This window comes from Myxine glutinosa, chromosome 1 (genome assembly GCF_964187855.1).
Source record: "Myxine glutinosa chromosome 1, kmMyxGlut1.1, whole genome shotgun sequence".
NCBI classification, from domain to species: domain Eukaryota; kingdom Metazoa; phylum Chordata; class Myxini; order Myxiniformes; family Myxinidae; genus Myxine; species Myxine glutinosa.
Genome location: NC_136261.1, coordinates 44,380,712 through 44,524,890, shown reverse-complemented (window position 1 = coordinate 44,524,890; position 144,179 = coordinate 44,380,712). Strand labels below are relative to the sequence as shown.

General features: G+C 45.6%; 3 protein-coding genes and 1 long non-coding RNA gene across 8 annotated transcripts; 2 read left to right on the top strand and 2 right to left on the bottom strand.

The window, feature by feature from the left end:
- Positions 1 to 11,228: 11,228 nt before the first annotated feature.
- Positions 11,229 to 19,441, top strand: EMC6 (ER membrane protein complex subunit 6). Of its 3 annotated transcripts, none has more exons than XM_068110322.2 (2): positions 11,229 to 11,284; positions 18,810 to 19,441. In XM_068110322.2, the coding sequence occupies exon 2, from the start codon at positions 18,901 to 18,903 to the stop codon at positions 19,207 to 19,209; it is 309 nt and encodes a 102-aa protein (XP_067966423.1). In that variant the 5' UTR covers positions 11,229 to 11,284; positions 18,810 to 18,900; the 3' UTR covers positions 19,210 to 19,441. The 3 variants fall into 3 exon arrangements, with proteins under 3 accessions (XP_067966423.1, XP_067966430.1, XP_067966413.1); XM_068110329.2 differs by lacking the exon at positions 11,229 to 11,284 and adding an exon at positions 11,360 to 11,449; XM_068110312.2 differs by lacking the exon at positions 11,229 to 11,284 and adding an exon at positions 11,397 to 11,522.
- Positions 19,442 to 32,552: 13,111 nt separating this feature from the next.
- DCAF15 (DDB1 and CUL4 associated factor 15) lies at positions 32,553 to 107,900 on the top strand. Of its 2 annotated transcripts, none has more exons than XM_068110114.2 (14): positions 32,553 to 32,835; positions 46,753 to 46,850; positions 48,176 to 48,317; positions 78,015 to 78,121; positions 78,456 to 78,592; positions 83,692 to 83,874; positions 86,224 to 86,982; positions 87,157 to 87,309; positions 87,704 to 87,789; positions 87,967 to 88,095; positions 88,821 to 88,903; positions 103,814 to 103,927; positions 106,140 to 106,252; positions 107,584 to 107,900. In XM_068110114.2, the coding sequence occupies exons 1-14, from the start codon at positions 32,767 to 32,769 to the stop codon at positions 107,640 to 107,642; spliced, it is 2,232 nt and encodes a 743-aa protein (XP_067966215.1). In that variant the 5' UTR covers positions 32,553 to 32,766; the 3' UTR covers positions 107,643 to 107,900. The 2 variants fall into 2 exon arrangements, with proteins under 2 accessions (XP_067966215.1, XP_067966224.1); XM_068110123.2 differs by having other exon boundaries at positions 32,553 to 32,867.
- A 1,263-nt stretch (positions 107,901 to 109,163) lies between these two features.
- Positions 109,164 to 116,595, bottom strand: TMEM215 (transmembrane protein 215). The gene is made up of 2 exons (XM_068105332.2): positions 115,595 to 116,595; positions 109,164 to 111,802 (listed from the first exon to the last, which is right to left on the bottom strand). Exons 1-2 carry the CDS (start codon positions 116,125 to 116,127, stop codon positions 111,415 to 111,417), a joined length of 921 nt encoding a protein of 306 aa, XP_067961433.2. The 5' UTR covers positions 116,128 to 116,595; the 3' UTR covers positions 109,164 to 111,414.
- A 5,089-nt stretch (positions 116,596 to 121,684) lies between these two features.
- On the bottom strand, positions 121,685 to 140,001 carry LOC137423329 (uncharacterized). 2 transcript variants are annotated; one of them, XR_010983684.2, is made up of 5 exons: positions 139,709 to 140,001; positions 134,145 to 134,280; positions 127,748 to 127,783; positions 122,336 to 122,465; positions 121,685 to 122,199 (listed from the first exon to the last, which is right to left on the bottom strand). It is a non-coding gene; the product is annotated as an uncharacterized LOC137423329 (long non-coding RNA). The 2 variants fall into 2 exon arrangements; XR_010983683.2 differs by lacking the exon at positions 139,709 to 140,001 and adding an exon at positions 135,441 to 135,455.
- Between the last annotated feature and the right edge of the window lie 4,178 nt (positions 140,002 to 144,179).

The following is a 144,179-nucleotide window of genomic DNA, read 5'->3' as shown; positions in this document are numbered from 1 at the left end:
GGTTGAGCTCCCTTTATTTCGTTTGGTCACGTGGATGAGCAGACAAAATGACGAATGCTGCGGCTGGAGCAGTGGAAGCGATTTTAATTGTTCAATGATTATTCAATATTGTTATGACTTATTGTCAATAGGCATACTAAGTGGCCATGAGGTAGCCTGTTGCTATGTACAGTTTTATTCTATTGTTGATTATACCACATAGCTGTGGTGATAAAGGAAATGTTCGTTTTAAATAGATGAAGATGGTCGACCTTGGGTTTGTTTTGGGTTTTGTTGTTTATTTTTGTGGGTGTGTATTTTTGTGTATTTTGGATATATTTTCACGACTAATTCCAGTTATCGTCCTGCAAAAGGTCTGCTCGTTCTTTTCCTTTGAGTCGTAAATTCCTGTTGAATTCTCATTAAAAAGCGGAATTAAGTACGCTGTGTGATGATGGAGATCCTTGATGACGAATCAGGAATATTGAATGAGCAAACAAATATCACGGATGGTACACCAGATAGGGAAAATGTAGATGAAACCCCTTTTGCTCAGGTGCTGTGCAGCGCTGCACAAAGATCCATATGAGCGGGGCCTGGGTGCTGTGTAATTAGTACACAAAGAACCAATTACTAGGGTGCTGAATAAACACAAAGATCCATTTTTGGAGCTGGTTCTCCCGGTGCTGTGATTTATTCAAAGAACCAAATTTTGTAAGAATTAAGATATGATTTTTCGACATTATAAATACTTTAATATATGTAACGATTTTTGTAACGATCATCCTGCAAAAGGTCTGCTCGTTCTTTTTCCTTTGAGTCGTAAAATCCTGTTGAATTCTCATTAAAATGCGGAATTAAGTACGCTGTCTGATGATGGAGATCCTTGATGCGAATCAGGAAAAGTGAATGAGCGGACAAAATTTGGAAGAGGTTGAATGCACACTTATGGAGAAGAAGTCGAATGATATGATTGGATATTCTTCACACTTATGGAAGAAGTCGAATGATATGATTGGATATTCTTCACACTCAGGAAGAGGTTGAATGATATGATTGGATATTCTTCACACTCAGGAAGAAGTCGAATGATATGATTGGATATTCTTCACACTCAGGAAGAGGTTGAATGATATGATTGGATATTCTTCACACTCAGGAAGAAGTTGAATGATATGATTGGATATTCTTCACACTTATGGAAGAGGTCGAATGATATGATTGGATATTCTTCACACTCAGGAAGAGGTTGAATGATATGATTGGATATTCTTCACACTCAGGAAGAAGTTGAATGATATAATTGGATATTCTTCACACTCAGGAAGAGGTTGAATGATATGATTGGATATTCTTCACACTTATGGAAGAAGTCGAATGATATGATTGGATATTCTTCACACTTATGGAAGAAGTCGAATGATATGAGTGGATGTTCTTCACACTCAGGAAGAGGTTGAATGATATGATTGGATATTCTTCACACTCAGGAAGAAGTCGAATGATATGATTGGATATTCTTCACACTCAGGAAGAGGTTGAATGATATGATTGGATATTCTTCACACTTATGGAAGAAGTCGAATGATATGAGTGGATGTTCTTCACACTCAGGAAGAGGTTGAATGATATGATTGGATATTCTTCACACTCAGGAAGAAGTCGAATGATATGATTGGATATTCTTCACACTCAGGAAGAGGTTGAATGATATGATTGGATATTCTTCACACTCAGGAAGAAGTCGAATGATATGATTGGATATTCTTCACACTCAGGAAGAGGTTGAATGATATGATTGGATATTCTTCACACTCAGGAAGAAGTTGAATGATATGATTGGATATTCTTCACACTTATGGAAGAGGTTGAATGATATGATTGGATATTCTTCACACTCAGGAAGAAGTCGAATGATATGATTGGATATTCTTCACACTCAGGAAGAGGTTGAATGATATGATTGGATATTCTTCACACTTATGGAAGAAGTCGAATGATATGAGTGGATGTTCTTCACACTCAGGAAGAGGTTGAATGATATGATTGGATATTCTTCACACTCAGGAAGAAGTCGAATGATATGATTGGATATTCTTCACACTCAGGAAGAGGTTGAATGATATGATTGGATATTCTTCACACTCAGGAAGAAGTTGAATGATATGATTGGATATTCTTCACACTTATGGAAGAGGTTGAATGATATGATTGGATATTCTGCACACTTATGGAAGAGGTTGAATGATATGATTGGATATTCTTCACACTCAGGAAGAAGTCGAATGATATGATTGGATATTCTTCACACTCAGGAAGATGTTGAATGATATGATTGGATATTCTTCACACTTATGGAAGAAGTCGAATGATATGATTGGATATTCTTCACACTTATGGAAGAGGTTGAATGATATGATTGGATATTCTTCACACTCAGGAAGAAGTCGAATGATATGATTGGATATTCTTCACACTCAGGAAGAGGTTGAATGATATGATTGGATATTCTTCACACTTATGGAAGAAGTCGAATGATATGAGTGGATATTCTTCACACTCAGGAAGAGGTTGAATGATATGATTGGATTGTTGATTGATTGAATCTAATTGATTGAATTTAATTGAATAAATTTAACTGAATAAATTGAACTGAATAAATTGAATTGAATATATTGATTGTTTGATTGATGAAAATGCGGTCTCAAGAAAGAAGCTTTGATATCTTTGCGAGATATTATCAATGTGGAGACAACCTGGGAAAATTGAGCAAGGTGGTGAGTTTATATACAGATATATATGTGCGGTTACCATTGTGTGATTTCCCCTTCAACAGAGCGGACACCTGAGGATTCACCCATTTCATACTGACCCTCTGGCTCATCTGCAAATACTGATCTGTGAGATTGGATTGTGCAAAAGCCACAGGTGAGAGAGATTCTCTGGAAATCACCGTTTGAACAGGTGGAGAGATCCTTCCTGGAGGTACGAGTGAAGCTTTAGAGGAACAAACTACAACACATCCAACGCTACTTTGATAAAAGGCAGAATGGGAAATGGAGCCTGCAAGAATACACAAGGACAACCAGAGATTCCACAAAAAAGGTACTTGTACACATCATATGTACGACCGTTATGGTGCCGAAGCTATAAGGCAGGTCGAGAATTGGTATTTGTGGACAAAGGGACATGATTAGGAGTTTCCAAGAGATGGTACATTTGAGCGAAGTCGATTGGAAAGATTGGAACAAAGATTGAAAGCCAGGAAGAGACAGAATCTAACAGTAGACTGGCTTGCATTCCATCTTTGGGATGGTGAATCCAGACAACGGGAACAGCAAGAACGGATAACGGATCTAGAACTTAAAATAAAAAGGATACAGGATACAGTGGAGGAGACAAATGCACAACTGCCCTCGAAATTAGGAATGAAAGGGACAGTTGTCCCATCTGATTTCCAGTTGTCTCCCCAAAAAGGACGGTACAGAGAATTTTTTCGTGTTTCAGGAGATAACGAGAGATTGCAGTGGCAACTCAGGGATGTAGAGATGCAGCCCAGCAATACAAGTGCACAGGTGCACAGATCAGACAACGACAGAAACCGGTGTTTCGAGTGTGGAAAGATGGGACATTGGAGAAGAAGATGTCCGTATGTCAACAGGAAGACAAGATCATGGGGCAAACCAAGATCAAGGGTACCAGTGCTTACCGGTACCTCAGACAATGATTAGGCCTTCATTGCTGCAAATCCCAAATGATGATTGGCCTCAACAGATTCCATTACTGGACAAACATGAATAACTGTCGATGATTCTTGTGTCTGAAAAGTTTTCAGAGCAAGAATGATTCATTTTTTTCTTCTGCTTGTTAACAAATTAATAATTAATTGATCAAATGCCAAAATTGGATCTTCTATTTTGGGCACAGCAATTTTAAATTTACAAAGTTTGGAACAATTGCGTTGCAATTTTTTGGCAAACCAAGTGACAAGAGTCACATGATGATCAGGTGGGAATTTCGGACTATTGTTCCGCACGATTGATAGGTCAGTGGTCGACTGACATGCAAATGGGTGTGTAGTCAAAATTTGGATAGATTATTGTGAAGGCTGAAAGGGTAATTTCAATGTGACATCATAGGGGTTTTCTAAAAATGGACTTTTGGTTTATTTGTCTATAAGCATTTTGAATTTGATTGACTAATTTTATGAAATTGAAATAAAATTGACACCCATCTGATCTGTAAATAATGGTTCCAACGCAAACAAATATGCATAATGCATGTGTGTGTGTGTTTTTGTGTATCAATCTTACAAGATTGTTGACACCGACAGTGTGCCTTGTCTGAAAATAGATAGTTCCATGTGGATGGGATCGCATATCGAGATAATTAGTAAAATAAAATAGAAATATAATTTGATTATGAACATTATCCTTTTTGTCAAGGGAGATGGAATATAAAAAATTTGATTTGCTGAGTTATGAGCAGCCATTCAGTGATAGTAAATTCATTGATAGTAAAAATTGGGAGTAATCTTGAGATTCCATTTTGATAGAATTTATATGAGAATCAAAGCTATTTATGGATATGAGCTTCATGGAAATGTGGGAGTACAAAATTGGCCAAATTTGGGAGAGGTCTTGCACTGACTTCCCAGAGTGCTCTGCTCACGGATTTTATAGATATAAACTTGAATTTTATCAGCATATAAATTGTGCTGCATGTATGGTTGTGTATTAGGCATAGATGATATGGGAAAATAGTAAAGAATATCTTGCTGGTTGGAACTATTGTGAGTTTTAAAACGGAATGCATTGTGAATCTTAAACCAAGGGGCAGACATGAACGCGCTGTTACGTTATTTATACTCAGAACGCGATGTCACGTGTACCTGCAACATATTTGTTAAACTCGCACACCTATATTGGCATACTGGTGTCAGTAGTACTCACTGGGTGCATAGAAATGGATGAGCAACAGTTAAGGGGGTTTAAAATAAAAACACTTACTTGGATATTTTCTACAAAAGTATGGGTTTCAATAAGTGGTCGCTGTACACATGGGATTCATCAAATTAAGTTTTGGAGTTCAAACAAAGTCACTGGTTAACAGATGGGAATGGATAGTAAATAAATTCTTCGATGCTGGGTAAATGAAGTGAGATATTACAAAGACTTATGAGAGCTATTGTTCTTCCTTGCAGCAGTGGGAGAAAATTTAGATCCAACATAATGAATCTATAAATGAATGTGATAGGGATAATATCCTCAATTTGTACTAATTATTTGATTGTGGGTAAAGAAATTAATTTATCGTAGTGGATTGTTAACAAGCAGCCTGAAATGTCCTGAGAGTGTGCATCCATGTAATCAGAAATCCCAGATTTGTTTTTTACAAACAACATTTTGGTAGAGATCTTATGTGGACGAATACTTGCTTGGTAGATAAAAACGGTACTGCATGTTGGCAGCCACTTCAGTGGCCATTTAGGCCGAACAAATAGGGAGAAACTATAATTGAATATGTAATTTACAGATGAGTATTTGGGAAGTAAAAAGGGAATTTATTGATTTGGGAGACATTTTTCGAAGGTTTATTAAAGTGTTGCAATATGACATTTAGCAAGGAAAATTATTGGATGGGAAAATTAGATCTGTTTATAAAATGAGTTTGTTGACCCACTGAAGTTAATTCTTTGAATTGTTGTTTAATTAGCATTTTGAGTTCAAATTGGAAATAGTTTGGTAGAGCTTTGGTTAAAACCTTTGGTTGCAGTGTTTTGGAACAAATTGATAAACCGTAGGAGGTTGATAAGAATAGAAACAAATATGGACCTAAAATAGAAAGATTGTTATGATGATATGAATAATACCGAGATTAAAAGAATGAATCAAGTGATGTTGCAAATGAATAGTGAATACAGTAGAATTAAGATAATGGCATAACGACAATGTTATGAGTTGTGTCAATTACAATATCAGTGAACTCATATCACCGCGAGTGACACACTGTTAGGAAAAAAGAGGGAAAAGAAAAAGTGGAGAGGAATTATGGTAATAATACATTATGCTTAATTTGTTGGTTTGGGAAAATTGTTGTTGGGAATTAGATATTCCCGTTTGTGATTGTAATCATATACAATTTATTTTCTTAGAGTAGTGCTAAAATACCTGCATGAGTTAATTTTTGAACTATATTAACCTGCAAGCAATTGTGGATGCTATTCTTAGTTTAGTAGTGAAATACATACCTGATTGAATATTATTTGTGTGACGCATATAAATGAATATAACTTTTTGAATGTGTTAAGGAAAAACAACAAATTGTTGAATGTGAAACTGTCGGAAGATATACATGATTATGCTGTTTCATGGTAAGATGTACCCTATCTGATTCAGTGTGTGCGGAAAGCAGATTCAGATGTGACTGAGCATAAGGATAAGACGAGATCACATTTTGAAGGGAGTGCTAACGGAATTGGGAAGAAGTTCGAGAAAGAAAATTTGTGGCTAAAAATGAAGTTAATCATGGCATACACCCTCTTTCTCAAAGAATGATGAAGACATTCTCCCGTGTAACTTGGAGATGAATGCTTACCTTCACCAAGGAAATTTATGTGACCATTTGCCTGGATCACACTGCAACATATGAAAGAAAGGCGATCACTTACTCTTGTTCGAAGGCTTCGAACATTCATCACATCAGAAGTTGCAGGACAACGACATTTTACCTGCAACCTCTGTGAAATGCGGGGACATATGTTATTACTTCACCAACTTCCGGGGAGCCAGCATGGAGCTGCAAACCAATGGCTGTGCCTTTCCACAACAGCTGTGCACGATTCTGCGGGCCACTCCTGGTATGGACCATGGATGACCTGAACACCATGGTCCCAACATCATTGTGGATGCATCCGGCATCCCTGTTCCACATCTTGCTGGCCAATCAACGTCACACCAATACTTGCTGCCCACTCATAATGAGGGAGGAGGCAAGTCGACTACAACTGGGCGAAGGCCTTGTTCAAGGAATCATTATGGTTCACAGCAAAAAGTGGCAAGAATGCTACATGGAGAGAAGGGTCAGTCTATGACTCCGCAGTGTTACCACAACAGCGAAATCCTACACGAAGTAGTGCAGGAGCTATGAAGACATTAGGAGAAAATGTTTCATACCTGGATTCAAACACAAGTGATCAGCCCTTCCTTTCAAACAAAGTCAACATTTGTGTGGAGGCAAACGTTTTTTGCCAGATGGTGCAGATGCTTTACAAAACTTGAAAATGAAGTGAAATTGTTGTATCTTGGTGATGGTGAAGTGTTGTTTTGAAAATATATTTGTGATGCAAATGCAATAGATTGAACAATATGGAAGGAGTCAATGACCAACGAAATGTTTTGTGATTCTTGCAGGATGACGGTGTATGCCTAAGGGAATTTGATTACCAAAGTTATTGATTATTTACTTATACTTGTAATGATGTTTACTTGCAGTGATTGATCATTTACTTATACTTGTAATGATGTTTACTTGTAGTGATTGACTGTTTACTTATATTGATGTTTAGATTAATGGTTAATATAAACAAAAACAAAAAGATGAGGGAATTGTGGAAGTGTAACTCAGTGTAACTTATTGATTAAAGACTGGTAACGATTTCGTAAATGGATCCCAAGAATGTGCAAGAACATGGTAATCTCTTGGTCACAGCCCCTGGCTGGAGCACCCCCCTATCGTTTGGTAAACGGAACTCACAGCAGGGGGGGAGCGAGCTGATGCCAGGACTCAGTGCATGCATGACCTCGGGGCATTAGCGGAGAAAGGATTAGTGCGACAAGGCCAATAAAAACCAGAGCAAACGATGAGTCAGCAGACTTGTGACCAAGAAGCTCTGACCTACGGAACGGAACGGGACCCTATGAACAGCGCTGAGGAATGGCAGAGGAACATCGGCCGAACGAGAAGGACCATGCGGATAGAGTTAACCTGGTCGCTTGAGTTAAACGGTAGTTATTTGGTATTGAAATGAAAGTGAATAAACCAGTTAATAAACGAGACCTTTTGTAAAACCTGTGTCCGGTCATTGGAGTCTTGAGTCTCCCCCAATACTTCCCCGACACTACCCCCGCTAATTTCACCCCAAATCCACTTTTTTGAAATACCAACTTATTTCCTGGAAGTCCTTGGTGTCCTTGTGTTTATACTTCTCCCACCCCCCCACCCCCGCCTTCCCACGCCGCCTCCCCCAAAGCCCTCTCCCTCCCACACATTCCCGATGTCCCTGCTCTCAAATGTTGTGTTTATGTGCTTCCCCTTCTCTCCCCATCTTGTCTACCACTCCCCTTTTTATATACTTTGTTTGTCTGTTTGATTTGTTTGTGTGATAAATGTTAGCTGTTTCACGAACCTCGATTCTGTATACAAAACCCCCCCCAAAAAAACAACAAAAAAACAGAAGGGCACTCGGTAGAGCGCATACCTCCACCAGGCTGAATAGTTTATGGTTTCTAACCCACTGATAGGCCCAATTTGGATTCGAACCTGAACCAAAATTGAATCGGCTTGTTCTTGTCACCAAACGAACTCATCCACCAAATTTATTCAGAACTCGTCCACAACTTTTGAAAACATATTGTTGTGGATATGAGGATTGTGTTTTTTATTGTGTTTTTTTTTTTTATTGCTTTATTCTGGACCCTCCTGCCTCCAGTCTGTGTATAAAGGTCAAAGTGCGTCCCGTAATTAGTTCATAAGCACTCACGTTAGCCAATAATAGATTTCCCCCTTGTTGACAGTTATTTCCTTATTCTGTGTATTAGGCTAAGGATTTGTCTTCCATTAATTTGACACTCCATTGCACTGCATTAAATAAAGTAGATCCCTCCGACATGGCATCTTCAAAGTGCCAGGTTTGCCAGGTTTGCTGCAATTGCCAACTGCATTTGGGTGGTTTTCTTCATTCGCCATTGCTGCCCTTTGGCTGGGGCTAGCTCGAATCGCCCCAAAACCACCATTGGCCACGAGGTAAGGTCGGGGAAGAAGGGCGTGTCTCTGCCTCGTCATAGAGGGGAGGAGTGAACCAGCCCTTGCCGACCAACCCAGAACGAGGGGTTGGCTTTAGGGGGCGGAGAGAGAACGTTTGGGTTAAGTTCGCAAAAGGGTCAAGGGTGAGGCTTATATAACCCGCGGCAGACGCCCCCAGGAGAGTCGAGGAGGGAGGAGATCAGATCACAGACAAGCCTGAAGAGAGTCCTGGAGTTTGTGAGAGAGGGAGAGAGAACCCGTCACGCCAGACCCCCCACCAGCAGCGTTGGCTCCACCAAGCAGCTCCGACGCGTTACCCCGCGCACACGACAGGATCGGTGGCATCGGCGGCCGTCGAGATCCAGCCCGACGTCCCGTGCGGGATCAAGCTCCAGCCAGCTCCGTGCCTTCCTCCCCCTCCAGCCACCCACTTCCTTCCAGCCAATCCACTCTGCAATTCCCCGTGTGAGTCCGTCTTTGTTTGTTCTGTCCAGGGTATTAATTAAGCCTGTTTAGATAAGCTAGCGATTTTCACTGTGTCTCTTTGATTTCTTCTGTAAATTATTTTATTATCCTTCCTTCTCCTTGGTTACTTTTGGTTGTAAATAGCAAATAAATTATATTCGTATTCCCTACTTCTGTCTTCCTCTTCTTCACATCCGTGTCGCCTTTGTCTTTTCCCCATTGAATATCTGTGGCACGATTTGGCCCACATTTAAGGGATCGGGTCTAGTCATTGTAAAAACAGTTCGGGCTGCGCCATCCGCTCGGCAAATTAACATCTTATCCGCGGTCCGTAACAATATTATATATCGTTTTTTGCCCGATCTCTCAATGGTGAAGAATCACTTCAAAAATTAAATAATTATCGTATCCGAATCCATATTCAGATCTTCACAAAAATCGAATCGATTCAGTCTTGTCACAAACCTAATCTGTCTACCAAGTTCCGTCCAAATCCGTCCTTAACTTTTTAAGATATCGTGATAAATATCGGTTTTAGCCCGATCACTTAATGGTGATTAAATCACTTCAAAAATTAAATAATTATCACATTTGAATCCCTATTCAGATCTTCACCAAAATTGAACCAATTCTTCATTGTCACACACTCAACCTGTCCACCAAGTTTCGTCCAAATCCATCCACAACTTTTTGAGATATCCTGCTATATGTCGTTTATGGCCCTATCTCCCAATGGTGAAGAATCACTATAAAATTGTAGTAGCCGGATCCGAATCCGGATCTTCAAAATCTAATCATTTCGTCTGTGTCACACACCCAACCTCTCCGCCAAATTTTTTCCGAATCCGTCTCCAACTCTTTGAGATATCTTGTTGACAAACAGACAGACAAACAGATGGACAGGGGTGAAAACATAACCTCCATCCACCTTTGGCGGCGGAGGTAATCACAAACACGTATGATTACCTTTTGAAACAGTCGCTACTGCTGGTTAACACTAAACTAAAAGAAAGAATACCCGGGGTGTGTTCAGTTACCAAGCATCTAGCTATCGCTTGCCAAGCCAGCAGTTCCTTATCAACAGTTCTGAATGGAGTGCTTGCTTGAATGTTTAAATCACTTGGCGAGCTCTCCACAAGAAACTTGGTAACTGAACACACCCCCAACATGACAGTGCCGCACATACACCCGCCTTTCAAGGCACTCGTTTCATTACACAAGCCTCGATCTTGTAGAGAAAAAAAAGAGCAAAAAATGGGAGGATCATCGCTTTCTGGGTGTCACAAGATGGCCGCCGCTCGGCTTCACAAGCGCCCAACCAATAAGTGTAGAGCTTCACAACCAATTAGAAAAGAGATGGTTGAGAGTTCGTGGAATGTCGTGAGAGAAAAATCTCATTCACAATTTTTCTTTTCAAATAAACAAAATTCTGATCGATATTTGATATTGTGAACATATTGTCATATTGAACATCGATATTGATATTGTGAACATTTGATATTGTGAACATCGATATTGTGAACATATTGTCTTCGAGTGCCTTTTATATTCAGCTTTACCAGTCCCCTCAAACTGACCACATATCTTTTTTTGAGATCAATAAGAATATTTAAATTTATATTCTTACAGTACAATAAGACATTATTGTTATTATTTTTTAAATTATTATTGTTATTATTATTGTTATTAATATTATCATATATTTGATAGAGAAAACGCCAGTGTTCTGAAGGAAGCTTAAAAGGTAGTGATCTCTTCCGGTTCAGAACTGCGCATGCGTATACTCATTGGTTTGAATGAAGTTTTTATTTTCACCGTAAGCTATTTCCTTTTAGTTGATCTTTTAATTATATTTCTGATTGATTGCGCTCGCTAATACAATTCAATATTATATTATTAACGTCAAGTGTTGGATTAGAAGCTGATGAAGAATGGTCGACAACAGGAAGGGGGAGTAGTGAGAACGGCGTGACGGCTACAGGTACAAGTACAAGGTGTAAATCAGTCTGATTGAAGAAGAAGAGGAAGCAAAAGAAGCCTTTAAGAAATTCAAGGTGATAAGCAGCATTATGGCAAAATAAGATGATGGGGAGGGAGTGTTTTGAGAAGTGAGACTGTAGAGGGTGAAGCCCGACCAGGATTGGGGTCCAGTAACTGCTTCGGCAACACGAACCCTCAGCATAGGTGATAGGGCATGGTACATGGTGGTGGTTGTATGGCTAGTAAGTGGGGTCGGGGTTATGTGGTGAAATCATAGGTAATGGTGAGCAACAGAGAGAGAAGAGAGGATGTGGATATTGGCGATTAAGCAGGTAGAAATATTCAACTACCTGGCTTATACTTTGGATGAGGGTGGTGATGATGATGATGATGATGATGATGATGATGATGATGATGATGATGATAGAGGAGAGGGGATAAACAATGAGCAAGTGGAGTGTTTCTGGGATGGTTTATGATCAGAAAAATTCTGGTGTGGCTGAGGAATGAGGATGAAGGTTTACAAAATGGTAATAAGACCAGTTCTGTGTGGAGCAGTTCCTGGGCCTTGAGAAAGTAGGAGAGATTGCTGCAGAGGATGGAGTTGCAGATGCTGAGATGGCTGATGGGAATCTGAGTGGAGAGGAAGAGCAAACTGGATATCCTGAGATGGGTAGGGGTAAAGGACATTTTGCGGAAAGGCATGGGGAGAGGCTCGTCTGCGTTTGTGTATTGAGGCAGACATTTGACATGGATGCAGTTTGCAGAAGATGGGGCAGACAAAATAGAGGTGTAAGGAAGGTGGGGAGAGGGACATGAGAGAAGTGGGGGTGCAGAGAGGGGGTGCTCAAGATAAATGGGTGTTGAGAGGGAAAACTTGTGGCAATAAGGTAGGATTCATTGGGGCCTTTTAAAGTCGTAGAACTAACAGTTTAGTAGCCTGAACTGTACATCCATTTTCTGATTTTTACTGTGTATCTTTTATTGTGTTCTTGGGCTAAATATGTCGAAACTCCAGCCTGGGTTCGAATCCCGACCCAGCTATAAACTGTCATCCCAGTGTTTCAAAGGCAAGTGATTCATCAGTGTGTGCCGTCCCTCGGATGGACGTCAAAATGTGCATCCGTCTGCCAGCATTCGTTGGTCAACGTTAAAGATCCGTGGTGTCCTTTGGAAAGAGTAGGCAAGCTATCTCCGGAACCCTGAACAAATTACAAATTCCTGCCCTAACCAGCAGAGGGCATTGCATCAGCGGCACAGCCACTCCCCTCAGCCAGTGATGCTACCTGCAGCCAGGTGCTGCATACCAAAGAAGAGGACGAGGAAAAAGATTGTGTTCTTAAGTCCTTGGGCGGAAAGCCATTTATTGATCTATTTCCTCCTTATGGGGTTCGTAAGATTTTGGAGAACAAAACTTTGGCCAAAAATGACAGATGCCCGAGAACAAAATGAGAACGCCATTGAAGTACAGCTGGTATTTTTTTCACATAGATGATGATTTATTTTCTGATGGAGCTTTTTCTAATAACTTCATGTCGTTTGATTGCTTTGCTTTTCAATGACTTCAGTGGGTTATATGTTCACAAGCAAAAAAAAAAAAAACTTTGAAATATTATTACGAAATGATTCGATTTTGAAGATCCGGATCCAGATCCGGCTACTACATTTTTATACTGATTCTTCACCATTGGGAGATGGAGTCAAAAACGATACATAGCAGGATATCTCAAAAAGTTATGGACGGATTCAGACAAAATTTGGCAGGGAGGTAGCGTATGTGACTAGGACGAAATGATTAGATTTTGGTTCAGGTCCGAATCCAGATCCGACCTATCATTGGGATACAAAACATAAACTGTGCAGCTTGGCAGAGGTATGCGCCCTACCGAGTGCTGTTTTAGTTTCAAATGCAGCCTATGACTGCTGGTTGCATTATTACTGGGAGCACGGCTGTGCTGCTGATGCAGTGCCCCCTGTTCCCAGTAAACTGGTACTCATTTTTCTGACCTCAGAAGGATGATAGTCTGAGTCAACCACCTGGTGTTATTTAACGGCATGACAGGTGCTCAAACTCAAGACCCTAAGACAGCCAGCCACCTTAACACCAGGCTTGCTTTTTTAATGTTGAGGCTGAAGGAGCTGTGCTCCCACGTAGTCGGAAGAATGGACGCAACAAAAAGCTGGAATTCGTCCGAGTTTCTTTATTGTCACAAAACAACTCGGGTACTCTGAAAAGCCCGTTTATCGGGCAGCAATATATATACACACATTATCCCGGAGCGTTTGTCCAGGAAAGGCGAGAGGGGGCGTGGCCGGGCGGCCTGGCAAGTCGAGGGCGGGCATGCCCGGGCATGCCCGGGCGTCCCAGACGCGGCCTGGCAAGTCGAGAGCGGGCGTGGCCGGGTGTGCCCGGGCATGCCCGGGCGTCCCGGCCGAGGCCTGGCAAGTTGAGCGCGGGCCTGCCCGGGCGTCCTGGACGAGCCCGGCATGGTGATCGCTCCGCGTCCTTGGTAGGTGCAAGGCGATTGTGTAAACCCAGCGGTAGCCGCTACACACGTCCCCCCAGAATCGACTTGCACCGGCAGGGTCAATTTGAGGGGGGTCCTGATGACCCGGCCGAAGCGACCCCTGGCAGTGGGGGGGGGGGGGGGGGGTCCGGTGTGGTGGTGGGCGGTCGAGTGGGGGGCACCGTGGACGGGGGGGCGGGGGGGGGGGGGGGTCCGGTGTGGTGGTGGGCGGTCGAGTGGGGGGCACCGTGGACGGGGGGCGGCCTCGCCGTGGCGGTTGGTCGATGTCCACGTGCGCCGGCTTGAGGCGGTCCACCGCAATCCGGTCCGACCTGCCGCCGATGTCGATGACAAACGACTTGTCGTCCCGTCGCAGGACCCGGAAGGGCCCGTCATACGGCGGCCGGAGTGGCCCCCGATGTGCGTCATGACGCACAAAAACGTACTCCGCTGTGCAAAGCGCTGGGGGGACGTAGGACTGGGGGTCACCGTGGTGGGATGTTGGCACGGGGGCAAACCGTCGGGCGGCCTCCTGGAGGTCCGAGCGCTGGTGAGCTGCGGACCAGGGACTGGTAGCGTCGGGCACGAATTCGCCCGGGACGCGTAGCGCCTGGCTGTAGACAAGCTCGGCGGTGGATGCCCGGACGTCCTCCTTGGGGGGCCGTGCGGAGGCCCAAAAGGACCCACGGCAGCCGGTCGGCCCAACCGCGGTCTTGAAGGCCGGCCATGAGCGCGGCCTTCATGGAGCGGTGGAATCGCTCGCACAACCCGTTGGCTTGGGGGTGGTAGGCCGTAGTACGGTGGAGCTTGACCCCCAGGTTGCGGGCGACCGCGCCCCACAGCTCGTAGGTGAACTGCGGTCCGCAGTCCGACGAGATGTCCGCCGGTGTGCCGAAGTGCGCGACCCAGGTGGTGATGAAAGCCTGCGCCACGTCGGCGGTGGTGGTGGAGACGAGGGGAACGGCCTCCGGCCACCTGGTGGTCCTGTCCACCATGGTGAGCAGGTGTGTGAACCCCCGTGATGGGGGGAGGGGGCCCACCAGATCCACGTTGACGTGGTCGAAACGTCGTTCGGGCACGGTGAAAGGTGCCAGCGGGGCCTGGGTGTGTCGGTGGACCTTGGCCTATTGGCAGGCTGTGCAGGTGCTGGTGCAATCGCGGACGTCCCGTCGAAGGCCGTGCCAGACGAATTGCGCCGACACCAGCTTCTGGGAAGCTTTCCGGCCCGGGTGGGAAAGGCCGTGGAGGGAGGCGAAGATGCGGCGTTGCCAGGTAACGGGCACGATGGGGCGAGGCTGGCCTTGGGAGACGTCGCAGAGCAGGACAGTGTCCGTGAAGGGGATGTCGGCCAGGCGGAGGCCCATGTCCGCCGCCCGGAGGGCTTGCACCGTGGTGTCGGTGGTTTGGTCCGCCGCCATAAGCACGAAGTCCACGCCGAGGTGGACCACGTTCGCGCTGGCCCGAGAAAGACAGTCGGCCACGGCGTTGTTTTTGCCGGCGACGTGCCGGATGTCCGTGGTAAACTCTGACACGGCGGAGAGGTGGCACTGTTGGCGGGCCGACCACGGCTCCGTGACCTTGGCCATTGCGTAAACCAACGGCTTGTGGTCGACGAACGCCGTGAAGGGTCGGCCCTCCAGGAGGTGGCGGAAATGGCGAACGGCCAGGTGTAGACCGAGGAGCTCACGGTCAAACGTGCTATATTTGAGCTCGTTCGGCCGGAGCTGCCGGCTGAAAAAAGCGAGTGGCTGCCAAACCCCGTTCACCCATTGCTCATGTACAGCGCCCACCGCGTAGTCGGAGGCATCCGTGGTGTGGGCGATGGGAGCGTTGAGCACCGGGCGAGCGAGCAGTGTTGCATCGGCGAGGGCCCGCTTTGAGCTTTGGAAGGCCGCGTCCATTGCTGCGGACCAGACGATGTCGTGCTTGGCCGGCTTGCCCCGGAGGGCTTCGTAGAGGGGCCGCATGAGTTGAGCAGCGCGGGGCACGAAGCGGTGATAGAAATTCACCATTCCCAGAAATTCCTGCAGGGCCTTTATGGAGCGGGGACGCGGAAACGTGGTGATGGCCTCGACCTTGGTTGGCAGCGGCACGGCCCCATTCTTGGTGATGTGGTGGCCCAAAAAATCAACGGCCGTCGTGCCGAAGTGGCATTTGGTCGGGTTGACGATGAGGCCGTGCTCGCTGAGGCGCCCGAACAGTGTTCGGAGGTGGAGGAGATGCTCGGCCCGGGACGTGCTGGCGATGAGGATGTCGTCCAGGTAAACGAAGAGGAACGGCAGGTCACGCAGCACGCCGTCCATCAAGCGCTGGAACGCCTGAGCCGCGTTCTTGAGGCCAAACGGCATCCGTAGGAATTCGAATAAGCCGAACGGCGTGATGACGGCCGTTTTAGGGACGTCGGCCGCCCTGACAGGTACCTGGTGATATCCCCGTATGAGATCGATTTTTGAAAAAATGACCCGTCCTGCCAGACGGGCGGAGAAGTCTTGGATGTGCGGGATCGGATACCTGTCGGGGGTGGTAGCGTCGTTAAGGCGGCGGTAGTCGCCACATGGGTGCCAGCCGCCCCCTGGTTTTGGGACGATGTGTAGTGGCGAAGCCCACGCGCTATCGGAGCGCCGCACGATGCCGAGGTGTTCCAAAGCGTTGAACTCGGCTTTGGCCACGGCGAGCTTGGCTGGGTCGAGGCGGCGGGCTCTGGCGTAGACCGGCGGGCCCGTGGTTGGTATGTGGTGCTCGATCCCATGTCGTACTGCGACGGCCGAAAACATCGGCCGCGTGAGGGCCGGGAACTCCGTGAGCAGGCGAGCAAACTCGTTCGCCGCCGGGAGGGCGCATGCCAGCTCGGTCGGAGCGGAGCTGCTCAATGTGCATACCAGGGAGCTGAAGGTCTCGGCGTTGATGAGGCGACGCCGTTGGACGTCCACCAGCAGTCCGTGTGCGCAGAGGAAGTCGGCGCCTAGCAGAGCCATGGGCACGCTGGCGGTTACAAAAGTCCAAGCAAAGCGTTGGCCGCCTAAGCAGAGGGTGACGTTGCGCGGGCCGAAGGTGCGGATGGCTGATCCGTTGGCCGCAACCAAGGAGGGGCCGCAAACCGCGGACTGCCTGTCCTGATCGGAGGCGGGTATGACGCTCAGTTGGGCGCCGGTGTCGCACAGGAAGCGCCGTCCGGACGCTTTGTGCGTGATGAAAAGTAAATTGCCCGTGTGGCCGGCGCTCATGGCTGGTAACGAACGCCGGCCCGGCCGTTTCCCGGCCTGCCGAAGGTGCACGGGGGTCGGCATGTCCGGGCCTTCTGTCCGAACCTGGCATGATAGTAACACCATGCTTGGTCAGGTGGAGGCCCCGGTCGTCGTGCTGGAGGTGGTCGGCTCGGCGTTGCGGCCGCCAATTGCGTCGGCAGTTCGGTCGTCGACCGTGCCGGGTGCTCGGGCGCCATGGGCGTTGCGTCGGACGGCGGTGGGCCCCAGGTCGCTGCTGCAATGCGTTGGCCTGCCGCCGAGATCTTGTCGGCTTCCCTGGCGAGGGCGCGGGGATCCGTGATCGTCGTGCTCGCCAGGGCGAGGCGTACCGGGCTAGGCAGCTGACGGAGGAACAGCTCTCGGAACAGGAATGCCGGAGAGTGCTCGCCGAGCAGCGAAAGCATGTAGTCCATTCACTCGGACGGGCGCGTGTCGCCGAGCTCGGGCAGGTCGAGCAGGCGCCGTGCGCGTTCCACCGATGGGAGGGCGAAAGCGTCGAGGAGGAGCTTTTTAATCGCGCCGTATTTGTCAGCGGCTGGCGGGCTCTCGAGGAGGCTCAGGGCGTGGGCCGCGGTGGCTGAACCGAGCGCTGCTACCACATGGTGGAAGCGGGTGTCGTCGGCTGTGATGCCTCGCAGGGCGAACAGGGAGTCCGCCTGGGCGAACCAAACCGCCGCGTGAGCCTCCCAGAACGTAGGCAGTTTAAGGGCAACTGCCGTGTCCATGTCGGTAGGTCACCAATGAAGGAGCTGTGCTCCCACGTAGTCGGAAGAATGGACGCGACAAAAAGCTGGAATTCGTCCGAGTTTCTTTATTGTCACAAAACAACTCGGGTACTCTGAAAAGCCCGTTTATCGGGCAGCAATATATATACACACATTATCCCGGAGCGTTTGCCCAGGAAAGGTGAGAGGGGGCATGATCGGGCGTCCCGGACGCGGCCTGGCAAGTCGTGAGCGGGCGTGCCCGGGCATGCCCGGGTGTCCCGGCCGAGGCCTTGTAAGTTGAGCGCGGGCCTGCCCGGGCGTCCTGGACGAGCCCGGCATGGTGATCGCTCCGCATCCTTGGTAGGTGCAAGGCGATTGTGTAAACCCAGCGGTAGCCGCTACAAGGCCAGATTTCTTTTCACTCGTAAGATTGTATACAGTTAGAGCCATGAAGTAGTAGTGGTGGTAGTAGTAGTAGTAGCAGCAGCAGCAGCAGTAGTAGTCTTATGTAATAATTAATCATGTCGATTTCAAAATTGCTAACATTTGTTATCCGTTTGGCATATCTGAAAAATATTTGCAAAAAGGAGTTAACAAAATGTGGACTCAGTGTCATGACAAATAAAATACTTCTTTGAAGAGGCCACAGGACAACTTAGCAGTGCTTGTGATGTGTAAAGGTATCATCATTTTAGGACTTTTATCATCTTGGTTCTGCTACACCATCTCGGTTTGGACCTACATGCAATATTCTTAATTATTCCTGATCACAGACGCAGGCAGATGTACAAATGACGTACACCAATATCCATAATTGTTCCTGCTTACAATGAAAAAATTCAACCAATTAAAGATGTTTTTTTCGCTCTCTCTCTCTCTCCCCCCTTTCTCCTCTCAAACAGGATTGATACTTGAAATTTCTGTGACTTGTCAACTTACTCTGCAGTGGCAAATATTCAAATAGTATTCGGTCCAACCAAGTGAAACGTCACAATGACAGGTCGGGATGCTCCACAGTTCATCAGCGAAGCTGCAGCCCGTGGTAACGCCGCGGCTCTCGATTTCTGTCGCACGTCTGGCGCTGCACTTGCCGGTGTCACGGCCGGAGTTCTGGGCCTCACGGGATGGCATGGATTGGCCTTGTACCTTTCCACTTGGGCCATACTCTCGTTGCTGTTGGCGAGCCGTGCAGGCCGTGCGGTTCGATCACGGCGCGCTTTGCTCACCGGCGGGCTCGTCGGAGGACTGTTCACTTACGTACTGTTTTGGACTTTTCTCTATGGTATGGTGCACGTATACTGACTTTTTCTTGTAGAAGGCTTTGCTTACAGAAGATGAAGAAAATATATGAAAATGAAAGATGCTTAATGTTTCAATGATTGATGCAAGGTTTTAGTTGTTAATTTAGACGTACTGTATAACAAGGGTCCATGTGCACCAACAAGCAATTTCTCTAAACAGACACTTCATCTAACCCCATTCACCTGCTGTACATCTCCAGGCAGATTCTCAATAAATGTTAGCTAACCGTTAACACTCATTCTTCACTTCCACTGGATAACTACTCAAGCCGCTCGCACCTATAAGTTGCCCAAATTGATTCCCTTTACTCCACCTTTTCTTTATTCTGAACATTTTATTCCTGTTAAACATTGTTGGAGAAGCATCATTGCATTATTGTCCTCTGTTCTGTCCAGATATGTAATTGTGAATCGAATGCATCCAACTTAATTTCTAATGTTATAAATATGTCATTTCTAAATCGGAAGTGGCTTCTGATTCTTTGTACAGATCATTGTTCACTCGACATTTTGTATGTTTGTTTCATGATGCTTTATTTATCTTCTTTTTATTTTTCTTGTTCACATTTCAGTTTTGGAAACGATTTGATTCAATACATCCATCATACTGTCCAGAATGAATGATTATGTTTTTCTTGATGCAAAACAACGCATCTTGTTTGGGCTTCTAGCTTATTTTAGAGATTAGCAATATTTTGGACGAAGACATTTTCTTGACCCTCATTTTCTTTTACTTATTTATTTATTCGTATGCTGTGGCTGCTTGGCTTCTTTTTTTTTTTTTTTTTTTTTTTGTATACTGAATCGAGGCTCGTGAAAGAGCTAACATTTACTTCACAAACAAATCAACCAGACAAACAAAATATATAAAAAGCGGGAGCGGAAAACAAGATGGGGAGAGAAGGTGAAGCACACAAACACAACATTTGAGAGCAGGGAGATGTGTGGAAGGGAGAGGGCTTGGGGGGAGGAGGCATGGGAAGGGGGGGGGGGGGGGTGGAGGGAGAAGTATAAAACACAAGGACACCAATGACTTCCAGGACAGAAGTTGGTATTTCAAAAAAGTGGAATTGGGGTGAAATTAGCGGGCGTAGAAAAGATCAAGGTTTTGGTTGGGGGAAGATAAGAGATGGTGGTGAACAGCTGTTTTAAAGACCTGGAGGGTGGAGTGGGATTGAAGAGAGTGAGGGAGTTTGTTCCAGAGGCGGGAGAAAAGAGGAATGAAGGAGTGAAGGTGAGCAGAGAGTCTTGATTTTGGCAGTTTGACCATAAGACCATATAGTTTGACCATAAGTTTGACCATAGTTTGACCATAAGAGGGTTGCAGGCAGGGATCTTGTGCGACCTGTAGGAATATTTGCGGGACTGTTACCAGGTTACTGTTACCACCTTAACTGTTAAGCCAACACCAGGCTTCTTCTTTCATGTGATGGGTGTGATTCGATCGATATCTCATCTCTTGGGAGTGAAATTGAAATATGGTTTTGAGCACAATGCAGGTACGTTAACTTACGAACCTGCTAATGTTCATTTTACGTTCATTCTAAAGATTTTGGTAACTCGCATGTCTGAATATGGTCAGAAATAATCACTACAGAGTTCATAGAACATCTCACCCTGTGCAGTCTTGAGAAAAAACGCTGTGGGCGGGGTCTGCGTGCGGCAAATTCGATTGGTCGAGATGACGTAAAATACAATAATACTGTGAAACGGAATGGTTTTGAAACTGCCAAGAAGGCGATTTGTATTCGACAGTTTAAGTATATAACTCATTTGAAATAAAATAGAGGTTTCTTAGGTTGTAGAAAGAAAAAAAAACTTGTTTTGGAAGTTTACTGCTGTTGATGCAGTGTCTTTTATGCCACACTAGCTGAATGCACCCGGTGTTGCCTGGGTTATTTTTGAATGAATTTAATCTTCTGTACATAGGTCTGACGCGAGCCCAGTATCAGTTAGTGCTCAACGATTCCTTGTTCTTTCTTCTATCGCGCCCCGCGAGAGAGAATTTTGAAAGCATGTGTTGCAATCAGTCAGATATTCCTATTAAGTGCATAAGTTGTACTTCAAGAGAATTTTGAAAGAAGAAGAAGATTTATTGAGAAATGGGCTCAGCCCGACCAAGGCGGCCTCGCCACCGAGCCTATAACCTTCCCGGGGCCTGTCCCGACATTTTTTTTTGTCAGAGGTTTGCTCCTATCTTTCACCGTTCAGGAGATTAGCACGTGCAGACAAACAAACAAACAAAAACTTTCTTTCATATATATATACTAGCCGGAAGCACCCGGCGTTGCCCAGGTTCTTTTTGAATGAATTTACTACTATAATTCAGCTTTTACTCGCGGCCATAGAAGATTGACTACAACAATTCAGCTCAGCTTTTAATTGCGACATGGGCCCAGCCCGGCCGAGGCGGCCTTGACCGGCCTCACCACCTAGCCTATAACCTTCCCGGGGCCCGTCCCGACATTTTTGGTTCTTTTTGAATAAATTTACTACTATAATTCAGCTTTTACCCACGGCCGTAGAAGATTGACTACTATAACTTAGCTCAGCTTTCAATTGCGAAATGGGCCCAGCCCGGCCGAGGCGGCCTCGACCGGCCTCGCCACCTTGCCTATAACCTTCCCGGGCCCATCCCGACGTGTTTTGTTTTAGAGGTTTCCTCCTATCTTTCACCGTTCAGGAGATTAGCGCGTGCAGACAAACAAACAAACAAAAACTTGATTTTATATATATAATAAATAGATAATAAATAATATAGAAGAAACAACAACAACAACAACATGCATTTTAAGGCCATTTTCTCTGCTAGAGCGGGGGTTAGCCTTGCGGTCCCCATGACAATCTTCTACATTTTGCCCTATTTTTCTGCATCTCTCCTTGTTAACCGCCTTGCCCGCATTTCTTCTTCCACCATCTTCAGCCAAGTCTTTATCGGTCTTCCCCGTCCTCTACTTCCTTCTACATTCATTTCCATCACTCTTCTCAACCAGTCACTTTCATCCTTCCTCAACACATGACCAAACCATCTCAACCTGTTCCTCTTCACAGCATCAATCACAGGCTCTATTCCCATCATCTTTCACAATTCATCATTTGTCTTCCTCTCTCTCAACGATACTCCACACATCCATCGAACCATTCGCATTTCCACCCTTTCCAACCTTCGTTGCTGCTCTACGTTCATTACCCATGTCTCGCTCCCATAAATCATAACACTTCTCACACATGCAGCATACACCTTTCCCTTCAGCTTCAACGACACTCCCCTCCTCATCAGCACGCCACTCAGTTCCCGAAACTTCTTCCATGCACATCTCACTCCAGTAACCGTTGCCGAGTCTGATCCACCTTCTCCATTCAGCATGTCTCCGAGGTAGCAAAATGTTTTCACAGCTTCCAGCTTCACGCCGTCTCCAAGATCCAACTCAACATTTCCTCCATCTGCAGCTCCCTCTGTGCATACCTTACATTTGAATGTAGCTGCCACATTGGTTAATGACCTTCTCAGACCACTACATTTTTGATGAACCCACTCAGCGCACATTGTACATTGAATGGAGTTCACTCCGACACCCTTCCTGCACACAACACAGGGTCACTTCCCAGTTCTTTCCACCTCACCAAATGCTTTACCACTTGCCATCACCTTCGTCTTTCCGATATTCACCTTCAGACCTTTTGTCTCCATACATTCCTTCCACTTGTTCATCTTTTCCTTCAGTCCATCCATACTTTCCGCAATCGACACCAGATCATCTGCATACAACAACTCCCCACGGTAAACCCTCCTTTACGGTCCGAGCCAGCACCCTCCATCACAGCTACAAATAGTAGTGGACTTAGTATGACCCCTGATGCACTCCCACCTTCACCTCAACCTCACCACTGTTCCCGTCCTTAGTCCTTACAGCTGTGCGCGCTCTTTTGTACATTGCCATCACTACTCTGATCAACCATTCCTCCACTCCTAATTTCCTCAATGCCCATGTCAATACTTTGCGTGGAACCCTATCGAATGCTTTCTCCAGATCAACAAACCCAAGAAACAACTTCTTCCTCTTCTCCATGTACTTCTCCTGCAACTGCCTCACAATGAAAAGCGCGTCTGTAGTTCCTCTTCCTGGCATAAATCCAAACTGCATTTTGTCGATCTTCACTTTCTTCCTTATCCTCCTCTCCAACACCCTTTCCAATACCTTCATTCCATGCTCCAAGAACTCTATCGCTCGGTACGAGCCACACTCCAGAGGGTCACCTTTCCCCTTGTGTAGAGGGACGAGGGTACTCAGTTCCCAATCCACTGGAATGCGGCCTTCTTTCACCACCAGATTACAGATCTCTGTCATTCTCTTCACACCCCAACTTCCTGCTGCCTTCAACATATCTCCCACAACTCCCGTCGGCCCTCCCGCTTTTCTACTCTTCATTGCTTTTATCGCTTCCTCAACTTCCTTCTCAGTTATCTTCTCTGCCGGTCCTAAAACTGGGTTACTGTCTATATTGCCATCCCATTCATTCTCTGTATTCAACAGCATTTCCATATATCTTTTCCATCTTCCTTTAATTCCATCTGGGTCGACAACGATTTGTCCCACTTCATCCTTCAAGCAACTCACCCCCATCACATCACACCTCTCTTTTGCTATCTGCTTTTCAATCCTGAATACTGCTCTCTGACCCTCTTCCGAATCCAAGCGTTCTCCGAACATTTTCCTCCATGCCTCCTGCGCTTTGCTACCTCTTTCTTTGCAGCCTCCTTGGCTGCCTTATAACTTTCATGCTTTGCTGTTTCTGCTCCCATACCCTTCGCCTTCTGCCACTCCTTGAACTTCTTCCTCTTCTCGTCAATCCTCCTTTCAACTTCATCATCCCACCACCATGTTTCCGAGTGCCTCGGTGGTCCTTTTGTCCATCCACATACCTCACCAACGGCTCCCAACAGACTAGCTGTCATTGACGTCCAACCACTTTCAAGCTCAACCACATCATCCTCTACCCTACTCAGCCTCTCTTTTAATGCCTCCCTTACTGTCACCTCTTTCAACCTCCACACCTTCATTCTCGGTTGGTACTTCACCCGCCGAGCTCTCCTCGCACCTTTCTCCCTTATGTCGCAGACAACCAAGTGGTGCTGTGAAACAGCCTCCTCCCCCGGGATCACCTTTGTGTCCCGGAGGTGCCCCCTATCTCGCCTACGCACCATCAGGTAGTCAACGGTTGTCGTCGACCCACCTGACGTGTATGTAACAAGCTTATTATCCTCTTTCTGGAACTGAGTATTACAAATCAACAAATCAGCAAACTCCAAATCCTTTCCCTTCTCCATTTCTCACACCATATCCGTAACCCCCATGAACTCCCTCAAAACCATCCATACTGCTTCCCACATGTCCATTTCGGTCTCCTACCACAACAACTTCCTCATCTTTCACGTTTTACATCAGCTTCTCTATCGCACACCAGAACTTGTCCTTCTCTTCATCGCTCCGAACAACCTGCGGAGCATATCCCGAGATGACGTTCACCAAGAGCTTTCCAATCATCATTTTCACCATCATCAACCTATCACTCACTCTAGTCACACTCACCACACTGTCTACAAACTCCTCAGAAAACAGGACACCAACACCATTCACACCCTCCAGGCACCCTTGCCACACAAACTTGTATTTCTGTCCCTGCCTACCCTTCACCATTCTTACACCACTTCCCTTCCATCTCGTCTCTTGCACACAACATATGTCCACTCTTCTTCTGACCAATACTTCCACCACTTCTCCTGATCTCCCTGTCATTGTCCCTACATTCCATGTCCCAAACCTCAGAAACCGATCTCCACTTCGGGCTGTACCCTGCTCAGCGTCGACGAGTCTGGCATTTCACCCAGGCCAACTGGCACGGTCTTCAAGCAGCCATCAATCATCTGGACTGGTCTCCCATCTCTACCACCTCTGACATCAACTCATCCTGGGAATTCTTCCAAAGTAAATTGCTCTCTCTCATGCACAGATTTATCCCATCTCGTCTTCAGTTGTCATACCCTTCCTCCCGTCCCTGGTACACGGAATCTTGTGGTGAGGCTGTTGCCCAGAAACAACTTGCCTTCGTCTCCTGGAAAGCAAATCCAACGGAAGGAAATCTCATTTCCTTTCACAAAGCCCGAAACAAGTGTGTGTCCACCCTCAGGAGAGCCAGGAAACAATATCTCTCCGTTCTCAAGACCAAACTCTCTTATCTGTCTCCCTCTTCCAAATCCTGGTGGCGTCTGGTCAAATCCGTTTCTGGTGTTTGTTCCCCCTCCATCCCCTCCCTTACCTCTAACGGCTACACAGCTGACTCCGCACGTGAAAAAGCTGAATGCCTCAACTCTGTGTTTGCCTCTAAATCTTGTGTCCCAAACCCATCCCTCTCTGTACCCACCATACCCAGTCGTACCCTGCTGCTCCTGGACGCCGTGTCCTTTCCTCCTGACAAGGTGGAAAAGTTTCTGTCAACCCTCGACTCTGATTCTGCAACTGGACCCGACGGCATCAGCCCACGGGTCCTAAAATCCTGCTCTGCTGCTCTATCTCACCCTCTCTCTGTTCTCTTCACCCTCTCTTTTGCTCAAGGTCAACTGCCATCTGCTTGGAAATCAGCCAACATCACCGCTTTGCACAAAAAAGGTGCAAAAACAGATCCTAGCAACTACAGACCAATCAGCCTTCTCCCAATTATCAGCAAAGTCATGGAATCCATCATTGCTTCGGATATGAAATCTTTCCTCTTCTCCAATGGCTTGATCTCTGATCATCAATTTGGTTTCAGACCAGGTCACTCTACTCTGGACATGCTGCTTCTGCTGTCTCAACAATGGATGGAGGTCCTCAATGCCAAACAGGAAATTAGAGCTGTCTCCCTCGACATATCACGTGCCTTCGACACGGTCTGGCACCCCGCTCTGCTCACCAAACTCTCCTCCTTTGGTATCCATGGAAATCTCCACGTATGGCTGGCGGACTTCCTCTCTAGTCGTCGTCAACGTGTGGCCCTGAATGGGTTTCTCTCATCTCCTCTTCCTGTTCAGGCTGGAGTTCCCCAAGGCAGTGTTCTGGGCCCCGTGCTTTTTCTGGTCTTCATCAATGATCTCTCTGACTCTCTCGAAAATCCTCTCTATCTCTTTGCTGATGACTCCACTCTCTGCCGCTCCATTCCTCTTCCCTCAGATCGGCAGTCTGCTGCCTCCTCACTCTCTGAAGACCTGGACAAAATCACAGTCTGGTCAAACAAGTGGAACATGTCTTTCAATCCTGACAAATCTCACACTCTTACTATGTCTCTCCGAAAAGATCGACTGGACAACCCTCCCATCTACTTTCTCAACAATCCTCTCCAAGAAGTTCTGTCGCTCAAGATTTTGGGTCTCACTATCTGCCATGATCTTTCTTGGGAAAACCACATTTCCAAGCTGGCCTCCAAAGCCAGTCGCCGACTGGGCATCCTCCGTCGTGCGAAGTCCTTCCTCGGCACACCTGAGCTCCTCACCACATACAAGGCTTTCATCCGCAGCTCAATGGAATACTGTTCTCCCCTATGGGCCGGTGCTCCTGCCTCACACCTAGCTCGGCTTCACGCTGTTGAAACCAAAGCTTTCAGAATTATTGGAATCTCCCGCGATGAAGCTATCTCTGAGGGCCTTTCACTCACTCACCGCAGGCAGGTAGGTGGTCTTTCTGTCTTCTACCGACTCCTCTCCGGCCTTGCACCCCCAGCTCTCTCTGTGCTCTGTCCCCCAAATATTCCTACAGGTCGCACAAGATCTGCCAGCAACCATCTGATGGTTAAACTGCCGAAATCTCGGCTCTCTGCTCACCTTCACTCTTTCATTCCTCTTTTCTCCCGCCTCTGGAACAAACTCCCTCACTCCCTTCAATCCCACTCCTCCCTCCAGGTCTTTAAAACAGCTGTTCACCACCATCTCTTATCTTCCCCCATCCAAAACCTTGATCTTTTCTACCCCCGCTAATTCACCCCAGATCCACCTTGTTTGAAATTCCAACTTCTTTCCTGGAAGTCCTGGCAGTGTCCATATGTTTTATACCTCTCCCACCGCCCCCTTCCCATGCCCCCCCCCCCCAAAGCCCTCGCCCTCTCTCAGATCTCTCGATGTCTCCATGTCTCTCGGTCCCTGCTCTCAAATGTTGTGTTTGTGTCCTTCCCCCTCTCTCCCCATCTTGTCTACCGCTCCCGATGTTATATGTTTTATGTGTCGGTTTGTCTTTCTGTGTGATTAATGTTCGCTCTTTCACGAGCCTCGATCTTGTATACAAAAAAAAAAAAAAAAAAAAAAAAAAAATGTAGTTGTAATTGTCATGGTTCTCTTTTTGAGGCAATGTTTTTATGGCCGGATGGCCTTCCTGACGCCAACCCTCTTAGTCGTCTCTTACGACACGCAGGGATACGGTGTACCTATTCTAATCCAGGGTACACACTGGGAAAGGTTTAAAACATAGAAGAAGGAGAAAATTATTTAACACAAGGAATTTAGATGCAGGAGGATGCCATTTCGCCCATCATGCCTGGGCCACATCAACACCAGACCAATTTATACAGGTGTGTGACAAGGACGAATGAAATCGATTTTGGTGAAGATCAGCATACGAGAATTTCAGCATACAAATAGATGTACTCACATTCTAACCCTAACAACCCAGATGCGGATACGAGAATTCTTCAATTTTTCAGTGATTCTTCACCACTGAATGATAAGGCCAAAAAATAATATGTAGCTTGATATTTTAAAAAGTTATGGATGAGTTATAAATCATAAATACGTATAATTACCTTTTGAAACAGTCACTACTGCTGTTTAACACCAAACTAAAAGGGACGAAACATGGGGTTTGTTCAGTTACCAAGCAGCTAGCTAGCGCTTGCCAAGCCTGCCGTTCCTTATTAATGGTTTTGAATGGAGTTTTTGCTTGAATGCTTCAGCCATTTGGCGAGCGCTCTACAAGACACTTGGTAAATAAACACCCCTGATGTTCTTAAGGCCTGACCCTAGATCTACTGTAATCTACATACCCCCAAGCGGAATAACCCTTCCTGCCGCTCCCATAGGGAACGGTTATACTAGTTCTAAAAAAACACAATCAGACCCAAAGTGCTGTTAAGTAAATTACAGGTTCGTTTTCTGATTCATGTTCAAAATATAACATTCAATTGAAATTAAATTGATCGTCGGTCATAATAAAATCCTGTGTCGTCACGATCCCAACGTCGTGACAACAAAGGCAAGCGCTCCAACGGAACGGCTGGCTGGGCAAGCGATAGCAAGATATTCTGGTAATGGGACACACACTTGCTGTAGCAACAGTGGCATATCGAGGAAAAATGACACTCGGGGCGAGATGTTAAATTGCCGCCCCCTCGCAACTCACATGCTGAATTAAACACAAAGCCCAATTAAATAACTTTATGACAAATCAAATTAGGTACAGTACATTTGCAAGCAAACAGTTTAAGTTTTGTTTTCTGTCTTTTGTTACGTGCTCCTCCCCGACCCCCTGGTCACAGTGTACCTCTGAGCCCCGAGAGGAGTCACGGCAGAAAAATGTGTTACTCTGTATGTCAAAGATCAATGGTGAAGCCACACCAATTGTTACCAACAAGCAAATATTGTATTAAGATCACACAAGAACAACAGTACAACAATAATAGTAATCAAAAGTACAATCAATATATCCTATGATGGTACCATCAGTTTCGTAATATATAACTCACTGTGCTCCAAGTGAGTGAAACAAGAACATTCCCAATGTCTCTTTCCCGGCTTCAAACCCAAGTTGAAATCCGGTTTCAAGCCAAAGTCGATCCCGGCTTCAAGCCAAAGTCTCCAAAGCTCCAGTGATCGTCAGAACGATGTCCAATCGAGACCAGAATCCCGTTCGGATGACAGTCACAGTCACGCGGCCAAAGCTACGCAAAGGCTCCCTCAAGTAACCACCTTTAGAGGCCATTTTTCCCCGCAAGCGGGGGTTGGTAACGTCACCCCCCCGTCACCTACACTACCCTTGCCCTTACCCTTCGCTCATCTGTCTTTTCCCCCCTTTGTCTCCCACATGAGGACCTGTGCGCCACTGGGCGCCGAGGGGAGCGTGCGTGAGTCCGCCATTGTGCACCCGGAACTCCCAGAACCAGCTGTCTGCATCGATGCACCACATTATGGACCACATGTCTGTGGCTGAGCACCACTTATGGACCCCATGGGTTGGGGCATGGCCCTTCTGCTGGAACCGGCCATGAAGGCCCGAGATCTTGCTGGCGGACCTTACCGGCATCCCGTCGCCTTGACTATCCATGGCACGACTTCAAAGTTCGGGTTCACGTGGCAATCCACGTGCCACGGCGGATTTCGGGGACCGTGGTTGTTGTTGTTTTTTGGTCCCCTTTTTGAAGCAATGTTTTACGGCCGGATGCCCTTCCTGACGCCAACCCTTTTTGCCGCCTTTAACGACAAACAGGGAATTACCAGTGAACTGGTACTCAATTAGCCGACCTCGGAAGGATGACAGGCACCCTCCAGCGCCCTCAAGGCGACTGGGAAATCCAAAGGCACCCTCCAGGCGACTGGAAAATCACACCCTCGGGTATGGTCGGTTCCACGTCCTCGGTTCCTCGGTTCCGACGGTTCCTCGGTTCCACGGCTCACAGTTGGCGACACGCAGATTTTCCAATCAAAAGCCACGTTACACACACCCAAACCAGATCAACGTCTGGTGCAGTGAAAATGGCTGAAGCGAAGCAAAGAAACCTTGCGCGACGCTCAAAGCGCGCGACTCAAAATGGCCGACGGCCCATACTCGAGACGTAACGGCACTCAAACAATTCTCTTCGGAATCGACCGCAAAACCTGACACGCAGGTTGATCTGTCACAGCGATAACAACTCTGTCGCAGGAATCCCTTTCCTGGGAAACCCAAAAGTTCGCTAGTGACCTCCGTTCGCTAGCGTTGGCTCAAACCCTCAACGCCGCTCGGCTTCTTCCCCGATTCACTCGCTCCGCCTTCTTTTTCTCCTCTTCCTCCTCGTCGCCGTCTGGTTCCTGTTTCATTTAAAACATTAACCTTTTTACCTTTTGACAATAATAATTGCTTTTTCCCTCAAACAACAATAATAATAATACATGGAATCAAAAATGTTTACAGTGGATGAAAACCACAACAACGGAAGTGACGAAACCGTAACACTTTGTTGTACACCGCTCCTTTCCGATGCCATCTCTAGGCACTGCATAACGTCATTGCTGGGCACCGAAGGGGGCCCGGTAATGACACACGCTGAAAGGGAGTACTCAGTTTTCATTCTGGTTGTTTGTTTGTTTTCTTGTTGTACACCGCTCCTTTCCGATGCCATCTCCAGGCGCTGCATAACGTCATTGCCGGGAATCGAAGGGGGCTCGCCAATGGCGCACGCTGAAAGGGAGGACTCAGTTTTCACTCTGGTTGTTTGTTTGTTTGCTTTCTTGTTTTCTTGTTTGTTCGGGCAATATCTCAGCCATCCTTTGAGCTTGAAAGCTGAAATTTGGGCATCTAGGCAATATCTCAGGCACCTTTTGAGCTGGGAAGCTGATATTTGGACATGACAGTGACCAAGTGATTTGGCTGTAAAGGGTATTTTTGATTGATTGATTAATCAATTCAATGATTAATTATTTATTGATTAATAAATTAATTATTTAAATTTTTTATTCATGACTTCTTTTATTACATTTGTAAAAGTTACATCTTCGGATGAAGCACTCGTGGTTTAGTTATGCTATTCGCCAATCGATTAAGAAAATATTTTATGATAATCTTTTATTGATTTTAATTATGCAATTAATCGATCAATTATTGTACACCTCTCCCTCTCAATACAGTCTCTATGAGCTGCACGGCGGTATTCCCAGGTGCCAGTGGTGAAGGTTGTGGTGAAGTTTCATTGAAATAGTGTGTGTGGTTTCACAGAAGAAAGCAAATATCTATTTTGGGGGGTCAAACATGGACCCACTTTGACCCGCCGTAGATCCCCAAAGGGGGCAGATTTTTTAAAATACCGTGAACAAACTTTGGTACATCATGGGTGATGAAGGTTGTGGTCAAGTTTCATCGAAATTGTGTGTGTAGTTTCAGAGGAAAAAGCAAATCCTATTTTGCGGGTCAAACCTGGATCCAATTTGACCCCCGGTAAACCCCCTTAGACCCCGATTCCTTTAATGCCGTGAACAAAAAATATAATTTGTGCCAAATTTGGTCGCAATCCCATCAGCGGTTTCGGAGAAGAAGTTTCAAGGCGGACGGACTGATGGACGGACGGACGGACGGACAGACAGACAACGCACCATCGCATAAGCTCCCCTGAACTTCGTTCCAAGTGAGCTAAAAAGAAGAAAACGGCTGCAGAAGCAATGTCAGCATGCCCGCCCTGCAAAGATGGAAGCAGAGAGAACGAGAGCCCCACGATGATGATAACTTATCGATCACAAGAGAATCCTGACACTGGGGGGAAGGTTACTTTTACAAGTACGACCTCTCAATATTTTACTAAGATGGCGATCAGCAGCAAGACCCTGAGGTCATGTGGCTGCTCCCCTCTGTGAAGCACCATGTCGCACCAGCTCGTCACCCCTCGGCCTTCAAAAGCGGAATTCTCCCGTTTTTGCTTACGTAATAAATAGATATAGTGTTTTATCCGAAAGGATTTGAAAGAAAATAAAGAAAATTAATTTTCAACCTTTAAAAATCGTGCGAATAAATTCAGATTTTTTTGTTCTTATACCTTTCTCACCTGTACACCACACGAAGTGTCGATAATGATAGATGCAAAATAACAAATTTGTCGCCCCACAAAAGTGCCGCTCGGGGCAACCGCCCCTTTCGCCCCCCCTCCCCTTTCGCCCCCCCTCCCTCATCTCTCCGCCAGTGTGTAGCACAGCTGAAGTTACAACTGCGTAAGAATGAATGCACAAACATGTCCCTCCATGCGCGACATAGACCATAGTGATATAAAATGCATACATACATATGTGAGATTGTTATTCTTTTAAAGAAAAAAAAAAAATCCGTTGTCTAGATTAAGAGAGTTGTCTTGTCATAGATTTAGGTCTTAGGACAAGAGGAGAAGAAGAAGAAGTATCAGATTAAATAATGTAGATTCAGTGCATCAGCGATTGTTCGGAGCGCTGTTTACTATTCTGCGCTTGACATTCGCTTTTACCACAGCGTGTTTCTACTCATGTCAATACGTCACTAAAATATAACCGACACTGAGTAATTCCCTATAATAGAATCAGCTCTTAAGTTGAAAATATATAAAAGTGCCGTGACGTGATATGGCTTTAATATCAGCGGCAGTGCCTCTGGTGGTGTATTGGTGGCCATATGGTTCTCGTTAATAACTGCAGTATTTAATAACTCAATTTTGAAAAAAATAATTAATATTCGTGCCGTACGCGGGGCCCGAAGATGATTTAAGAAGTGATAGTAAAAAATGCAAGACGAGGTCACGGCGTTTTCGTGCGAAGCTTAAAGTTAAAATGGCGCCCGCGGGAAACGCGCGCCTTCGCGATGGTTCTCCGTTGATCAGGCGGCTCGCCAAGCTTAAGGTGTGTCTGCTAGTTTCTGAGGTGATGTCATGGTAGGTACTGCGTGATGTCCGCACACCACTGCAGGGAGGGGAGTAATTGTCATGTTCTGTAAATCACGAATGTCGACAACAAAGACCGATTTTCCCCTGGTGCAGTAACACTAACAGGTTAAACTTGGGGTTATCGCCGTTTCAGGTTGATACGATGAATGCTGCTCGTTTTCCACTTCATCTCTCGATCATGGTTGGTTTTGCGTGCCGTGCTTTCACCACAGCTGTAGTGGTCACGTGTTGTATAGTGACGTCATACGCACTGACCTATAAGTATAACGTCCCCTGAGATGCACTGGCGTTTGTAAGACAACACTGTTGAACTTGAAGGTGTGTGTGTGTGTGTGTGTGTGTGTGTGTGTGTGTGTGTGTGTGTGTGTGTGTGTGTGTGTGTGTGTGTGTGTGTGTGTGTGTGTGTGTGTGTGTGTTGGTTGTCTGTGTGTGTGTTGGTTGTCTGTGTGTGTGTTGGTTGTCTGTGTGTGTGTTGGTTGCCTGTGTGTGTGTTGGTTGTCTGTGTGTGTGTTGGTTGTCTGTGTGTGTGTTGTCTGTGTGTTGTCTGTGACGTCTGTGACTTACTTGTCTGTAAACGTTGGGGATAAATTGGGCTCAAAAATGGTGTTGGCCCCGTGATGTATATATATATATATATTTTTTACATTTTGAAGTTTGTCCAAATTTCTTTTCTATACAAAATCTAGGCCCATGGAAGAGAGGTGAACGCAGGTAAAAAGACCACGTAGTGGAAGTGGGGCCGTATGTGGACATGACAAGCGGAGGGTGTGGAAACTCAGTAATCTGCAAGAGAACAGTGTTATTGGGGTAGAAAAGATCGCAGGTAGGGAGGGATAGGGTGTGACATGAGTTGGTGGTGCCTCTACCTGCTTTTGAAGCATTAGAGGGAAGAATGTGAATGAACCACCACCTTAAGGTAAGGCAAGAACGTCCCTTTAGCATCAGAGCCTAAGATTTGTCAATGGAGCCTCAAACTTTCAACCAATGGGCATCTCATTAACCCACAAAGGCCTGGCAGACCCCGACGCACCTTCCAATTTTATTTACCCGCCACACACGAAACGAAAATCAGAGTTAAGCAGTTGGTTCACTTTGTCTGTCTTCAAACTTCAGTTTATCATCGAGGATCAACTTGATTTCAATTGAATGTTTTATTTTGAACACAAATGGGACCATGAATCGGAAAGCGAGCATGTTGTTTAGCGGTGCTTTGGCTCTGAATTTGTCCCGATTGTGCCTTACAGAGAGGAGTGAGATAATTTTGTTCCACTGTCTGACAGTTAAATGAAAATCATTCCAAACATGAAGCTTGCTGTTTTTAAGGACATCATGAAGGACACAAACAACAGGCAGGAACAACAACAACAACAACAACATGCATTTTAAGGCCATTTTCCCTGCAAGAGCGGGGGTTAGCCTTGCGGTCCCCATGACAATCTTCTCCATCTTGCCCTATTTTCTGCATCTCTCCTTGTTAACCCCCTTGCCCGCATTTCTTCTTCCACCATCTTTAGCCAAGTCTTTCTCGGTCTTCCCCGTCGAGGCAGGAAGATCTAATGTAACGTGTTAAGGTGGTGTGAAAGACGCTGCGTCAACGGTGGTAAACTTCCGAATATTTGTTTTTCTTCAACATATATAATCTTTATTTTATTTCAACTAGTATATGAGACCTGTCACTTCGCTGACGGGAGTATAAATCTTTGTGTAAATGCAAAAAAAACATTTTGTTAAATTAGGCGGTCCATAGGTAACAGCCTAGTTATACACCTGGGAAGCGAGGAGATTGTTGATGGGATATTCATCACAGCATTTTTAGGTGCCAAATTGTGAATAATATACAACAACACACCAAGAGGAAGATCAAAATAATGTCTCACCCTCCACCCTGTTCTTTCGATCAAACCGTGTTATCTGTGGTACTTATTAGGCACGGGCCATGCTAAGAAACGAAATCTGAGGTCTCCTAGTCTCTTCCTTTGTGTAAATGCTTTAAAAAATGGGTTTTCCGTTTCCTCGACATAGTTGCGATGGCTAATCAAAGGAGCAAGAACAAAAAAAAGGATTCATGTAAGATCCTGCCCTCTATGAAGGGATAACCAGCATCGCAAGTTGGCATTTGCAGTTTCGTCATGTGTGCCCATGTACCCATTAAAAAAATTGCATCAAAACCTTCCAGGGAGTTCCAAGAATCCACCGTAGTTGGATTTATTGAAATCCGTTAATCCGTTCTCAAGTTATAACACGACAAACAAATAAACAGACACGGCTCCTATAATGCAGATTTAACTAGAACAGCACTCGGTAGAGTGCATACCTCCGCCAGGCTGAACAGTTTACGTTTTGTATCCCACTCATAGGCCGAATCTGGATTCGGACCTGAACCGAAATCTAAAATCGAATCGATTCAGTGTTGTCACACACCCAACCTCTCCACCAAATTTCGTCCAAATCCGTACACAACTTTTTGAGATATCGTGCTATGTATCAGTTTTAGCCCTATCACTCAATGGGGGAATGAATGAATGAATGAATGAATGGTGAAGCAATAATGAAGCATATCACTCAATGGTGAAGAATCATGTAAAAAAAAAAATTCTACTTATCGGATCCGGATCTTCACCAAAATATAATCATTTTGTCCTCGTCACATACGCTCCCTCTCAACCAAATTTCGTCCGAATCCGTCCACAACGTTTTGAGATATCTTGTTCACAGACAGACAGATAGACAGACAGACAGACAGGGGTGAAAACATAAAAACAGAACACTTGGCCAAACAGAACAAAGTAGAATGGCACTCAGTCGAGCATCCTTTTGACCTCAGAAATAATTGGTGGTTGAATTCAGTTCGCTGACATGCAAATCGTCTTCAAATTTTAAGTTAATCGGATGGAAGTTGACTTTTAGAAATATGGCCTATGTTGACCTTTTGGCCTATGTTGAGCTCAAATATAATAATTGGTGGTTGAATTCATTTAGCCGATATGAAAATCCTATTGAAATTTCTCGTCAATTGGATTAAAGTTGAGGAGTTTAGAAATTTGAAAAAAGTTGTTGACCTTTGGCCTATGTTGACCATGTGACCTATGTTGACCTCAAAAGTAGTTGTGGTTGAATTCAGCTAGCCGATGTGAAAAATCCTATTCAAATTTCTAGTCAATCGGATGAACAGTGAGGATTTTAGAAACAAAATTTATGTATGTGGGAAAATTATATGCCCAGACAAGTAATTGAACCCAGGTCAATGCCACTCTTTCTGTCGATGCTTCCAGGGCACTCGCTGCCAACCATAGGAGCACCAACGGCCTGAACACGAGAGGGTCTTCCTCCAATGGAGGGACAATCCATGTCCTCTATTATAAACACCACTGGGGGCGTAGTGCAAGCAATTCCTGGTCTGGGCATGTAATTTTCCCACATATATCAATTTAATTATTTAATCCTGTTCATTAATCGAATTTCTTCACCATCAGGGCACTTGTGCTGTTGCAATTACAAGTTCTTCCTGCTTTTTCGTTGTTTTAAGGCTTGAAGGAACAATTCTGAAATTGTGAAAACCTCTTAGAGAGAGCAACTCACCTCTTGTGAAACAAAAACATTAGATTTTATGTTTCCCCTGCCGTGTATTATGTGGTTTGAGATTCGGGTTTTTTTTGTTGTTTTTTTGCTTGATATTCTGCGACGACATTCCACTCGTCATTTATAGTCCAGTCCGGCAGCTAAGCTAAATATAGCATAACAATTGTGCATTTTGTGAGGAAAGCACCAAATTTGGCACACTAGTAGACTATCATATTGTTGCGGATATGAGGATTGTTTTTTTATTGTGTTGTATTGTAGTAAATTGTTGTGAATTATTGCTTAAGTCTGGACCCTCCTTACTCCAGTGTTGTGTAAAGGTCAAAGGGCGTCCCATAATTAGTCCATAAAGCATACACGTCGGCCAATCATAGATTTCCCCCTGGTTGATAGTTATATCTTTATTATGTGTATTAGGGTAAGGCCTTGTCTTCCATTAAGATGACACTCCATTGCACCAAGTGAAATAGATAAATTCCCTTCATTCTTCATTCCCATTCCCAAAACCTCCATTTCCCCTTTCGTCATTGCCAAGCCTCGATTGCCAATTACATCCCCTCCAAAACCACCATTGAACATGTGCTCGGGTCGGGGAAGAAAGGCGTGCCCGCCCGTCGTCATCAAGGGCGGAGCCAGAGGGTCGCGCGACCAACCAGGGCTGAGGTGAGCACACCGATGGGCGTGTCCTGAAGGCCGGCGGCTTGATCGCCGGAGGCGCTATAAAAACGCGCGCGCAAGAAGCAAAGTGGTTGCGTTGAGTTGTCGGTGGTGAGGAGTGATTGGACCAAGAGAGAGAAAGAGTGGTTGGACCAAGAAAGAGAACATAGAGAACATCCAAGGAGAGGACATCCCGGAAAGCACAAAGCCTGCTATTGGTCGCCTTGCTCGCCAAGGTTGGACTGAGCAGTAGTTAACAGCAAGAAGCCTGTTGTAGTCCTGGAAAAGCGCGCGACATCCACCGCCGCAGCAGCAGACAACAACAGCAGCAGCAGCGGCGGCCACAGCAGCAACAACAGCCGCTTGGGGCCTGGACAGCAGTTTTGAGCAGGGCTGCGAAGGAACGGCGGCTGCTAAACGCGCCGATCGTGCTGCAGGACCCCCTTGGACCTTTCTCTCCCTCCAGCCATCCACCTCCTGCCTTTCCATCCTCTTGTGTACATGAGTTTGTTTTGTTTGTTCTGTCCTGGGTATTTAATTAAGCTTGTATAAGGAATTTGCACTGTGTCTCTAATATCTTCTGTATATTATTTTATTATCGTTCCTTCTCCTTGGTTTTTTTGAGCCTGTAAATAGCAAATAAATTATATTCGTATTTCCAACCTTTTTGTCTGCTTCTTCTTCACATCCGTGTCGCCTTAGTCTTTTCCCTATTGAATATCTGTGGCGCGATCCGGCCAACGTTCGGGATCGGGTTAATCGGGGTAACTGTTAGGCCGCGGTGCCATCCGCTCGGCAAACCAACATCCTTATCCGCGGGCCGTAACAATTGGTGTCAGGAGTGGGATTCGGACCTGGGACTAAATTTATTTAGCCCAAATTTTGGAACACCAATTGTACCATTGGCGGTAACAATTGGTGTCTGGGAGTGAGATACGAGGCCCGAACCAAATTTTTAAAACATCAAGAAAAAAATTTGGTCAAAATTTGGAGCGGCCGAAATTTGTTTTGTTTTAGGAAAACCTGAATTTTGAAATCGCGCCATGGATAGTCAAGGCGATCGGATGCCGGTGGGGGAACTAGGAGAGGGGTTAGGAGTAACCCAGGATCAGAGGGACGAAATAGAGGAGAGCAATGAGGAGGTGGTTGAGGAGGTTTCAGGCGCGCAAAATGGCGACCTCGCGCACGAGGTTTCAGGCGCGCAAAATGGCGCTCTCGCGCACGAGGTTTCAGGCGCGCAAAAAGGCACCTCGTACGAGCGCGCGGCAGCCGAGCCCGCGGTGCCAACAGACTGGGGCCTATTCATGACACAATGCCTGGCGTACATGGCCGAGCAGAGGGAAGAAAGGAAGAAATTTAGCAGGGAAATGGAAGAAATGAGGGACGAAAGGAGGGCTCGGAGAGAAAAATTGGGGATTATTTTTATTTTCCTATTCTATGTTTAATTAAGGTTCTGTATCCACTAGATTGACACCACGTTGCATTACCAAATAAGGTTAGCTCCCCTTCAATAACGCCATACCCCAGCAAACTCCCTATCTCTCTGCAAACAGCTCAACAGGCGTGGGGTGCGCGCCCTCTCCCTGGCCTTGGTGCTCTGCATTGGACAAGAAGGCGGGGTCGCCGAGAAGAGGCGTGGCCGTGGCTCCCCACAAGGGCGGAGCTGTTCAGCTCCGTTACCAAATAAGGCTACAAACAGAGCACGTGGGCGGGACTCAAACGGCCGAGGGCGTGTCGCGACCCCACTTCATATATGCGTTCGAGGATCGCGCATGAGGAGATGGGAAAAGAGAAGGCTTGAGACCAGCAGAGGTGATGAGTGCACAGCCAAAGAGGGTTGCCTGACGCGAGAGATCGTGCCTTGCCTGAGAGGAAATCCCATCATTACTGAGAGCGCGAGAGGGTCGTGGGTGGCGTCGACGCAACCACGTTGGTTCCAGCGGTTGTCGGGTTCGCTTTAAACCATGACGCGAGGTCGGAACGGAACGTCGACGGCTGAACGAGTTGAACCGGCCGCCTTTGCCAGCTGAACGGACCTCCTGCCATTCCTGTCATCATCCCCGTGTGAGTCTGTCTTTGTTCTGTCCTGGGTATAAGTAAGACTGTATAGATAAGGCTGCCCTGTGTTCTTTTTACATCCATCTACCTTTGTACAACTTTGATCTTTCTTTTCCTCTGGTGTTTGTTATAATAAATGTGTGCTCTTTCTCCAAGCTTTGGTTTCGTCTTCCTCCAGTTGCTTTAGTCTTTTCTTTCCATTGGTCTACGTGGCACGATTAAATCCGCTATAATCGGGTTAGTAATTGTTAACGGCCTGGGTCGTGACTCGCTTCGCTCGGCGTGTCCATTACCGTCGCGACTCGGGCGGGGCTGTCTCCTCGCTGGTTGGGAGGTCACGGTAAGCAGGTATTCGGGGGGTCTTTTTTTTGGGTCTCTGGCCCGATTACCCTGGTCGTGGCTGACCACCAGTGACGTCACAGACCCCCAGGATCGGCGACGGCCAGTATAACGGACAAGGGGTTAACCCCCCTTGCTAACGGGAGAGCCGTCGTCCCAGATCTGTAACAAATGGTGTCAGGAGTGGGATTTGAGGCCCGAACCAAATTTTTTATCACATCAAAAAAAAAAATTGGTCAAAATTAAGAGCGCCCGAAATTATAGAATATCCCAAATTTGAGTCGTGCCATGGAGGACCAAGGCAACTTGATGCCGGTGGGGTTAGAAGATAAGGTAGAGTTAATGACCCAGCACCCCAGGGAGGAGGTTGGAGAAGGTGTAACACTAACAGTGGGGGTTGCAGGTGCACAAAATGGCGACGCCACGCACGAGGTTGGAGGCGCACAAAATAGGGCCTCGCACGAGCGCGCGGTAGCCGCGCCCGCTGCGCAGATGGGGGTGGGCGACATGCAAGCCTTCATGGCCCAAATCATGGCGGAAATGAAACGGGAGAATGACGGTCTAAACAAATTGAGTAATAAAATTGAAGAAATAACTAAGGGAATGGTGAGGGACAGAGCCGCATATGAGGTAAGGGAGGCTGAGAAGGAGGTTAACCGCAGGTTGAGCGAAAAGGTCCCAAGGGTGCATGACGAGGTAAAGCGGGTCGAGAAGCACTGGTTGAGCGAAGCGGAGGAAAGTGCGGGTACAATGACGGGTATAGAGATCGCGACCCGGGGTATGGGGCAGCCGGCGACCGCTGAGGTAGGAGAGAAAGTTTTATTAAAGCCAGCGGTCGTTGAGGCGAATAAAGAAAAAGTAGTGGTGGGTATAGTTGAAATTGAAAAGACGACGGAGGTAGCCCAGCAGTTGGAGGAAGGAATGGAAACTGTGCAAAGTCCGTGCTCACATCACGGTGCTGTGCTCATTAATCCTTATAAAGATTTGCAGGTGTCGGTGCAGGGAGGAAGAAGAACCCCGAAGGTGAGACAGGCTGTGTGTGGTGCCGGGAGATTTTGTAAGAGGGGGTTTGGCGCGAAGAGAATTGTCGCGCGATTGGGGTCAATATGGCACCCGGGCGTTGGTGAAGGGTCCCGTGTGAGTGGAAATGGCACGCGTGTGAAAAAAAAAAAGTGTGCGTCAAGGGGTGAGCGTGTTACGAAGCGCGAGTGTGATACCGAGTGCGAGCGAGAATGCACGTCGGGGTGTACGGAGCATGACACGAGGAGTGAGTTGGTGGTGGAGCGGGTGCGAGGATGCACGTATGGGATGAACAGCGAGGGTGTGCGAGAAAGCACACCTGAGTTGGTAGTAGCGCGAGTGCGAGGGAGCACATCGGAGCGCGGTAGTGGGTGGATGCAAGAGTGCACGCCCATGGTGAGTGTTACGGAGGACGTAACGGAGGAGAGGTGTGGACCGAAGTGTGCGAACGGCGAATGTGCGCAAGAGTGTGCGCGAGAGGTGTCGTGTGTAACAGGGAGTGCGTTGGTGGAATGTACGGACGGCGTTGGAACGCCGGGTTTTGTGAGGGTCAAAAGGGTCGCGTGTGCGTGTGGGCATGTAAGTAAAGCATCGACGTTGGACGGGTTAGCGTTTAAGGTGACGGATAGCCGATGCGAGCACTCGGGGCGCGGTGCGCTTTGTTGGATGCCAGGCCCGGCGCGGATCGATACTGCGTCGCTTCTCTTCGGAGCGTCGTTGCCGATTCGGGCTTGGCCCCGCCCCGCACGGTCGAGTCCGGGCCTTGTCGGGCGAGTCGACCGGTCCGGTTCAAGGGCGAGTGGGAGGAAGCGGAACGGTGCCCCCTCGTGGGGCCGGGGTTCCGACTGGGCGAGCCTCAGCCATCGGGCCCGGGACCGCAAGGTACCGAGCCGCGATGATGCGTGGAACCTCGGCCCGAGCATGCCTCCTCCCCAGAGTCGTGAATGCCGGACGGATCCAGCCAAGGCGACCAAACCACCCGAATTCTTTGCTCGGCTTTGCGAAGCCGGGTTTTAATGATGTGACGACGCACCGAGGCTCAGATAAAGCGGACTGTGATGATGATGATGAGGATAGTGTTTTGGCCCCGAAATTAGAGAAACAAAATTTCATGATTGGCAAAGGATTGGCAGAGTGATGATTGGCAGATGATGGGTAGTGATTGGCAAATTTTATGATTGGCTGGAATTTGGTGAGCAAAATTTATAGTGGGAGATACCCGATGTGAGGGGATGGCAACTCTGCCACCCCTCATACCGGGGGCAAAGGAGCACTAGTGTTATGGGGTTTATGGCAGTGAAAACTAGCCCGGGAGGGTTTGGATAATGTGTAGGGACCTAGAGTTTGACAATAGGTAACGGTAAGGTTAGGTAGCTACATTGGACAGGTAGCTGGGGACATAGAGAGGGTAGTTTGGATGATAATGACGTGGTATGTGCTTAGTTTAAAGGGAAGACGGGGAGCACTAAGTTAGCAGGGCAACAGGTAGTTTAGATGATGCCGTGTGAGTGTTGGAGGTGTATTCAGAACTGTATTGTGAAAAGTGTGTGAGGAACAAGTGTGATTGCACAGGTGTGCAACTGAACAGATGTATGGAGCAGTGTTTGAGTGAGTGATGGTGATGTGAGTTGTGCTGACGAAATGGTGAAGGAAGGAGGGTGCAGGTGGCACCAGGTAAGATTGCACAGGTGTGCAACGACAGGTGTATGGAGAATGGTTGTGTGGAAGACATGGAGTGTGGAATATATGGAGTATTGGAATGGATGGTCGTGGAGTGAGTATGGTGGAAACTGTGGAGTGGAGTGGATGGTGCGGAGGTGTGAATGGGGGAAGAGTGGACCCCCATCACGAATACCCGGGGAGGGTAGTCTAAGAGTTAGGTAGAGGGTACAGGTAAATTGTGGTTGGATATTGGCATCTGTGGTGCGAGGTGAAAGAATGGTATTTGGATGGGTGCATTAGTGTTGTGGAAATGGCTGGGCGTGTAGCCTGTTAGTGTGTGTAGTTGGTTTGGGCACTCCACCACTGTGAGGATGTCGGCCAGGTGAGGCCGCAGGTGGGCTCTGGGAGCCGGTAGAGTTGTTGTGGATGGGGCCCGAGGATCCGGAGGACGGACCCGGGTAGCCCTGTGCCAGAGGGCACCGAGGGGTGACAGAGCCAGGAGGGGCCTTCCCCAGTTAGATAGGTTAGGGTGAGGAGCAGGTAAGCTCGGGTGGCAACTGCAGTGGTGGAGGTGTGCAGGTGGGTAGACCTGCTGGGAGAGCTATACGCCCCAGTCCTGAAATTGTGCAAGGGCACAGGGAGTTGCATCGGGGGAGTGAGACCCCAAATTGAGAAGCACCACAGTTTGGGCAATGGGAATTTGGTTCTTAAAACCCATAGAGTAAGTTGGCCAATGGCTTGGCAGGGAAAGACCCCGGGTAGTGTAAAGTGTGTTAATGTCATTTAGAGGATAGTTAGGATGAAGAATCTCCTTGCACCATCTACATCCACTCACCTGGGATGACGTACCTCCACACCATGCCAGGTTGGTTTTATTATTTTTGATGCAAATGTTTGGATTGTGAGACGCATCATGACGTGGGTGTGACATTGTGCTGTGTTCCATCTCTTCCTCCTTATGAGGATCGATGATGAATTGGGTGATGGCAAATTTTGGATAGGGGGATTGTGGAGACGAATTTGGTATAGGGGAAATATGGGGAAGACGTGACAGTAGCGACAAATTTGTAAATGTGTAGATTTTTGTAAATATGGGGTAAGGGCAAGGGTAGAGTAGGTGACAGGGGGGGTGACGTACGGTAGGGACGAGCTTTCTCACTTCGCTCTCCGTACGCACTTCGCCTTGCATTGCCTTGTTTGATGTGTACCCTTGAGACCTTACCCCTCGCTCATCTGTCTTTCCCCCCTTTGTCTCCCACATGAGGACCTGTGCGCCACTAGGCGCCGAGGGGAGCGTGCGTGAGTCCGCCATTGTGCGCCCGGAACTCCCAGAACCAGCTGTCTGCATCGATGCACCACATTATGGACCACAGGTCTGTGGCTGGGCACCACTGATGGACCCCATGGGTTGGGGCATGGCCCCTCTGCTGGAACCGGCCATGAAGGCCCGAAATCATGCTGGCGGACCTTGATCACAGGGCACCGATGCCCCACAGGTGAACCACACTAGTCGGCCCTGTGGGCCATAAATAAAATAAATAAAAATGGACACGTTGGGTGCATTTTAATAGTGCAAATAGGCCGCCAGCAAAGGAAGATGACAACACCAGGAAAATAATAATAGCCAGCAGAGGGAGCCGAAGAGCAAGAGACCACCTGCAGGGTTAGGGGTTGTTTGTTGTTTTTATTTTATTGAACAATGATGACTGTGCACCGATTGGTGCTTGAGGGTGTGTTGGTGCGTTTTGGGTGCTTTCATGGTGCGTCGATGCAGAGCAGACTGTCTCCCCCCAGAAAGAACAATCACAGGTCCTGGGTTAGTTTTGTAAATAAAGTAACGTCATTGTAAATAATGCTCCCCACCGTCAGTGTATAGTTTGAAGACCATTCCGCAATTCGGTTAGCTGTGGGCGTGAGTCTGTTAGGTAGGGTGCAATGGAGCAGTGGGACATATTTATTTATGTTTTAAAACTGTCGCACTCAGGGTCAGGTTAAAAGTAGAGGGAACTACACCTACGTGTCACACTAAATTAAAGTTATAGGCCCGGGATGTGCCTAAGAGGAGGAGGGTGCAGTGTTGCGGTTATGAGGATTGTTTTTTTATTGTGTTGTATTGTAGTAAATTGTTGTGAATTATTGCTTAAGTCTGGACCCTCCTTACTCCAGTGTTGTGTAAAGGTCAAAGGGCGTCCCATAATTAGTCCATAAAGCATACACGTCAGCCAATCATAGATTTCCCCCTGGTTGATAGTTATATCTTTATTATGTGTATTAGGGTAAGGCCTTGTCTTCCATTAAGATGACACTCCATTGCACCAAGTGAAATAGATAAATTCCCTTCATTCTTCATCCCATTCCCAAAACCTCCATTTCCCCTTTCGTCATTGCCAAGCCTCGATTGCCAATTACATCCCCTCCAAAACCACCATTGAACATGTGCTCGGGTCGGGGAAGAAAGGCGTGCCCGCCCGTCGTCATCAAGGGCGGAGCCAGAGGGTCTTGCGACCAACCAGGGCTGAGGTGAGCACACCGATGGGCGTGTCCTGAAGGCCGGCGGCTTGATCGCTGGAGGCGCTATAAAAACGCGCGCGCAAGAAGCAAAGTGGTTGCGTTGAGTTGTCGGTGGTGAGGAGTGATTGGACCAAGAGAGAGAAAGAGTGGTTGGACCAAGAAAGAGAACATAGAGAACATCCAAGGAGAGGACATCCCGGAAAGCACAAAGCCTGCTATTCGTCGCCTTGCTCGCCAAGGTTGGACTGAGCAGTAGTTAACAGCAAGAAGCCTGTTGTAGTCCTGGAAAAGCGCGCGACGTCCACCGCCGCAGCAGCAGACAACAGCAGCAGCAGCGGCGGCCACAGCAGCATCAACAGCCGCTTGGGGCCTGGACGGCAGTTTTGAGCAGGGCCGCGAAGGAACGGCGGCTGCTAAACACGCCGATCGTGCTGCAGGACCCCCTTGGACCTTCCTCTCCCTCCAGCCATCCACCTCCTGCCTTTCCATCCTCTTGTGTACGTGAGTTTGTTTTGTTTGTTCTGTCCTGGGTATTTAATTAAGCTTGTATAAGGAATTTGCACTGTGTCTCTAATATCTTCTGTATATTATTTTATTATCTTTCCTTTTCCTTGGTTTTTTTGAGCCTGTAAATAGCAAATAAATTATATTCGTATTTCCAACCTTTTTGTCTGCTTCTTCTTCACATCCGTATCGCCTTAGTCTTTTCCCTATTGAATATCTGTGGCGCGATCCGGCCAACGTTCGGGGATCGGGTTAATCGGGGTAACTGTTAGGCCGCGGTGCCATCCGCTCGGCAAACCAACATCCTTATCCGCGGGCCGTAACAATATTATGAAAAGATCTGGATATTGGGCCATCTCAGATTCAGAGATTTGATTTTTGCAAGATTTGCAGATTTTGCAGATTTGCAAGCTGAGATTGCAACGCCAGGGACGGCCGACTCCTTCCTGCGAGCTGCCCCCGTCACCCGCACAAGAAAAGCTCATCAAATCACTGCAGCGGAACTGCACATCCTGCAACACCGTACGTATGAACTATGCTGATGATGCAGAAGACCTGCCTGAGTTCGAAGACTGGTGTCACCAGAGAGGAGAAGACATTCCCAACTTTCAGTACTGGGCAACTGTGCTGGAACTAGAGATGTTGGTACTGGTCTATGTGCGTTCTCTGCGGCAGGCTTCATTCACGACGTACCTTGATGCCCTGACGGAACTGGTCCCATGGTTCCATGCCTTAGACCACACACACTATGCGAGGTGGGTCCCTGTTCACCTGAGGGACATGGTTGCACTCCCAATGAAGCACCCAGATGTAGCCAGATAATTCAGGGCTGGCAACCTCACTGTACAGAAGACGAAGAAGGTGTTCTCTTCGATCCCAATCGAATCGAAATCTTGCAAAAATCAAATCTCTGAATCTGAGATGGCCCAATATCCAGATCTTCTCATAATATGATAGTCTACTAGTGTGCCAAATTTGGTGCTTTCCTCACAAAATGTACAATTGTTATGCTAAGTTGCCCCACTATTAGGTTTTGTCATGAGCATTGCCATAAACATTTTCGCTCCTTCGTTTATATGCAGCACAAGGCTGCGGGATAGCATTATTGGTTGAGGGCATGGCTGTACCGCTGATGTAGTGCTCTCCGGTGGTTAGGGCACAAATTTGTCCAGGGTGCCGGGAATAGCTGGCTGACTCTTCGTGAAGGACACCATAGGATCTTGTACGTCCACCAACGAATGCTGGCAGACGGGACGCCAAGTTTAACGTCCATCGGAGGGATGGCACACACATTGATGAATCACCCTGACTGTGAAACACCGAGGTGACAGTTAATAACTGGGTCGGGATTCATAATCAGGAGTTTATAGCTGGGCTTGACAGGTTAGAGGCGAGTGTGCGTACCTCTAGGTCAACCTATCAGCCTACCTTAACGCTGTGTCGTGTTTTCTGTTTCATTATTTTTCGGGTGATTGTTTACATCGGTTGTATTTATCTGTGTTGTGATGTTCAATGATATTATTTGGCTGCGTATCCTGTGCAGACACACAGTCATATTTCACGGAGGCTATTCCACAATCTTCCCCCTCGGCTTTGCTTCCCACTCAAGAACATCATTCGGGAACAAGATTTGCAGCAGGGGTTTGTTTTCCATCCACATCACATCTTTGTTACAACTATTTGCTATCCCTTCATAATTTCAAGCTGGCATGTTTATATGGAGTAGTATTTCACTTCTTGCCAAACATTAGCTTAATATTGTGCTTTTCACATCATGCTTTGATGCACCTGTATTTTATTGCAATTAATTGTCCATTTGTTGGTTATAGTCACTGTGCAGACCCATAGCTTTAAAAACAAAAACAAAAACAAAAACACCTTTAGAGGCCATTTCCCCCCGCAAAGCGGGGGTTGGCCTTTGTCGGGCACCGTGGTTGTTGTTGTTTTTGTTGGTCCTCTTTTTGAAGCAATGTTTTACGGCCGGATGCCCTTCCTGCCGCCAACCCTGTTTGTCGCCTTTTACGACAAACAGGGAATTACCAGTGAGCTGGTACTCAATTAGCCGACCTTGGAAGGATGACAGGCTGAGTCAACCCCCCTGGCGTTAATTCAGGGATCGACCGGGATTCGAACCCAGGATCCTAGGATCCCAAGCTGGCACCCTAGCCGCTAAACCAACACCAGGTTTTTAAATATAACAGCTGGCAAATGGTAAGTCAAATTTAGAAGGGCACTTTTGAGAACAACAGGTAATTAACAATGAGTTCTGGAAGGGGAGGGGGATAAACTTGGCATGGAAGTAGAAGGTGGGGAAGGGAGGGGAAGGGGGGGAATTCGATGAATGAATGAATGATTTGAATGATTTGCACAAGTTATTTATTTATTTTGGAGCGTCAAGCTTCGACCTTCCCTGACCTCCGGATGTGTGTCGCTGAAAGAAATTTAAAAGCCATAAGCCAAAATGGAAGATTGCAGAGAGACTGCAGGCAATTTTTAGAGGAATAAACTATATTCAAGGTATTATTTGCATTCTCAGGGGCAGGGCACAGCTTCGTAAGGGCAGGTCCCTCTTTAACGCAGGAAGCATTCCAAGAGGGCCTTGATGGAATGCCCTGCTGATTATTTCGAGCTAGAGGTCTGCTGCTGATGATTCGTGATTAACCTGTTTGGTGTTTGCATCTGAACCCAATGCTCATAATACTGCGATCCTGGGTTGTAATACCATATACTGTCTAGTATTGATTTGTCTGTTGTCCTCAAAATGCATTTAAGTACATTGTACTGGTATGTTCTTGTCCTTCATATATGCTTTATGTACAAGCTTCATGATGAGCATTAGATCTCACGAGAAATCATTGTTGTCATTTAACCTCTTGTTGTTAGGTGAATTGCAAAATAAAGAAATGGAAATGTTTTCTCCCTTTTACACTATGCAACCTGTTACAATGTCTCTTACTTCTTTGCAGACATATCTTCCTGGGGTTCACTAAATGGGATCGTTTTCTGCTGTCTTACACTCGGGACATTGACGATGAGAATGCTGTCTGCTCTTTTTATATCTTCCGGCTCCACTGGTGGGAGTTTACTTTTACCAGTCATTTAAAGAAGGTATTTCTTCTGTTCTTTTGTGTTTTAGGCACCTCAGAGATGTGATAAGTTAAATACCGAGAATAGCTAATGGATGACTGCCATTACATCCATCTCTTGATCTTAAGCCAGCTTTTATAGTAGTTCATTTCCTGTTTAAATTTTTTTACCACACTCCTAGCTCACATATACATTACATGGATATGGATACGGCAAAGGTGTGTGGGGAATTGGACAATGTGTTCATATTTACATATACTGTATGTATGTATATATATATACACACACACACACACACACACACACACACACACACACACACACACACACACACACACACACACACACACACACACACACACACACACACACACACACAGTAATACCCCGGCCTACGTCATTAATTGGTTCCATAAGCCGTGACGCAACTCGGTTTTTGACGTAAACCGGGCGTAATGTCTTAAAAATGCCTTAAAATGAAGACAAACACCGTAATTCGTAAAACTAGAGTAAATAACTGGAAGAGGCTGCGGCTTCGCCCTGAATCTTTGCCGCTCCCCGTCGGGAGTCCCTCCGTTGTTTTCTATCGGTCGGGTTTTCTCCTCGAACGGGGTGACCGGCCCGGATGTGTCGACCGTGAGCTGGCTTGTGTGCCGAGTGGCTCCGCGGCCCGCTTCACCATGGCGTGCTTTACCCAACATGTCCAAGCAGTTTCACCGGTGGTCGTGTCGTGTCGTGTCGTCTGTGACGAACGAACGAGCTCAGGGTTCCGTGAACCCGGCCGCCCCGGGGATCGACGCTCGCCTCTGAGTCGTAGGCGTGCCCCGTCTTTCCTCGAGCGGCCGAAGTTGCTTGCTTCTTTATTTTTGGACGATGCGATATACGCAGAAACGACGACGTACAGGCAGGCATTTGCAAATCCATGCACATGTGCACATGCACACGTCGATCGGTTCTTTACAAGGATATGCATCAACAACAACTTGCTACTCCCTGCACCACAGTTGTCAATTTCCAAACAATTTACCTACTCCCTCTACCAAACTTTAAACTACCCTCCCCGGGTATTCGTGAAGGGGTCCATCCTCCCCCATCCACTCCTTCGCACCATGCACTCCACACCACTCACTCCACACCACTCAATCCACACTACTCACTCCACGCACCATTTATTCCCACACACCAAGTATTCTCTCCATTTATCCACTTGCACCCCATGCAGGTCAATCACGCAACACCATTACACATGTTCTCAATACACCACTCATACACTTTCTCCGGTCAGCCCAGACCATTGCCTCATTTCACCAAGTTCAACGATAACCAGATTCTCACACACGCAACCATTCTCGACCAATGCCTCATTTCACCAAGTTCATTCCAAAGATCCTCATTCAATTCCTCATTTGCACCTAAAGCTCATCCTCCTACTCACACATGATACACCAAGATGCACCAAGAGCGGCTTCAGCTTGAAGTCGCCCGTGCAATTACCCCCAAGCATTAGCGTTAGCCGCTCCTTCGCGACTTTGTAGCCTGGCATGGTCTTCTCCTCCTTCGAGATAAAGGAGATGATGATATAGGAGTGACGTAAAGTCGCACATAATGACGTTCGCTGAACTGAAATTTTCTCTAGAAGAGTGGCGTAAAGTCGGATTTGACGGAGGTCGAAATGGCGTAAAACGGGGTATGACTGTAAGTACACCCCATGTAAAGTTTTGACTTTTTCAACATATTTGAACATACAGCTATTTGATCTTCATTTCAACAATATTAATAGATGAAGGTGATATAACATAACAAATATCATGAAACATTTACATTTTGTAGTCCATTGTATAATTTAAATAAACATAAATGCAAATTTCGCATGTGGAAAAAGTAAGTACACCCCTACATTTATCACGACTACAAATACCTAAAATTAGAATCAGGTGCACCAGCTCAGGTGCAAATGATGAGAACATCGTTAGAGAGGATCTTGGAGGAACCTGTCTTATTTAAACCTCAGCCATTTAGTTTGGTTTGCTCTTTGTTGTTGAAGTCGTCAGGAAGGGCATCCGGCCATAAAAACATTGCCTCAAAAAGAGAACCATGACAATTACAACTACATGTGGGCAGGGTACAGCCCGAAGTGGAGATCAGTTTCTGAGGTTTGGGACATGGAATGTAGGGACAATGACAGGGAGATCAGGAGAAGTGGTGGAAGTATTGGTCAGAAGAAGAGTGGAAACATGTTGTGTGCAAGAGACGAGATGGAAGGGAAGTGGTGTGAGAATGGTGAAGGGTAGGCAGGGACAGAAATACAAGTTTGTGTGGCAAGGGTGCCTGGAGGGCGTGAATGGTGTTGGTGTCCTGTTTTCTGAGGAGTTTGTAGACAGTGTGGTGAGTGTGACGAGAGTGAGTGATAGGTTGATGATGGTGAAAATGATGATTGGAAAGCTCTTGGTGAACGTCATCTCGGGATATGCTCCGCAGGTTGGTCGAAGCGATGAAGAGAAGGACAAGTTCTGGTGTGCGATAGAGAAGCTGATGGAAAACGTGAAAGATGAGGAAGTTGTTGTGGTAGGAGGAGACCTAAATGGACATGTGGGAAGGAGTATGGATGGTTTTGACGGAGTTCATGGGGGTTACCGATATGGTGTGAGAAATGGAGAAGGTGAAAGGATTTTGGAGTTTGCTGATGGAGCTGATTTGTTGATTTGTAATACTCAGTTCCAGAAAGAGGATAATAAGCTTGTTACATACACGTCAGGTGGGTCGACGACAACCGTTGACTACCTGATGGTGCGTAGGCGAGATAGGGGGCACCTCCGGGACACAAAGGTGATCCCGGGGGAGGAGGCTGTTTCACAGCACCACTTGGTTGTCTGGTGCGAGACGTAAGGGTGAAAGGTGCGAGGAGAGCTCGGCGGGTGAAGTACCAACCGAGAATGAAGGTGTGGAGGTTGAAAGAGGTGACAGTAAGGGAGGCATTAAAAGAGAGGCTGAGTAGGGTCGAGGATGATGTGGTTGAGCTTGAAAGTGGTTGGAAGTCAATGAAAGCTAGTCTGTTGGGAGCTGTTGGTGAGGTATGTGGATGGACAAAAGGACCACCGAGGCACTCGGAAACATGGTGGTGGGATGATGAAGTTGGAAAGAGGATTGACGAGAAGAGGAAGAAGTTCAAGGAGTGGCAGAAGGCGAAGGGTACGGGAGCAGAAACAGCAGAGCATGAAAGTTATAAGGCAGCCAGGAAGGCTGCAAAGAAAGAGGTAGCAAAGGCGCAGGAGGCATGTAGGAAAATGTTCGGAGAACGCTTGGATTCGGAAGAGGGTCAGAAAGCAGTATTCAGGATTGCAAAGCAGATAGCGAAAGAGAGGTGTGATGTTATGGGGGTGAGTTGCTTGAAGGATGAAGTGGGACAAATCGTTGTCGACCCAGATGGAATTAAAGGAAGATGGAAAAGATATATGGAAATGCTGTTGAATACAGAGAATGAATGGGATGGCAACATAGAGGGTAACCCAGTTTTAGGACCGGCAGAGAAGATAACTGAGAAGGAAGTTGAGGAAGTGAGAAAAGCAATGAAGGGTAGAAAAGCGGGAGGGCCGACGGGAGTTGTGGGAGATATGTTGAAGGCAGCAGGAAGTTGGGGTGTGAAGAGAATGACAGAGATCTGTAATCTGGTGGTGAAAGAAGGCCGCATTCCAGTGGATTGGGAACTGAGTACCCTCGTCCCTCTATACAAGGGGAAAGGTGACTCTCTGGAGTGTGGCTCGTACCGAGCGATAAAGTGATTGGAGCATGGAATGAAGGTATTGGAAAAGGTGTTGGAGAGGAGGATAAGGAAGAAAGTGAAGATCGACGAAATGCAGTTTGGATTCATGCCAGGAAGAGGAACGACAGACGCGCTTTTCATTGTGAGGCAGTTGCAGGAGAAGTACATGGAGAAGAGGAAGAAGTTGTTTCTTGGGTTTGTTGATCTGGAGAAAGTATTCGATCGGGTTCCACGCAAAGTATTGACATGGGCATTGAGGAAGTTAGGAGTGGAGGAATGGTTGATCAGAGTAGTGATGGCAATGTACAAAAGAGCACGCACAGCTGTAAGGACGAAGGATGGGAACAGTGGTGAGTTTGAGGTGAAGGTGGGAGTGCATCAGGGGTCGGTACTAAGTCCACTGCTATTTGTAGCTGTGATGGAGGTGCTGGCTCAGAACGTAAAGGAGGGTTTACCGTGGGAGTTGTTGTATGCAGATGATCTGGTGTTGATTGCGGAAATTATGGATGGACTGAAGGAAAAGATGAACACGTGGAAGGAATGTATGGAGACAAAAGGTCTGAAGGTGAATATCGGAAAGACGAAGGTGATGGCAAGTGGTAAAGCATGTCGTGAGGTGGAAAGAACTGGGAAGTGGCGCTGTGCTGTGTGTAGGAAGGGTGTCGGAGTGAACTCCATTCAGTGTATAATGTGCGCTGAGTGGGTTCATCAAAAATCTCGTGGTCTGAGAGGGTCATTAACCAGTGTGGCAGCTGCATTCAAATGTAAGGTGTGCACAGAGGGAGCTGCAGATGGAGGAAATGTTGAGTTGGATCTTGGAGACGGCGTGAAGCTGGAAGGTGTGAAAACATTTTGCTACCTCGGAGACATGCTGAATGGAGAAGGTGGATCAGACTCGGCAACGGTTGCTCGAGTGAGATGTGCATGGAAGAAGTTTCCGGAATTGAGTGGCGTGCTGATGATGAAGGGAGTGTCGTTGAAGCTGAAGGGAAAGGTGTATGCTGCATGTGTGAGAAGTGTTATGATTTATGGGAGCGAGACATTGGTAATGAACGTAGAGCAGCAACGAAGGTTGGAAAGGGTGGAAATGCGAATGGTTCGACGGATGTGCGGAGCATTGTTGAGAGAGACGAAGACAAATGATGAATTGCGAAAGATGATGGGAATAGAGCCTGTGATTGATGCTGTGAAGAGGAACAGGTTGAGATGGTTTGGTCATGTGTGGTTGAGAAGAGTAATGGAAATGAATGTAGAAGGAAGTTGAAGACGGGGAAGACCGAGAAAGACTTGGCTAAAGATGGTGGAAGAAGAAATGCGGGCAAGGGGGTTAACAAGGAGAGATGCAGAAAATAGGGCAAAATGGAGAAGATTGTCATGGGGACCGCAAGGCTAACTCCCGCTCTAGCAGGGAAAATGGCCTTTAAAATGCATGTTGTGTTGTTGTTGTTGTTTGTTGTTGAAGTGTGCGGTGTCACCATGCCTAGATCAAAATAGCTCTCTGAGGCCTTCAGAAAGAAGGTTATAGATGCCGACGAGTCTGGGACGGGATTAAAAAAGATCTCCAAACAATTTGAAATCAATCATTCGAATGTCCGGAAGATCATCTACAAGTGGAGAAGATTCCAAATAACTGCCAACTTGTTCAGGCCAGGCCGCCCCAGCAAGTTCAGCCCGAGAGCAGACCGCAAAATGCTGAAATAAGTCTCTAAGAACCCAAGAATGTCATCACGGGACCTACAGGTAGCTCTTGCCACTGTTGATGTCAAAGTGCACGGGTCTACCATTAGAAAGAGGCTGCACAAATTTGATCGACACGGGAGGTGTGCCAGGAGGAAACCTTTGCTGTCCAGAAAGAACATCAGGGCAAGACTAAAGTTTGCCAATGAACACCTGGGCAAAGTTTGCCAATGAACACCTGGGCAAAGTTTGCCAATGAACACCTGGGCAAAGTTTGCCAATGAACACCTGGGCAAAGTTTGCCAATGAACACCTCGGCAAAGACCAGCACTTCTGGAACAATGTGCTCTGGACAGATGAGTCAAAGGTAGAGCTATTTGGCCATAGTACCAGAAGACATGTTTGGCGAAAACCAAAGACAGCATTTGACCACAAGAACCTGATACCAACTGTAAAGCATGGTGGTGGAAATATTATGATTTGGGGCAGCTTTGCTGCATCAGGGCCTGGGCAGCTCACCATCATAGAATCCACTATTAATTCTTCATTGTACCAGAGGGTGCGTTTTTTTTTTTTTTTTTTTTTTTTTTCTTCCTTTGTATACTGAATCCAGGCTCGTGAAAGAGCTGACATTTACTTCACAAACAAATCAACCAGACAAACAAAATATATAAAAAGAGGGAGCGGAAGACAAGAGAAGGGGAAGCACACAAACACTTGAGAGCACACAACATTTAAGAGCAGGGAGATGTGTGGGAGGGAGAGGGCTTGGGGGGAGGGGGCGTGGGAAGGGGGGGGGGGGCGGGTGGGAGAAGTATAAAACAAGGACACCAAGGACTTCCAGGACAGAAGTTGGTATTTCAAAAAAGTGGAATTGGGGTGAAATTAGCAGGGATATAAAAGATCAAGGTTTTGGATAGGGGAAGATAAGAGATGGTGGTGAACAGCTGTTTTAAAGACCTGGAGGGTGGAGTGGGATTGAAGAGAGTGAGGGAGTTTGTTCCAGAGGCGGAAGAAAAGAGGAATGAAAGAGTGAAGGTGAGCAGAGAGTCTTGATTTTGGCAGTTTAACCATAAGAGGGTGGCAGGCAGATCTTGTGCGACCTGTAGGAATATTTGCGGGACAGAGCCCAGAGAGAGCTGGGGGGGGTCAAGGCCAGAGAGTAGTCGGTAGAAGACGGAAAGACCACCAACCTGCCTGCGGTGATTGAGTGAGAGGCCCTTGGAGTTAGCTTCATCGCGGGAGATTCCAATGATTCTGAATGCTTTGGTTTCAACAGCGTGAATTCGAGCTAGTTGTGAGGCAGGAGCACCAGCCCAGAGGGGAGAGCAGTATTCCATTGAGCTGCGGATGAAAGCCTTGTATGTGGTGAGGAGCTCAGGTGTGCCAAGGAAGGACTTCGCACGACGGAGGATGCCCAGTCGGTGACTGGCTTTGGAGGCCAGATTTGAAATGTGGTTTTCCCAGGAAAGATCATGGCAGATAGTGAGACCCATAAGCTTGAGTGACAGAACTTCTTGGAGAGGATTATTCAGAAAGTGGATGGGAGGATTGTCCATTCGGTCTTTTCGGAGAGACATCGTAAGAGTGTGAGATTTGTCAGGATTGAAAGACATGTTCCACTTGTTTGCCCAGTCTGTGATTTTGTCCAGGTCTGCAGAGAGTGAGGAGGCTGCAGACTGCCGATCTGAGGGATGAAGAATGGAGCGACAGAGAGTAGAGTCATCAGCAAAGAGATAGAGAAGATTTTCAAGAGAGTCAGAGAGATCATTGATGAAGACCAGAAAAAGCACAGGGCCCAGAACACTGCCTTGGGGAACTCCAGCCTGAACAGGAAGAGGAGATGAGAGAAACCCATTCAGGGCCACACGTTGACTACGACTAGAGAGGAAGTCCGCCAGCCATGTGTGGAGATTTCCATGGATACCAAAAGAGGAGAGTTTGGTGAGCAGAGCGGGGTGCCAGACCGTATCGAAGGCACGTGATATGTCAAGGGAGACGGCTCTAATTTCCTGTTTGGCATTCAGGACCTCCATCCATTGTTGAGAAAGCAGAAGCAGCATGTCCAGAGTGGAGTGACCAGGTCTGAAACCAAATTGATGATCAGAGATCAAGCCATTGGAGAAGAGGAAAGATTTCATATCTGAAGCAATGATGGATTCCATGACTTTGCTGATAATTGGGAGAAGGCTGATTGGTCTGTAGTTGCTGGGATCTGTTTTTGCACCTTTTTTGTGCAAAGCGGTGATGTTGGCAGATTTCCAAGCAGATGGCAGATGACCTTGAGCAAAAGAGAGGGTGAAGAGAACAGAGAGAGGGAGTGAAAGATCGGAAGAACAGGATTTTAGGACCCGTGGGCTGATGCCGTCAGGTCCAGTTGCAGAATCAGAGTCGAGGGTTGACAGAAACTTTTCCACCTTGTCAGGAGGAAAGGACACATAGTCCAGGAGCAGCTGGGTACGACTGGGTACGGTGGGTACAGAGAGGGATGGGTTTGGGACACAAGATTTTGAGGCAAACACAGAGTTGAGGCATTCAGCTTTTTCACGTGCGGAGTCAGCCGTGTGGCCGTTTGAGGTGAGGGAGGGGATGGAGGGGGAACAAACACCAGAAACAGATTTGACCAGACACCACCAGGATTTTGAAGAGGGAGACAGATAAGAGAGTTCTGTCCTGAGAACGGAGAGATATTGTTTCCTGGCTCTCCTGACTCCTGAGGGTGGACACACACTTGTTTCGGGCTTTGTGAAAGGAAATGAGATTTCCTTCCGTTGGATTTGCTTTCCAGGAGCCGAAAGCAAGTTGTTTCTCGGCAATAGCCTCACCACAAGATTCCGTGTACCATGGACGGGAGGAAGGGTATGACAACTGAAGACAAGATGGGATAAATCTGTGCATGAGAGAGAGCAATTTACTTTGGAAGAATTCCCAGGATGAGTTGATGTCAGAGGCGGTGGAGATGGGAGACCAGTCCAGATGATTGATGGCTGCTTGAAGTCCGTGCCAGTTGGCCTGAGTGAAATGCCAGACTCGTCGACGCTGAGGAGGCTCTCTGAGAATGGTCAGAGAGATGTCCACTTTAACAAGCACATGATCAGATGAGCCGATTGGAGCAGAAGAAGAGCAGCAGACATTTTCAGGGAAGTTAGTCATAACCAAGTCCAGAAGAGAAGATGCTCCGTTGAATGAGATCCGGGTCGGGAAATTGACACATTGTGTCAGTCCCAGTGAGTCACAGAAGTCCTTTGCTGAAGAGCCATGGCTGGAGAGAGAGGTACCCACACCCAGCCAACTGGCATGGTGACAATTGAAATCACCACATATGAGGAAGAGAGAGTTGGGATAGGTAGATAGAAGTTGGTCCATATTATCAGACAGCGAGATGTAGATGGAGTCATCACTGTTTGGTGGACGGTACAACACACATATGAACAAAAGGTGGGAGCGAAGGGGAAGCCGTAGCCAAAGGTATTCCTGGGGGTGAGGTGGAGAGAGGGCAGTGCAAGGCGAGTGAGGAAGAGAGTTTTTTATGAAGATAGCAACCCCCCCCCCTCCAGGACGAGGCTCAGGTCTATCATACCGGAGGAGGGAGTAACCTGGGAGAGATACCAAGGAATCAGAGACATCATGAAAGAGGAAAGTTTCTGTTAAGCAGATCATGTCTGGTTTGTCAGAAGCAACCTGTATGGAGAGATCAGTCAAGTTTGAGCGAAGGCCCCGGATGTTTGAGGTCCATACTGTTAAAGAAGGGGAAGGGGGAGCATCGGATACAGAACGGGGGGGGGGGGGGGGGAGCGGTAGGGTAAGATGTGGAAGAGAAGGAAGAGGTAGGGAGAGCTGTTGGAGGTGTGTCAGAGATTTCAGAATAGCTTGGAGAAAGGGAAGCATGGGGCAGACAAAAGGTTTGATGGTGATTGCGTGAGGTGCAGTGAGGTGTTATTTGAGGAGGGGGAAGAGTGAGGCAGAAGGTTGAGGGAGATGAAGGTGAAAGTTGGAAGGGGGAAGAAGCGGGGAGGATGCTTTGAGGAGGAGGGGTGAGAGCGGAGTCCAGGAGGGGAGGAGTGAGGGAGGGTCTCGGAGGGGAGGGGTGTGGGGGGAGTTTCGGAGGGAAGGGGCAAGGGGGGAGATCTGAAAGGGATGGGTGATGGGGAAGATTTGAAGGGAAGGGGGAAGATTTGAAAGGGATGGGTGATGGGGAAGATTTGGAGGGGAGGGGCAAGGGGGAATATTTGAAAGAGATGGGTGATGGGGAAGATTTGGAGGGGAGGGGCAAGGGGGTGGATTTGGAGGGGAGGGGTGATGGGCAAGTTTTGAAGGGGAGGGGTGATGGGGAAGTTTTGGAGGGAAGGGGTGATGGGGAAGATTTGGAGGGGAGGGGTGAGATTGGATTTTGAAAAATGTACGATTAATGGGAAACGAACATTTCTTGCAAAATGAGTTTTTGAGACCTTCGAGTCAAAAATACATTTGAGGATGCTGAAGGATGGGTGGAGTTCTGGAGAGTTTAGGGAATGTATGAAAGAGGCACTGTAACTGTAAGAGATGGATTTTTTTTTTGGAATGAATAGATTTGGTGAGCAAGTCGAAAGCATCCTTTTATAGAAGAAGAAGAAAAAGGTGTTATCGTATATGACAGAATGCAGTTCTTCAGGGGACAGTTGAAACATTTTTTAACGACGTGAACACGTGATCACGAACAACGTGGTCGAAGAACGAACGAACAACGGATAAGAACAGAGAAGGGTTTTTTTTTTTTGAGTTGAGATGAAAACAGAGACAGAGACAGAGACAGAGACCGAACGTGAAACGTGAAAAATAGAGACCGAAAGTAATTGCGAGCGCAATCGAAGAACCGCTGAGACAGAAACAAAGCCTCAAGCCAAGGTCAGACACGGTAGCCTACTAGTACTACACTAGGCCTCAGAATACGCGACACGAACTAACCGACGATTCTGTATACAGGTATGAAAAACCAACACCAAGAATACTATTAAAGACACACCAATAGTTACACACACCGAAAGAAAGATACAGTTTCGACAAAAACACAATTGTGAAAAGTTACTTAACTTCGAAAGCGTGCGCGCATGGACAGCTTTGAAGAGACGTGACGTGACGTGACGAGAAGAGACGTGAAGAGACTTTGAAGAGATTTAAAACGTTAGACAAGTGGTCGATGTTCGGGGAAGTTAGGGGGAGAAGAGAAAATCGAAGAAATAAGCAATACAGCGAAGGAAAGAACTTAAATTCACAGAACACCTATGGGGGTAGGGAAGCCGAGAGAAACCAGGCCGCGCACGCGGTGGGACAGAAAACGATTAAATTATACAAAAGTTTGCAAGAATTGCAAATCAACACCAACTGGAAAACACACGGCAACACATGCACAATAAAAAGCGAGTAGAAATTGACGAAGACACGAATGGAAAAAATACTATAACTTTTGCTGCCGTGCAGAGGTCGAAGACGCTTCCTTGCTGCAGGGACCGGAAACGGACCGGATAATGTGAGGCTTGCTTGAGGATAATGTGAGGATAATGCTTGAGCTTAAGGATAATGTCAGGCCATCTGTCGGAAAGTTGAAGCTCAACCGAAGGTGGACCTTGCAACATGACAATGACCCTAAACATACCATTAATCCACCAAGGAATGGCTGAAAAGAAAGAAATGGAGGGTTCTGGAATGACCAAGTCAAAGCCCGGATCTAAATCCCATCGAGATGTTGTGGGGGGATTTGAAACGAGCTGTGCATGCAAGAAAACCCCTCAAACATCGCACAGCTGAAATAATTCTGCATGGAGGGGTGGGCAAAAATTTCTCCCAGTCGATGTCAGAGACTGGTAGACAGTTATAAGAAACGCTGACTTGAGGTTGTTTCTGCCAAAGGGGACAACACCACCTATTGGAGCCAAGGGTGTACTTACTTTTTCCACATGCGAAATTTGCATTTATGTTTATTTAAATTATACAATGGACTACAAAATGTAAATGTTTCATGATATTTGTTACATTATATCACCTTTATCTATCAATATTGTTGAAATGAAGATCAAATAGCTGTATGTTGAAATATGTTGTGAAAGTCAAAACTTTACATGGGGTGTACTTACTTTTTCACGTGACTGTATATATATATATATATATATATATATACACATACACATATACACACAGTGGAACCTTGACTTACGAGTGCCCCAACTTACGAGTTTTTCGAGATACGAGCCGTCGCTTGGGCGGTTTATTGCTTTGAGATGCGAGCCGAGATCTGAGTTACGAGCTTTCGCCACCCGGTCACGTGGTTATCTTGCCGTGCAAGTACAGTATCTCTGTCGTATAGCGCTGCATTTTTGTTTTCGCATGTTGGTTATTTTGAGTTTACACCACCAGGTGGGTTCTGGTCACGTGGTTATCTTGCCGTGCAAGTACAGTATCTCTGTCGTATAGCGCTGCATTTTTGTTTTCGCATGTTGGTTATTTTGGGTTTACGCCACCAGGTGGGTTCTGGTCACGTGGTTATCTTGCCGTGCAAGTACAGTATCTCTGTCGTATAGCGCTGCATTTTTGTTTTCGCATGTTGGTTATTTTGAGTTTACGCCACCAGGTGGGTTCTGGTCACATGGTTATCTTGCCGTGCAAGTACAGTATCTCTGTCGTATAGCGCTGCATTTTTGTTTTCGCATGTTGGTTATTTTGAGTTTACGCCACCAGGTGGGTTCTGGTCACGTGGTTATCTTGCCGTGCAAGTACAGTATCTCTGTCGTATAGCGCTGCATTTTTGTTTTCGCATGTTGGTTATTTTGAGTTTACGCCACCAGGTGGGTTCTGGTCACGTGGTTATCTTGCCGTGCAAGTACAGTATCTCTGCCGTCAACTTGTTCAGAGTGCCGGCGATAGCTCGCCTTCTCTTTGTGGAAAACACGGTGAGATCCTTAACATCCAACAACTAATGGGACGCAAACGGGGCGCCCAGTTTAGCGGTACACACATTGATGAATCACCCTGCCTGTGATTCACCCATGACAGGTTATAGCTGGGTCGGGATTCAAACCCAGGCTGGACAGTTTAGACTTTAGAGTCAAGTGTGCGTACCTCCAGTCCAGGCCATCCTGCCAACTTGTATGCTGCATACAGGTGAAATATAAAGCGCGAGATATTTTTATATATACTGTATATTTAAAAAAAAAATGGTGTGGTTTTTGGCGGGCTGGAACGGATTAATAGCATTTCAATGCATTTTAATGGGGAAATTTGATTTGAGAAACGAGCAATTTGAGTTACGAGCTCGGTCACAGAACGAATTAAACTCCTAAGTCAAGGTTCCACTGTATATATATTGTTACAGATCTGGGACGATGGCTCTCCCGTTAGCAAGGGGGGTTAACCCCTTGTCCGTTATACTGGCCGTCGCCGATCCTGGGGGTCTGTGACGTCACTGGTGGTCAGCCACGACCAGGGTAATCGGGCCAGAGACCCAAAAAAAAGATCCCCCGAATACCTGCTTACCGTGACCTCCCAACCAGCGAGGAGACAGCCCCGCCCGAGTCGCGACGGTAATGGACACGCCGAGCGAAGCGAGTCACGACCCAGGCCGTTAACAATTACTAACCCGATTATAGCGGTTTTAATTGTGCCACGTAGACCAATGGAAAGAAAAGACTAAAGCAACTGGAGGAAGACGAAACCAAAGCTTGGAGAAAGAGCACACATTTATTATAACAAACACCAGAGGAAAAGAAAGATCAAAGTTGTACAAAGGTAGATGGATGTAAAAAGAACACAGGGCAGCCTTATCTATACAGTCTTACTTATACCCAGGACAGAACAAAGACAGACTCACACGGGGATGATGACAGGAATGGCAGGAGAAGGTCCGTTCAGCTGGCAAAGGCCGCCGGTTCGGCTCGTTCAGCCGTCGAGGTTCCGTTCCGACCTCGCGTCGTGGTTTAAAGCGAACCCGACAACCGCTGGAACCAACGTGGTTGCGTCGACGCCACGACCCTCTCGCTCTCTCAGTAATGATGGGATTTCCTCTCAGGCAAGGCACGATCTCTCGCGTCAGGCAACCCTCTTGTGCTGTGCACTCATCACCTCTGCTGGTCTCAAGCCTTCTCTCTTCCCATCTCCTCATGCGCGATCCTTGAACGCATATATGAAGTGGGGTCGCGACACGCCCTCGGCCGTTTGGGTCCCGCCCACGTGCTCTGTTTGTAGCCTTATTTGGTAAAGGAGCTGAACAGCTCCGCCCTTGTGGCGAGCCACGACAACACCTCTTCTCGGCGACCCCGCCTTCATGTCCAATGCAGAGCATCAAGGCCAGGGAGAGGGCGCGCACCCCACGCCTGTTGAGCTGTTTGCAGAGAGATAGGGAGTTTGCTGGGGTATGGCGTTATTGAAGGGGAGCTAACCTTATTTGGTAATGCAACGTGGTGTCAATCTAGTGGATACAGAGCCTTAATTAAACATAGAATAGGAAATAATTAGCAAGATGATTCTAAGATTGGCTGCGTGTTGCGATGGCCTAGGGTGCGATATTTAATAATTAATAAAAGGGGATAATATTACAAAGGAGGATATTTACAAGTGAAGGGGCGGGGGGGGGGGGGGGTTCCCAAATCGGTAACACTGCACCCTTCTCTTTCCCAGGGCCGTCTCTGGCCCGACAACTTTACTTTTAGTGTGGCACTTAGATGTAAAACCCTCTGATATTACACTGACCCTGAGTGCGACACTTTTACCAGGGAATTATATATGTCCCCCTGCCACGTTGCATTCTGTCTAACAGACTTACACCCACAAACTAACCGAATTGCGGAATTAATTTCAAACTACACATTTACGGTGGGGAGCTTATTTACAAGAGACTACACTATTTGGTATTTACAACACTAACCCAGGACCTGTTCTTTTGGGAAACAAAATGCAGATGTTGTTTTTGAAAAGGAGAGGAAAGGCATGCATTGCACTGCACTGATACACCAACCCACGGGTGCTCTGAGGCACGCATTGATATGCAGCGCAACCTCAGAGCACCGATAAAAGCACCATAAGCACCAATAAAGCACCACACCCAAAATACAGCCATGCAGTTAGCACCATCCAGTGCACAGGTATTTCAAACAAAGTTCAAATGTCACTGGTGGTGTCAGCACGGCCGATGGGCTGCCGATGGCGATCTTCTGTCTTCTTACTTGGCTGGACTTCCTGGCGTGCGGCCTATTTAGGACTAAGGGGGGAATGCACAGAAAGGGCACAAAAGTGTCCACCTTCTTTATTTATGGCCAACAGGGGCCGACTACGGGGTGGTCCACCTGTTAGGCTTAGGTGCCCCCTCCCAAAGTCCGCAAGCCAGCATGCTGGCAGCAAAGATGCCAGGCCCCATCCCGTGGGGTCCATAAGTGGGTGGTGCTGGGCCACAAAACCCGTGGTCAATACGTGGGTGGCCACACAGATCGTGTGGTCCATAGGTGTACCGGTCCAGGCAGCAGGCAGCGGAAGTGCGGGTACACAAATGCAGTGCCGGCACATCCTCCCCCCCCCAGTGCCCAGAGCGCACGGTCCTCAGGTGGGAGACAGGGAGACAGAAGACAGGTGAGTAATGGGTCAGGGCGCAAGGATACACATCAAAACAAGGCAATGCAGAATGAGGGGCGCATGGGAGCGAGCTGAGAAAGGTTCGTCCCTACGTACGCCCCCCACATGTGACCTACACTGCCCCCCTTGCCCCTCCCCGTATTTACGAAAACCTACACATTACACTACACCTTACAAATCCGTCGCTATCTGTCTCGTCTTCCCCATATCTCCCCTATACCAAATTCGTCTTCACTCCCACTAATCCAAAATTTGCCATCACCCAATTCATCATCAGTCCCTCCTAAGGAGGAAGAGATGGAATAACAAAGCACAATGTCACACCCACGTCATGATGCGTCTCACATTCCAGACATTTGCACAACAAAAATAATAAAAACCAACAAACCACGGCATGGTGTGGAGCTTTGTCACCTCAGGTGAGTGGATGTAGATGGTGCGAGGAGATTCTTAATCCTAACTATCCTCTAAATGACTTTAACACACTTTACACTACCCTGGGTCTTTCCGTGCCAATCCATTGGCCAACTTACACTATGGGTTCTAAAAACCAATTCCCATTGACCAAACTGTGGTGCTTATCAATTTGGGGTCTCACTCCCCCGATTCATCTCCCGGTGCCCTTGCACAATTTCCGGGCTGAGTCGTGTAGCTCTCCCAGCAGGTCTACCCACCTGCACACCTCCACCACTGTAGTTGCCACCCGAGCTTACCGAGCTCTTCACCCTAACCTATCTAACTGGGGAAGGCCCCTCCTGGCTCTGTCACCCCTCGGTGCCCTCTGGCACTGGGCTACTCGGGTCTGTCCTCCGGATCCTCGGGCCCCATCCACAACAACTCTACCGGCTCCCAGAGCCCACCTGCGGCCTCACCTGGCCGACATCCTCACAGTGGTGGAGTGCCCATAACTACAAGTGGTCACGCAACTACCACAACCCCCAAGGAACTGCAGCCGCATGCAGCTGAAGCTCCGAGGGAGTTGGTGACGTAATGTCATGGTCAAGGACCATAGCCTTCAACTGGCATCGTTCCGAGCATAACTCCCAAGGGATTCGGACCGGCATGCAGTTGGAACCCCAAGGGAATTGGTTACTCCGGACACCAGGTGGGGAAACTATGGTGCGCCATGATCATAACTACGAATTCAGCCACACGCCCACCCATTCCACTTTACTCATGCACCAATCACAACACTCCTGTGCAACTACCCGCACCACAGATGCCAATATCCAACCACAATTTACCTGTACCCTCTACCTAACACTTACACTACCCTCCCCGGGTATTCGTGATGGGGGTCAATTCTTCCCCCATTCACACCTTTGCACCATCCACTCCACTCCACAGTTTCCACCATACTCACTCCACGACCATCCATTCCATACTCCATATATTCCACACTCCATGTATTCCACACAACCATTCTCCATACACCTGCAGTTGCACACCTGTGCAATCACTCCTATACCTGGTGCTTCCTGCACCCTCCTTCCTCCCTGGACCATTTGGTCAACACAACACACATCGCCATCACTCACTCATACACTGCTCCATCCACCTGTTCAGTTGCACACCTGTGCAATCTCAATACAACTCACAATCACAATCATTTACTCATACCCTGCTCAATACACTTTCGATCCTCACACACACGGCATCATCTCATATAACTACTCCCCTCTGAAACTCGCGCTTCCCAGTCGCCCCTTTAAACTATTGCGCTCCCTCGTCATTATAATCCAACTACCCTCTCTATGTCCCCACTACCGGTTCAATGTTGCTACCTATCCTTAACGTTACCTATTGTCACCTTCTCTCGATCCCTACACACGATATCCTAACCCTCCCGGGCTAGTTTTCACTGCCAAACCCCATAACTAGTGCTCCTTTGCCCCCGCTGTGAGGGATGGCAGAGTTGCCATCCCATCACATCGGGTATCTTCCACTATAAATTTTGCTCACCAAATTCCAACCAATCAAAAATTTTCTATCCCAAAATTTCGAATCCAAAAACACTATCACCATCATCACAGTCCGCTTTATCTGAGCCTTGGTGCGTCGTCACATCATTAAAACTCGGCTTCGCAAAGCCGAGCAATGAATTTGGGTGGTTTGGTCGCCTGCAGTTGGATCCGTCCGGCATTCACGACTCTGGGGAGGAGGCATGCTCGGGCCGAGGTTCCACGCATCATCGTGGCTTGGTACCTTGCGGTCCCGGGCCCGTTGACCGAGGCTCGCCCGGTCGGAACACCGTCCCCGCCACCAGGGGGCACCGTACCGCTTCCTCCTACTCGCCCCTGAACCGGACCGGTCGCCTCGCCCGACAAGGCCCGGACTCGACCGTGCGAGGCCCAGCATCCAACAAAGGGCGCCGCGCACTGAGCGCCCGCGTCGGCTATCCGTCACCCTAAACGCTAACCCGTTCAATGTCGATGCTTCACTTGCATACGCGACCCGTTTCACACTCACAAAACCTGGCGTCTCGGCGCCTCCAGTGCATCCCACACACTCCGTCCATTCCACCAACGCACTCCCTGTTACACACCACACCTCTCACGCACACTCGCAATTCGCACCCTCCCTTAACACACCTCGCGCACCGTCTTGCGCACTTTCCCTCGGTACGTACTCCGTACCACTCACCATGGGCGTGCACTCTTGCATCCACCCACTAACGTGCTCAGATGGGCTCTCCCACACCCGCGCCACAACCAACTCAGGTGTGCTTCCTCGCACACGTTCCACCACCACTTTACTCTCCGTGTCACACTCACCCTCGCACGTACACTCCGTATCGCTTTCACTCCCTGTGTCACACTCCGTACACCCCGACGTGCATTCTCGCTCGCACTCGGTTTCACACTCGCGCTCCGATGTGCCCTCTCGCACTCGCGCCACCACCAACTCACTCTCCGTACACCCCGACGTGCATTCTCGCTCGCACTCGGTTTCCCACTCGCGCTCCGATGTGCCCTCTCGCACTCGCGCCACCACCAACTCACTCTCCATACACCCCGACGTGCATTCTCGCTCGCACTCGGTTTCCCACTCGCGCTCCGATGTGCCCTCTCGCACTCGCGCCACCACCAACTGACTCTCCGTACACCCCGACGTGCATTCTCGCTCGCACTCGGTTTCACACTCGCGCACCGATGTGCTCTCTTGCACTCGCGCCACCACCAACTCACTCTCCGTACACCCCGACATGCATTCTCGCTCGCACTCGGTTTCCCACTCGCGCTCCGATGTGCCCTCTCGCACTCGCGCCACCACCAACTCACTCTCCGTACACCCCGACGTGCATTCTCGCTCGCACTCGGTTTCACACTCGCGCTCCGATGTGCTCTCTCGCACTCGCGCCACCACCAACTCACTCTCCGGGTCACTCTCACCCTCGCATGTACACTCTGTCGTGCATTCCCGCTCACACTCGGTTTCACTCCCACACTTTATAACACACCCACTCGCCGACGCACACCTTTTCCTCACACGCGTGCCATTTTTACTCACACGGGACCCTTCACCAACGCCCGGGTGCCATATTGACCCCAATCGCGCGACAATTCTCTTCGCGCCAAACCCCCTCTTACAAAATCTCCCGGCACCACACACAGCCTGTCTCACCTTCGGGGTTCTTCTTCCTCCCTGCACCGACACCTGCAAATCTTTATAAGGATTAATGAGCACAGCATCGTGATGTGAGCACGGACTTTGCACAGTTTCCATTCCTTCCTCCAACTGCTGGGCTACCTCCGTCGTCTTTTCAATTTCAACTATACCCACCACTACTTTTTCTTTATTCGCCTCAACGACCGCTGGCTTTAATAAAACTTTCTCTCCTACCTCAGCGGTCGCCGGCTGCCTCATACCCCGGGTCGCGATCTCTATACCCGTCATTGTACCCGCGCTTTCCTCCGCTTCGCTCAACCAGTGTTTCTCGACCCGCTTTACCTCGTCATGCACCCTTGGGACCTTTTCGCTCAACCTGCGGTTAACCTCCTTCTCAGCCTCCCTTACCTCATATGCGGCTCTGTCCCTCACCATTCCCTCAGTTATTTCTTCAATTTTATTACTCAATTTGTTTGGACCGTCATTCTCCCGTTTCATTTCCGCCATGATTTGGGCCATGAAGGCTTGCATGTCGCCCACCCCCATCTGCGCAGCGGGCGCGGCTACCGCGCGCTCGTGCGAGGCCCCATTTTGTGCGCCTCCAACCTCGTGCGTGGCGTCGCCATTTTGTGCACCTGCAACCCCCACTGTTAGTGTTACACCTTCTCCAACCTCCTCCCTGGGGTGCTGGGTCATTAACTCTACCTTATCTTCTAACCCCACCGGCATCCAGTTGCCTTGGTCCTCCATGGCACGACACAAATTTGGGATATTCTATAATTTCGGGCGCTCTTAATTTTGACCAAATTTTTTTTTTGATGTGATAAAAAATTTGGTTCGGGCCTCAAATCCCACTCCTGACACCATTTGTTACAGATCTGGGACGACGGCTCTCCCGTTAGCAAGGGGGGTTATCCCCTTGTCCGTTATACTGGCCGTCGCCGATCCTGGGGGTCTGTGACGTCACTGGTGGTCAGCTACGACCAGGGTAATCGGGCCAGAGACCCAAAAAAAAGACCCCCCGAATACCTGCTTACCGTGACCTCCCAACCAGCGAGGAGACAGCCCCGCCCGAGTCGCGACGGTAATGGACACGCCGAGCGAAGCGAGTCACGACCCAGGCCGTTAACAATTACTAACCCGATTATAGCAGTTTTAATCGTGCCACATAGACCAATGGAAAGAAAAGACTAAAGCAACTAGAGGAAGACGAAACCAAAGCTTGGAGAAAGAGCACACATTTATTATAACAAACACCAGAGGAAAAGAAAGATCAAAGTTGTACAAAGGTAGATGGATGTAAAAAGAACACAGGGCAGCCTTATCTATACAGTCTTACTTATACCCAGGACAGAACAAAGACAGACTCACACGGGGATGATGACAGGAATGGCAGGAGAAGGTCCGTTCAGCTGGCAAAGGCGGCCGGTTCGGCTCGTTCAGCCGTCGACGTTCCGTTCCGACCTCGCGTCGTGGTTTAAAGCGAACCCGACAACCGCTGGAACCAACGTGGTTGCGTCGACGCCACGACCCTCTCGCGCTCTCAGTAATGATGGGATTTCCTCTCAGGCAAGGCACGATCTCTCGCGTCAGGCAACCCTCTTGTGCTGTGCACTCATCACCTCTGCTGGTCTCAAGCCTTCTCTCTTCCCATCTCCTCATGCGCGATCCTCGAACGCATATATGAAGTGGGGTCGCGACACGCCCTCGGCCGTTTGGGTCCCGCCCACGTGCTCTGTTTGTAGCCTTATTTGGTAACGGAGCTGAACAGCTCCGCCCTTGTGGCGAGCCACGGCCACGCCTCTTCTCGGCGACCCCGCCTTCTTGTCCAATGCAGAGCACCAAGGCCAGGGAGAGGGCGTGCACCTCACGCCTGTTGAGCTGTTTGCAGAGAGATAGGGAGTTTGCTGGGGTATGGCGTTATTGAAGGGGAGCTAACCTTATTTGGTAATGCAACGTGGTGTCAATCTCGTGGATACAGAGCCTTAATTAAACATAGAATAGGAAATAATTAGCAAGATGATTCTAAGATTGGCTGCGTGTTGCGATGGCCTGGGGTGCGATATTTAATAATTAATAAAAGGGGATAATATTACAAAGGGGGATATTTACAAGTGAAGGGGGGGGGGGGGGGGGTTCCCAAATCGGTAACAATATATATATTGTGATGAATTTTGGGTAGGGGCATATATATAGATTTAGGTAGATCGGCATAGGCAGGTGCTTCGTCTGTCGTGACAGGGAATCTTGAGATAATAAGTTCTGTAGCCCGAATGTCGGATTAAGCTTGTGTCTTCGTCCCCATTATGAGGAATGTGGCATGTTAAATAGTTGTAGGGATTTGTTCCGTGCTCCTCCCCGACCCCCTGGTCACGGTGTACCTGTGAGCCCCGAGAGGAGTCACGTCAGAAAAATGTGTTATTCTGTATGTCAAAGATCAATGGTGTAGCCACACCAATTGTTACAAACCAACAGGTATTGTATTAAGATCACACAAGAATAACAGTATAAAAACAATAGTAATCAATTGTACAACAAATAGTATATCATTCCTATGATGGTACCATCAGGTTCGTACAATATAACTCACGGTGCTCCAAGTGAGCGAAAAGAAGAAGATTCCCAATGTCTCTATTCCCCGGCTTCAAGCCAAAGTCGATCCGCTCCAGCGATCGACAGATCACTGCCAAAGCTGTTCAAAGGCGCCCTCCAGGCGACTGGGAAATCCAAAGATGCCCTCCAGGCGAATAGGAAATCACATCCTCGGGTATGGACGTTCCACAGCTTGCAGTCGGCAAACCTCAGATTTACCTTCAGGTATATCGGCGTTGCACACACACACACACACCAGATACGTCTGAAAGCGGTGAAAACGGCTGACGTGAAGTAAAGAAAAACCTTGCGCAACGCGCAAAGGCTGAAGCGAAGCAAAGAAACCTTGCTCGACGCACAAAGCGCGTGAGTCAAAATGGCCGACGGCCGTACTCGAGACGTAACGGCAGTCCAACGATTCTCTTTGGAATCGACCGCAAAACCTGATACGCAGGTTGATCTGTCACAGCGATAACAACTCTGTCGCATGGATCCCTTTCCTGGGAAACCCAAAGTTCACTTGTGACTCTTGCTCGCCAATGTTCGCTCTCGACCTCGAAGCGACGACGCTTCTTGTCCGACTCCACTCGCTCCGCCTTCTTTTCTCCTGTTCTTCCTTTTCGTCGTCCGGTTCCCAATCTGGTTTCCGGTTTCTTTTAACTCTAACTTTTTCACCTTTTGAAAATAGTTCATAAACAATAAACCTTTTGAAAACAATAATAGTACATGGAATCAAAAATGTTTACAGTGGATGAAAACCACCACAACGGAAGTGACGAATCCGTAACACTTCCCCCCTCAAGAAAAAGTTTGAACATAGTGAAAACTTTCTTTGCAGGCAAAAACTCTTTTAACAAGCAAAAGTAAAACTCACACCCAAATCATCATTTCCCGTGAGCAACGATAATTAATTAATATTTCCCAAAATAAAGCAACAAAACTTCCAAACAACCTCCAGAAATTTCCAAAGTTAGTTCACTCTGGACACAGCATCAGCAACGACATTGTCCCTGCCCTTTACATGCTCAATTTCCAAGTTGAACTCCTGCAAAGCCAAACTCCCATCTCATCAACCTCTGGTTTTTCTTTTTCATTTTTTGAATGAAGGTTAAGGGTTTTGATCAAAAATCCAAAGCAAAGCAAATCTATAGCACTTTTTGAAGGAGGCTGAGCTGGGAGCCATGTTTCATGGTAGTTGGTGAGGCCTGGAAGTATTCGCTGTGTGGACGCATTTAGGAATGTTGAGTTCACAGGTTAATCCATGTAGAAATCTTGACTCAGCTACTCCGCAGCATTCAGTGTTTCAAACTCTTCCTAACTTTCATAATAATAATCACGGTTGGAGCGCTTGTCGCTGTAGTCACGTGAATAGCGGTCTCCTTCTCGGCCACTACCCTGATAATCATCCCTTCGGGAGCTGCCGTAACTCTGGGAGCCTCCATAGTAATCTCGACTGCGGCTGCCACCAAAACTACTACTCCCACCCCGGGAGCCATAGCCACCCCTGAAACTACCTCCCCGTTTTCCTCCTTTGTAGCCCCCTCGACGCCCATGGCCTGCCTTCTCCACTGTTATGGTCCGACCATCCAAATCCTTGCCATTCAAATCCTTTTCTGCATCTTTGGCGTCCTTTGTGTTTTCAAACGTGACAAAGCCAAACCCTCTCGACTTTTGCGGCTCCCTGTCTTTTATCAGCAGCACTTCCCAGAGTGGTCCATATTTGCCGAAGACAGAGTCCAGAACATCTTCCCTTGTGTTGAAGTTCAGTCCACCTACAAAGAGCTTGCCAACATTGCCTCCATCCATGACTTGTGTGTGTTGACACTTAGTTTCAGGATACTTGACAAGACGTGTCGGTGCAAAGCGTGACGTCAGTACCTTCTTCTTCTCTTCAGAGCACTTCGTACCCATAGCACGAGTTGCGGCACAGGATGGAAAGATACCCGGAATCTCTCGCTCTAACTGTGCGGCGTTATTTTCCATACCAGGCTTTTCAACAAACATCGGATTACCAGAAACTTGACCACCGGCCAAATTATTCCCGATAACAAAAGAGATTCCCTCGATAGGAAGAGTGGCTTGTAAACCTACGGTGACCGGTCCTGACACCAAATCAGACTTTAAATGGATGACATGAAGTGGAGCTTTAACATAGCCACCAACCCCCTGTAAAAGAACACTAACACCAGTTGCCTTCTTCTCTGACAATGGCAAAATGCCTTCAAGCATCAAAGATTGATGTGCTCCTGTGTCCCTCAATACCCGAATAGGTCTCTGGTTAGTCAAGTCTCCATCCAGTGACACAAACCCCTCTGAAATAAAAGGTTTGTAACCCTCTTGAACAAGGTCGTTCTGTGATGCCGTAACTTTGGCATGGGAACCTTCACAAGGCACTGTCCTCCAAGGACGATTTCTCGCATTGGCCAATGCCTTCGGAGTTGTACTAGTCTGACTCCGCTCCTGATTTTTCCTTTTCAGGGCATAACATTGGGACATCAAATGTCCAGGTTTCTTGCAAAAAGCGCAAGTAGGCCCGGAGGAAAAACTCGTGGTCTGTCTCGGGCCCCCCGGAAGATAAGTCTGTCATGGAACTGTAGTCTTCTGATTCCAAAAAGTCGCGGTATCAGATTTGTCCTCATAGTCATCTCTAGGCCGCCCCCATGAATATTCGTTCTCCGCACCGGATTTACCATAACTCCCCTGGCTAACTCTAGGTGGGAAGTTAGGTTTGTGGAACCCCATCCTGTGTGTCAAGGCATAGTCATCTGCCACGGTTGCTGCCTCATACAACTCTGGTACTTTCTTTTCATCCAGATGTACTTTAATGTCCGCGTGGACACACTGTTTGAATTCCTCCACCAAGATCAATTTTCGCAACCGGTTGAAGTCTTTCCCAATCCCCTTCGAATCACACCACCGATCAAACATGGTTTCCTTCATTCTGGCAAACTCCACATGGGTCTCACTCTCCCTCTTCCTGGCATTCCTGAATTTTTGCCGGTAAGCTTCGGGGACCAATTCATAGGCCTTGAGAATGGTTTTCTTCACCATCTCATAATCTGCACATTGGTCAATCGGTAAAGCCGAATAGATATCTTGAGCTTTACCCATCAAAACACTTTGCACTAACATAGTCCAGGACCCCACAGGCCATTTTAGCATTTGAGCCACTTTCTCAAAGTGTAAAAAAACTTGGCTACCTCCTTTTCATTGAAGGGTGGATCCAGCCTCACATGCCTACCAACATCCCACGTGTTCTGACTAGTTGTCGAACTAGCCGGCATGGATACGACTTCTCTCCGTTCTCCCATTAATTCCAGCTCCTTGAGTTTAAGTTCTTTCTGATACTCCATGTCATGTTCCTTTAACTCCCTTTCGGCTCTCCTTTCCTCTGCTCTTTCCTTTGCTCTTCTTTCTTCTTCAGCTCTCCTTTCCTCGGTTCTTCTCTCCTCGAGTTCTCGTTCCTGTTCTACTCTTCTTTCCTCGAGTTCCCTATCAGCTCTCCTTTCCTCTGCTTTTAATCTTTCCTGGCTCTGCAGTTGCATCTCCATTTTCCGGAGCTCCACATTTTCTTTTTCCTCGGGTAACCAATCCAAGGCTACCTCTGTCCATGTTGCTTGTCCCACCAGAGATTCTACCACCACTGTCTGCATCTCTGCTTTCTTCATATGAGCTCGGACCTCCAAGTTAAAATGTTTGGCCAATATCAAGAATTCCGATCTTTTTAACGCTTGGAACTGTGCCTCAGTAGGGGACGCCGCAAACTGTTCTGCGTCAAACACCATGGTGACTATTAGTTAGCACCTGCTAACCTTCACACAAAAATTTCCCAATATATATATATATATTTTTTTAAATTTGGGAATGTTAGGGAATTCTATCCCGGATGAGGATTTTAGGGAATTCTATCCTGGAATTTTGTCAGCAAAGACGAGCCCCCAATTTCAATTTGGGCCAATTTTGGACGAGCCCCCAATTTCTCGGACGAGCCCCCAATTTCTGTTTCCGTGCTCCTCCCCGACCCCCTGGTCACGGTGTACCTCCGAGCCCCGAGAGGAGTCACGGCAGAAAAATGTGTTATTCTGTATGTCAAAGATTAATGGTGAAGCCACACCAATTGTGACAAACCAACAGGTATTGCATTAAGATCACACAAGAATAACAGTACAAAAACAATAGTAATCAATTGTACAACAAATAGTATATCATTCCTATGATGGTACCATCAGGTTCGTACAATATAACTCACGGTGCTCCAAGTGAGCGAAAAGAAGAAGATTCCCAATGTCTCTTCCCCGGCTTCAAGCCAAAGTCGATCCGCTCCAGCGATCGACAGATCAATGTCCAATCGAGACCAGAATCCCGTTGAGTTGGCAGTTACAGTCCGGCTGCCAAAGCTGTGCAAAGGCGCCCTCCAGGCGACTGGGAAATCCAAAGGCGCCCTCCAGGCGACTGGGAAATCACACTCTCGGGTATGGACGTTCCACAGCTCGCAGTCGGCAAACCTCAGATTTACCTTCAGGTATATCCGCGTTGCACACACACACACCAGATACGTCTGAAAGCGGTGAAAACGGCTGACGTGAAGCAAAGAAAAACCTTGCGCGATGTGCAAAGCGCGTGAGTCAAAATGGCCGATTATTTAATTATTTGGCATGGGTCAAAATGGCCGATTATTTAATTATTTGGCATGGGGGCGGTGTACTTTGAATGTATCTGTACCTGTTTTTCCCCTTTCCATTTGTGTGTATTTGAAGTGAGTGTGCGGGATCTCGATTTAGGAGCATTATTTATTTATCGTCACGTTCATTGTTCTTGGGTTCCGTAAAATAAACGTGTTTTTTTTTGTACATTTAATTTGGTGTTCGCTTGATTTAATCTCCACAGCTTTGAGGGCTGCCATCGGAACCGTGAGGTAAGGAACTTGAGCATCCTCACCATCCCCTCACCCGCCTCCCTCCCTGCGTGTATGAACTGTGCCATATTTGAATTGAACGCCTTCGGAGTTAAAGCTTGCTCGGTTAATCTGTTTCCTTGGTCGTTTTTTAAATCGCGAGAAACACGACAATATATATATGTATGTATATACAGCAATACCCCGGCCTACGTCATTAATTGGTTCCATAAGCCGTGACGTAACTTGGTTTTTGACGTAAACCGGGCGTAATGTCTTTAAAATGCCTTAAAATGAAGACAAACACCGTAAAACTTGAGTAAATAACTGGAGGAGGCTGCAGCTTCGCCCTGAATCTTTGCCGCTCCCTGTCGGGAGTCCCTCCGTTGTTTTCTATCGGTCGGGTCTTCTCCTCGAACGGGGTGACCGGCACGGACGTGTCGACTGTGAGCGGGCTTGTGTGCCGAGTGGCTCCGCGGCCCACTTCACCACGGCGTGCTTTACCCAACGTGTCCGAGCAGTTTCACCGGTAGTCGTGTCGTGTCGTCTGTGATGAACGAACGAGCTCAGGGTTCCGTGAACCTGGCCACCCCGGGGATCGACGCTCGCCTCCGAGTCGTAAGCCTGCCCCATCTTTCCTCGAGCGGCCGAAGTTGCGTGCTTCTTTTTTTTTGGACGATGTGATATACGCAGAAACGACGACGTACAGGCAGGCATTTGCAAATCCATGCACATGTGCACATGCACACGTCGATCGGTTTGTCGACGCCGGATGCCGGCGAGGTGCCCGACGAGGCACCCTGGCTCGAGGCATGACACGGTCGGTCGTTTCACATGGGCCATGGGCCATTGGACCTGACCTCGTCGCGGACATTGCACACTCTGCACGGTGACGTGACGTCTGCCACGGACGGTCGTCCGAGCCGGCATCGTCGTCATGTTTCGCCGTTGCCACGTTGCGTTGGTTGTTTTACACAGTAAAGGAACTTTTACACAGTAAAGGAATAATCACAAAAATAACAGCGAAAGGCAAAGCAAGCACGTGACTGCAGCACACGACAAAATGCATATGGCGTCGCCTTTGTTTTGAATGAGAACCAGCAGCTACGCGTATGAAATTTACTCTAGAAGAGTGGCGTAAAGTCGGATTTGACGTAGGTCGAAGAAATGGCGTAAAACGGGGTTCGCTTTCTATTTGTACCAATATATATATTTGGATGGAGGAGGAATATATATTGGTACAAATAGAAAGCGAATCGCATTCACATGAGCGGAAATTTTTTTTTCCTGCACAAACGAGCAAGGTGGCATGAGCTATGGCAATGAAGCAATGTTCTCTCTAATGAGTTTCTGATTAATAAATTGAGTGTACTTTATATAAAGAAAAACAGAAAAGACGAAATCTAAAGGAAGGCGCATATGGCGGGTACACCCCATACTCCGAAAGAGATGTGGACAGGACACTAGCCACAGCCTTGTTGAAGAGTTACAACTTTAAGGCGAGAAATTTCAACAAGATTATGACAGCAATGATGGCAGGTCACCATCCGGTGGCATTGCAGATACGATTTGAATCGCTATATTGTGCGATCGGAATAATCGCATCTGTATCCGCATGCGGACACATCATGTGTACACTGACATTGATGACCTTTTATCTCGATTTTCACTCTTTTTTATCCGTATTCGTTTTTATGTGAACACAGCTTTATGCTTGAAACTTCAGCTGCACATAGTTTCCCACAGTAATCACAATATACTCTACCATCACTTGAAATAATTTTTAATGAAAGTTTGTTAATCTCAGATCTGCCAAAATCAAAAGACAATTACATTTTAATGTGGAGACATTTACCTGATGCAATTATACCATTTATTACATATTTAAATAATATTTAAACAAAACCGTTAAAAACAATCTGGGAAAAGTCCCTAAGGGTTGAATGAGTAAGGACGAAACTAGAGTTGGAAAAGCTGGAGAGGTGGAAGAAAAAGGAGATCAAGGGGGCGGGGCACAATGCTAGACAAGGGGGCGAGAGAACAAGCCCGTGTCCGCGAGGAGAGAAAGAATTAATAAAGGAATTTTTTTTTTGTATTTAAAATGTGAGACAAAGGGTAAGATGTTCTTGGGAGGTAGGGGGAGAAAAGAAAATCAAAGAAACAAGCAAATACAGCTAAGCAAAGAACTTATATTCACAATATACTGACGGGGAGGAGGGGGTGGGTGGTGGCCGGTGGTGGGGGGGGGGGGGGGGAGCCTAGAGAGACCAGGCCACGCAAGGGGTGCGAACAAAAAACGAGTAATCACACACAAGTTTGCAATAACTACAAAACCAAAACTAACTAGAAACACACAACAACACATACACAATAAGATCAGTGGAAATTTGACAGACACAAATGAGAAAATACTCAAACTTCGATGTCGTGGAGACCGAAGCAAGCCTCCTTGCTTGAGGGACCGGAAGCGAAAGTCCGAAATTCATCCAAATTGGAAACTCCATCCAACTTGGTGTGGGGAGGAATTGGGGGTGGGGGGGTGGGGGGGGGCAGGAGAGTAGTATGCATTGGGGTGGACAAAATGGATACCGAAGGAAACTCTCAGGAGGGAAAAACGTAAAATTTGGATGGAGGAGGATTTGGATGGATTTGGATGGATTGGGGTGGGGTGTGAAGGAGGGGGAGGAGGGTTACCAAGGGTCGAGAAGAACATGGTTTTGGATTTGGGACGATCTGAGATGGTGGTGAACAGTTGTCTTGAAGACCTGGAGTGAAGAATGAGATTGAAGAAGATGTGGAAGGTGGTTCTACAGGCAGGAACGAAAAAAAATAGGTGAGCAGTGATCCTGGATTTAGGTAGTTTCACAAGAAAGGTTGGCCATGTGTGCCCCGCATACATCTGGGGAGGGGAGGAGGGGTGGACAAAGCACAGCAGAAAGGAGGCGATAGAAGACAGAGATCACTGACCGGTCTGCTATGGTGAAGTGACTCAGCTTCATCGCGGGAGATTCCGATAATCTTAAAGGCCTTGGTTTTCATGGCATCAAGGAGGGCAAGGTGTGAGGCAGGGAAGCCAGCCCAGAAGGGAGAGCAGTCCTCCATCAAGCTACGGATGAAAGCCTTGTCAGTGGATAGGAGTTCAGGAGTGCCTAGGAAATGCTTTATATGAGGAAGATGCCCAGTCGGCAGCTGGCTTTGGAGGCCAACTTTGAAATGTGGTTTGCCCAAGTAAGATCATGGCTGAAAGTGAGACCCAGGAGATTGAACGACTGAACTTCCTCACAAGGAAAGGATTGTTAAGAAAGTAGAGAGGAGGGGTTGCCAGGTGATCCTTTTCAGAGAGAGATAGTGATAGTGTGAGATTTGGATGGGTGATTACAAAACATGGTGGATGAATTGTGTTGGTGACAAGAACAAGCTGATTTGATTTTGGTTCAGGTCCGGATGCAGATCCGGCCTCTTGGTGGGATACAAAACGTAAACTGTTCCAGCCTGGCTGAGGTATGCACTCTACCGAGTACCATTATAGTTGATCATGTGTTACTTATGCCATTGCAGCCCGATATTGTGCTTTGTTTTTGAATATGCCCAGGTATATGATGTGCGGCTTTTTGGAAACGTTGAAATCTTCAGCGACCTGTTCCTGTCTGTTTGTGAATGGCCCTCGGATAGGTCGAAAATTCTCGTCTATGGCCTCAGGTCAGGATATGCATGTGTATTGCTTGTCATGACAGTGATATTTATAAATATCTTATGTAAGATTATCGTTGAGTTCCCTGAAACGTTTCCCTTTATTCTTTCACTGAAAGTTGAGAAACCATTTCAGGATGTTCCATGCAAAGAGAAAATCTTTCAGACAGCGCAGTGACAACCCTTTCAAAAGTATCTCCTATGATTTATCTTGAGATATGATAAAAATTTGCTAATCTCATATATCATAAGAAATTATTTGGACCTGAACTTGTACGAATACTGTGCATGTTTACTGCACTTCTAAATGCTGCTATTTGCTTTTTTGGTTTTTTTTGTACAGCCTGCCGATGACCGATGATTTGCCCCGCAACATTGAAACCGCAAGTGAAGACCAACGTGATGTATACGTGACTGTGTTATCGACGCCAGACTACAGGCCCTGCCATGAGTGTCGTCATATTGTTCATGATTCCTACGGTAATGCATTGCACTGCCGCAAGTTTTACCTGAGAGTTCAGAAAATTATTGGCTGCTTCACTACAATGAACTGTTTATACTGGGGTATAAAACCATCTGGACTACTAATCATCAGTGATTTCTAGAGTCGTGGGCTTTTGCGACTTATTCGACTGAGTATATAAAAGACTCGCAAGGTACCCGTGCTACGCACAGGAGGGAGGCCAGAGTCTTAAGAATATAGTTTTGAGACATTTTATGAAAACTCCCACCCACTTCAAGACATGTGCAGGGACCCCAAAGGCTGCACAGGAAATTTTGGGGGGCTGGCCCCAAAACTGTGGGAGTCGTACTATGTAATATCACTGTATATTTAACCCTAACCCTACCGTATTTAACGACCTAATCTTACCAACTGGGATCTTTTTGGACCCCAACTCAAAAGCATTCAATTTCACTGAAACAGCGAATAAATTCCACATTCCTGTAACACCTTCAGTCTAACGTCAGGCATGGACAGCCGGTTTGTGAATACAACAACAACAACAACAGGCATTTTAAGGCCATTTTCCCTGCTAGAGTGGGGATTAGGCTTGTGGGCCCCATGACAAACTTCTCCATTTTGCCCTATTTTCTGCATCTCCCCTTGTTTAACCCCCTTGCCCACATTTCTTCTTCCACCACCTTTAGCCAAGTCTTTCTCGGTCTTCCCCGTCCTCTACTTCCTTCTACATTCATTTCCATCACTCTTCTCACCCAGTCACTTTCATCCTTCCTCAACACATGACCAAACCATCTCAACCTGTTTCTCTTCACAGCATCCATCACAGGCTCTATTCCCATCATCTTTCGCAATTCATCATTTGTCTTCCTCTAGCCTGGTGTTGGCTTAGCGGTTAGGGTGCCAGCTTGGGATCCTAGGATCCTGGGTTCGAATCCCGGTCGATCGCTGAATTAACGCCAGGGGGGGTTGACTCAGCCTGTCATCCTTCCGAGGTCGGAAAATTGAGTACCAGCTTGCTGGGATGAATGATCACGGTGTGTACCCCGATTTAGAATAGGTACACCGTATCCCTGCGCATCATAAGAGGCGACCAAGGGTTGGCATCAGGAAGGGCATCTGGCCATAAAAACATTGCCTCAAACAGGGAACCATGATTGTCATGGGGCCCGCAAGGCTAACCCCCGCTCGAGCGGGGAAAATGGCCTTGAAATGATCATTCATTCATTCATTCATTCATTCTCTCAACGATACTCCACACATCCACCGGACCATTCGCATTTCCACCCTTTCCAGCCTTCGTTGCTGATCTACGTTCATTACCCATGTCTCGCTCCCATAAATCATCACACCTCTCACACATGCAGCATAACATACACCTTTCCCTTCAGCTTCAACGACACTCCCCTCCTCGTCATCATGCCACTCAGTTCCCGAAACGTCTTCCATGCACATCTCACTCTAGCAACCGTTGCCGAGTCTGATCCACCTTCTCCATTCCACAAGTCTCCTAGGTAGCAAAATGTTTTCACACCTTCCAGCTTCATGCCGTCTCCAAGATCCAACTCAACATTTCCTCCCTCTGCAGCTCCCTCTGTGCACACCTTACACTTGAATGTAGCTGCCACATTGGTTAATGACCCTCTCAGACCACTACATTTTTGATGAACCCATTCAGCGCACATTGTACATTGAATGGAGTTCACTCTGACACCCTTCCTGCACACAGCACATGGCCACTTCCCAGTTTTTTTCCACCTCAGCACATGCTTTACCACTTGCCATCACCTTCGTCTTTCCGATATTCACCTTCAGACCTTTTGTCTCCATACATTCCTTCCACTTGTTCATCTTCTCCTTCAGTCCATCCATACTTTCCACAATCAACACCAGATCATCTGCGTACAACAACTCCCACGGTAAACCCTCCTTTACATTCCGAGCCAGCACCTCCATCACAGCTACAAAAAGTAGTGGACTTAGTACTGTCCCCTGATGCACTTCCACCTTCACCTCAAACTCAACACTGTTCCCGTCCTTCGTCCTTACAGCTGTGCGTGCTCTTTCGTACATTGCCATCACTACTCTGTTCAACCATTCCTCCACTCCTAACTTCCTCAATTCCCATGTCACAACTTCGCGTGGAACCCTATCGAATGCTTTCTCCAGATCAACAAACCCAAGAAACAACTTCTTCCTCCTCTCCATGTACTTCTCCTGCAACTAACTGCCTTACAATAAAAAGCACGTCTGTCATTCCTCTTCCTGGCATTAATCCAAACTGCATTTCGTCGATCTTCACTTTCTTCCTTATCCTCCTCTCCAACACCCTTTCCAATACCTTCATTCCATGCTCCAATAACTTTATTGCTCAATACGAGCCACAGCCCAGAGGGTCACCTTTCCTGTTGTATAAGAGGGACGAGGGTACTCAGTTCCCAATCCACTAGAATGCGGCCTTCTTTCACCACCAGATTACACATCTCTGTCATTCTCTTCACACCCCAATTTCCCGCTGCCTTTAACATATCTCCCACAACTCCCGTCGGCCCTCCCGCTTTTCTACTCTTCATTGCTTTTATCGCTTCCTCAACTTCCTTCTCAGTTATCTTCTCTGCCGGTCCTAAAATTGGGTTACTCTCTGTGTTGCCATCCCATTCATTCTCTGCATTCAACAGTATTTCCATATATCTCTTCCATCTTCCTTTAATTCCATCTGGGTCCACAATGATTTGTCCCACTTCATCCTTCAAGCAACTCACCCCCATCACATCACACCTCTCTTTCGCTATCTGCTTTGCAATCCTGAATACCGCTCTCTGACCCTCTTCCGAATCCAAGCGTTATCTGGACATTTTCCTTCATGCCTCCTGCGCCTTTGCTACCTCTTTCTTTGCAGCCTTCTTGGCTGCCTTATAACTTTCATGCTCTGCATTTTCTGCCCCCGTACCCTTCGCTTTCTGCCACTCCTTGACTTCTTCCTCTTCTCGTCAATCCTCTTTCCAACGCCATCATCCCACCACCATGTTTCCGAGTGCCTTAGTGGTCCTCTTGTCCATCCACATACCTCACCAACGGCTCCAAACAGACTATCTTTCATTGACTTCCAACCACTTTAAAGCTTAACCACATCATCTTCTACCATACTCAGCCTCTCTTTTAATGCCTCCCTCACCATCGCCTCTTTCAACCTCCACACCTTCATTCTCGGTTGGTACTTCACCCGCCGAGCTCTCCTCGCACCTTTCACCCTTATGTCGCAAATACCTCGTCTCTTGTTGGTACCCTTATGTCTCCTTATTTTTGTGAATGATGGGCAAAAAACGGTGAATGCCAAACCATGCACCAATAAATTCCACATTGCTGACACCTTCAGTCAAACGTTAGGCATGGACAGCCGGTTTATGAAGGATTTGGGCAAAAAACGTACTGCAGCTGACCCCACCAGAAGTAATGTGGGTAATATTTATTTATATGATGTCAATGGTGACACTGCAAGTGCAGAATCTGCGAATGTAATTTGTCTCCCTCACCATCGCCTCTTTCAACCTCCACACCTTCATTCTTGGTTGGTACTTCACCCGCCGAGCTCTCCTCGCACCTTTCACCCTTATGTCGCAAATACCTCGTCTCTTGTTGGTACCCTTATGTCTCCTTATTTTTGTGAATGATGGGCAAAAAACGGTGAATGCCAAACCATGCACCAATAAATTCCACATTGCTGACACCTTCAGTCAAACGTTAGGCATGGACAGCCGGTTTATGAAGGATTTGGGCAAAAAACTTACTGCAGCTGACCCCACCAGAAGTAAGGTGGATAATATTTATATGATGTCAATGGTGACACTGCAAGTGCAGAATCTGCGAATGTAATTTGTGGAAACCCTCATCATTTCCTTTAAACTAAATCTCTCTATATTTTCATTCCAAACAGCATAATTCCAATCACAAATTAATATAATAGTATTAATATGACAAAGTACAATGTTACAAACACTCATGAGGTAAACAAAGATAAATGCCATTCTGACATTACATCTGGATAGGGAGCAGTTCTCCTTTAAACTCAATTTCTCTTTTCATTCCAAACAGCATCATTCCAATCACAAACTAGAAAGCATTTGAAAACGCAAAGCCCGTCCGCACGTCCGTTTGTATTTAGACGTCTTCTTCTTCTTCCCATATTCTGAAAATAATGAAAACGGATTTAAAAAAATACAAAATGAAAACATGACAATTTTATGCAACCTTGACATTTGACCTTTTGAACTAAAAAAACAAAACGATTGACTCCTACCTTTTCATTAGTGACCCAATTTAGTGACCCAATATGCAAATTATTGGTCATTTTACGCAACCTTGACTTTTAACCTCTTGACCTTTTGACAGAATTATTAATTTGCCTTCTCCGTATTATCATAAATAAAGCTTCGGTGAAAATTTAATGACAATATCTCAAATGGTAAAAAAAAGTTACAGCACAGACAGACAGACAGACAGACACACACACACAGATAGATACACAGACTGCTGTGCAGGGGACGGGCTAATTAATACTATACCATTAATATAACAAAATATTATTAATATAACAAAAAGAACAAATTAATACGATACCATTAATATAACAAAATACTATGCTACAAACACTCGTGAGGTAAATGAATATGCACTGATTTCACGTGGTAACCAATCCAGACGAATCTGCCGGTGATAAAGGGTGGATAGGAAATACTTTGTACGGATCAAAAATCAAAATGAAAATAGTTTTGAGAAATTTATGAAACCCCCACCCACCTTCGGATGGATAAAAGCAGTGTTGTATGGGTGGAAACTCAAAATCACAATTGTATTGAGATATCAAACCAGCTAATGTTTCTGCCGAACCCGTGATTGTATTTACATTTGGATAAGGAGCAGTTTCGTACGGATTGACACTCAATATCATGATTGTATTGAGGAATTTATGAAATCCCCACCCACCTTAGGACACCCACTGTGAACTCAACCGTTCCACAGAAGGTTTGGTGGAGCTAGCCCCAAAACTGAGGGAGTAGTTCTGGGACAAACAGATGGACAGTCTTGTTTTATTTACAACTCTACTTTTATCTCCTTTCAGGTTCCACAACAGAAGGTCATAGAGCGCCCAAGTGCCACTGCAACGGCTTTCTACTTCACTTTAAGTACCAGGTGGTGTACCCTTTCCCATCATTCCAGCCCTCCATTCAACTCCGCAAAGATGGTGTTTTCCTGCTCAATACCAGTTATTCACTGCTTGCCTGTGCCATTACATATGCCAAAGGTGAGCTTTTTACACACACTACCTAATCTTTTTTACATCACACAGAATATATAATAATAAGCTGTGTCGTATCAATCAATCAAAATCTGAATTGCACTTTTAATTTAGACATGAAATCTCAAAGCACTTTACAAAGAAGGGAGAGTGGAAATTTTTACATTTGAGGCTACCAAATAATTCTGATATTGAAATTCTGTAAAATTGCTTCTCCTTTATATTCTCTCTTCAGCCAATCTTCCTTGAGATGCCTCCAGTTTGCCAACATCACTCCCATTCTGCCTGGAAATCCACCAACAAGGTTGCAAAAACAGATCCTATCAACCACAGACCAGTAAGCTTGCTTCCGATTACAAGTAAAGTTGTGGAATCAATCATTGCTACTGGTGCACAGTCATTCCTCTTTTAAAACGGCCTGACCATCATTCTGGATTCCCTTCCTGGCACTCTTATGGACTGCTTCTCAGTAATGAGTGGAGGCCTTAAATCGCAAGCAATAACTCAGGACCATCTCCTTGGACATATCTCGGGTATTCAACGTCTGCCATCCTTTACTGCTTGGCATGCTCACTCATGCCTGGCTTTCTGACTTTCTCACTCTGTCACCCTGAAATAATTGTTAAATTAACCCAGCTATATCAATACCTCATCAATAGCCATTAGAAGATGTTCAGTTTCTTGCACTTTTTAAGCCTTACCGTCAGCCATGACCTCTCCTGGGCCAACCATATAGCAAAGCTGGCCTCAAATGGCAGTTGCAGATGCTGGGCATCTTCTGTCATTCTAAGTCATTCCTTGGAAAATCCGAATTACTCTCAGCTTACAAGTCCTTTGTCTGCAGCTCAATTGGGTACTGCTCTCACCTGTGGACAGGTATGCCAGTATCACATCTGCCTCTCCTGAATTCTGTGGAATCAATTTTTTTTAGGTTCATGGAAACCTTTTGGATTTAAAAAATTTTTTAGTTCATGGATTGAAAATCTAGGTTCATGGAAATAATTCAACACTAGCTGAAGAAATACACGGCGTTGCCTGAAGGAGAGGAAGAGGAAGAGGAAGGGGAAGAGTAATGGGTGAGGAAGGGGAATGGAGGGAGAGGGAAGGGTTTAGAACCCGTGCGTGCGTGTGAAGAGTGATTTAACTTCAGCGTTGCCCAGGAAAAAAAAAAAGGAAATTGTAATATCCTCTGCCACCACAATCAAGTGGCACTACATGGTACACATAATTACATCGGGAATTTACTCCCCCCTCTGGCTCTCCACACGCACGTGTGAGGCTGCAGCCAAATAGCTTATGTTATGTTACCCCTCATACAAAGTTGTATTGGTACCCTGAGTTTGGGGTTTGTAACTTAAAATATGTGACTGTGCATAGAACACATACAACACAGAGAGAGTGAGAGAGAGAGAGCTTTTTGCCTTTTATAGGTATAGCTGATGGGCATCTCCCATGATGAGGCCAAAGCACAGAGCCTGTTTCGTCACATTTCAGATATGTGTGTGGCTTTTTTGTTTTACTCCCTCACCTCCAGTCCAGCCTCCATCTGCTGTCTCAGCCCTCCAGCTCTTCCCAGCTCCTCCAGAACACACTGGCTCTTCCAGTAACTCCCACTGATTAAAGTCTTAAAATCCAAGCTTTCTGCTCACCTATACACTTTTGTGCTCTTCTTTTAAATCCTCTTACTTGGAACATACTCTGTTTCTTACTTCCTCTCTCCCATCATTTCCTATTTATTATTATGTCCAACTTTTGCCACACTCAGTATGTTGCTTTTTAGCCAATTTCTCCGCACTTTTTTGTGTACCTAGATTTTGTATGCAAGTAGAAATGTATACTAATATCTCCTATTTATCGTCTTTATTCTACATATGCGATGTAAAATTCACGGACATCACTGTAAAAAGTGTTCCAAGAAGTTGCAAAAGGAGCTTTGTTTGACGCAAATAGTTTCAATGCCAACTTTCACAATAGAAAAGCAGCTCAGGCAGTGAGGAACTCTCAATGAAACACCCAAACTGTCATCAGGGCATTGGATCATAATGAGCACCATCCCTCGGATGGATGTTAAGCTGGGTACACCATCTGCTAGTATTAGTTAGTGGATTTTGTAGATCCCACCGTGTCTTTTGTGAAAAGGAGCCGAGTTATCACCAGCAGCCTGAACAAATCGCAATTTGCTGCTGGAATACACGAGCGCTGCATCAGTGGCACAGTGGCTCAGTAATTGATAAAGTAGCAGACCGAATTCGGAATGGAATCCCAGTCCAATGTGCGTTCGCTAACAACAGCATCATTGTATGGTAGAAAAGATTATGCTGATGTAATATAATCGTGTTTTTTTGTTTTTATCAGAAAATGCAAAGCATGGCCTGTTGTGCACACGAAGAACGGAGTCTTCAAGGTTTTGCACCAAACAGAGTGCTGACTGCACACCGAGGCTTGAGGCAGAGGGATTAGAAGAGCGTCTGCCTTGCGCTCCCAATGCCAAAGGGGGCGCTGTTGCTGTGCCAAAATTCTTCCCCGAGTTGAACACGGTCCATGATAGCAATACCTTGAGGCAAAGCACCCTCCAATCCTCTCCTCACTCTTCAATGGCCATGGAGTCTTCGGAATCCCTTAAAAGCAAGACCTACAATGGCGATTTGCTATCAGAACAATACCAAAGGCATTTGGCCAGAAAGTCTCCAGACCCTTTGTATCATCAAACTTCAGAGATTTTAACAAGAAGGCCTGAAACTATGGCTACACAATCTGCGCAGGCGTGTGAAGAGTGGGTCACTGGAAGACGGGATGCAACGGCTTCGGACCGCTGCTCTGTGGTGCGAGAGTTTGCAAGTGAAGTGTTTAGGCGTGCTCAGCCTCGGGGCGAGGCGTCGGGCTCCTCGAGGGATGAAGACCTGCCCTCCTTTCTTGAAGTAAGAAGACCAGGATACCAACAATTTGCAGAATCTGTTCGAGAATCTTTGAGCATGAATGATTCCCAGGTTAAGGATAGTGTGTTGTGTTCAGCAAGCATAGTTTCTTGTGGAAATGGAGAGGTTCCGACTACGCAGGATGGCATGTGCAGCGAAGAACAGAAAGAAAGTAATGGGGCAGACTCTGAGAGCCAAGGTACTATTGTTGGTCAATGTTGTGCAAAGATCTTTTCACTCTTCTTTTCGTAACTTTTTATTTCTAGCAGACACAATTTATGGCATAGGAGTACACGGAGAATTTTGACTGCAGTCTTGACGTCCCTCCCACACTCCTTTCCACACCTCCCTTGAATATTTGTCTGGTGTGTAGGCGGTGGACATATAGCAGGCACCAGTCCTACAGCAGGCACCAGTCCTACAGCAGTGTGTGTCTCAGTAGAATGGGATGCCACAGAGCCTAGTTTAGTATCATACACACGCACTCTCTATGGAGGATCCATGGCGGGGAATGCACGTGCATCAGGTATGGATGAGTCGTGCTGAACTGCACAAGTTATGCGTGATTTACCCACAGAGCACTTCACATTGTACCAGCATGTGACAAAGTAAAGTGCATGAGCATTGGTGAATTGTTTTAAGCCCTTTTTATTTTTCACCTAATATCCAGTGACAGGTAGCTGAGGTTTTGGTGTGTGTGTGTGTGTGTGTGTTTGTGTGTGTGTGTGTGTGTGTGTGTGTGTGTGTGTGTGTGTGTGTGTGTGTGTGTGTGTGTGTGTGTGTGTGTGTGTGTGTACGTGTACGTACGTACATGCGTGCGCGTGCACAATATGACATTTGAATGTGCCGAGGTTTTGGTTATAAGGAAGTATAGTCTACTTATTGACTATGTGAAATTAACAATGTATTGGGTTGTACAGGTTTCGAGAACAAGAACATTATGCCTATCGTGGTCACAGATTTAATGAACTGTGAACTTGAACCCATCGGAGAGCCCAGTACACAGGTACACACACACCTTTATGTTTTTCTTTCTTTTGAACTTTCTTTTTCCATCTTTACTCTGAGGACAAGTCATCCCATAGCCCATGAAGTTGTCATCTATGGGTGACATTAAAATGTTCAACCTGTTAAGCTATTAATCGCATGGAGTTGATAAGAATATGGATTATCTGTGTTTTAGGACACACACCTATGTGTGGAACAGCTCTGCCTGGATTTTGAGTTTTTGATCAGCGAAATCATCCGCACCGAAGCTTCTTGGGCACATCGTTTCTGCTCTTTTACTGACTATGACGTTGTCATTATGGAAGTAAGTTTCCCTGATTTGAAATTTGTTTAATCCGAAGGTGATCGTTTGGATCACAAGAAGGGTGGAGGCGATTGCGATCCTTCTTTTCTGTCTTCAATGATTACGTTCACCCCTGTTTGTTTGTCTGTGAGCAGGATATCTCAAAAGTTATGGCCAGATTCGGAGGAAACTTGGTGGACATGTTGGGTGTGTGACAATGACGAATTGATTAATTAGATTAATGAATTGATGAGATTTTTGGTGAAGATCCGAATACGATAATTTTTTGATTCTTCGTTATTGAGACAATGCGCCAAAGACAATATACATGTATATTTCAAAGTTGTGGATGATTATGGCAAAACGTGGTTGATCAGTTGACTAGAACAAGCAGATTTGATTTTGGTTCGGGTCTGGATCCAGATTTGGCCTATTAGTGGGATACAAAACATGAACTGCTCAGCCTGGCGGAGGTATGCTATCTACCGAGTGTCATTCTAGTTGTTTTGTTGTAACTTCTGCATGAACATTTTCTGATCACCATTTTATAAGGATTATATATACTTGTTGCATTTATCTCATCTTATTTATTTATTTTTATACAATATCAAGGCTTGTAGAAGAGTGAGATGACCGAGAGTAAAAAGGCAGCAGACTGACAGTGGGCAGTGAATTTGATTAGAGGTATACTAGTTTGTGCAAGAATTGTGGATGTTTCACTATAAATGGGTCTTTTCATTGTGAAGGTTTGCCCTGAAGAAGACAGTGTGGTGATATCCATTGGTCTACTCCTGCTTGCCTACCCTGTCGATATTCACCAGTCTTGCAGGTGTGCTTTGTTGCTCAGAATGTTTTTACTTGCTTTAGTTTGATACAGCTAACTGTCTTGGATTTTTATCCAAGACAAGTGCTTATTTGGAAAAGGAAAATAGTTAATTGACAAAGAGCTATATACAGATGCACAGATGTGCATATACATATATGATGATGATGTCCACTCCTGCATCAAAAGATACATATGGCTGCCGAAGCAGTTTCTTGACTATTGTGCACAAATCTGGGTCGAGGCATCCCTCCTACGCAGGATACTTGAATGGCCCATTCATCTCTGTAAGCCGGTACTCATTTCGCTGGCCTCGGAAGGATGACAGGCTGAGTGAACCCCATCTGGTGTTAATTCAACGACCGGCCGGGATTTTAACTCAGGACCCCAGTACCCCAAGCCAGCACCCTGACCGTTAAGCCAACACCAGGCTTATTTTATTTATTTATTTTTACCAGCAGCAGTACTTGTACTCCTGCTGTTGCTGGGAGGGAGCAGGAGAGGGAGGGGTGAGGAAGGGAGTAGGTTGAGTGGAAGGGGGAGGGGAGGAAGAGGTGAGGGGAGAGGGAGGGGAAAGATGTACTACATATACATCTTTTGGGGGGTGGGGTGGCTTTGACAGGCCCCTCTGTTTTGGGGGAGGGAGGGAAGGAAGGAGGAAAGATTTTCCCATGCAAAGAGTGCTTCATAACCTCAGTATTGCACAGGTAAAAAAGGAAATTGTAATACCCTGTGGCGCTACACGGTACACACTTACATGGAGAATTTACGCCCCTCTCCCGGTCCCCCATACTCCCGAATGAGGACACGGCCACATAGCCTATGTTACCCCCCCAGACAAAGTTGTATTTGTATTTGTACCCCGAGTAAAGTATAAAAGTGTTTATAGCTGGAGTACCCGGCATTGCTCAAGCGAAAAAGAAACATTAACATATTGATGGAAATGAGGGCAAATATAATGGGAAAGCAATTACATCCAAATCAGAATCCATCACACATGTCAAATCGTCATTTTACCTTTTCGTTGAATATATGCGGCTGAATGTGCCGTTTATCACATTTCTGAGTGAAGTATGATGACGTGCAGGAAGAGGAAGAAGCCTTACCACCAACTTGGACCGCTTCTGGAATTGTTTTATTATTTGTGTTCAAATGTCTGGTGATTATTTTGTATTTATTTATGTGAATGTGTACTTGCATATAACTGTCATTAATCAAGAAGGCTTAGGCAGTATAGAGCGATAAAAAAAAAAAAAAAAATAGTGTTATTTTTTACGTACTAAAGCTAAAGTACTAAAAACGTACTAAGAACGTACTAAAAAAAAAGACTAAAGCTAAATAACGACCTTTTTCTTTTTCAAAATATGGTTTTGTTTTTTTGCCTGAAACACTGCCAGACACTCATGGATGAACCTCTGAAAGTTTGACGAAGATCCGTTCAGCCATCGCTGAGAAAAATGGCGACACACCGACAGACTCTCTTACACGAGCCTCGAACTTGTATACAAAAAAAAAAAAACACACACACAAAAGACACACACACACACACAAACACACACGGCTCTCTTGTATAGTATATATATACCATATATACATATATATTGTTACGGACCGCGGATAAGGTGTTGATTTGCCGAGCGGATGGCGGCCGTGGCCCGAACTATTAACAATTACTAAGACCCGATTCCTGAAACGTTGGCCAAATCGTGCCACAGATATTCAATGAGGGAAAAGACAAAGACGACACGGATGTGAAGAAGAGGAAGACGAAGGCAAAAAGGTTTGAAATACGACTATTATTTATTACTATTTACAGGACCAAAATAACCAAGGAAGAAGGTAAGATAATAAAATAAAGACAGAAGGAATCAAGGAGACACAGTGAAATGCTAGCTTAACTAAACAGGCTTAACTTATTACCCAGGACAGAACACACAAAACAAACTCACGTACACAAAAGGATGGAAGGACAGGAATCGTTTGGAGGGATGAGCAGGTGGGATCACAGGGCACAGCGAGCAGGTCCACTCCGGGCGGGAAGCGAGGAGCCGGCAGCTCCTTGTATTCGGCTTTACACCGCACACCGGCAGGGTCACTCGCTGCCCCGTCAGGGCTTCACGCGGCTGGTTGAAACGGGGCTGGTTGAAGCGGCTCTTTGTCAAAGGCTTTTCGTATCTCACGCAACAACCACCCAAAGGCTTTCCGTATCTCTCACGCAACTCCGGTGCAACTCTCAACTCTCTCCCGGTGGACTGCCAACTCTCTTACGCACCTGGACTCATCTGCCGTATCTCTGGTGTATATCTTTTTACTTGGCACTCTCAACTCTCTCCCGGTGGACTGCCAACTCTCTTACGCACCTGGACTCATCTGCCGTATCTCTGGTGTATCTTCCTTTTGCGATCGTCGCACCCTTCTCTCATACCTTCAGCGCGGGTGTGACACGCCCTCATCGGTTTCGGTACCGCCCTCCCCCCCGTGCTCGGTTTCGTGACCTTGTATGGCAATCCCACGGGTTTGTCTCCTTATTTGGGCATGGCGATGACGGCACGCCCCTCGTGGCGAGCCACAGGCTTGTTTCCTTATTTGGGCATGGGGCTGAACAGCCCCGCCCTTCGTGGCGCGCCCTGGGCTTGCCTCTCCCTGGCGACCCTGCCCCTCCTGTTCAAACAGAGCATGGAGCACATATTCATTATAGCAGCGAAATGAGAGGGCGCGCTCCCCACGCTTGTGAACTGCTTTACCCAGAGATGGAGAGTTTGGCTGGGAAATGGAATTATTGAAGGGGAGCTATTCTTAATTGATTCGGTGCAATGGAGTATTAATTAATGGAAGACAAAGCCTTAGCCTAATACACAGAATAAGGAAATAAACTACCAACAAGGAGGAAATCTATGATTGGCTAACGTGATTGTTGATGACCTAATTACGGGACGCCCTTTTGACCTTTATACACAACTGGAGGAAGGAGAGCGATATTTTACAATGTACTATACAATAAAAAACACAATAAAAAAACACCATTCTCATATCCACAACACTGCACCCTCCTCCTCTTAGGCACCTCCCGGGCCTATTACTTTTACTTTTAGTGTGGCACGTAGGTGTAGTTCCCTCTACATTTAACTTGACCCTGAGTGCGACAGTTTTAAAACATAAATAAATATGTCCCGCTGCTCCATTGCACCCTGCCTAACAGATTCACGCCCACAACTAACCGAATTGCGGAATGGTCTTCAAACTATACATTTACGGTGGGGGCGCATTATTTACAACGATGCTATTTTATTTACAAAACTAACCCAGTACCTGTGATTGTTCTTTTTGGGGGGGGGGGGGGGGGGGGGGAGACGGTCTGCTCTGCATCGACGCACCAGGAAGCACCCAAAAACGCACCACTACACCATCAAGCACCAATCGGTGCACAGTCATCACTGTTCAATAATAAAATAAAAACAACAAACCCTTGGTGGTGTCTTGCTCTTCGGCTCCCTCTGCTGGCTAATGCTATCTTCCAGATGTTGTCATCTTCTTTGCTGGCGGCCTATTTGCAATAAAAGTGCACAAACGTGTCCATCTTTATTTATTTATGGCCCACACGGCCGACTATTGTGTGGTTCACCTGTGGGGCATAGGTGCCCTGTGACCCAGGTCCGCCAGCAAGATCTCGGGCCTTCATGGCCGGTTCCAGCAGAGGGGCCATGCCCCAACCCATGGGGTCCATAAGTGGTGCTCAGCCACAGACATGTGGTCCATAAGGTGGTGCATCGATGCAGACAGCTGGTTCCGGGAGTTTCGGGCGCACAATGGCGGACTCACGCACGCTCCCCTCGGCGCCCAGTGGCACACAGTCCTCATGTGGGAGACAAGGGCGGGGGAAAAAGACAGATGAGCGAGGGGTAAGGTCACAAGGGTACACATCAATAAAGGCAATGCAAGGCGAGGTGCGTATGGAGACGGAGCGGAGAAAAGCTCGTCCCTACCGTACGTCACCACCCCTGTCACCTACTCTACCCTTGCCCTTACCCCATATTTACAACATCTACACATTTACAAATTCGTCACTACTGTCACGTCTTCCCCATATCTCCTACACCAAATTCGTCCCCCACAATCCCTCTAACCAAAATTTGCCATCACCCAATTCATCAATCCTCATAAGGAGGGAGAGATGGAACATCAGCACAATGTCACACCCACGTCATGATGCGTCTCACAATCAAAAACATTTGCACCAAAAATAATAAAAACAACCATGGCATGGTGTGGAGTCCTGTCACGTCAGGTGAGTGGATGCAGATGGTGCGAGGAGACCTCCATCCAAACTATCCTCTAAATGACATTAACACACTTTACACTACCCTGGGTCTTTCCCTGCCAAACCATTGGCCATCTTACTCTATGCGGTTTTAAGAACCAAATTCCCACTGACCAAACTGTGGTGCTTCATCAATTTGGGGTCTCACTCCCCCGATTCATCTCCCGGTGCCCTTGCACAATTTCCGGGCTGGGTCGTGCAGCTCTCCCAGCAGGTCTAACCACCTGCACACCTCCACCACTGTAGTTGCCACCCGAGCTTACCTAGCTCCTCACCCTAACCTATCTAACTGGGGAAGGCCCCTCCTGGCTCTGTCACCCCTCGGTGCCCTCTGGCACTGGGCTACCCGGGTCCGTCCTCTGGATCCTCGGGCCCCATCCACAACAACTCTACCGGCTCCCAGAGCCCACCTGCGGCCTCACCTGGCTGACATCCTAACAGTGGCGGAGTGTCAACCAACTACACACACTAACAGCCTACACGCCCAGCCATTTGCACAACACTAATGCACCCATTCAAACTCCATTCCTCCACACGCACCACAGATGGCAATATCCAACCACAATTTACCTATACCCTCTACCTAACTCTTAGCCTACCCTCCCCGGGTATTCCTGATGGGGGTCCATCCTCCTTTTCCCCATCCACACCTTCGCACCATCCACTCCACTCCACAGTTTCCACCATACTCACTCCACGACCATCCATTCCATACTCCATATATTCCACACTCCATGTAATCCACACAACCATTCTCCATACCTCCTGTTGTTGCACACCTGTGCAATCACACCTGGTGCCACCTGCACCCTCCTTCCTCCCTGGACCATTTGGTCAACACAGCACACATCACCATCACTCACTCATACACTGCTCCATACACCTGTTCAGTTGCACACCTGTGCAATCTCAATCGTTCCTCACTCACGGCTCCATACACTTCCACGCTCAATACACTTTCGATTCTCAAACACCATTGCCTCAGGCACCCAAATTCTCCCACAGTCACACACACATCTCTCCCGAGCATTGCCTAGCAATTCCTCATTTGCTCGATATCAACACTCACTCATACACTTTTCACAATACACTTCTGAATACACCTCCAACACTCACACGTCATCATCTAATCTACCTGGTGCCCTGCTAAAACTCGTGCTTCCCCGTCGCCCCTTACATTATTGCGCTCCCGCGTCATTATCATCCAACTACCCTCTCTATGTCCCCACTACCGGTTCAATGTTGCTACCTAACCTTAACGTTACCTACGGTCATCTTCTCTAGATCCCTACACACTATATCCTAACCCTCCCGGGCTAGTTTTCACTGCCAACCCCATAACTAGTGCTCCTTTGCCCCCGCTGTGAGGGATGGCAGAGTTGCCACCCCACCACATCGGGCATCTCTCACTACCAATTTGGCTCATCCAATTGCAACCAATCAAAAATTTTCCAATTACTGCCAATTCTATTCACTTTTTTTAAATTTCGGATCAAAAACACTATCCTCATCATCACAGTCCGCTTTATCTGAGCCTCGGTGCGTCATGACATCATTAAAACTCGTCTTCGCAAAGCCGAGCAATGAATTCGGGTGGTTTGGTCGCCTGCAGTTGGATCCGTCCGGCATTCACGACTCTGGGAAGGAGGCATGCTTGGGCCGAGGTTCCACGCATCATCGCGGCTCGGTACCTTGCGGTCCCGGGCCCGATGACCGAGGCTCGCCCGGTCGGAACCCCGTCCCCACCAGGGGGCACCGTGCCGCTTCCTCCTACTCGCCCCTGAACCGGACCGGTCGCCTCGCCCGACAAGGCCCGGACTCGACCGTGCGGGGCCCAGCATCCAACAAAGCGCACCGCGCACCGAGCGCCCGCGTCGGCTATCCGTCACCCTAAACGCTAACCCGTTCAATGTCGATGCTTCACTTGCATACGCGACCCGTTTCACACTCACAAAACCTGGCGTCTCGGCGCCTCCAGTGCATCCCACACACTCCGTCCATTCCACCACCGCACTCCCCGTTACACACCACACCTCTCGCGCACACTTGCCGTTCGCACACTTTCTTAACACACCTCGCGCACCGTCTTGCGCACTCTCCCCACTCGGTACGTACCCCGTACCACTCACCATGGGCGTGCACTCTTGCATCCACCCACTAACGCGCTCAGATGGGCTCTCCCACACCCGCGCCACAACCAACTCAGGTGTGCTTCCTCGCACACGTTCCACCACCACTTTACTCTCCGTGTCACACTCACCCTCGCACGTACACTCCGTATCGCTTTCACTCCTTGTGTCACACTCTGTACACCCCGACGTGCATTCTCGCTCGCACTCGGTTTCACACTCGCGCTCCGATGTGCTCTCTCGCACTCGCGCCACCACCAACTCACTCTCTGTGTCACACTCCGTACACCCCGATGTGCATTCTCGCTCGCACTCGGTTTCACACTCGCACTCCGATGTGCTCTCTCGCACTCGCGCCACCACCAACTCATTCTCCGTGTCACACTTCGTACACCCCGACGTGCATTCTCGCTCGCACTCGGTTTCACACTCGCGCTCCGATGTGCCCTCTCGCACTCGCGCCACCACCAACTCACTCTCCGTACACCCCGACGTGCATTCTTGCTCGCACTCGGTTTCACACTCGCGCTTCGTAACACGCTCACCCCTTGACGCACACCTTTTTTTCACACGCGTGCCATTTCCACTCACACGGGACCCTTCACCAATGCCCGGGTGCCATATTGACCCCAATCGCGCGAAAATTCTTTTGTCGCCAAACATCCTTCTACAAAATCTCCCCGCACAATACACAGCACGACTCACCTGGGGGATCCTCCTCCTTCGCTCCAACACCACCTGCAAACTTTCATTGGTGTTATTAAGCACAGCATCGTGATGTGGGCAGGGACTTTGCACATAATCCATTTCTCCCTTCAATTCCCGGGCTACCTCCGTCGTCTTTTCAATTTCAACGATACCCACCACTACCTTTTCTTTATTCACCTTGACGACCGTTGGCTTTAATAAAATTCCCTCTTCTACCTCAACGGTCGCCGGCTGCCCCACACCCCGGGTCGCGATCTCTATCCCCGTCATTTTACCCCCGCTTTTCTCCGCTTCGCTCAACCAGCGCTTCTCGACCCGCTTTACCTCGTCGTGCACCCTTGGGACCTTTTCGCCCACCCTGCTGTCAATGTCTTCCCGTATTCTTTCCATCGTGGCGTTTATTTGCTCCTCAAATCCATCCGGGTTGTACCTTGCTTCGTGCCTCGCTTTTTTCGCGTCTAGCCCCTGGGTAGCCATCATTGCATCAAATCCCTTACTGTCACCCATCAGAGCGGCACTGAAATGCATCATCAAAAGGCCCCAGTCCATTGGCACTGCGGGTCCGGCTATCGCCGTCACGTACGGGAGGCCGCCATTTTGTGTGCCTGTAACCCCCACGACCGCACCTTCTTTGCTCTCCTCCTCCATTTTTCCCACTTCTTCCCTGGGGTCCTGGGTCGATTCTACCCCCCTCTAACTCCCCCACCAGCATCCGATCATCTTGACCATCCATGGCACGACTTAAATTTAGATGTTATTGCAATCTCGGCCGCTCCAAATTTTGACCCAATTTTTAAAATTTATTTATTAGATGTTTAAAAATTTGGTTCGGGCCTCGAATCTCACTCCCAGACACCAATTGTTACGGACCGCGGATAAGGTGTTGATTTGCCGAGCGGATGGCGGCCGCGGCCCGAACTATTAACAATTACTAAGACCCGATTCCTGAAACGTTGGCCAAATCGTGCCACAGATATTCAATGAGGGAAAAGACAAAGACGACACGGATGTGAAGAAGAGGAAGACGAAGGCAAAAAGGTTTGAAATACGACTATTATTTATTACTATTTACAGGACCAAAATAACCAAGGAAGAAGGAAAGATAATAAAATAAAGACAGAAGGAATCAAGGAGACAGTGAAATGCTAGCTTAACTAAACAGGCTTAACTTATTACCCAGGACAGAACACACAAAACAAACTCACGTACACAAAAGGATGGAAGGACAGGAATCGTTTGGAGGGATGAGCAGGTGGGATCACAGGGCACAGCGAGCAGGTCCACTCCGGGCGGGAAGCGAGGAGCCGGCAGCTCCTTGTATTCAGCTTTACACCGCACACCGGCAGGGTCACTCGCTGCCCCGTCAGGGCTTCACGCGGCTGGTTGAAACGGGGCTGGTTGAAGCGGCTCTTTGTCAAAGGCTTTTCGTATCTCACGCAACAACCACCCAAAGGCTTTCCGTATCTCTCACGCAACTCCGGTGCAACTCTCAACTCTCTCCCGGTGGACTGCCAACTCTCTTACGCACCTGGACTCATCTGCCGTATCTCTGGTGTATATCTTTTTACTTGGCACTCTCATCTCTCTCCCGGTGGACTGCCAACTCTCTTACGCACCTGGACTCATCTGCCGTATCTCTGCTGTATCTTCCTTTTGCGATCGTCGCACCCTTCTCTCATACCTTCAGCGCGGGTGTGACACGCCCTCGTCGGTTTCGGTACCGCCCTCCCCCCCGTGCTCGGTTTCGTGACCTTGTATGGCAATCCCACGGGCTTGTCTCCTTATTTGGGCATGGCGCCGACGCCACGCCCCTCGTGGCGAGCCACGGGCTTGTTTCCTTATTTGGGCATGGGGCTGAACAGCCCCGCCCTTCGTGGCGCGCCCTGGGCTTGCCTCTCCCTGGCGACCCCGCCCCTCCTGTTCAAACAGAGCACGGAGCACATATTCACTATAGCAGCGAAATGAGAGGGCGCGCACCCCACGCTTGTGAACTGCTTTACCCAGAGATGGAGAGTTTGGCTGGGAAATGGAATTATTGAAGGGGAGCTATTCTTAATTGATTCGGTGCTATGGAGTATTAATTAATGGAAGACAAAGCCTTCGCCTAATACACAGAATAAGGAAATAAACTACCAACAAGGAGGAAATCTATGATTGGCTAACGTGATTGTTGATGACCTAATTACGGGACGCCCTTTTGACCTTTATACACAACTGGAGGAAGGAGGGCGATATTTTACAATGTACTATACAATAAAAAACACAATAAAAAACACCATTCTCATATCCACAACAATATAGTTGAGGCAAAAAATATTGGCACTCTTGCGCTTTTTTTTTTTTTTTTTTTTTTTTTTTTGTTGTATACAAGATCGAGGCTCGTGAAAGAGCGAACATTAATCACACAGAAAGACAAACCGACACATAAAACATATAACATAGGGAGCGGTAGACAAGATGGGGAGAGAGGGGGAAGGACACAAACACAACATTTGAGAGCAGGGACCGAGAGACATGGAGACATCGAGAGATCTGAGAGAGGGCGAGGGCTTTGGGGGGGGGGGGGGGGCGTGGGAAGGGGGCAGTGGGAGAGGTATAAAACATATGGACACTGCCAGGACTTCCAGGAAAGAAGTTGGAATTTCAAACAAGGTGGATCTGGGGTGAATTAGCGGGGGTAGAAAAGATCAAGGTTTTGGATGGGGGAAGATAAGAGATGGTGGTGAACAGCTGTTTTAAAGACCTGGAGGGAGGAGTGGGATTGAAGGGAGTGAGGGAGTTTGTTCCAGAGGCGGGAGAAAAGAGGAATGAAAGAGTGAAGGTGAGCGGAGAGCCGAGATTTCGGCAGTTTAACCATCAGAGGGTTGCTGGCAGATCTTGTGCGACCTGTAGGAATATTTGGGGGACAGAGCACAGAGAGAGCTGGGGGTGCAAGGCCGGAGAGGAGTCGGTAGAAGACAGAAAGACCACCTACCTGCCTGCGGTGAGTGAGTGAAAGGCCCTCAGAGATAGCTTCATCGCGGGAGATTCCAATAATTCTGAAAGAATGTGTTAGTGTTCTCAAATAATGCACCATTTCTTCCAGAAAATTATTGAAATTAAAAAATCTTTTGGTATCCACAAATGTAATTATTTGGTTTGCAGTGGAACAAAACAAAAAAAGCTGAATAAATTACTGAATCCTAGCTTATTCCATACAGAATTCCTAAAATGGCCTGGACAATAAATATTTTGGGCACGTTTTTGAAGTTGTTAGAAATAATTAGATTTCAAGCAGGTGATTCTCCTTTACTTTGGAATTGAACTCACTTGTGGTGAGTTGCAGGTGCCTGCAATATAAAATAAATAGCACCGCAAAGCGGGCGTAACCCCTCAGCCCATGCATGGTGAAAGGAAGCATTGATGATAATTTGTTATTTGAAGCGCAGTTGTATACCGAGTAGGATTTTGCAGTAAATAAATTTTCGCTCATTAACCCATGAATCGATTTCGTGCCCATGAACCTGCCTCTACTCAACCTCAAAACACACTGCAAAAATGGATTTAATCGGACAAGCCGTTCTGCTCGAAATTGACGGAAACCAATTTCAAGATGGCTGGCTACCGTGGCGGCCATATTGAAAATCGCAGCGCACCCATTTTCGAAAGGCACCTTCCTCTACCCAACCCCAACACACACTGCAAACATGGATTTAATCGGACAAGCCGTTCTGCTCGAGATTGACGGAAACCAATTTTAAGATGGCTACCGTGGCGGCCATATTGAAAATCGCAGCACGCCCATTTTCGAAAGGAACCTTCCTCTACCCAACACACACTGCAAAAATGAATTTAAGTTCTGCTCGAAATTTAAGTTCTGCTCGAACAAGCCGTTCTGCTCGAAATTGACGGAAACCAAAAGTTGACGGATGCCAGGATGGCTGCCGTGGCGGCCATATTGAAAATCGCAGCGCACCCATTTTCGAAAGGAACCTTCCTCTACTCAACCCCAACACACACTGCAAAAATGGATTTAATCGGACAAGCCGTTCTCCTTGAAATTGACGGAAACCAAAAGTTGACGGACGCCCGGACGACGCCCGTGACGACAATACCCCTTAGCCCATTGGACTGAGGGGTGAAAATCACTCATTCAACCAGTTTGAATAGAGAAAAGGAGTCGATCTGCTGTTTTGTGTCACTGTGTGCACCGCAATGAGCATGAAGAAAAGAAAGAAAAACAGAGAATTGTCTGAGGAGGTCAGACACAAGATTGTAGCCAAGCATGGACAATCTCAAGGCTACAAGTCCATCTCCAGAGACGACGATGTTCCTGTGTCCACCGTATGCAATGTTATCAGGGAGTTTAGGCCCATGGCACTGTGGCCAACCTCCATGGACGTGGCCACAAGAGAAAACTTGATCGAAGATTGCAGCGAAGGATTGTTCGAATGGTGGAGAAAGCACCTCGATCAACTGCCAAACAGATTCAATCTGACCTTCAGACACCAGTACGACAGTTTCAACTCGCACCATCCGTCGTCAACTCGATGAAAGGGGATTCTATGGTAGGAGACCCAGGAGGACCCCACTGCTGAGAGAGAGACATAAGAAAGCCTGACTTGAGTTTGACAAAACACACCTGAACAAACCAAAATCTTTCTGGGAGAATGTCCTGTGGACAGATGAGACCAAATTAGAGCTTTTTGGTAAAGCACATCATCTCTATGTTTGCAGAAAACAAAATGAAGAAGAAAAAAAAAGAACGCCTTCCCTCCAGTCAAACATGGAGGAGGTTCAGTGATGTTTTGGGGTTGCTGTGCTGCCTCTAGCACTGCGTGCCTTGAATGTTTGCATGGCATCTTGAAATCAGGAGATTACCAAGGCATTTTGGAGCGCAATGTTCAACCCAGTGTCAGAAAGCTGGGTCTCCATCAAAGGTCATGGATCTTGCAGCAGGACAATGACCCCAAACATATTTCATAAAGTACCCAGGAATGGTTCAAGACAAAACACTGGACTGTTCTGAAGTGGCCAGCAATGAGTCCAGATCTAAATCCCATTCAACACCTGTGGGGAGATCTGAAAACAGCAGCTGTGAGAAGGCACCCTTCAAATCTCGGAGAACTGGAGCAGTTTGCACAAGAAGAGTGGGCCAAACTGCCGGTAGAGAGGTGTAGGAAGCTCATTCATGGCTATAGGAAGCGCTTGTCTGCAGTTATTTTGCCCAAAGCCTGGGCGACCAAATATTAAGTCTAGGATGCTATTAAGTCTAGAGATGATGTGCTTTACCAAAGAGCTCTAATTTTGGTCTCATCTGTCCACAGGACATTCTCCCAGAAGGATTTTGGCCTGTTCAGGTGTGTTTTGGCAAAGTCCAGTTGGGCTTTCTTATGTCTCTCTCTCTCAGCATTGGAGTCCTTCTGGGTCTCCGACCACAGAACCCCCTTTCATTGAGTTGGCAACGGATGGTGCTATTTGAAACTGTCGTATCTTGTGTCTGAAGGAAAGCTTTAATCTGTTTGGCAGTTGATTAAGGTGCTTTCTCCACCATTTGATCAATTATTCGCTGCAATCTTTGAACAGGTTTTCTTTTCGGCCACATCCAGGGAGGTTGGCTACAGTGCCATGGGCGTTAAACTTCCTGATAACATTGCGTATGGTGGACACAGGAACATCAAGGTCTCTGGAGATGGACTTTGTAGCCTTGAGATTGTCCATGCTTGGCTACAATCTTGTGTCTGAACTCCTCAGACAATTCCCTGGTTTTCTTTCTTTTCTCCATGCTCATTGCGGTACACACAGTGACACAAAACAGCAGATTGACTCCTTTTCTCTATTCAAACTGGTGAATGAGTGATTTTTATATTGCAGGCACCTGCAACTCCCCATAGGTGAGTTCAATTCCAAAGTAAAGGAGATTCACCTGCTTGAAATCTACTTATTTCTAACAACTTCTAAAAGGTGCCAATAATATTGTCCGGGCCATTTTAGGATTTCTGTGTGGAATAAGCTAGGATTTAGTAATTTTTTCAGCTTTTTTTGTTTTGTTCCACTGAAAACCAACGACATACATTTGTGGATACCAAAATATTTTTTAATTTCAACATTTTTCTGGAAGACATGGTGCATTTTTTGAAAAAAGTCGAAGGGTGCCAATATTTTTGGCCACGACTGTATATACACACATACATACGTGTGTGTGTGTGTGTGTGTGTGTGTGGGGGGGGGGGGGGGAGGGGCAGGGGATGGAGGGTGGGAGGAGGAGTTAGTAAGCATGTGTTGAATATAATGAAGTAGATAGAGGTGTTTTTTGTAGTAAAACCCTGAGAAAGTAGGAGGGGAGGGGGGGCAGTTTGGTAAATGTGTAAATGCACAAAGGCATGCCAACACAATGGATTGAGTAACAACACTCATTAGATTTTGTCCTGTGGCTGAAATGCTGGACTTCAAATGCCAACGATGCTATATCATTGACTCACTTGTTATTCCTGCCTGGCCTAAGACGACTCATATCTATTCAATTGTTAGGATTTCTTTTTCAGCTACTTAACCTGCTGATAGCTTTGTTTTATTTGAGCTTATGCTGGTTTATCCAAGTGTGATGTGTGTTTGGCCCTTAAGCTCCACCATCCTAACCATGATTTTGGCAGCCCTGATTATCTTATTTGGAAGTAGGGGGGAAATGTTTGCCTCGTATAGAAATGTATTGTTATAATTGTTTGTTTTTTCCCTTCAATACATCGATCTGCCATTTTATCAAGTTTTGAGTAGCTACCATTAAATGAATTTCGACCAGTTACGAAACTGAAAAAACTAGAACGGCACTCGGTAGAGTGCATACCTTCGCCATGCTGAACAGTTTGTTTTGTATCCCAATGATAAGCTGGACCTGGATTCGGACCTGAACCAAAATCTAATCGGCATGTTCTTGTCACCGAACCAACTCGTTCACCAAGTTTAGTCATAACTCGTCCATAACTTTTTAAAATATCATATTATATATCGCTTTTTGCCCGATCTCTCAATGGTGAAGAATCACTTGAAAATTAAATAATTCTCGTATCTGAATCCATATTCAGATCTTCACCAAAATCGAATCGATTGGTCCTTGTCACACACCCAACCGGTGCACCTAGTTTTGTCCAAATCCATCAATAACTTTTTGACATATCATGCTATGTATCGGTTTTAGCCCTATCAGTCAAGGGTGAAAAATCACTTGAAGATTAAATAATTCTCGTATCCGAATCCATATTCAGATCTTCACCAAAATCTAATTATTTCGTCCTTGGCACATACATTACCTCTCTGCCAAATTTTGTCCGAATTTGTCCACAACTTTTTGAGATATTTTGTTCACGACCAGACAGACAAACAAACAGACAGATAGGGGTGAAAACATAACCAAAGGTGGATGGAGGTAAAAATTGAGAATCTGAATTTGGTGGCCTGACAGCCAAAATTACGTTGTCATCAAAAAGTGCTGCTTTTCACATTGTCTTCTGCTTGAGCTCAGTAATAGTCAATGTCACATATTGGCTGCATGTAGAATGTCGGCACTTTTACTGGCTGTCCCAACCTGAAAAACATGTTCCAGGGCCAATTGCCTTTGTCAGCCACACGGACACACACTTGTCCATGACCAGATATGACCAGTGCTGTAATGACCTTTGGATAAGCCACAAATTTGCAGTCAGTATATGGTACACTTGTACAAGAGCTTGTGTTTTATATTTATTCAATGTGCACACTTTAGTTAATTATTTTCTGTACTGGCAGTAATTCCCCGGAGCTATATCAAACAGCATTGCACGTGGCCTGGGACCTACACAACGGTGCTGTTCGAGTCCTTGGGATTGGTGACTTGGACAGAGCTGATGAATCAAGAATAGCGTAAGAATCCCAATTTGAGAACTGGAGATTTCACTTGCATCCCAAAAATAACGATTCCTTCAAACTGATGTAATTATACATGTACACATGCTCGTACTCTTTTATACTCTAAATTATAGTATTTCTGTCTGAATCTCGTTAGAGCCCAATATTATATTGAACCCAATATTAGATATCATGATGCAGTAACCCAACTTCAAATCCCATATACTGAAGTTGTTTCCCGTAGTCTGCAACTGTCCTTGTAATTACCCTCCCCAGAGGAGAGGGTATTGCATTTGAGTCTGTTTATCTGTCTGTCTGTTTGTTTGTCCTCACAGAATAAATATGATTTTCTCTGCAACCGTTGGTCCAATTGACAGGAAATTTTCACCATAGGTGCGCCTTCTCCTGTAGAATTTTTAAATGATAATTATGGCATATGTCACATCGTACGGGTGCCATCTTGGAAAAACTGAAAACTTTGCACCTCTATATCTCCGAAAGTGCTGAATAGAAAAAATTGAGACATGGCTCATTGTAAAGAACGGAATAACGTGTTAATGATGATGTCATAGGTGCCTCCATTATGACATCATAATTCGACAAATACAAAACTATCTGATCAAGATGAAATTTATTGTGTCATCTAGGGATAAATTGGTGGAGAAAAATTAAATGATGATGACGTCATCGGTCACGTGGTACGGCCACCTTTTTTGTTTTAACACAAGCCTTAAAAAAAACGCTAAAACGTCCTGGCGAGGGTCTGCAATCTGATTGCTCTTTCTTGTTAACGTAATGTAATCGTACACTGATGTCTGGGCTGCATATGATTTATGTACAAGCTTTTGCATAAGCATCAGATCAGCATAAAATATATAAATTGAGCAAACAACGCACAGATTGATGAGATGAATTAAACGATATTATTGAATGACAGAGTGAACGAGGGTGTCGGTGTTGGTAGGAAAGTGAGTGTGAGAGATTCAATTAAACTGCCTTTTCCCCTCTCATATGTCCAATATTTGCCATTGACTGTGCATGTAAAGGGTGTTTCCCTAAAGAATGCCTTTTTTTCCCGACCGGATGATTCGTTTCGGGAAAAAAAGGCATTCTTTAGGGAAACACCCTTTACAGTAAATACTCGTGCAACGCGGTTGGATGCGTTCCTCGAGCGTACCGTGTTAAGTGAAATTGCATTGAGCGACAACAATTTTCCCATAATAAATAATGGAAAGGTGAGGGCTGCGTTGAGAGGGCCAGGACAGAGATAGCGAATCAAGAAAGGATAAACTACATAAATTAATTAACATATGTGGGAAAATAGCATGCCCAGACCAGGAATCAAACCCAGGTCCTCTGGAAAACCTGTACCAGTGCTCTGCCATCTGAGCTATCTGGGCGACCCTGACCAAGCATGCAATTTTCCCACACATACAATTGCCAATCTCTTTCCGTCAATGCTTCCGGGGCACTCGCGACCAACCATAGGAGCATAAAATTTTAGTAACTGGATTCCGATCTTCACCAAAATCGAATCAATTCGTCCTTGTCACATTCCCAACCGGCCCACCAAATTTCATCCAAATCCGTCCAAAACTTTGCAATATCGTCCACACAACCAGACAGACAAACAGACATGAATGAAAACATATGCGATGGACGTTGGTAATAATAATAGTTTAAAAATAAAAATTATTCATGCAATCAAATTGTATTTACCTTAAAATGTGGTGGTGGTTGCTTGATGTGGTGTGGGGGTCGAGGGGTGAGTGGTAGTTATTAGGGGGAGCGTCGAAGGCATAGGGTCATCAGAATCTTACCATTCATGATTTCAATGGATGGCACTGATAAATAAATCGCAATAAAAAGTAAAGATGGTTGAAGACGCGTCACATAGCAAGATGGCCGGGCAAAGGACTGAGATTTGAGCGGTATCGCTCTGCACAGCCAGCCACGCAGCGCAAGAAAGACTGTCGACGGCCGCTCAGAAACCGCATTATACCGTGCACCTTCCATGTTGTGTGCAAAGTGTTCCCTGATAGACAAAGCGTGTTATAGCGAAATCACGTTGTTTAAAACTGAATAAGGAGATTAATTTCTGCATACAATTCCAGGACTATTTCTTACATTCTCCTTCACATCCCTTTTTTTTCTTTTTTCTTTTTTGTCCACCATTGTTATAATCTTATTTTTTCTTTAGCAAAGTGTTTCGTCTACCTTATCCCAGAGCTCTTTGGCGAACCTGGCGGCAAAGCTGTGCAGCCCTGCTGGCCAAAAGCTCAGTGCCCACCGCACTGAGTCATGCAGTCAACCGCCTCACTAATGAGGCCGTCTACAAAGGCAAGGCACACCTTGACAAAACGCTTTTGGTTATTCTGACAAATGTGTAACAGCTTGAAGTAGTAATGCATGCATTGCTATCTTAACTGCAATTTTCTCTACGATCAGTATTTTTTCCACTCAATTTGGCGATCGGAATCAAAGCTTTGGTTCAAGCTGATGAAAATAGATTATTTTTCAGATGAAAATTGATGATTTTATAAGTTTGACCTTTTGACCTCAAAATAGTTGCTTTCCCAATTCAGTGATGCGCTATGGATTTCCTGTTCAATTTTCAAGTTAATAGGATGAAAAATGCCAATTTTAGAAATTTGACCTCAAAATGAATAGGCTTCTTCCTTATGACCAACTCTACCATTTGGTGAAGTTTCATGAACATCGGTTTAAAATTGTGACCTCTACGCGATTGACAGACAGACAGACAAACAGACGGAATAACACACAAGACCAACCAATATACTTGACAAATCTTCGATTTTGCAAGTAACAAACCATGGAATTGTATGTTTACCACCGTTGACACTCCCTCTTTTACACCACCTTATTTAACACGTTATATTAGTTATTCTTTGTGTTGTTTGTTTATGTTTATATACCTGTTGTTTGTGTCTTTTATGATGTCCCTAATAACTAAGTTTCCTGTTTGGAATGATTTTCAATTTTGTTTGACTGCCGGACTGAAAGACCGACTGAAGCAATTCTTTTACCATGAGTGCAGGTGCGCTCGGGATGAGACGCCATACATTTTGACAAATTCAGAGTCAAAGTACCGCTAAGCTGCAGGTTTCTGGTGTTCAAAATATAAAATTCAATTGAAATGAAGTATTCCTCAATCGTAGATAGACAGACAGACAGACAGACAGACAGACGTACAGAGACAGACAGTGAACCAATTGCTTGACCCTGCTTTACACTACCGAGCAGGGTAATGACATCATACCCCATGCAGTGAATGTTGAGAACCGCCATCCTTCGAATCGCCCTCTGATTGCAAGCTTCACAACCACGTAACTCAAATGCGTGAGATAAATCGCAGAGCGAAGCAAACCATTGACGTTTCGCATCATGAAAAAGTTTGTTCATACTTTGTACCAGTATTTTCCATCTATTATGCCGGCATTACAGATTGCCACAATACTCGTCAATAAAAATGGGATTATTTTGGGGAAAATCCCATGAAAATGGGGAAAAAGGAAAAGTGTTTTGTACTCCTTTCCTGGGACAATTTCAATTTTTATTTTTCATCCAAATTCTTTGAATTCTGCTGCACTGCTGAGAAAAGTGTCATTCCTGATATTTCCTTGTTTCCATCCATTTGCCCCGCTTTCTAGGTCGGTCATTAAGGTTCCTGCAGAACACAGCGGGAAATGTCGGGGTCTTGCTGATTTGAACATCTGATGCCCCAGGACTCGTCTAACTGTGGATGCATGGCTGCTCATCTCGTGAGAAACGTGGGCCTCATGTCACAGGAAATATTGCCTTCCAAATATTTCTGCTCTACTTGAATGCATGTACTGTTTCTTTTGAGGGTTAAATGTCATCCATTGTTTATTCCGACTCCATCGTTGAGCGATTTCTTTTTCCAGGTTGTCTCGTATTTAGTGAGTAGTTTATCTCGTGTTTTGAATAAAATGGACAGAGTCCATCAGTTTTGTCATTGTTACAGAAATACTGCTCAAACAGACGTACTTCAGCCATATGAATCGGCATCATATCATCTTAAAAGCTGCAAGTGGATTTGCGAAAAGTGTTTGTAGATTTGTTGTTCAATGTAAACTGATGCAGTCTGCTTGCATGAGAATGTACGTCGAATATGCCGGTGAAGAAACTTTTGTACCACACGTTCTCATTGTGTGAAATAAGTTACCGGAGAGAATACTTGGGCCAAACAGCAAACGCGTGAAATGAAATTTCTTATTTTGTCCACAAATTTTTTTTCAATGTCAAACAAAGATCATGATCTCAGAATAAAATACTGTACAATTGATTACCTCCACCACCATAGGTGGGCGGAGGTTGTGTTTTCACCGCTGTCTGTGAGCAGAATATCTCGGTTGTGGACAGATTCGGATGAAATTTAGTGGACAGCCTGGGTGTGTGCCAAAGAAGAATTGATTCGATTTTGGTAAAGATCCAGATATGAGAATGTTAAAGTGATTCTTTGCCATTGAGCGATGAAGCCAAAAATTATATACAGTATAACCGATATCTGAGTTTTAGATGAATTTTAGCAAAACTTGGTGGATGCGTTGGTTCAGTGACAAGAACAAGCCGATTAGATTTTGGTTCAGATCCGGATTCAGATCCGGCCTTTCGGTGGGATACAAAACGTAAACTGTTCAGCCTGGCGGAGGCATCTCCTCTACCGAGTACCGTTCTAGTTACCTCCACCACCGAAGGTGGATGGAAGTTGTTTTTACCCCTGTCTGTTTGTTTGTCTGTGAACAATATATCTCAAAACGTTGTGGACGGATTCGAACGAAATTTGGCAGAGGTGTAGCGTATGTGACAAGGAAGAAATGATTAGATTTTGGTGAAGATCCGGATTCGGATCCGGCTAGTATAATTTTTTAAGTGATTCTTCACCATTGGGAGATAGGGCCAAAAACGATACATTGCAGGATATCTCAAAAAGTTGTGGACGGATTCGGACGAAACTTAGTGGACAGGTTGTGTCTGACAAGGAAGAATGATTATATTTTGGTGAAGACTCGGATGTGGATATGAGAATTTTTTCAACCATTGAAGTTTAGGGCCAAAAACGACATCATATATAACATGATATTTTAAAACGTTGAGGACAGATAATGGCATCTAGGTGGATGAGTTTGTTAGGTGACAAGAACAAGCCGATCCGGTTCTGGTTTGGGTCTGGATCCAGATCCGGCCTATCAGCGGGATACAAAATGCAAACTGTTCAGCCTGGCGGACGTATGCACTCTACCGAGTGCTGTGCTAGTTTTGTCTACTTTTGTTCATACTCTTGGATACTCTTGGATCCTCTTGGAGAAACTTTTGCTGGGTTTTTCACTGACATGAAACATCCAGTTAATAATTATTTTATTTTCAAGTCTTCCCCTTCTTTGTTCCTCGGACCTTTGGACCGTATTGGAGGACAGCGATTCCAAAAAACAATATTCAAGTCTCACAAGCATTTGTGCAAAACGTTTGTGAATGAAATTCGGCAAATTTATTTGAGTTTAGTGAATCACGTTCTGTTACTCACGAGTTAAGTTGCATGCATGCAGGTATCACAAGAAATGAAAGAATTGAAAAGCCAGGTGACATTTAGTATTCAAAAATTCCAAAAGTTTTATATGGCACAAGGCAACCCATAAACCTTCCGGGGCAGTACATCCATGGTATCAGTGCATTAAAAGGATGGATTTCTATTAAAAAGAGGCCGAGTAGGCATTTCCATCTGAGTACTTCACTCATGAGGCATCTGGCAGCTTGTGGTATATACCAAGGCCTGTGTTGATTTATCCATTGTCTACTCGTGTACACTGAGGTGCCATTCATGCCTTTGTGGCATACTTGATGTATTTGCTCCTCCATGAAACGTTACCGATTGGACCATCTTGCCACATTCATGAAACAACAGTAACCCGAGATCATATAACAGTTGTCAATGACGAGATCCTGTAAATGAATACAGGTATCATGTGTCTGCAATCGTTGTTCCCCACCACCCTCTATATTCACAATGATTAATATTCTTGCTGAAGCTGAGTCGGCCACAACCTCGTGTTACAAGCAGTTGACCTTCAATGCCACATTGGCCTCAATTTTTAATGTTTCTGAAGTGGTACTTCTTCCAATCTCACAACGCTGCACTGTGTCAACAAGGAGGATCATGAGAAACCAACCCCTCCCAACATTCCCCCCATTCATACTACCCACTTCCAATTCCATTTAGAGGCCATTTCAGCCATACCTTCATGCTGGGTCATGTTGCCCCAAAGGGACCTTCCCGACACTGCTATTCCGACTGCTCTGGTTCTGTGAAACTCCGTTGCCATTTGATCCCTCTCCATCTGTATCAGTTTATTTCCCCTACATCTGTTCTCATAATGAAGACACTTGGTGTTTACATTTCATCAACACAAGTCAAATGTTACATAGCTATACTTTTAGGAACAATGTAAACTTGCTGATAGATTTGGTTTGGCGACAGTGTGCAATCAGTTTTAAAGATGATTACATCTATTTAGTTAGGAAAATAAAAATAACTTAAAAGTGGTAAAAAAAAACAAAAACCGTTTTCATTCTGTCCAAAAACATTGGTAAATAAATAAGTATTTTAGAAATAAAAAAGTTTTCATTGTCTAAGAACATTGGTAAATAAATAAGTATTTTAGAAATAAAAAAGGTTTCATTCTGTCTAAGAACATTGGTAAATAAATAAGTATTTTAGAAATAAAAAAGTTTTCATTCTGTCCAAGAACATTGGTAAATAAATAAGTATTTTAGAAATAAAAATAGTTTTCATTCTGTCTTAAAACATTGGTAAATAAATAAGTATTTTAGAAATAAAAAAAGTTTTCATTCTGTCGAAGAACATTGGTAAATAAATAAGTATTTTAGAAATAAAAAAAGTTTTCATTCTGTCGAAGAACATTGGTAAATAAATAAGTATTTTAGAAATAAAAAAGTTTTCATTCGGTCCAAGAACATTGGTAAATAAATAAGTATTTTAGAAATAAAAAAGTTTTCATTCTGTCGAAGAACATTGGTAAATAAATAAACGAACAAACAACATCTGATAACTTCCATGACTGAAAATAGTTTGACCAGCAGCCTGGCAGGGTAGTCTGGATTCCAGAGATATGCACACTTGCCTCTGGGCTGCGTAGACCTGGTTTAAATCGTGTCCCAACAATAAACTCATCTGCCATCCCTCGCATGGACATTAAACCGGGCGTCCCATCTGTCGATATTCATTGGTGGACATTAAAGATCCCACGGCGTCCTTCGCGAAGACCAGGTGAGTTACCGCCGGAATCATGGCCAAATTTCTGCTCTAACTTACAGGGGCACTGCATCAGTATGGACGACGACGATGACAAGCGGGGCAGGAACATTCAAACTAGGCATATGGTCTGATTTCAGTGGAATTTGTGAAACAAAAATCTCATTCCAAGTCTTCCTTGCACCTGCTCTCAAACAATTGTTTCACTCGTCCCTGTTTCTAATTGCACAGCCGAGAGCATAGAATGCTTGAAATGAATGTTCGCATGGCCATTGTCATCCGGGCTCCCAGCCTCCCAAACGGTCCTGCCGGCCCTGAGTCCCTCGACGCTTCTGACGTGCCAACTGTGCGAGAGCGGTGTTTGTATGTCGGAGTCATCGTCGTGTTTTTTGCCGCAAAGGTTGGCCACGGGTGTTAGGTGCCAGCAGTAGAGGTTTCCGGCATGCAGACTGGAGGAAGGGGAGCCGGGTGGGCCCGGTGCCATGTCGGTACAGTCCCTGGCACGTTGCAGCGCAGGCATTTCTGGCGAATGGTCTGGGGAGAGGGAGATGGCTTGGCAGCAACACATGGAGCTCCTCCTGCAACAACAAAACATATACAGTAATTTATATGGTGCTGTTTCATTTCGATACAATATGCAGTACCCTGAACTGTCAAGACTCATTGAGCATCTATCTATAATTCCACTAATCTCTGTCTGTGTGTGTGTATGCGACTGCTGTTTCTCGACAACTACCGGTCCGATATACTTGAAACTTGCCAGGTATATTGCTGGGGACCCGAGGATGTGCCTTTTCAAGGTTTCATATTAATCGGACAAGTAGTTACCGAGCTATGTCCAAAAAACGATTCAACCAATCAGAGAGCAGCGAGCTATCACGTGTGCCGAACGTGCCGAACAGACTCTGCCTCGGACGGCACATTTGAGAGCGTATTCATTTATTTCACGTTGGCAAACTATGTTGGCGTTAAACTATGTTGTAAAACTAATTAAAACTACTTTGCGATTCATCGTAACTGCGATTCGTAACTGCCGTTCGCTTTGGCTTTGCGAATGGACCAAACCATTTCATGTAAATAGAGGGGGGGGATTGTCACCGTACTCGCAAGCCGTTCGCTTTGGACCAAACCATTTCATGTAAATAGAGGGGGGGGGATATAATTTTAGATATAGATATAGTACGGGCATGCCCTAGTTTACTTTAAATGCAGGGCTCGTGGTGTGCATATAGATTTATGTAGATCTAGGAATGAGCGATATATATTAAAGTAGATCTGCGTGCGGACTCGCACACAAACCGATTACCATAGCCTCTGGCTCTGTCATCCCTTCGGGAACTGGTGAGGCTACTGAAGCCATATTGCCAGTTTGCAATACGAAGCATCGTCTGGATAAGATGAAATTGCTACAGATTCAGCCATTACCAACTAGAAAGCATCTGAAAATGCAAAAGCCGGTCCGCACGTGTTTTGTGTTCTGCCTTTTTCTTTTTCTTACCGATGCTAAACATGACAAAAACAGCTTTTTTTTTTAAATCCCCAAAAAGTTTTTTTTCAGACGACCTTGACCGTTTAACATCAAAAGCAATTGGCTTCAGTGACCTATTATGCAAATATGTAAACCCTGTTCAAACATCTAATCAATCGGATGAAAATTGACTTTAGTTTTATGCAACTTTTGACCTTAAAAAACAATCGGGTTCTAATTTTTGATTGGTGAACCAATTCCATAACACAGTATGCAAATTATTTAAATTTCAGGTCAATTTGATGAAAATTGACGATTTTATGTAATCTTGACCTTTGACCTTTTGATCTAAAAACACGCCTTCCACCTTTTGATTGGTGAACCAATTAATTGATCCAATATCCAAATTGTTTAAATTTCAGGTCAATTGGATGAAAAGACGATTTTATGTAATCTTGACCTTTGACCTTTTGATCTAAAAACACGCCTCCCACCTTTTGATTGGTGAACCAATTCATTGATCCAATATCCAAATTGTTTAAATTTCAGGTCAATTGGATGAAAATTGACGATTTTATGTAATCTTGACCTTTGACCTTTTGATCTAAAAACACGCCTTCCACCTTTTGATTGGTGAACCAATTCATTGATCCAATATCCAAATTGTTTAGATTTCAGGTCAATTGGATGAAAATTGACGATTTTATGTAATCTTGACCTTTGACCTTTTGATCTAAAAACACGCCTTCCACCTTTTGATTGGTGAACCAATTCATTGATCCAATATCCAAATTGTTTAGATTTCAGGTCAATTGGATGAAAATTGACGATTTTATGTAATCTTGACCTTTGACCTTTTGATCTAAAAACACGCCTCCCACCTTTTGATTGGTGAACCAATTCATTGATCCAATATCCAAATTGTTTAAATTTCAGGTCAATTGGATGAAAATTTTATGATTTTATGTGACGTTGACTTTTTGACCGAAGTATTAATTTGTTTTCTCCATATTCTCATAATAACGCTTTGTTGAAAATTTGATGACATAAACTAACTGAAGATATAAAAACAAAACTAACAACACTAAAAACAAACTTCTAAAAAGTTATGACTCCGACAAACACACACAAGGGATTGCAAAACACCGTCTCCCGCTGCGTGGTGGACGGGCAAATAAGCTTGCTATCACTTGCCAAGCCAGCCATTCCTTATCAACGGTTTCGAATGGAGTGCTTGTTTGAGTGCTTAAGCTACTCGGCAAGCGCTTCACAATCTGATTGGTAATGAAACACAACCCTGCTATCAATATATAACTGGAGAGTTCACTGAACACCTTACCGAGTTGTCTTGAGAAACAAGGACATGGGCGGCGTCTACGAGCGGAAATTTTGATTTGGGCGTGATAACGTCAAATTTTGATTTGGGCTTGTTGACGTCAAATTTTGATTTGGGCGTGATGACGTCAAATTTTGATTTGGGCGTGATGACGTCAAATTTTGATTTGGGCGTGATGACGTCAAATTTTGATTTGGGCTTGTTGACGTCAAATTTTGATTTGGGCGTGATGACGTCAAATTTTGATTTGGGCGTGATAACGTCAAATTTTGATTTGGGCTCGTTGACGTCAAATTTTGATTTGGGCGTGATGACGTCAAATTTTGATTTGGGCTTGAAGACGTCAAATTTTGATTTGGGCGTGATGACGTCAAATTTTGATTTGGGCGTGATGACGTCAAATTTTGATTTGGGCGTGATGGTCAAATTTTGATTTGGGCGTGATGGTTAAATTTGGATTTGGGCATGATGACGTCAAATTTTGATTTGGGCTCGTTGACGTCAAATTTTGATTTGGGCTTGTTGACGTCAAATTTTGATTTGGGCTTGTTGACGTCAAATTTTGATTTGGGCATGATGACGTCAAATTTTGATTTGGGCGTGATGACGTCAAATTTTGATTTGGGCTTGTTGACGTCAAATTTTGATTTGGGCGTGATGACGTCAAATTTTGATTTGGGCGTGATGACGTCAAATTTTGATTTGGGCATGATGACGTCAAATTTTGATTTGGGCGTGATAACGTCAAATTTTGATTTGGGCTCGTTGACGTCAAATTTTGATTTGGGCGTGATGGTCAAATTTTGATTTGGGCTTGAAGACGTCAAATTTTGATTTGGGCGTGATGACGTCAAATTTTGATTTGGGCGTGATGACGTCAAATTTTGATTTGGGCGTGATGGTCAAATTTTGATTTGGGCGTGATGGTTAAATTTTGATTTGGGCATGATGACGTCAAATTTTGATTTGGGCGTGATGACGTCAAATTTTGATTTGGGCGTGATGTCAAATTTTGATTTGGGCTTGATGACGTCAAATTTTGATTTGGCGTGATGACGTCAAATTTTTGACTGCCAGGCAGCAGCCAGAGTAAGACAATTATCTCACTCCGCTCTGCGCATGCGTGATCGGGGCGAGTTCAGAGCCAAAGTATTGCTGAACTACAGGTTCGTTTTCCGATTCGTGTTCAAAATATAACATTCAATTTAAATGAAGTTGTTTCTTTGATCATAAGCTGACGTTTGTGGATGGACGGACATAAGTGAATCAATTGCTTAACCAATTACCTCACGATTGAAGTGGACAGAAACCGCGCGACCACAGACAGAGGCGACTACGTGTTACAAATACAAGTGGACATTAGATTAGACATTGAATTGCATTCAAACAATGTCAACCTCTGAAAAGTTCAAGAGAATAAGATGTCTGCCTGTAGGTTGTTGATTTAAAAAAAAAAAATCTTCAAAAATGATCAAAAAAGACTTTATGAATTGTTATAATAATTTAATACCGCACTATTGTTTTGTACTGTACATCTTCCTTTATGTGTGTACACACTGTACCTACCTGCAGGTGACGTTCAACCCCAGGATTGCTGGGCCGGTGAGTTCCTTGATACGCAAGGGCCGCCAGCAGGGACGGCCAATGGTCGTGTCGCCTTTTAAGCAACCATCCACATGATGAACCAGAGGTACCGCATCCACATGATGAACCAGAGGTACCGCATCCACAATACCATGGTCGTCCTCCGAAGACGTGTCCGGTGCCAGCATACGGATACCGGTCTCACCTCTCCCCCGCACATGTCGACCAAGGGGGGCTATGACCACCACTGTGGACTTGCATCCTTCTTCTTCTTCACCACTTTTTTCAGGGTCTTTGCACAGTACGAGGCACGTTCGAAATCCTTGGGTCTTTTTCGCGGCAAACATGATGGCGACGGCTGGGATGCAGATGGACATTCCGATGGCGATGAGCGGGATTCCACCCAGACTCTCCCCCTTCATCCCCGCCATTACGAACATGAAGCCAAAGAAGAGGGTGACGCTGAGCACGGCCACGGTGAGGCCTGTGCGAGGGTCGATATTGTCAGCGTGCATTACCCGTGGGTTGTGAAGACCACACCACGGGAGAAGATCCACCTATTAGGTCGGCAAACTCGAGCGTTCCCTCGAATCGGTCTCTTCTTATATAGTCGAGCCATGGAACTGGAAAGGGAGAGGTCGGGTAGATGACGTCTCCGACAGGGTGTCGTTGATTGAGGATTCGGAGGGGGTCTTTTGAAGAGGGCCTTCGGGTGAGCCAGAAAAGGGGGCTCAGATATACGTGTCTGCCAGGAAGCACTGATAACCGCCCCATGAGATCATCGGCATCTTTGGTGAACCTTCGCCACCCGATGAAAACACATACACCTGACAAAGCTCCACCAGCATCTTCTTCCTCCCCTTAAGAGTCAGAACCAATGGGACAATTAAGAACTCAAAAGTCTTTGCATTGAGTTAATAATAATAATCTTAGGCGTGAGCCGAGAGGTCAGGTTAACTCTTATCTGCAGCTTCGGCTGATAAAACACGAAGAAGGCTCCCGGCCCTAGTCCTAATTCTGTGATCTCCACCGGGGAGGACTGAAATTTCATCCCCAAAGACCACATACTCCACCCTCTGCTGAGTGCGTAATCCTGTAAGCAAACAAGCAAACATTTCGTCCTTTTGAAATATCGGCTGGACTGGCTGCTGTATGTATGGAGCCATGTCTCATGTTATTTGATCAATTGCTTAATTAATTATTTTTTAAGTTACAGATTCAGATGAAACGGTGGTGGTTTAGGTGTGCCATTACCCAAATGATTAAGAAATTAATTATTTTACGATTATTATTTATTTATTTTAATTACGCAATTAATCAGTTATTGTACACCTCTCCCTCCCAATACCGTCTCTTTGTGCTATCACCCAAATTATTAAGAAATTAATTATTTTACGATTATTATTTATTTACTAGCCGAAACCCGTGGAACATCCACGGAAGGGAGGATGTGGTGTATGGATAGAGTGTACCATTATGGATGGCATAGGGGATTTGCTTGTCCGAGTAAGAGTTAGGAAGAAAGATGAGAATGAAGAGTGCGTATATGAACAACGTATTTATTGCAATCTACTTAAATGACAACGCTACGATATCCTTTTGAAAATATCACGTACCGTCTCGAAGTCAATGCCATCCTTTTATCTCTTCGTATACAACTCACTGATTTCTACCTTTTCGTGAACAGGGTAAAGCCTACTTTGATAATCATGAACGGTGGCAGATGCAGGAGTTGGTGAAACGAAAGGGGGGGGGGGGGGGGCTGATCATGACCTACCCTACGCCACATGGCCTACGCCATTTGTTGAGATCATGGCCACAACGGAAACACAACAACTGGATAGGTAGGGCCTAGGCCTACGCCTACTTTTCGTCACTCGGCGAAGTACACTTTGTTTTAAGCTTTCAGAAGCTGAAGCCTTGGTATTTATTGCTTTATATGATACTGATGGGCTGCTGATCGGTTTCACTTCGTTGTAATCACAGTATATGGAAGAAATTATGGTAAACCCACCTGATGAGGTCAGCGTACACCGCGATCGCCGACACCGGCACAAATGCATGCTCTGGATTGTCCACTCAGTGGACGGCTTGCTGTCGCCTTCGACTGTCCAATCAGCGGACGGCTTGCTTCGCCTTCGCCCAGCAGACGCCAATACGATGGCATCGAAAGATGGCGTCGTATCGGCCGTTAATCGGATGCTTTTGGGCCCCAACGTCGGCTAATTCAGATTTTTCGAGTATGGCTGTACGTGATAAACAAAGAGCGCGGTTCGTAGATCGTAAATCCATTAGTGCCGTGGGCATCGGGTCACTGGGTGCGGCGTAAAAGGGATAACAAAGTCGAGTCCTTACGCTATTACTATATAGATTTTAATTACGCAATTAATCAATTATTGTACACCTCTCCCTCGCAATACCGTCTCTATGTGCTATCACCCAAATGATTAAGAAATTAATTATTTTACGATTATTATTTATTTATTTTAGTTACGCAATTAATCAATTTCTTTGTCCAAAATTCCTGGAACTATCCTTCCCCTCGCCCCAAACTGCTCAGTTGTCCATGCCCCAATAGTCTCTTTCCCCTCCTCTCATGTTCTCTCTCTTATTGAAACATATTGTCCCTCTCTTTGGATCTTTCACGAGATCTTAAGACATCGAGACATCACTTTGGATCTTTGTTTAGCTCTTTCATGAGCCTCGATTCAGTATACAAAAAAAAAATTATTGTACACCTCTCCCTCCCAATACCGTCTCTATGTGCTATTACCCAAATGATTAAGAAATTAATTATTTTACGATTATTATTTATTTATTTTAATTACGCAATTAATCAACTATTGCACACCTCTCCCTCCCAATACCATCTCTATGTGCTATCACCCAAATGATTAAGAAATTAATTATTTTACGATTATTATTTATTTATTTTAATTACGCAATTAATCAACTATTGCACACCTCTCCCTCCCAATACCATCTCTATGTGCTATCACCCAAATGATTAAGAAATTAATTATTTTACGATTATTATTTATTTATTTTAATTACGCAATTAATCAATTATTGCACACCTCTCCCTCCCAATACCGTCTCTATGTGCTATCACCCAAATGATTAATAAATTAATTATTTTACAATTATTATTTATTTATTTTAATTACGCAATTAATCAATTATTGCACACCTCTCCCTCCCAATACCATCTCTATGTGCTATTACCCGAATGATTAAGAAATTAATTATTTAACGATTATTATTTATTTATTTTAATTACGCAATTAATAAATTATTGTACACCTCACCCTCCAAATACCGTCTCTATGTGCGGCACGACGTTGTCACCTGGCACCAAAGGCACCCCGGCAATGCCACGCGTTGGAGGATGTTATTTATTTATTTGGCATGGGGGCGGTGTACTTTGAATGTATCTGTACTTGTTTGGTTCTTATTTGCTTGTTATGTCTGGAGCATCCTTGGCCAGTTTCCACATCATAGGTCTTGGGAATCACCTCGGGCTGGCAGGGTGGCCTACAGGTATGCTCACTCGCCTCCAAGCTGTCTAGCCTCGGTTTGAATCACGACCTGGACATAAAACTGGGCGTCGCACCTGCCAGCATCACTTGGTGGACATTAAAGATCCCACGGTGTCCTTTGCTAAGAGTAGCAAAGTCCTAGCAGTGTATAAATCCCTGCAGTGTAGATGGAGAAGGAAAGTCCTGCGTTCCATTTATGAGACATGACATTTATTGGGAAAACAACATTTCAAAGTTGGCAATCGACGATTGCAGACCCTTGCCAGGACTTGTTTCGTGTGGTTTTATAGTACGTATTGTGTACAGACATATTAGCATTCTAATTGTACATACTTTATAGACGAACCGGTACCCACATGCTAATTGTACATACTTTACAGACGTGCTCACATTCTAATTGAACATACTTTATAGACGTACTCACATTCTAATTGTACATACTTTATAGACGTACTCACATTCTAATTGTACATACTTTATAGACGAACCGGTACCCACATGCTAATTGTACATACTTTATAGACGTACTCACATTCTCATTGTACATACTTTATAGACGTACTCACATTCTAATTGTATATACTTTATAGACGTACTCACATTCTATTTGAACATACTTTACAGACGTACTCACATTCTAATTGTACATACTTTATAGACGTACTCACATTCTAATTGTATATACTTTATAGACGTACTCACATTCTATTGTACATACTTTATAGACGTACTCACATTCTAATTGTATATACTTTATAGACGTACTCACATTCTAATTGTACATACTTTATAGACGTACTCACATTCTAATTGTATATACTTTATAGACGTACTCACATTCTAATTGTACATACTTTATAGACGTACTCACATTCTAATTGTATATACTTTATAGACGTACTCACATTCTATTGTACATACTTTACAGACGTGCTCACATTCTAATTGTATATACTTTATAGACGTACTCACATTCTAATTGTACATACTTTATAGACGAACCGGTACCAACATGCTAATTGTACATACTTTATAGACGTACTCACATTCTAACTACACGTACTTATAGACATAATTACATTCTACCTGTACATACTTTATAGACATACTCACATTCTAATTGTACATACTTTATAGACGTACGTTGACTTGATGTTTGTTCAAGGAGGAAAAACCCCTTGGGGAGGTGGAACATTATTAGTATTAATTTTATTTTGTAATAACATTAATATTACGCTATTATCGTTAGTTTTGTTATTAGAAGCGGCCTTGGAAAAAACGCCACGATAAAGCTAATTTAACACGGCTATACACCTCAACACGCAACCCCATTGATGGCAATGGTGGGGAAAACCCGCTCGGGGGAGAAAACCCCCTTGGGGAGGGGGGCAAATGAATGCGCTACAACCTTCATTGTGTAACCCTTCGTCATCCTGTCAAGTTTGGTTAAGATTGGATAAGTAACGACGGAATGTATCACGGTTAAAAAATCATCAGACAGATAGACAGACACCAAATGGCGTATTTTAGTATGATGGAGGGCACTATATCAATGTGAGGCTTTGCATCACCAGGTCATTTGGGTTTGGGCAACTCTGCCAGACTGCCACCGAGTTAACCCAACTCAAAGCTGGCATTTCATGAAGGTGTGAAACAACATATGGAAATCAGGATTGAAAAGATTGACCACTTGATACACACGAATAGTCTTAGTTTGTATCTCACTTTTCATGTGAAAGGTTTTCTTCAGCTTGAACCTCTTTAACTTGGGGTGATGGGATGACATGACCATTCCTCCGTCCCTCATTGGGATTAGCAGCAAAGTGGATTGGCCTGTCTAATAGTATTATCTGAAGAAATGACGAAGTTGTGACCCAACAATCAAATGCCATATCTTTCTATTTATTTATCATTATTAGGGGAAGTGCTCGAACTTTACATCTTGCCAACTCCTTACTCTTTTATATTGCCAGTCAGTGATAGGTTAGGCCCTGACAGAACATTGCCCTCGTTTCTGCCAGTAGGCCCATCCTGCTGTTGATAACATTATTGATTGTATCCAGACCAAGCTATAAACTGTCATCCTGGTGTTTCACAAGCAGGACGATTCATCAATGTGCGTGCCGTCCCTCCTGCCAGTATTCGTTGGCCGATGTTCGAGATCCCACGGCGTCCTTCCTGAAGAGTAGGCCAGCTACCACCGGCACCATGAACAAATTACAAATTCCTGCCATAACCAGCAGAGGGCTTTGCATTAGCGGCACAGCCACGCCCCCAGCTAATGATGCTACCCCACAGCCTTGTGCTGCATATAAACGAAGAAGAAGAGTAGATTTCTCTTAGCTAAACTCTTGCTTCCGTACTTTATATTCTGTTTCTGGGGCCATGGCCAAGGGTTTCTCTTCTGCAATGAGTGTCTTTGTCTTTGGTGCAAAAATGAAGTCTAAAAATCAGATAGACAACAACAGGAACAGGGGTTGTTGGAAATGATTGCAATGTTATTGCAGCCAATGACAGTACACTTCACCACAAGTACCCTTCCTCTTTTTATTTCTCTCCACAAAGTAAATATGCATTTCCAATTTAAAGTTAAACATACATTAGTATCGCAGGGCAGTGGGGCAGAGATATTGAGCAAGTTGACAATGCTGTTTGGGCAAACAATGCAGAGTTGGCCTATGAAGCGCCACAAGATGGCGAGGAAGGGGGGAAGGAGAGGATTCATGCAGCTTAACATTGGTTAAAAATAATCCATGTTTCAGAAAGCAGATGTATTTTGGTTATATGTAAACCTTGTTCATTACAACGGAATGATTATATTCAAATTTGCATTTCATTCAGTAAGCAGACATTTCAACCATTAACCCACCCAGTCTATTCATATTGCGGAAACGAGGTGAAGGACTGAAAAAGAGAAGGTATGACATTGAGGATGGCAGAAGAAGCCCTCCTCAGTTGACATTTATTTGCCGAATATTCCTTTGACTGCTTTCATTCCCCCTCCAGTCGCCTGACTTGCAAGGAAACTTGTTGCCAATTTCTTAAGCTCTGAGAAGAAGAAGAAGAAGAGAAGAAGAAGAAGAAGTTTAGGAAAACAACTCATTGAGACCGGTCAATCTAAGAATTGTGATGACACTCAGAGGTTAAAAACATAACGCATTAAAAAATAATTCATTGTGAATACCGTCCCAGCTGAGTAAAGAAGAGGGGTCTTTCTGGATTTGTTTCAAGATTTTGGCGACATCTATGCCTCCAGGTTTGAATCCTTTGGCTGCCTTCTGCAGCTTCCCCAGTTGTGCATTTTCTGTGCCACTCTGTGAGCAAGAGAAACCAAAACATGAACCATAATGTAAGAACTTGTACAAAATTACAAATTGAGGCAAGGAAAAAGATGTATAAAACCAATAACACTTGGTCTGAAAATGAAAAAACCACCAAAAACATCAATGACAACCACAATATAGGTTTCCATATGTCATAATAATAGTAATAATAGCCTTTGAACTGCATTTCTCTTGTCAACATTAACCTTCTCTGTTTGAATATTTAAGTTACCCCTGATGTATCAGCATTATCTTCCTCGGCCTAATCCCTAATTCATTGAACTTTGTCACGGTTTCTTTTTAAGGCGTAGTTCTTCGGGCAAAGTCGTCCAGAACAGGGTTTGGCTGTCTGTATGTATGTATATGTATGTATGTATGTATGTATGTACAGTGCATTCAGAAAGTATTCAGACCCCTTCACTTTTTTCACATTTTGTTATGTTGCAGCCTTATGCTGCAATCGTGTAATTCATTTTTTCCCTCATCAATCTACACTCAATACCCCATAATGACAAAGAGAAAACAGGATTTTAGAAAGTTTTGCAAATTTATTAAAAAGAAAAAACTGAAACATCACATTTACATAAGTATTCAGACCCTTAACTCAGTACTTAGTTGAACCACCTTTGACAGCCTCGAGTCTTCTTGGGTATGACGCAACAAGCTTTGCACACCTGGATTTGGGGATTTTCTGCCATTCTTCTCTGCAGATCCTCTCAAGCTCTGTCAGGTTGGATGGGGACCGTCGGTGGACAGCCATTTTCAGGTCTCTCCAGAGATGTTCGATTGGGTTCAAGTCAGGGCTCTGGCTGGCCCACTCAATGACCTTCACAGAGTTATCCCTAAGCCACTCCTGCGTTGTCTTGGCTGTGTGCTTAGGGTCATTGTCCTGTTGGAAGGTGAACCTTCGGCCCAGTCTTAGGTCCTGAGCGCTCTGTTTCAGGTTTTCATTAAGGATATCTCTGTAATTTGCTCCGTTCATTGTTCCCTCAACCCTGACCAGTCCCCCAGTCCCTGCTGCTGAAAAACACCCCCACAGCATGATGCTGCCACCACCATGCTTCACTGTTGGGATGGTATTGGGCAGGTGATGAGTGGTGCCTGGTTTCCTCCAGACATGATGCTTAGAATTGAGGCCAAACAGTTCAATCTTGGTTTCATCAGACCACAGAATCTTGTTTCTCGCAGTCTGAGAGTACTTTAGGTGCTTTTTTGCAAACTCCAAGCGGGCTTTTTTTTTGTTTTTTTTTGTATACAAGATCGAGGCTCGTCATGTGTCTTTCACTGAGGAGAGGCTTCTGTCTGGCCACTCTGCCATAAAGCCCAGATCGGTGGAGTCACAGTGATGGTTGTCTTTCTGGAAGTTTCTCCCATCTCCACACAGGATCTCTGGAGCTCAGCCAGAGTGACCATCGGGTTCTTGGTCACCTCTCTTACCAAGGCCCTTCTGCCCCGATTGCTCAGTTTGGCCGGGCGGCCAGCTCTAGGAAGAGTCCTGGTTGTTCCAATCTTCTTCCATTTTAGAATTATGGAGACCACTGTGCTCTTGGGAACCTTCAATGCAGCAGAGATTTTTTTGTAGGCTTCCCCAGATGTGTTCCTTGACACAATCCTGTCTCTGAGCTCTGCAGGCAGTTCCTTCGACCTCATGGCTTGGTTTTTGCTCTGATACGCATTGTCAGCTGTGAGACCTCATATAGACAGGTATGTGCCTTTCCAAATCATGTCCAATCAATTGAATTTACCACAGGTGGACTCCAATCAAGGTGTAGAAACATCTCAAAGATGATCAAGAGAAATGGGAGGCACCTGAGCTAAATTTCAAGTGTCATAGCAAAGGGTATGAATACTTATGTAAATGTGATATTTCAGTTTTTTATTTTTAATAAATTTGCAAAACTTTCTAAAATCCTGTTTTCTCTTTGTCATTATGGGGTATTGAGTGTAGATTGATGAGGGAAAGAATGAATTTAAACGATTTCAGCATAAGGCTGCAACATAACAAAATGTGAAAAAAGTGAAGGGGTCTGAATACGTTCTGAATGCACTGTATGTATGTACAGTCATGTGAAAAAGTAAGTGCACCCCATGTAAAGTTTTGACTTTTTCAACATATTTCAACATACAGCTATTTGATCTTCATTTCAACGATATTGATAGATAAAGGTGATATAATATAACAAATATCATGAAACATTTACATTTTGTAGTCCATTGTATAATTTAAATAAACATAGATGCAAATTTCGCATGTGGAAAAAGTAAGTACACCCCTACATTTATCACTACTTCAAATACCCAAAATTAGAATCAGGTGCACCAGCTCAGGTGCAAATGATTAGAACATCGTTAGAGAGGATCTTGGAGGAACCTGTCTTATTTAAACCTCAGTCATTTAGTTTGGTTTGCTCTTTGTTGTTGAAGTGTGCGGCGTCACCATGCCTAGATCAAAAGAGCTCTCTGAGGCCTTCAGAACGAAGTTTATAGATGCATACGAGTCTGGGAAGGGATTTAAAAAGATCTCCAAACAATTTGAAATCAATAATTCGACTGTCCGTAAGATCATCTACAAGTGGAGAAGATTCCATACAACTGCCAACTTGTTCAGGCCAGGCCGCCCCAGCAAGTTCAGCCCGAGAGCAGACCGCAAGATGCTGAATGAAGTTTCTAAGAACCCTGTAATGTCATCACGGGACCTACAGGTAGCTCTTGCCACTGTTGATGTCAAAGTGCACGAGTCTACCATTAGAAAGAGGCTGCACAAATTTGATCTACATGGGAGGTGTGCCAGGAGGGAACCTTTGCTGTCCAGAAAGAACATCAGGGCAAGACTAAAGTTTGCCAATGAACACCTAGACAAAGACCAGCACTTCTGGAACAATGAGCTCTGGACAGATGAGTCAATGGTAGAGCTATTTGGCCACAGTACCAGAAGACATGTTTGGCGAAAACCGAAGACAGCATCTGACCACAAGAACCTGATACCAACTGTAAAGCATGGTGGTGGAAATATTATGGTTTGGGGCAGCTTTGCTGCATCAGGGCCTGGGCAGCTCACCATCATAGAATCCACTATGAATTCTTCATTGTACCAGAGGGTGCTTGAGGATAATGTGAGGCCATCTGTCGGAAAGTTGAAGCTCAACCGAAGGCGGACCTTGCAACATGACAATGACCCTAAACATACCAGTAAATCCACCAAGGAATGGCTGAAAAGAAAGAAATGGAGGGTTCTGGAATGGCCAAGTCAAAGCCCGGATCTAAATCCCATCGAGATGTTGTGGGGGGATTTGAAACGAGCTGTGCATGCAAGAAACCCCTCAAACATCGCACAGCTGATAGAATTCTGCATGGAGGAGTGGGCAAAAATTTCTCCTAGTCGATGTCAGAGACTGGTAGACAGTTATAAGAAACGCCTACTTGAGGTTGTTTCTGCCAAAGGGGGCAATACCACCTATTAGAGCCAAGGGTGTACTTACTTTTTCCACATGCGAAATTTGCATTTATGTTTATTTAAATTATACAATGGACTACAAAATGTAAATGTTTCATGATATTTGTTATATTTTATCACCTTTATCTATCAACATTGTTGAAATGAAGATCACATAGCTGTATGTTGAAATATGTTGAAAAACTCAAAACTTTACATGGGGTGTACTTACTTTTTCACGTGACTGTATGTCCCTTACAAACGTCCACCAATCAGAGTTAAGGATCTGGTCACATGACAAAGGGACAGCAGATCCTCCACTCAGCTGATGCTGGCCCAGCTATGCCGTTGTAAGACTATCGGTCTTGTTTCAAGGTGCGGTTAGCTGGAAAGGTACTTTGGAGGTAAGCACATTCCACTTTGAGCTGTCTAGCCTGGGTTAGATCTTTTGGGCCACCTATAAACTATCACCCAGGTGTTTTGCATGCTGGGCGAGGCATCAATGAGTGGCCATTGATCTGGAGGACCCATCTGCCAGCACTGATTGTTGGTCGATGTTGGGGATCGCATGGTGCATCTTGTGAATAGTGGGTGAGTTATCACATCCACCCTGGGCAATTTACAAATTCCTGCCAAAAACTGTGGGTGTGGGTTGGGTCTTCATAGATTTCCCTTGACACCAGGTTACACTGCTTTCTATCTCAGAGTGTGGTTGTCGTCTGGGTAGCAGCTTCTGCAGAATAAACAGGTTGCTCGCACATCACATATAATATGATTTGGCATCTTTATAGCCACCATCTTTGGCTATAACGGGCGAACTTGATACTTCAATGTCTCAGGACTGGCTTAAAATCGAGATTATTTGTGCTGTGGTTCCATTTGTTTGTTTACTATGATGCTTCTAAACCAAGCTTTGTCTAATTGAGACTTTTATAGCACATGTAAAGGAGGCTGGCCTCTTGGGACTATCCAAACACAGTGCAGGTTGAGACAATGCAATAACGCAATCAGTTCTTTGTTTGATGCCATCACAAGTGGATGGGAAAATTACATGGTAGGGTCTTGCCACCAATATATTTTCCTGGAAGACTAAAAAAAAACCTAGAGCAATGCGACTGCTTCGCCAATATGCCTCCGCGCAGTTCCTGCCCATGGCAACGGGTAGTTGCCATCATTCACTGCCCTAAAAAACATGTTTGATTTAAATCCCTTCAGCTGTTTTCAAGTATCACAATTTACTGCAGGACAGGTTTCATATCGATCGGTGAAGTGGTTTTGGACAAGGGTTAAAAATTTTTAAATAGACTTTCAAGTTAATATGACTGCCATACCACGTGACATATGAGATCAAAAATGTACACTCTGCATATGTATGGGTAGGGGATCACGTTTGTGAAGTTTCGTGTTGATTGGATAAGCTTTGTTTTTCTATCCAAGATGGCTGCCAAACCACGTGACCTATGACGTCATCATTTTCAAAGTATATGCAGCAATGGTATTGACATTTGCAAAGTTTTGCATCGATAGGGTAAGTGGTTTCTGAGATATAATTATGGAAAAAAAAAACAATAAATGATTGGACAATCACAATGTTTCAAAGCTAATTGGATAAATGTTCCATCTCAAGTCTCCTCTCATGAGATATTCTTGAAATGCACAGCAATCCATAACTACCCAGTGTAACCCTTCCCAAGAAACTGCTTCGGCAGAACCGAGTATGGTACATCGGAATCAGAAGTATGTTCGTAAGCTCAGATATAAAATTGGAGGCTTAATCGGAAATTATCCGTCAAAGTTTTTGTTGCAGGTGTGAATTACCCTGAGCTTATAGAAATCTCACCTCTTTCTGATCATCAAACCAACTCTTGAGTTCATCCTGTAACACAAACAAATACAACTTAGTAATAAATCACCATACACCGATATAACGTATCCGCGTGTACATGAAAAGGTCATTTTATGGAAGGCACAGTTTCATAACTCAACAAAATTGTCACATTGTATCGTTTTGTGGAATAAAAAGCTCCCATGAGAATCTTCACCCCGTCACCACAGGTGGCCAGACGTTTGTTACTTGGCAAAATGTTTGGTTTTTTTTGCAAGTATGTAGATCACTCCGGTTTGTGTGTTTGTTTGTGTGTGTGTTTGTTTGTGTGTTTGTCTGCTCACTTATACTTGCCTGCAGGACACAATTTTAAACCGATCTTCACGAAACATTACCAAATGGTAGAGTTCGTGGTCCGACAAAATACTATATATTTTTGGGGTCAAAAGGTCAACAACATTACAGCCTCGTCCTGGAGGTGGGGTTGCTATCTTTATAAAAAACTCTCTTCCTCACTCGCCCTCCAATGCCCTCTCTCCACCTCACCCCCAGGAATACCTTTGGCTACGGCTTCCCCTTCGCTCCCACCTTTTGTTCATATGTGTGTTGTACCGTCCACCAAACAGTGATGACTCCATCTACATCTCGCTGTCTGATAATATGGACCAACTTCTATCTACCCATCCCAACTCTCTCTTCCTCATATGTGGTGATTTCAATTGTCACCATGCCAGTTGGCTGGGTGTGGGTACCTCTCTCACCAGCCATGGCTCTTCAGCAAAGGGCTTCTGCGACTCACTGGGACTGACACAATCTGTCAATTTCCCGACCCGGATCTCAGTCAACGGAGCATCTTCTCTTCTGGACTTGGTTATGACTAACTTCCCTGAAAATGTCTGCTGCTCTTCTTCTGCTCCAATCGGCTCATCTGATCATGTGCTTGTTAAAGTGGACATCTCTCTGACCATTCTCAGAGAGCCTCCTCAGCGTCGACGAGTCTGGCATTTCACTCAGGCCAACTGGCACGGTCTTCAAGCAGCCATCAATCATCTGGACTGGTCTCCCATCTCTACCGCCTCTGATATCAACTCATCCTGGGAATTCTTTCAAAGTAAATTGCTCTCTCTCATGCACAGATTTATCCCGTCTCGTCTTCAGTTGTCATATCCTTCCTCCCGTCCATGGTACACGGAATCTTGTGGTGAGGCTATTGCCCAGAAACAACTTGCTTTCGTCTCCTGGAAAGCAAATCCAACGGAAGGAAATCTCATTTCCTTTCACAAAGCCCGAAACAAGTGTGTGTCCACCCTCAGGAGAGCCAGGAAACAATATCTCACCGTTCTCAAGACCGAACTCTCTTATCTGTCTCCCTCTTCCAAATCCTGGTGGCGTCTGGTCAAATCTGTTTCTGGTGTTTGTTCCCCCTCCATCCCCTCCCTCACCTCAAACGGCTACACGGCTGACTCCGCACGTGAAAAAGCTGAATGCCTCAACTCTGTGTTTGCCTCTAAATCTTGTGTCCCAAACCCATCCCTCTCTGTACCCACCGTACCCAGTCGTACCCAGCTGCTCCTGGACTCTGTGTCCTTTCCTCCTGACAAGGTGGAAAAGTTTCTGTCAACCCTCAACTCTGATTCTGCAACTGGTCCTGACGGCATCAGCCCACGGGTCCTAAAATCATGTTCTTCCGCTCTTGCACTTCCTCTTTCTGTTCTCTTCACCCTCTCTTTTGCTCAAGGTCATCTGCCATCTGCTTGGAAATCAGCCAACATCACCGCTTTGCACAAAAAAGGTGCAAAAACAGATCCTAGCAACTACAGACCAATCAGCCTTCTCCCAATTATCAGCAAAGTCATGGAATCCATCATTGCTTCAGATATGAAATCTTTCCTCTTCTCCAATGGCTTGATCTCTGACCATCAATTTGGTTTCAGACCTGGTCACTCTACTCTGGACATGCTGCTTCTGCTTTCTCAACAATGGATGGAGGTCCTCAACGCCAAACAGGAAATTAGAGCTGTCTCGCTTGACATTTCACGTGCCTTCGATACGGTCTGGCACCCCGCTCTGCTCACCAAACGCTCCTCCTTTGGTATCCATGGAAATCTCCACGCATGGCTAGCGGACTTCCTCTCTGGTCGTAGTCAACGTGTGGCCCTGAATGGGTTTCTCTCATCTCCTCTTCCTGTTCAGGCTGGAGTTCCCCATGGCAGTGTTCTGGGCCCTGTGCTTTTTCTGGTCTTCATCAATGATCTCTCTGACTCTCTTGAAAATCCTCTCTATCTCTTTGCTGACGACTCTACTCTCTGTCGCTCCATTCCTCATCCCTCAGATCGGCAGTCTGCAGCCTCCTCACTCTCTGCAGACCTGGACAAAATCACAGACTGGGCAAACAAATGGAACATGGCTTTCAATCCTGAAAAATCTCACACTCTTACGATGTCTCTCCGAAAAGACCGACTGGACAACCCTCCCATCCACTTTCTGAATAATCCTCTCCAAGAAGTTCTGTCACTCAATCTTTTGGGTCTCACTATCTGCCATGATCTTTCCTGGGAAAACCACATTTCAAATCTGGCCTCCAAAGCCAGTCGCCGACTGGGCATCCTCCGTCGTGCGAAGTCCTTCCTTGGTACACCTGAGCTCCTCACCACTTACAAGGCTTTCATCCACAGCTCTATGGAATACTGCTCTCCCCTCTGGTCTGGTGCTCCTGCCTCACACCTAGCTCGTCTTCACGCTGTTGAAACCAAAGCGTTCAGAATCATTGGAATCTCCCGCGATGAAGCTAACTCCAAGGGCCTTTCACTCACTCACCGCAGGCAGGTTGGTGGTCTTTCCGTCTTCTACCGACTCCTCTCTGGCCTTGCTCCCCCAGCTCTCTCTGGGTTCTGTCCCCCAAATATTCCTACAGGTCGCACAAGATCTGCCTGCAACCCTCTTATGGTTAAACTGCCAAAATCAAGACTTTCTGCTCACCTTCACTCCTTCATTCCTCTTTTCTCCCGCCTCTGGAACAAACTCCCTCACTCTCTTCATTCCCACTCCTCCCTCCAGGTCTTTAAACAGCTGTTCACCACCATCTCTTATCTTCCCCCATCCAAAACCTTGATCTTTTCTACCCCTGCTAATTTCGGTCCCCTTGTGTTTTATACCTCTCTCCCCCCCCCCCCCCCCCCCCCTTCCCACGCCTCCTCCCCCCAAGCCCTCTCCCTCCCACACTTCTCCCTGCTCTCAAATGTTGTGGTTGTGTGCTTCCCCTTCTCTCCCCATCTTGTCTTCCGCTCCCTCTTTTTATATATTTTGTTTGTCTGGTTGATTTGTTTGTGAAATAAATGTTAGCTCTTTCACGAGCCTCGATTCAGTATACAAAAAAAAAAAAAAACATAGGCCAAAGGTCAACCACTTTTTTGGAATTACTAAAATCCTCAATTTTCATCCGATTGACTTGAAATTTGAATAGGATTTACATATCGGCTTAATTAATTCAACCAACAACTTTTTTTTTTACATCAGTGTAGGCCAAAAGGTCAACGTAGGCCAAAGGTCAACTACCTTTTTTTGAATTTCTAAAATCCTCAATTTTCATCCAATTTACTTGAAATTTGAAGAGGATTTAGATGTCAGCTAACTGAATTCAACCACCAACTATTTTTGAGATCAGCATAGTCCAAAAGGTCAACATAGGCCAAAGGTCAACAACAATTTCTAAAATCCTCAATTTTCATCCGATTCACTTGAAATTTGAATGGGATTTACATATCAGTTAACTGAATTCAACTATCAACTATTTTTGAGATCAGCATAGGCCAAAAGGTCAACATAGGCCAAATGTCAACCACTTTTTTTGAATTTCTAAAATCCTCAATTTTCATCCGATTGATTTGAAATTTGAATAGGATTTACATATCGGCTTAATTAATTCAACCAACAACTTTTTTTTTTTTACATCAGTGTAGGCCAAAAGGTCAACGTAGGCCAAAGGTCAACTACCTTTTTTGAATTTCTAAAATCCTCAATTTTCATCCAATTTACTTGAAATTTGAAGAGGATTTAGATGTCAGCTAACTGAATTCAACCACCAACTATTTTTGAGATCAGCATAGTCCAAAAGGTCAACATAGGCCAAAGGTCAACAACAATTTCAAATTTCTAAAATCCTCAATTTTCTTCCGATTCACTTGAAATTTGAATGGGATTTACATATCAGTTAACTGAATTCAACTAACAACTATTTTTGAGATCAGCATAGGCCAAAAGGTCAAAATAGGCCAAATGTCAACCACTTTTTTCAAATTTCTAAAAGCCTCAATTTTCATCCGTTTGACTTGAAATTTGAATCGGATGTTCATGTCAGCTTACTGAATTCAACCACCAATTATTTAAGAGGTCAAAAGGATGCTCTACTGAGGGCCATTCTGCTTTGTTCTCTTTTGCAAAGTATCGCTCTATGAGTGATTTTTCATTTGTTTGTCTGTCTGTCTGTGAGCACGATATCTCAAAACAAAAAGAAGGTGTGGACGGATTATGACAAAACTTGGTGTGCAGGTTGGGTGTGACAAGGACGAATTGATTAGAGTTTGGTGAAAATCCTGATTGGGTTACTTGAATTTTAAAAGCGATTCGTCATAATTGAGCGATAGGACCAAAAACAATATTTTGCATGATGACTCAAAAAGTTGTGGACGGATTATGACAAAACTTGGCGGATGAGTTGATTAGGTGATAAAGACAAGGCGATTCGATTTTCGTGAAGATCCAGATTCAGATCCGACCAATCGGTGGGGATGCAAAACATAAACTGTTCAGCCTGGTGGAGGTATGTGCTCTACCGAGTGACTTCTAGTCCATCTTGTTTTGCCAATAATCTGTTTCCATCACCATTATTCATGTCAGATATCTAATTAGATATCCTCGATGTTATAAGCATCCTTAAAGTGGCAAATATAGGCCATCAGATATTACAAGGCAAGCACATGATGGACACTCCAAACTTTAATGTTATGAAAATCCCATAGCAACTACGTTATGTTTGTTGTTCCTTTGCACGCACCACTAACTGATCGTGGTTTTGTGGTTTCCGTTCGGTGTGGAATGAAGTTTCATGTAAGATACGTGAAGTTATGAGACTTAATTTAACTATGTACTGTGGAGCTCTATGGTGCAATCGTCCTCTTTCTCCAGCATGTTCGCCATTGATGACACGAGTCAACTGCAATGCACAGAAAAGGTAAGTTTATTTCGGAAAAGTGTAAGTTTCTGTTGGAAAAGTGAACGTTTATGTTGGAAAAGTGTAAGTTTATGTTGGAAAAGTGTAAGTTTATGTTTGAAAAGTGTAAGTTTATGTTGGGAAAAGTGTAAGTTTATGTTGGGAAAAGTGTAAGTTTATGTTGGAAAAGTGTAAGTTTATGCTGGAAAAGTGTAAGTTTATGCTGGAAAAGTGTAAGTTTCTGTTGGAAAAGTGTAAGTTATGTTGGAAAAGTGTAAGTTTATGTTGGAAAAGTGTAAGTTTATGCTGGAAAAGTGTAAGTTTATGCTGGAAAAGTGTAAGTTTCTGTTGGAAAAGTGTAAGTTATGTTGGAAAAGTGTAAGTTATGTTGGAAAAGTGTAAGTTTATGTTGGAAAAGTGTAAGTTTATGTTGGAAAAGTGTAAGTTTATGTTGGAAAAGTGTAAGTTTATGTTGGAAAAGTGTAAGTTTATGTTGGAAAAGTGTAAGTCTATGTTGGAAAGGTGTAACTTTGTTGGAAAAAGTGTAAGTTTATGTTGGAAAAGTGTAAGTTTATGTTGGAAAAGTGTAAGTTTATTTTGGAAAAATGTAAGTTTATGTTGGAAAGGTGTAAGCTTATGTTGGAAAGGTGTAAGATTATGTTGGAAAAGTGTAAGTTTATGTTGGAAAAGTGTAAGTTTATGTTGGAAAAGTGTAAGTTTATGTTTGAAAAGTGTAAGTGTAAGCTCCACTGCGGTTTGTACAATAATAAATGCAGGTGAAGGAGAACCTGATGACACCGTCGATGGGAACTTCTCATTTTCATGAGAGTAAAAGAGCCTTGCAAGGGAAATGCAGTGAATAAATGTTTCACAGGTACCAGCTAGCATTTGTGACGTCATTTTAACCACATAACCTCCACCTGCGCTCAAGAGTGAGAAGACCACCGCAGGTTCTTCGCGTTTAAACTTCAAACGAGCAAGTCGCACTGTTGTTAGCTCACATACAGCGGTTATCCATTTTCGAATCCTCTCCAGCAGAAGTGTGGCCTCCATATATATATATATATATATATATATATATATATATATATATATATATAGTACATGTAAACAACATATGATGCTATTACTGTATTATGTACTACAATAATACAGCCGCCGGTAAATACGTAAAAAAGATAGTCTGGGCATCACGATACGAACCATATTGTTGAGAAGCGAAGAAGGGCACGTACGGGCAGGCAGAAGCAGAGTTTGTGAGCAATGGGTGTGCTGATGTTGCCACACCTCGACTATATACTGAAGCCAAGACGAGGGTGTGTCCTGGCTCTGACGGACTCTTCATGGGAGGAGTTTGGATGGGAAGGCAAGAGACATATTTCAAATGATTTAAAAAAACAACTGTAAAGTAAGATGCCTCGATTTTATTACCATATTGCCTTTGTTCTTTTCCATTGACAGTATATCATTGTGATTGTGACGTCAGCTTGGATTTCAGTGGGGTCGGTTTGTCTGGGGTGTAAACAGCACGTTGAGGCAGTGAGGAGTTTGGTGAAAATATGTTACTGGGTGTGGTCCGATCCGCCAAGGGGCATTGGGAGTGGTAATGGGGCAGTGGCAGGGGAAATTATTAAATAATGCTGTAAGGAAAGAGCATGTCACGTGTTCAGCCGAAACATGGCACAAATGGTAAGCTAATAATGAGTTACAGCTTTTCTGAAAAATATCTGGGCTAACAGACGTGGTAACACCACCACCAAGCATCCATATGAAATAAGTAGTATGAATTAGATGCTGCAGTAAATGTTGTTGGTTGGCAGGAAGCCTGGGATTTTTTGTTTCGTTGTTGTTTAACCTGATAAGTGGTGTACAGTGTCTACCTATCTCTTACACAATACAAGCATAACCGGCACCACCTGCTCGATCGGACGATGATGTTCTTCGTACAGAGTGAGAGCAGAGAGTGCATATTCTGTCAGACTGTACACAGGCTTGAAAGCACCAAACATTGTTAAATACATGCGGACAAAATATGAGACTTAAATTATGCAGAGAAAAAAAACAATATATATATTTATATAAATACATAAATTAGTAAATATATAAATAAATAAATCAATATATATGTATATAAATATATAAATATATATATATATATAAAAAAAAAAATATATATATTTATTTAATGTCCTTTACAGTACAGTTTTAAAAATTTATGGCCGACCACCTCCGTGCCAAGGTGTGGGCAGGTGCACGTTTCTTTTGTAAATCAATACTAGGACAAAGAGAAACACTTATAGCAAGTTTAGAATTTTTCAATCTTTAGTTTAATATATCATTTTTTTTGTTTTGTCAAAGGTGAACAAATTCAATTTGTCCTCTTTTCTATATGTCCATCTCAAGCGAGAAGGGCCGGCAGGAGAGCCTACAGGTATACTCACACTATTAACTTTAATATAAATGTTTAAAAAGTTGATTTGTTTTATATGGAACCTATACCTGTCTAACAAAACTTGTTGGCACACTTGCTGCACTTCGAGGACAATAGCTATGGTGCCATTGCATGCGACGTAAAGGAAGTAGCCTACGGGGCCTCGAGAGTGGAAAATTTTTGTTGAGTTTGAAAAAATATCTTTGTGCCACACCCAGGAATTACTGATGATCTTTCTGTACCATTTCTTTCTGAGGTACATGACACCATTTTCTATTTTTTATATATACACACGGCATTTAATATGGAATATTTTTTTTGTGGGGGTGAATGTACTTTTCAAGATGTCTTAGAACCAAAAGTTTATTGGAATTATGTTGAAATTATTCTAGATTTTGTTCATGTGACCTTTAAAAGAAGCAAAAACCACATTTGACATTTCGAAACAAATAAATTGATCCTTGAAAGTGATGCAAACTGATATTGAACTCAATTCATGGACAGTACTGTGTTAAACTTCTGTACGTTTTCCAGAAGTAGCTCTTTATTTTGCACATTAGCCAAATTTTTTTTAAACAAAATCAAAAGTTAAATTACGACTGGGATTACGGACAGTAAAATTACAGTTCAGTACTTCGTGTAACCCCCACGAGCATTCAGGAGAGCACGTACACGTTGAGGCATGCTGTTCACGAGATTTGCCAAGGTTTGGACAGGAATCGCTTGCCATGCAGTGACAATAGCCTGCTGCAATTCACGCACAGAGGTCGGCTGCTGGTCCAAGTGGTCGATTTGACGCGTTAATTCTGCCCACAATTTCTCTATCGGATTCATATCCGGGGACATGGCAGGCCACTCCATATGCTCCACACCACGGTCAGCAAGAAAGTGTTGGATCATGCGAGCACGATGAGGCCGTGCATTGTCATCTTGGAAGACAAAGTTTCCTCGAAAGGCTGCATGAGCAAATGTAAGCAATGTTTCTTCCAGAATGACCCTGTACTTGAACTGGTTCAGGTTTCCATTCAGAACAACCAGTTCAGTTTTGCCCCCTGCATGAAAAGCAGTCCAAACGGTCACCCCACCACCTCTAGCTTGGACTCTTGGCACTATACAATCTTTGTTGTAGGCTTCATGCACTTGTCTGCACACTCAGACGCGGCCATCCTGACGATAGACCAGAAATCTAGACTCGTCACTGAAGATCACGTGATTCCAGTGTCCTGGCTGCCATTGAAGGTGCTCTCTGGCCCACTGCAATCGGGACTGGCGGTGTTGTCTGGTCAGGCATGGCTTTCTCAGGGGATGCCTGGCACGATAGCCTGCTTGAACCAGTCGTTGGTTGACTAGCCTTCTGGATACAGGCACATTTGTCAGTTGCTGCCACTCAGCCCTAAGCCGATTAGCTGACTTGGTACGGCCATTGCGGACTAACCGGTGCAGCTGGCGATCATCCCTTCGTGTGGTTCTGCGGGGACGTCCTGGCCTCAGTATTGGAGTAGGGACACCCCTCTGAGCATTTCGTTTCAGGATCTTTGACACCTGACCTTGAGTGATGCCATACTGCCGAGCAATAGCATGCTGTTTCATGCCGTTATTTCGTAAAGCCACCACTCCATGACAAACAGCATTGTCGAGTTGACGGACCATCTCCAGAGGAAGCGGCAATAACTTTTGGAGACGTGCAGCAGTTGTTTTCCACTAATACAGAACGCAACAACCCTTGTATACCCGACTGTGAAGCCAATCGTCAAATGCACCTGTCCGTACATTTTGCCACGCCACCTGTGATATAATCCTGTTGTTGACTTCTTGCTGTGACAGACAATCAGTGACATGGTTCTTTTAACAAATAAATCACAAAAGTGTAAAAGAAACTCACCAGATTGATATATTGCGTTAAGAAAGTAAACCCAAGTCAAGAAAAAAAAAATATTCCATATTAAATGCCAAGTCTGTATATATATATATATATACAAATACAATGACATTAAGGGGAGGGCAGATTTTAAGGCCATAACCCAATTCTAGATATTTTATCTTTTTTTTTTTTTTTTTTACCAGAACTCGACTCGGTTTGCCCGATCGGAACGAAATTGCCCTTTGTAGATCGACTAGTGTAAGGCACATTTAAAATTAATTTACACCATACCCCTCCAAATTGAAAGCCAAGATCAAATGGCGGTCTGGAAAAAAACTTTTTTTGTCATCGCTCAATTTTCCCAAAACGGAATCTCAAACACGGCTTGGCCTTCCAAGTTAATGCATCGTAATAGTGCACAACAACAACAACAACAACAACATGCATTTTAAGGCCATTTTCCCTGCTAGAGCAGGGGTTAGCCTTGTGGTCCCCATGACAATCTTCTCCATCTTGCCCTATTTTCTGCATCTCCCCTTGTTAGCCCCCTTGCCTGCCTTTCTTCTTCCACCATCTTTAGTCAAGGCTTTCTCGGTCTTCCCCGTCCTCTACCTCCTTCTACATTCAATTCCATCACTCTTCTCAACCAGTCACTTTCATCCTTCCTCAACACATGACCAAACCATCTCAACCTGTTCCTCTTCACAGCATCAATCACAGGCTCTATTCCCATCATCTTTCACAATTCATCATTTGTCTTCCTCTCTCTCAACGATACTCCACACATCCACCGAACTATTCGCATTTCCACCCTTTCCAGCCTTCGTTGCTGCTCTACGTTCATTACCCATGTCTCGCTCCCATAAATCATAACACTTCTCATACATGCAGCATACACCTTTCCCTTCAGCTTCAACGGCACTCCCCTCCTCATCAGCACGCCACTCAGTTCCCGAAACTTCTTCCATGCACATCTCACTCTAGCAACCGTTGCCGAGCCTGATCCACCTTTTCCATTCAGCATGTCTCCGAGGTAACAAAATGTTTTCACACCTTCCAGCTTCACGCCGTCTCCAAGATCCAACTCAACATTTCCTCCATCTGCAGCTCCCTCTGTGCACACCTTACACTTGAATGTAGCTGCCACACTGGTTAATGACCCTCTCAAACCACTACATTTTTGATGAACCCACTCAGCGCACATTGTACATTGAATGGAGTTCACTCTGACACCCTTCCTGCACACAGCACACGGTCACTTCCCAGTTCTTTCCACCTCACTACATGCTTTACCACTTGCCATCACCTTCGTTTTTCCGATATTCACCTTCAGACCTTTCGTCTCCATACATTCCTTCCACTTGTTCATCTTCTCCTTCAGTCCATCCATACTTTCCGCAATCAACACCAGATCATCTGTATACAACAATTCCCACGGTAAACCCTCCTTTACGTTCCGAGCCAGCACCTCCATCACAGCTACAAATAGTACTGACCCCTGATGCACTCCCACCTTCACCTCACTCATCCTAATAGTGTACCTGCACTGATATTGCGCACCTGATATTCCATTTCTGTCCTTGACCTAATTTTTTCGGATTGTGACCTAATTAGCAAAAACACCTTTTTGATCATAACTTGAATAATTTTCCTCCGATTTTCATGATGTTGGGGTTTTTGGATAGAATGTAGATGGGGACACATTTTCTTAATTTACGCTCTATTCATAAATGTTGAAGGTCAAGTCGTGTGACCCCCTAAAAAAAAGAGGAATTCATTGCATCGTGAGCAGCCAAGCATAAGTTGCAGGTTGCTTACCCTTAGCGATTGCTTTGTGATCACAGATATGTCGTTATATATTGTTGTCATGGTCGATTTTCACAGATGAGAATGGGAGTAGGAGGGCCCATGGTTGGGTTACCGCCCGGGGCCCAAAGTACCCTTAATCCGTCCCTATACATGTATATACTAGTACACTCGACTCTGAGCTCCTTTGCTCGGGTTCAAATCTCAACCCAGCTATAAACTGCCATACATCACCGGTCACCGCGTGTTGCATCCCTCGCATGCCCGTTAAACCGGGTGTCCCATCTGTCAGCATTAGATTGTGGATGTTCAAAATCCCACGAAGAGCAGACACGCCATTTCTAGACCCCTGGAGAAATTCAAAATTCCTGCTCTGATTGACTGCTGGAAAGGCAGTGGTAAATCTCCCAGGAAAACCTGTGCCAAGAAACTGCTTTAACTGCACCAACGCCCTGTGCTACCAACGCCCTACGCTACGTTGATTTAAGGTTGTTTCAAATGTTAGTTCACCCAGAATTATCTTCTCGAAAACCCCTTGGGAAGGGGGATATTATGAGTATTATTGTTTTGTAATAACATTAATATTATGCTATTATCATTGGTGTTGTGGTACTTTTGGTAAGGTAGGATCTGGCAAGGACCAGCACTCAAATGGCCTGAAGACCTCACCCAATCCAGGATAGCAGTGGACGACAGCCTTCGTGGGTGAGAGTCGATGGTCGTATCCATCCAGGAAATGAAGCACAGCAGATCAAACTCTCAATAGGTCCTCAGGTAAATCTGTGCCACAGGACAAGCCATTTGCGACTCCAGCAACTGAGCCAGCCTCAAGGAAATCACCAAGAAGGTGACACATCCGCTCATCCAATGCAGCCTCAGAGCTCGGCATCCAAAAGGAGGCCTCAGATAAGTCTGCAGGTCAACGAGGCATGATTGGTCATACTGGGGGAGACGACCCTTCCGCTGTGGGAGTGGAGGAGGACCCACTTTGTCGATGGCACGAATGTTCCGGACAATTCCATTACAACCTTCTCTACTTTAGAGCCGCCACACCTTCCACTGGCTACGACGGCCGATTGCCATTTTTGGATTCAAGGAGCATCAGATTCATGTTCAGCAGCCTGTAGCAGTGTAGCAGTATGGCCACAGCTATGAGTACATCGGTACACCATAACATCCAGCCTCCCGGTTATACAGCTTTGCATGCAGCAGGCCTACCTACCTGATGCTTGGAAGAAGTGGCGGGAGAGCGTAGAGTTGTACTTGGATGTCGCCATGACAGGCTTACCAGAGAAGAAGAAAGTGAAGATGGTCCTATACCTTATTGGGACTGGAGGAAGGGAAATCGACAATACTATGTCCCTGGAAATATCTGAGCACAGCCAGGTAGTGTCGTACGAGTGATGGAGGCATTTGACAAGCATTGTGATTCTCATCGCAAGGAGACTACTCAGCATTAAGTTCTTCAGATGCGTCACGTAACTCTGGGACCATTCGTGATTTGTTGGTGAGGGACAGGATGCTGTGAAAAGAAACAGGTTGAGATGGTTTGGTCATGTGTTGAGGAAGGATGAAAGTGACTGGTTGAGAAGAGTGATGGAAATGAATGTAGAAGGAAGTAGAGGACGGGGAAGACCGAGAAAGACTTGGCCAAAGATGGTGGAAGAAGAAATGCGGGCAAGGGGGTTAACAAGGAGAGATGCAGAAAATAGGGCAAGATGGAGAAGATCGTCATGGGGACCGCAAGGCTAACCCCCGCTCTAGCAGGGAAAATGGCCTTAAAATGCCTGTTGTTGTTGTTGTTGTAGTTGGACAGGATGATTTGTGGCATTACAGATGGGGCGCAGCGAGAACGGCTACTCAGAGAAGTTGACCTGGACCTTCCGAAATGCGTACAGCTATGCAGAGCCACAGAGCTCTCAAAATGGGGGCATTTGGCAAATTGAGTCTCCAATGGAGTCGTTCCTTTCATGTCATGCAGCACCGAGCATACAGACCACACAGCAGCAACCACAAAGAGAAAACAACCGGAGGGATACCAGGAGTTATATCATGCAAGGATTGTGGACAGAAGCACCCCAGTGGGGCACATAATGCCCCTGCATATCGACTGCGTTGCCAAAAGTGCTCTTTACTCAATCATTTTGGCTCGATGTGCATGCAAATCCAGCATGGGATTGTCAACTCTGCAGAATTCAATAGCAGGCTGGATATGCAGCAAAGGCAACCCGAGGAGGATGTCCTGACTCTCATTGCTTAAAGAAATCATGGTTCCAACGGAGCATGTCAACAATGTGCAAATGATGTACATTGCCTTCAGAAAGTATTGACACCCCTTGACTTTTTTCACATGTTATTGTGTTATAGCCTGAATTTAAAAAGGATTTAATTGAGATTTGTTGTCATTGATCTACAAATAATACCCCATAATGTCGAATTGCAATTTTATATTCAGAAATTTTTACAAAACAATAAAAACAAATAGGGGCAATGCCCCTGGGCACTCACCTGGTAGAATAATGATATGGTGTGTGTAGTTTCTGAGAAGAAAGCAAAATCCTATTTGGGGGGTGGGGGCAAAGTGCTCAACCCCCCCTAAACCCCTATAGGGCCCGATTTCTTTTAATGCCATGAACAAGCTTTGGTACAACATGTGTGATTAAGGTTGTGGTCAAATTTCATCGAAATTGTGTGTGTAGTTTGAGAAGAAAGCAAATACCTATTATTGGGGGGCAACCCCAATTGGTTTTTTTTTAACCCCCCCAGTAGATCCCCTCAGGGCCCGATTTTCTTAGTGCCGTGAACAAACTTTGGTACATCACAGGTGATGAAGGTTGTGGTCAAGCATCATCACAATAGTGTGTATAGTTTCAAAGGAAAAAGCAAATTCCTATTTTGGGGTGTCAACCCTGGATCTACTTTGACCCTTTTTTTTTTTTTTTTTTTTTTTTTTGTATACAAGATCGAGGCTCGTGAAAGAGCGAAAATTAATCACACAGAAAGACAAACAGACACATAAAACAAATAACATCGGGAGCGGTAGACAAGATGGGGAGAGAGGGGGAAGGACACAAACACAACATTTGAGAGCAGGGACCGAGAGACATGGAGACATCGAGAGATCTGTGGGAGGGAGAGGGCTTTGGGGGGGAGGCATGTGAAGGGGGGGAGGCATGTGAAGGGGGGGGGGGGGTGGGAGAGGTATAAACATATGGACACTGCCAGGATTTCCAGGAAATAAGTTGGAATTTCAAAAAGGTGGATCTGGGGTGAATTAGTGGGGGTAGAAAAGATCAAGGTTATGGATGGGGGAAGATAAGAGATGGTGGTGAACAGCTGTTTTAAAGACCTGGAGGGAGGAGAGGGATTGAAGGGAGTGTGGGAGTTTGTTCCACAGGCGGGAGAAAAGAGGAATGAAAGAGTGAAGGTGAGCAGAGAGCCGAGATTTCGGCAGTTTAACCATCAGAGGGTTGCTGGCAGATCTTGTGCGACCTGTAGGAATATTTGGGGGACAGAGCACGGAGAGAGCTGGGGGAGCAAGGCCGGAGAGGAGTCGGTAGAAGACAGAAAGACCACCCACCTGCCTGCGGTGAGTGAGTGAAAGGCCCTCAGAGATAGCTTCATCGCGGGAGATTCCAATGATTTTGAAAGCTTTGGATTCAACAGCGTGAAGCCGAGCCAGGTGTGAGGCAGGAGCACCAGCCCATAGGGGAGAACAGTATTCCATTGAGCTGCGGATGAAAGCCTTGTATGTGGTGAGGAGCTCAGGTGTGCCGAGGAAGGACTTCGCACGACGGAGGATGCCCAGTCGGCGACTGGCTTTGGAGGCCAGCTTGGAAATGTGGTTTTCCCAAGAAAGATCATGGCAGATAGTGAGACCCAAAAGCTTGAGTGACAGAACTTCTTGGAGAGGATTGTTGAGAAAGTAGATGGGAGGGTTGTCCAGTCGATCTTTCCGGAGAGACATAGTAAGAGAGTGAGATTTGGCAGGATTGAAAGACATGTTCCACTTGTTTGACCAGTCTGTGATTTTGTCCAGGTCTTCAGAGAGTGAGGAGGCTGCAGACTGCCTATCTGAGGGAAGAGGAATGGAGCGGCAGAGAGTGGAGTCATCAGCAAAGAGATAGAGAGGATTTTCCAGAGAGTCAGAGAGATCATTGATAGACCCTTTTTACTTTGAGAGCTTTTAGACCTCGATTTCATGAATGCTTTGAACAAACTTGAGTTGCAACATAACAAATATAATTTGTGCCAAGTTTGGTCACAATCCCATCAACGGTTTCAGAGAAGAAGTTGCAAGTGTTTATGGATTTTTAAAATTATTTTTTTGTATACAAGATCGAGGCTCGTGAAAGAGCGAACATTAATCACACAGAAAGACAAACCGACACATAAAACATATAACACGGGGAGCGGTAGACAAGATGGGGAGAGAGGGGGAAGGACACAAACACAACATTTGAGAGCAGGGACCGAGAGACATGGAGACATCGAGAGAACTGTGGGAGGGAGAGGGCTTTGGAGGGGAGGCATGGGAAGGGTGGGGATGGGAGAGGTATAAAACATATGGACACTGCCAGGACTTCCAGGAAAGAAGTTGGAATTTCAAACAAGGTGGATCTGGGGTGAATTAGTGGGGGTAGAAAAGATCAAGGTTTTGGATGGGGGAAGATAAGAGATGGTGGTGAACAGCTGTTTTAAAGACCTGGAGGGAGGAGTGGGATTGAAGGGAGTGTGGGAGTTTGTTCCAGAGGCGGGAGAAAAGAGGAATGAAGGAGTGAAGGTGAGCAGAGAGCCGAGATTTCGGCAGTTTAACCATCAGAGGGTTGCTGGCAGATCTTGCGCGACCTGTAGGAATATTTGGGGGACAAAGCACAGAGAGAGGTGGGGGAGCAAGGCCGGAGAGGAGTCGGTAGAAGACAGAAAGACCACCTACCTGCCTGCGGTGAGTGAGTGAAAGGCCCTCGGAGATAGCTTCATCGCGGGAGATTCCAATGATTCTGAAAGCTTTGGTTTCAACAGCGTGAAGCCGAGCCAGGTGTGAGGCAGGAGCACCGGCCCATAGGGGAGAACAGTATTCCATTGAGCTGCGGATGAAAGCCTTGTATGTGGTGAGGAGCTCAGGTGTGCCTAGGAAGGA

Bases quoted from the DNA above. Each gene is read 5' to 3' on its own strand.
- EMC6 (XM_068110322.2), top strand. From the start codon at position 18,901: ATGACAGGTCGGGATGCTCCACAGTTCATCAGCGAAGCTGCAGCCCGT.
- DCAF15 (XM_068110114.2), top strand. From the start codon at position 32,767: ATGGCGCCCGCGGGAAACGCGCGCCTTCGCGATGGTTCTCCGTTGATC. The intron at 78,593-83,691 runs GTAATGCATTGC...ATCTCCTTTCAG, and splicing joins TATTGTTCATGATTCCTACG to GTTCCACAACAGAAGGTCAT. The intron at 87,790-87,966 runs GTACACACACAC...TCTGTGTTTTAG, and splicing joins TCGGAGAGCCCAGTACACAG to GACACACACCTATGTGTGGA.
- TMEM215 (XM_068105332.2), bottom strand. From the start codon at position 116,127: ATGCACGCTGACAATATCGACCCTCGCACAGGCCTCACCGTGGCCGTG. The intron at 111,803-115,594 runs GTAGGTACAGTG...TTGTTGTTGCAG, and splicing joins GGGTTGAACGTCACCTGCAG to GAGGAGCTCCATGTGTTGCT.